At 35.4% G+C, this 114,632-nt stretch overlaps 1 protein-coding gene across 1 annotated transcript; it reads right to left on the bottom strand.

The window, feature by feature from the left end:
• Positions 1–1,853: 1,853 nt before the first annotated feature.
• CFAP54 (cilia and flagella associated protein 54) lies at positions 1,854–105,635 on the bottom strand. The gene is made up of 69 exons (XM_077178734.1): positions 105,422–105,635; positions 100,140–100,245; positions 96,459–96,605; positions 94,237–94,408; positions 92,125–92,183; positions 90,651–90,794; positions 90,122–90,235; positions 89,927–90,025; positions 89,191–89,389; positions 88,426–88,500; positions 87,426–87,538; positions 87,142–87,313; positions 86,413–86,498; positions 84,387–84,521; positions 83,226–83,373; positions 81,429–81,484; positions 80,362–80,490; positions 78,759–78,906; positions 77,886–77,963; positions 77,683–77,804; positions 74,204–74,377; positions 71,798–71,890; positions 69,251–69,436; positions 68,108–68,250; positions 65,953–66,104; positions 64,831–64,982; positions 63,032–63,154; positions 60,874–61,014; positions 60,343–60,439; positions 57,519–57,608; positions 56,749–56,875; positions 55,936–56,029; positions 54,842–54,981; positions 53,065–53,283; positions 52,511–52,647; positions 50,651–50,799; positions 49,746–49,973; positions 49,289–49,512; positions 49,052–49,187; positions 47,353–47,467; positions 46,654–46,812; positions 45,920–46,117; positions 44,965–45,052; positions 44,329–44,535; positions 42,702–42,768; positions 40,698–40,880; positions 38,150–38,236; positions 37,035–37,157; positions 36,083–36,136; positions 34,571–34,787; positions 34,138–34,232; positions 32,433–32,602; positions 27,201–27,303; positions 25,708–25,846; positions 24,633–24,790; positions 24,250–24,435; positions 22,911–23,037; positions 22,456–22,608; positions 21,318–21,423; positions 18,684–18,789; positions 17,848–17,937; positions 17,166–17,307; positions 14,839–15,042; positions 13,405–13,598; positions 10,151–10,333; positions 8,836–8,933; positions 7,855–8,041; positions 6,427–6,504; positions 1,854–3,882 (listed from the first exon to the last, which is right to left on the bottom strand). The coding sequence occupies exons 1-69, from the start codon at positions 105,595–105,597 to the stop codon at positions 3,763–3,765; spliced, it is 9,420 nt and encodes a 3,139-aa protein (XP_077034849.1). The 5' UTR covers positions 105,598–105,635; the 3' UTR covers positions 1,854–3,762.
• Positions 105,636–114,632: the final 8,997 nt, after the last annotated feature.

A 114,632-nucleotide genomic window follows, 5' to 3' on the forward strand; every position in this document is an offset into this window, starting at 1 on the left:
TAATTCTAATTATCTCTGGGGTTTTAGAGTGGAAAATTAAATTGCAGTGGTAAATATTTGACTTCATCACTTGCCTCTGGACCCTTTCACCCACTCTGTTTTAAAGATTAACCTATGCTTCATATTTTCACTTCTCTCATTTAATGATGTTCTCAGTATCTTTATCAAAGAAAACCTTTGGCAAGCATAAATGGATCTCTCTGCTGGCTTAATTAGTTCAGCATATTAGCCAACAATTAATTCTAACTCCATCATTATTATTTTAAAGAATCTTCCTTCTTGTATTCCACTGAAATGGACTGGAAACAAATGACTGTTCCATTACAGCATGTCTCAACTGAATAGTAACATAAATAGCCTTCCTCTTTCACTCAAGGATTTGAAAATATTTTCCAAATGTTGATGCAGAAAACTTAAAATCCCTCACAGATGAGGGGATTACTGTTATCTTCAGATAAAGAAACTGAGGCATAGTGAGGGTAATTACTAGGATTATTCTGTTAGATTCATGTCATCCAGAAAATGGATACATTCTTTGGACAACAAAAAATTATTGTGAATTGTAGCTGTAGTGGAATTTAAAAACCAGTCACATACAATTGGATAAATCTGTGTGAAATTACTGATTTCCACATCATAAAATTAATTTAACCAGAAATAATTTCAAGTTACTATATATTTGTAGGCATGAGAAATCCTGTGAATGCCTTGAATATAGAACATCTTTCAAGGCAGCAATATAATTTAAAACTATATTGAAACAGTATTTGAAAACTGAAATATTCTAAAGTCCATTCAGACCTTTCACTGTTAAGCTCCCTGTTCAAATTCAATTTGAGCTCCAGCATGTTCTTGATAATACAATTTTTAATTACAGAACCAGAAACTGTTTTTTTTACTCAGTATTTTTGCTTCATTCAGTGCACATAACAGAAAATACTCAAATAATTTAAAACCCCAAACACCTCTTTTTACTATTCTTTAGTTTCTCATAGGTCTTTCTAGTCCCTCACCCAAGGGAATGCACTGAAGATAAAATGTCATTCTTTTCAGAATCTTTCAATTTCTCCCCAGAGTGTGCTCTCCCTCTAGCTCTCTCTCTCTCTCTTTCTCCTTGCCCCATCCCATGATTTATCAGATAGGGAAGCACTATCCATTCCTTCCACAGATGTAAAATGGAGAAATATTTCAGTTAAAATTTGAAAAGAATTGGTAAACATGCCAGGGGTTCAAAGCTGTCAATAGCAGCTCTTTGGCATTGTTGTATGGGGCAGATCATAGAGAAGAACTTCCCATAGCAGGAAGGTCTTCCCTTACAAAGTGAAATCGTCCTTCCTCCTCTTCCTTTTTAATTTTGGAGACAGTGACACAGACAAGTATTCTATGCAAATCTAATTCAGCATGGTGCTGACACAAATCTATTCTGGTTTCACATATTGAACTCTCCATTCTGGTTTCACATATTTAGTCTCCATTTACTGGTAAGGACGAAAAACCCCACCCAACTACTGCAATACATAACCAAGAAATAATTTGCTTTGCAATTGCTTTTATACTTTTTTTCTGTGTGATTACTGGAGACCTTCAGATATGAGGTTCCCTCCATACAAGCAGATTTTAACTAAAGAGTTTAATTATATGCTAAAAGAAAAATGTTTTCTCCAATGTTTCCTCTGAAACCTGCATTGAATACTTTATCTTGTATTTATGAGAATAAAATCTGCTGCTATGGATACAGTGAGGTCAATATTTTAATGTTATTATTTCACTGTGCTGTGTTAAAGGATAACATTTTTCTTTAAAACAAAAATCTTAGAAAATATGTATTATAGGAAAGTAAGTATAGTAATGTATTTTAAATGAATAGGTAAAGGCTTTTATTTAATATTTCTCTTTCAAGTACAGGAAATATAACAAGGTCCAGACAGGCAGCACTGAAAAAAACACCTTGTCTGTAATAGAACTTCACTTCCATTTTCACCTGATACCTATAGCATGTTTTAGAAATATTAATTAAGCTGCATAAAAGTCCTATGACAATCCTCAAGGTGACCTCAAACAAAAAAAGATAGGTTTTTAGTTTGTACAAAGCACAACAAAAGACAGAATACCTTTTTGTTTGTTTTTTAAAAGCTGCAATTTCCTACTTGTTCCTTGTAAAAGAAAAACGAGTAATGTCAATTTTTATCTTTCCTGCTTTTTGAACAACTGCATGCAGAATAATAAATTTTTTAATGAAAGAATAATGCTAAGGAGTTTCTCCTCCAAACTGGCTGTTAGGTAGTCAAGTTAAATAATCATACTAACTTAGTTTTAAAATTGTCTTGCAAAAATAACTGCCCTATCAATTACTCACTTTTTCCCTTCTTTTCATCATTGTATCATTATCCTTCTAATTTTCCTACTACCTACAGCATTCCTGAAAAGTGTACACAAAACAAAAAAAAGCACAACTTTTAAACAGCTACACATAACACAAATACATCCAGTCTTCTTTCTTTTATAGGAGCAAAGAGAAATAGGAAAGAACTTTATTCCCTTTCTTCCTGCACTCATCACATTTAGGATACACATTATTCAGAATCTTACCTCTCTCTCCCTCCCTAAAAGAAACTCAACCAGGTAACATTTTTCTGAAAAGCACAAGCCAAGGTAAATCTGCAATTTCCAAATAGCTCAAAAAAGTTTATTGTTTTATCACTGGGCTACAGTACAGGGAAGTGAAGTGAAAGGGACTGCCATTTTTCACAGGAAATGAGCCCAGGAATGGTAACCATTAATGCTGAATTTTCCTGGAAATACAAAACCATAACTACCCATAGGACAAGTCTCATAGGATTCCTGCCCAAATGTCCTGGGGTTTTTTGCTGTTTGTTGCAAACAAATCATTCCAAGTAACAAAGCAATGCCTGGCTTTGGGATGTGAGCAAAACCAAAGGACCATGACCCCTCTCTGCTAATTCACTTGTTCATGTCAAATTCTCCATCTCAATCACTGGGGCATTTCAGATGCTCCACCCATTGAGATGGAGAATATGCTTGAATATGCTTGAGCATATTGCCTCAGGTGGTTGTTGTTAGGACTCATTTGTATTTCTTGAGTACTTTAAAATAATATTTACAGCAACATTCAGAAAGGTTCCCTTAGCTTTTTAGAATTATATTAAAATATTCAATATTGTACCATTTTATTCTTTGTACTGCCTTTTGGGGGAGGGGGTGTTGTTTGTTTTTTTAAAAAAATGTTTTGAAATTATGAAGACATCTGAGTGATCACTTGCACCCTCAACAACCTGAAATGCTAGTTTCCAAACAGATGACTAAGAAACAAACTCATTGATCATTTTAGCCCCCCCCCAAAAATTCTCAACTTCAGAAATAATACCAACTTTTGATAACTGCAAAAAACAATTTAAAAATTGCTGATGAGAATACAACTTCAAGGGAAAAAGGAATATCTATTAGCAGGAACTAGAAGACTACAAACCTATTCAGCTTTTCTAAACAATAAGAAATTATTGAATAGCTAGAGAATCCTCTTATAAAGAAACTACTTTAAAAATATTAAATTCCTAAAAAAATATTTTAATGTTAAAAACTACTAATGTTTAAATAATTGGAAATAACCTAAAAGTGAAAATTATAAAACATAACAGGAGCCAATCCTGGTGTGATTAATGAAGTTGTTATATTAACACTAGAACTAAAGTCTAAGTCTGTAGCATTCAGATAGTAACTGATGAAGTTATTGCAAAACAGCATTTAGTGAAGCAGAGAAATCATCCAATTGAAAAGACTTCCATCACTTATTATACATCCATTGGCAAGATCAAACATATCTTTCAAATTTGTTATTGATTGCAAAGTAACATCAAATGGGATCTGAAAAAAAAATAAATACTAAATTAATAACTTTATTAAGCTTAGAGGTACCAAAAAGTACATATATACCAATATATATATACACACATATGTATATACCAATATACATACACATCTATACCAATAGTTTCATATAAAGTCAGATTTCTGAAATTCAACCAATGAGTAAGTTAGAAATATTTATTGCCTGGGTATAAATTTGTGGTTAATGACATTTCTTGCAGGAAACTAGTAAAACGGGATTCAAGGGAGGAAACTTTTATGAACAGTCTTGCTCACAAACTTTATCATGATCATCTGTAGGTAAAATGAAGAGCAGCAAGTATGGTTAGTAATTTGGAAGGCTTTTCCTAAGATGAGAAAATGAAGGAATTGAGCTAACAGTAAAAGGTGAAATAGAGGGCAATCATAAACTGGTTGGAGTGTCCATTGAACACAGAGAACTATTTAACTGATTTAGGTATCAACAAAAAACAGTTGAAGACAGAGATGACTGGAATAAGTTACATAGGGAGGTTAATTTTTAATGCAATTATTTTATTTATAAATTTACTTCTAATGTTTAAGACTGGAGCTTCCAAACACTATATCTCTCTCAAGGACATAGCTACTCATTAAACAGCATTAAAAACAAGTAGGCTGATAATTTTTTATTCTTAAAACATGAAGACTCAAATCATTTTAAATGAATAATTCAATGAAAACGCACTTGTTCCATTTGTAAATATAATTCAGGGCTGAATCAAAAGCACTGTAAGACACAGAGAGAGAAAAAACAGAATCAAAGAAGAGAAAGTGGCAACACGACAGAAGAGTGACAGCTCAGACAATGAGAAAACAAAGACTACAAATTAGAAGTGACTTTGCCCAATTAATTCACCAGAAGATGAGCAACAGAAAAGTGTTTGGTGGGGGAAAATGGTGAAAAACTACATATAAGAAATGTATCCACTGCTTTCTCCTCCATTCCAAAACAAAGGTAATGTACTATTCTGTGGTGTACATAGTCCCTCCCAGAGCTTTCTGTCTCTGGCTGAGACAGGGTAATGCACACATACAGCTTATATGAAAGTTTGGAAATGCTACTGTGAAATATGCTATACATTAGGAAGTGCTAAGCACCCTAAATGTTCTATGGGCTTCAGAGAAGAACAAAGATACTCAGCATCTCGAAGGATTAGGCTTCAGCTGCTCAACCAAAACTACCATATCTCAAAGCATCTTAGTTTGAAGTTTGTATTTGAAACTTCATGATGAAAAGTTCTGTGATGTTCCACCTGGTTGTGGAATTTAGAGAGAATAAAACCAGTGCAGTAAACATCATATTTTTAATAGAAGAACATCACTAAATCTGCTCCCTCACTTCCATCGTAGATCCACAAATAGAAGCAGGCAAAGTGAAAGGAATTCACAAGAATTTAAACAGTTCCAGAAATTTTTCATGATTCTGTGAAAGTTTGTCTGTATCTTTCCCTAGGAATCTATCAAATATTGCTACCATGGAAGATACTTCAGTGGGACCCTGAAAAGTACAGCTTTGCAGAAGGGATGTGGGTGTAATCTGATGCATTGATTAAGCCAGATTGTGTGATACGAAGGCCTGGGAGTCATTTGAGAGAGAACTTCAGGATGGATAACGAGGGGTGGCAAGAATGGTGCAATGTGTATCAAAGAGCAGTGTGTACTCTCAGGTACTGGGCTGCAGGACGCACAGGACAGATTCTCTCTGCTATAACAGGCACTAGTCCACTGTTCTCAGGTAAAAATCACATTCTGTTCTGGTAGGAAGAGCTCTCTGACTGGAACAGTGCAGTGGATATCTTCCATTATCATTCCATTGTGAACAATTACTGGCAAGATATTTGAGGATCAGTTGAGGGAGTGATAATTTTTTTTTTAAAGTGGATTCCAGAATCTCCTGTGGAGTCCCTTGAGCCCTGAGAGCTGTGGTCCTTCCCTGATGTCCCCAAGGTGGCTGAGAACACTGAACAGCGCTGTTCCCCACCCTGGGCCAGTTCCCACAGTCTTCTCTGGGATACTGACTGCACTGGGTAACAACAGCATGAATAAGATGCTTTGTCCCATCAGTGGGGACAAAAAAATTGCATGCTATCTCTCAAAACATGTCATGGGCAAGACAGAGAAAGCTAAAGAAAATGGACTAATCAAACCTGAATAACTGCAAAAATGCAAGAATGGAAAGAAATTGCATTTGGCAATTCCATCATGGAAATTCACTGGAGTCTGTGTAAACAACGACCAGAGAGTGGTGAATAATCTGTATTAACCATTGTGAGCAAAAATCCCCTTTCAATACATTTTTGCGTGTATGAAAAGTTGATTCTAATGAACAGTGAAGATATTCACAGTTTGTAATCATGCACATTTGGATTTTATTTGTAAAGATGATAAAATAAAACCAAAACAAAATAAGGAAAAAATGGGAAGATGTAAATGCTTAGTGGTATAATCCTTGTTTCAGTTCAATTGAACAATTGTTTTATTTTAGAAAACAGATTTTTACTCTTAATGAGAACAACATACCTCAGTTAATGGAGAGGACAGGGCTGGATCAACAGAAAGCAGTGCTTTGACTTCAGATAAACACCTTTTAGCAATTTCCTAATGGTATAAAACAAGAAGAAATTTGTACTATCTGTGTACTACAAACATATGCTGTACTATCAGTCTCCTCTGATAAGCTAACAGATGGCTCAGCCTTACAAAATTTTTCAGAATATTCAAGTTTTAGGTTATACTAATTGAATTCACAGCAAAGTAAACCTTAGCTGATGAATATAAATTTTCTGCAACACAAAGAGTAGTGTTTCCTGTACAAACACAATGCCCAAATCTTGCAGTTTCTACTGAGGCAAAATTGCTCCTGGTTCAGGTTTTAAATCCAGTGACTGAGCATACTTTTGCTATGTGTTTACTGAAGATATGATAAACAAACACCCTGACAAGATGATATTTATACATGCATAATGCATGGCATGTTAATCTTATTAGTATTCTAAACTTTTTTTACCAATTACTGACATATATTAATGAAATTTTGAGCAAACACCTTCAGATAATCAGAAACACCCACTAAAGGACAGCTCTGTCTACCCTTCTGAACACAGTGATTGGCCAAAATACCATTTTTTCTCCAAGCTGGTCAAAATACTGCCTCGTTATAATGGCACAGTGCACAATTGTCACTGTTTCACAGCATCCATCAGACAAAATGACAGCCTCTACATCATTAATCATTTCACATAATAGATATAAAGAGAATCCTGTCACATGATAAATGTCTCCCACTTTGAAAATAAACGTCTATTTTGCCTTGGCATTTATCAAGCAGCACTTATGCTGTGGCAACATCCTATTCCAATGACATTATCTCAAACAGAGCACATGGAAAATTCTGAAATTACCTTTTGTGTGTGTGTATGTGGGGAGAGTATTTGCTTGTATTCAGCCTTGCTAATAAAAGAGGATGGCATAGAGAAAATGAAAATAAACCCCATGCCAATTTTAGTCATCTCTCAATAACATTATTAGAAGGTTCTTATTTCAGAAACCATCACTGCCCATTTTACATTGAAGATGTGTAACTGATGTTTAAAAAGCACTTTTGGGTTGATCACCATGCTAATTTAGCACATTGCCAAGGATTTTCATATGTAGATTACTATAAATTAGGTATCAGTTTCCAAATCTATGTACCTGAAGAAGTAGCCTTTATTTTCAAGTAAAAGGTTGAAAATACCTGGGTTTTTTTTCTAAAGCGACAAGTAATATATAAGGAAAAGTTAAATATTAAATAAGGAGTGAAAGTATTTCAACTTTTCTTTGAAGAGGTGAGAGAAGCTTAATGCCTGCCTTTATGTCTGCCTTCCAAGTTGCCCATCATTTATTTCCCCAAAACAGGCATCTTAAATCAAGTCAAACATATATAAGAGCCAAGCTGTTCTCACTTACTTCTATTTTACCATCGAGATGCACTTTTGCATCACTTCTCTTGGGTTTAAATGAAGGAATTATTTTCAAAGTTTCATTTTGCTCATGAAAACTTGTACGTCCTGAAGTTGAAAAGATCTTAGAAGCTTGCATCGATAATTCAATTTGCTCCTTCAGATCAGACAATTTCTCCCTTAAAGAAATAATTCTAAAAGAAGGCAAAGTTTTTCATTATTACTGCTATAAAACAACAATATTTGTTGCTTCCAGGTTATAATTAGGCTGACCTAGCTTTTATTACATATTGATTAGGTTCTACATTTTCTTTCATTTTAAGACTGATCTCATAATTTTACATAAATAAGTTTTCCATTTAATAAATGGAGATATAGAATGCATTAGCTTTTTACAGTAAAAACAGGAAGTATTAATTTAGGAATGCCTCTGCAAGAAAGGGCTTTTTCATCTAACCAGGGTGGCAGAGGCTGCCCATTACTTCCTCTCTTCCACCCACTAAGCAGTTCCAGAGATTTTTAGACTAGATGAATGACAAGAAAGAAATAACGAAAAATGCCATAGGATGTAAAATTAAGGGCAGAGTCCAGTGCTACAACTGAGAAAAATTCTTGCTTTCTTAGAGTTGTAATATGGTATGGAGAAAGTAGTTGATTCAATGAGAGAATGGGAATAACTGCTGGGAGTAGTTTTTAGATCTGCTATGTTGCTAAGCCAGTGTAATATAATTAGCATATGTTACTTGGTTCTTTAGGAATCAAAACTAAAATGCTAATGAATGCATTGAAAAAGCAATTGTTTGGATGGGCTTAACACATGTATGACATCTTACGGTTTTTACAGTGAAAAATCTTTGAAAAGCAAAAATGAATGTTTTTAAAGACTTACAGCTCTTTGATATTTTGTACTTTATTTTCTCTCATCCTAAATGGCTGATTGATCTTTAATACAGCATGAAATAACAGGACAGAGTCAGTGATTATTTACCTAGCCAATGGAATCCACAAGTAGCCTGAAAACATGGACGTTGAACTGATGTCACTAATCCTGATAGGATTTGTATTATAAGCATAAAGCAACAAAACCTACAAGAGAGATGGGATGCATAAACTGTAATGCAGTAGACCTGAGTTATTTCAGTGATACAAGAGTACAATAAATATCAAATACAGTGTACTGATGAAGCCTTAGATAATTGACCTTCAAAAAAAGAGAGTAGTGTGACTTCATATGAATTTGTAGTACACTCAGTTTTCATAGGTTTTAGATTAATTTAATTAATTAAATTGGATATTATTACTATGAGTTTGAAAATTAGGTGTACCATATGATATCACTATCAAAATCCCAGCATTGTCCTCATCTTGGTCAATCATATGCATGGCTGTCATCATGCTAGGTTTAAATCCATGAAGTGTGCATAACTCACCAATCTAAAAAAGCCATACCATTACAAGAAAATTAAGCAGAATGTTCTCATCTTTCACTGCAAGTATTTACTAGCGTAATTGAAAATATGCTTCCTAATGGTAGCTGAATATTTTGACTATATAGAAAATGTCAAAAATATGGCATTCATACATTATTTGGTTTTAAGAGTTGTCTCTGGTCTTCTACTGATCTGTATGGTCATGCTAAAGTAACCTGCAAAACCACATTAGAAGGTACATTATTTACATTAACTCCTGGGGTTTCTATCAGTTTCCTAATAAAGATAAATGGGTCTAATAGAAATTTAGAAACATATCTGCTATGCCAGAAAGTTTAAGATCATGGATTTTTATTTCTGTAGCAGAAATTTTACCTACATGTTGTTCCCTTGCGTAAAGATAAAACAAATTCCATGTCATCGTTTCTCACAGTCCCGCAACCCTCTCATCTCTTTCATCTTTCATTTTCAGTCTGATCTTTTAGGAAAATGAGGCTTACAAAAACCCATTTTCCCTGTATATGTGTATCTTTGCTTTTCCAAGAGTCTCCCACCAAACTATTATTTGAATGCTTCAGTCACATCTACTGAAACTTAGAGTGGAGGTCTTAAAGACATCAGGGATTTACAACAGGCATGAATGCAGTATAGCCTGGAAGCTCTATATGGGGGAAAAAAGGTGGTTTTTTGGTCTGCCAACAAAAAACTGTAAGGACATTCTGTTTTTTTAAAGAGGAGGTTTGCAGCAGAGTAAATAAATCTTCCTATCACCATAATTATATTAAAAAGCTGATAACTTGTAACACAAATATTCATTGGAAATGAGACTTAATTTGCTCCACTCCCTAAGGAACTGCTTTGCTCTAGTTATACCTTAGTTTCTCTATCGTTTGATTCCTTTGCCATAGGAGGAATGTACCACTGAATGTTAATTTCCTTATCTGGAGCAACTGTTGCCCTACTCTCTGTCTTCTCATATTCTGCAACGACAGAAACTGGAGAAGCTGCTCTCACATGTGAAACTTCTGATGTAGTTTCAGACATATCAATAGACATCTGAAACACAAAATAAATGTTACATTTTTAGTAAATAATAACATTTAATAATATTTAAATTACATCATTTAAATAAATTAAAGTTTAAACTGTATTTTCTGTATTTTTCTGAAACAGGACAATTCTGTTATAATCTAGTGTCTACTGGAATTGGTATGACTTTCATTCCAGCATAAATATATGTTTATTTTGGTAAATAGGTAGTTTTTAAAGGTGTCCTTTTTACTAAGTTAAGACTTTTCAATGCTTATGTGATGACACATTTCTAAAGCCAATACAAAGGATCTGTGGGCTGATTTAGAGATACCCACAGTCACAATGATTGTTGCCTTTGACTTAAAATCATTATGGCATTATGGGTTTGGTTCAAATCTATTATTTGGCACACTGATAATACAATATTTAGTGATGAAAAAGTAATTTGTCAAGTATACATATTGATAATTAAAATAGGATTCTCAATGTTAGAATAATGCTTTATTTATGTTTACCTATCTGTTTTCTCAGCTTTGCAACTAACAAAGGGTGACACCTGCTGAAAATTCAACCACTTAATTTGTGAGGATTTGTTGTATTTTATAAAATACATATGGAACATTAGCAGGCATTCATCAAATAGCTACTGCTGGCTGTCATTCACCAGGGAATTAATGCAGGAACACTGTCAGCCATCATTCATGTATGAATAAAACCTTTTCTTAAAATTGTGAAATATTTGATTTAAAGGCTGAACACACCATCTCTATTTTTTAAAGTATTACACAGATCTGCAAAGAACACTGGCCAAACAGTTGCTTTTTCAGGGAACATGGAGGCTATTTGAAATAGGCCTAATGTCTCCATCATTGGTTCCTAAATGTGGACACTGAAAACAGCTTCCTGGGAACTTAGTTCTTCTCAAATTTCAAATGTTCATTACTGAAAAAATGGAGAATTTAACCTATTTTCTCTACAAAAAAAGTCAGCGTATGACAACTACAGGGCAGTAAATCCAAGTGAGCAAAAGATGGATTTTTCCATAATAATCTGATCTTATGCCATTAAGCCAGTTACCATCCCACATGAAGCTTTAGTAGAAGTGAAGGTAACAATGAATCCAGGGGTTTGGAAGTCATAAATTCGAGCACATGGATTTGCCTTCAGCAGCCATAACCCATGGTAAGCCGTGAGTTGTGCGTGGAGGACCCACTCACTACAGCCCTCTTCTAATTCAGTAATGAATCACTGTCCTGCTAGCATGGACTGCGAAAAAAATTAGGAGAAAACACATATATGGACATGGGAAGAACTTAATTTATTCTGTGCCCCTGAACTCGAGCTCTTAAAATTCCAGTTTATGCCATATATTTCTTTCTAAAATGTTTGTTATGTTTTGGTTTTTTTTTCACTGAACTGCATCCTTTGGGTTTCTGTTCATATTGAATCTTTTTGAAGAAGAATGTTACAACTACTGTTGTCAAACTGGTAGGTTGCTGAATAACATACGAAAATATTTGGCTATTCAACTTTCTCAAAAGCCTGAAAACAAAATGTCTTAGTCAAGTATTTCCAGACCTACTTACTATCATGGATCAGAACAAAAAAAAAAAAGCATGAAAAATGTAACAGGACCCAGAATTTTAAATATAGACCTAATGTAATTGGGATTCTTTGGTCAGCAGACCAGAAAAAGCCGTCAAGAGCCAAAACAGGTTACAGAGGTAGATATAAGTGAAACAACTTCGTACATAAAACTCATTCTTTCAAAAATTATGTCTATTTCTACTGTTAAAACTCAAAGTAATAAATTACAGTTACATTTTTAAATAACATCTATAACCTTCTGGATAGTTAAAGCTTCTAAAAATGTTGTGGTAAAAATCAATGAATCTTAGAATTAAAAAAAAGTAAGAGCTTTGTGCTTGTTAGCTGTCTACAACAGTGAAGTTAACACATGATTATGCAGCTTGCACCCGTCATGAACATGACAGTGAGCTCTGAAGCTTATTATTCTAGAATACTGTAATACTAATTATGTCAAAAAAAGAGCAGACAGAGTAAAATAATTTTTGATATATGATGGCTGTTATAAATGTCACATACTGTATATTTACAATTTATTCTGTGGCACAGTCAGCTCTTTGTTGGGAAATGAGTAATGATATGCTGTCCAACACTGCAGAAAGTTCACTAACTCTAGACAAGCTACTTTCACAGAAGTATTTTTATTCATTTTTATAACATACCAACTTCTCCCTCCTCAAGGCTCCCCTGTCTCCATTTAATACTGAATATAATAACTAAAAAAAAAGCCACAAAGACCGATCTTTCATTTTAATTTTTAGTATTAGGATAATTATTAATATAAGACATGGGATTGAGAAACTTTGAAGACAATTATTTTTACAGTGGGTCTTAAAAGACAAATTTCATTCAATGTTCAAAACATGTGCCATGGTCAGTGTAAAATCCAGAATTCTAATTCAAGATTTATCTGAGTAATGTATTCTGAGCTGCCTACATTTGAAAGCTCAAATAGGCTGCTCACAAGCCAGAGATCAAAAAAGGTTTATTTTCTAGCCAGCTGATAATCAGTGAAAAAATTGGCATACAAGACCTTAAAAAACTTTTGATAAAATATAATGTACATATTTTTTGAAAGTCATGTTATTATAGACTAAATTAACAATATAGAGACTGGTACATACATATTACAAAATTAACATCAAGACATTTTTGGTATGAAAGATGAAGATCTATAAGATTTAAAATCTCAGCCCTTAGTGAGTAACAGCCAACTTTATTAACCAATAAAAACACCTTTCTAAATATCATTCTGCTTAATCTTCTAGGGTCTAAATACACTGGCTATGGGATGGGGATTATTTTTGCAGGAATGAATAACACAAGGGTATTTGCATTTGTTAACTACATAATTCACTGCTTCCACAGGATTTTGGTTTTGTACTGATCCTCTGCATATAATTTCATTCTTCTATAGCGCTCCCAGAAATATGACCATTGGAATTACCAAGAATCTGAATGAAATACCAGTATAATATTTTTGAAACATTAGAAAAAAATATAAGTACCTCTGAAGAATCAGTTGTATTACTGAGTGGTATGTCTACATCATGTAGTTCTGCTGGAAAATTCTCAGGACAACACAATGAATATTCCAACAAATACTTTTCAAAGAAGGAATGCATTTCTGCTATGCGTAGAACAATTCCTGTGTTAGAAATCAAACCAAGGTGTCCATCTCTTCCAGAAAGTGATCCAGCTCCTGGGTAGGGGCAGTTTTTAAAAGAGATTCTTAAAATTACATCATTATTTGCCATTAAAATGTCACGTTACTACATATACACTGTATTCATAAATTTTGGAAGCATCATAAAATATGTAAATAGATTATCATATAAATGCATTTCCAATAATTATACTGATTGCCCTTAAATATTACTAGCTTATGCTATTGGTAATTTTTCATCAGTGATCAGACAGTGAAACAAACTCTCTCCAGACATTATAAAGTAGCATCAAATGGAAGGTATAATTTTGAGGTGTAGGTACTTAAATTCAAAGTGTAAGCACCAGTATGTTCACTAGATGTCTAAGCACCCACTAGAATAAACACACTCAACACAGTCAAAATCAGCTTGAGGAGCTCTTAAGACCCCAGTTTACACAGCTAGGGGCTGATCAGCTGAGTTTCCCCCTAGGCTCCCCAACAGGTAACTACAGCTGAGATTTACATGCACCTTTTGACACTTAATTGTAGATACCTTCCTTCCAGTTCAGTGCTGAGCCAGAATACTTTCATTTGATGCTGCAGGTAGAAAAACCAGCCCTCTCTGGAATTGTTATTTTCAGAGTTGCTAAGTTTCTCTCTAAATAATACCTATACATACAATATAGTTTTGTTCTCACCTATTGGGTCATCACTTGTATATCCAAAAGCTGGCCATCACTTGTAGGGGCACAGTATTAAGGCCTTGCAGTTAATGGATTCTTACTCTGTTTGAAAGGTCCTATCTATTACCATGTTCTATTTGCAGTGAAATAACTCAAGCTTGCAAATCACATCTGGGGTTTCAGTCAAAACACATTTAATAGTGCATAGCCTTCCCATTTACCCTACACTCAGGTCTCCAACACAGAACCTCAAATTGAACCGATTTATTTATGATGTGACTTTAGATTGATTTTTTTCTAGAACTAAAAATAAATATAGATTATGAATTTTTTAGAAATGCTTCAGATATAGTAATAACGATTAAGTTTTGAGGGAGGCCTTCCTTGTATTGTGGAAGCTTATGAATAACTATGAAGAAAGGTTGTAATATCTTCACTTGCAGCATGTGTAAACTGACAAATCTGGATTTCCATGAAGACTTTTTGCATTTATATAATTTAAAGGAACTAAAAATTAGACTCCTTCAGATTATGGCCTTTAAATCTGACACTGTTTGCCCTCAAGAACAGTATCTCATAGCAGTTTTCTGGAAGGAAATAAAAATGCGTACCAGATAGGTTTGTGCTATAAATTCTTTTCAAATGATTGTGGTAGCGAATCATGAGAACCCATGTTATTGTATCTTTCTTCTGGCTTGCCTTGGTGACAAGACTTTCTGTTTCTTCACTTTCACTCTGAGAGTCTTCTGTGATTTCTTTGTTTTCAGCAGAAGATACTTCGGGAGTTTCAGAGATGATAACATTGTATCCATCTGCTATCCAATAAGAGTTCAAGAACACACATGAAGTGGTTAGAATTCAAAAGCTATTTCTGCATTGTGTTGGAACTGACTAATCTGTTACTAGAAGTATAACTTGTGAAACTGCTTATATTTTTCATACAAGAAAAATTATTTTTACTCTTTTTTAATATGAGTTGAAATAGTAAATAGCCTTAAAATTAGTTGAAAATTGTTTCTCAGATCACAGGCAAGAACCTTACTAATCCTTGCAAGGAATTCAAAAGGAGTAGAGAGCAAGGTGCATTCTCTTTCTGAATTTGAATATGAAACCATTATTCCTGCACATTGTTCAATAGAAGATATTTACTAAATGGAAACAACACAAGGAGTCACTAATCATAACTGCAGCAGCTGAAGTTCCCAGTTTTGTTGACCCTAACTCAGAATAGATAGGCACTGAAGTATTGTTAGTTTTAATCCTTCATCCATTTCAGATATTAAGCACATTTTCACTGAAATATATTCTTAACTGTGAAATAAAACAAAAGATAATATTTTCTTTCGCACTGCCTAAAAGTTGTACTTATGCAGAAAGAGGAACAAATTATCAGTACAGAAATCACTGCATCACTGTTTACATTCAATACTGGTTTTCACTGTATTAGTACATGGCTCTTTCAAAAGCACAATTCTTGAGCTCTGTTTCTCACTCCAGATCAAGCAAACATTGTTATAGTGATTCCTAACAGTAAACTTTCAGACAATAATCACGAGTGCTTCTACAAAATCTGAATGTCTCTTTATTATTCCTAACATTTCACTGTCAATGCCAAAATGGCCATATTGTCCTATAGATGAAAACTTAAATATGTTTTTTACCAAGAGTTTTACAGAAAACATTTAGCGTTCTATGCTGAGAATTTACAATTCAATTTACATGTTTGTATTTTGGCCTACTATTGCTTTTCTACATTTTCTATTCTTCTTTGTATTGGCTAGCAGAACTATCAGGAGAAACACATGTTGCATTTGCTAAAAGAAAAAAAAATTATCTGTAATTATAAGCAAATGGAGCTAGCACAAAACAATCAGATGGAAAGTCTCAGCATACAACATTTGTTTTCATAAACTAATCAAAACACATATGTTTAAACACTGTACAGTATGCCGACATGGCTCAGCTTTCCAGCACCTATCAAACAGAGCAATTCAGTCTTTGATGGTCACTTGGCATAATTGAAATTAAGTCACTGAACCAAAATCACTATCAATGGTTTCCTGTTTAAAAATAAACATGAATATTTTGCCTTAGTGTTTATATAACATCTAGCACTCATTATCTCAGAATTCCTAGTTTCACTGCTGAGGTTTTTTGTAGATCAAAAACTTCCATTTCATCAACTCCTTTAGCTGAAAAATAAAAGCAGAATTTAGAAATAAACCAGACGAAGTTCTACCAAGTTATTGGAAGCATGTGTAAATAATAATCCATTGGATTGGAAAGACAGTGAAAGTTTTCTACTGACTCTGACTTTTAGAAGACAGTACACAGGCAGAAAACTTTGCAAGAGTTTGAGTTTGTCAGTTTTGGTGGGTTTTGTTGTTTGTGGTTTTGTTTTTATTTCGTTGGTTGGGTTGAGGTTTTTGGGGAATGATGCAGGGAGAGAAGCTATTCAACACCAAAATCTCCTTGCAAAATCAAGAATAAAACTGAAACTCTCCAAGGGAATGCTAATATACCTAGGGAGAAACATCAGTTATATGTCAATATTTGGGAAAAAAAAACAAAACCAGTGATGACTGATAAGAAGGCCAATATCTACTTTATATGTTTGGGGAAATCCTGTAACAAAGGACCATCCAAAATTATGGCAGTATGTGCACTCTACTGTGGTTCCTTCTGAACCACAGTATGCAAACAATGAATTTTTCTTAAAATAATGAACACATGCACAGGCTGATATTTAAAGACTTATGAAGTCTCTCTACTTAATATTTTGTATTGCTATGCATGATGAGACTTTTGCTTTTACTTTCCAAAGGTGATATATAATTTTTCATAAATTCAAACAATATTAAATGTATTACTAGATTACATGGCATATATAGCTTATTATTTGTTTAATTTTCTGATATTACTAGGTATAAAGCAATACCAGATATGAAATCTCTGTACGAAGAAAAAAGATCCATAGAAGCAAATTCTGGGATTTTTTGTTGTACTTCATCCTTCATGTTCAGGTCTTTAACACTCTTCATTCCAATTAACAGCTGAGAAGCAATCATAGCTTCACTGACCTAAAAATAAAAATAACATTTATTTTATTCAGGACTCATTCACTACAAAATTTATATAGATTTTAATATCTTAGAGTAGCAAGATGAGGACAAAAAATTAATTATTCAACATACTATATTTTTAAAAGTTAGGAAAATATTCTATTTCTTTCTGACATAAGGTACACATTATATCAAAATTAATCATTTCTGCTGAAAGCTTCATTACTACATACTGATTTCAAACCAGATATCCTCATCTGGATGCCATTGGTATCTATCCACATGTCAAATACATGTGAACACATATCAAGTCATGCGCCATTTCATTTGCACTGAATCAAAGTTAAGGTAAGTAGAGTCATATCTGTCCAAGAGAAATTAAATGCATTATTCAGTGGTCATTTTAATTTTATTAAACAAGACCTATGCCAGAAATTTCAGGAAACCTTAACACTCTTGTTTGCATTGCCTTATTTGCTTGTGTAAGTAGAATAAGATGACATGTAAAAAAAAAAAACCTAAAAAATAAAAATTACCTCTTCAGAATATTGCACCAACCTGTGAAGCTGCTCTTATTGCAATCCAGGCTTGTGCTTTGTACACTTCTGATTTCATAGCCTCCTCAGAAGCCCGATCTTCAGAATAGGTCTAAAAATTATATGCCAGTTCATAATCAGGATTCTAAATATATTACAGTAAAATATATTCTAAACATAGAAGAAAGTCCTCCAACTTATAAAGTAATTGTTTTATTTCTAAGTTGTAAAAATTGGCATTGAATGTAAATCCATGCATTAAATGCTAAAAACAACAACAAAAAAATCTAGAGCATACTAATTGGTTGCTCCTGGAAAAAGTTTTCTCAGAGCAGCTTATACTATGGTCATTACTGTATACAGTGTTGCTATCATATTCCCCTTTTCTGAATCTTAATTACCTCTTTTCTCTAATGCTACACATTTTGCTTTCCATCTATGGCTCGTAGGAACTTTCATGTGATTAAAGACACTTCTATTTCTCATGCCGTCATTCATATTTGTATAGAAAAATTGAAATTTGATATAGTTAACATTTAAAAAAAAACAGGTTTGAATGTTAAGTACATTTTCCAAGGTACAAATTAATTTGTACATAATGGGAAATGAAAACACTGTCGGTTCTGTGTCTTCCTATTTTATATAGAAAACTATTTTAAATATTATTCAACACAATAAACATGAGAGATAACATCAAACAAGATCAAATTCTATTATATGGTTTCTTTGTGTGATTTTTCTAGGAGGACTCTTAGTTTCAGTATGATATATAAGTTGCTGCAAATAATAATATGGCAAGGTGAACAAAACATATTTCCTGTTTTGAAGAGGCCCCTGCCCAAATGATAGAAAACATACACTAAATTTGGAAGGCACTGAATTATCTGTCTCTGATTCATCCTCATTACTTTCAGCAAAACGGAAATAGGATAGTGCTATTTCGAGGTACGACCGTCTTACTAACCTGTAAGAAACAGCATACAGAATAATCAGCTTAACTATCAAAGTAAGCATTACAGTGATAAAATCTGTCTCCTGCATAAGACTAGCTAGATACCTCACCAAATAAAGCATTCATCCAGCCCCCATCATCTACTTTAAGTGCAACTTCTTTCAGAAATTTAGGAATTCACAAGTCCATGGGTTCCTGTTTTAAAGTGAGTCTAAAACATCTCTATGGTGTGCTTAACAAATAACACCTTCATTTAACAGTACATCAAATATAGTTTTCATTATTTGAAACCAATATTCCATAAATAAATTGCAAATGTTTAGTAAGAAAACCCTAATTCTGCAAAGGAAGTGATCTTCCCATACTGTTTGTCTTCCTTGCTCAAGTTAAGGCATTTATCCATTGCCCTGCTTTCCCTGAAACATAGGTAGCTGAATTTGGATATCAATCAAATTGGGTGCTCAGTCAAACTCTCCCAAGGATCAGCAAAAATACCCACAGTGACCAAACCAGACTTTTGTTTCCTAACTGGGCTCAGATACTAACCTTCTTAGTTTTGAGTTCTGTACAGGAATGTTTCACATTTTCAGACAGTCAAGATGTGAAACATTTTCATCATCAACATCTCAGCTATCCCCATTCTCCTCCTATGTCTCCTTATCTTTTCAGTGATTTTTACAGTAGTATTGTAAACTAAGCAAAAATCATAGAATGGTTTGGATTGGAAGGGGCTTTAAAGTTCGTCTAGTCCCACTCCCTGCAAAGAGCAGGGACTCTTCAACCAGATCAGGTTGCTCAGTGCATCCTTCAACCTTATCTTGAATGCTTTGAGGTACAGGGCATTTATCACCTCTCTGGGCAACCTATTCCAGTGAATCACCATTGTAAAAAATTTCTTCCCAATATCTCGTCTGAATCTACCCTCTTTTAGTTTAAAACCATTACCCATTGTCCTATCTCTACAAGCACTATTAGAAACTTTATCTCCATACTATAAGCCCCCTTTAAATACTGAAAGGCTGCCAAAATGTCTCCCTGGAACCCTTTCTTCTCCAGGCTGAAAATTCCAATTCTCTCAGCGTTTTCTCACAGGAGAGGTTTTCCAGCCTCTCATAATTTTTGTGGGACTCCACTGGACCCGCTCCAACAGGTTCATGTCTCTCTTGTGCTGAGAGCTCCAGAACTAGGTGCAGTACGTCAGGAGGGATTTCATCAGAGAAGAGGGGCAGAATTATTCCCTTCAACCTGCTGAAAATCACTATACCTGGAGAATTTCTCCAACATTTCTATTCCCTATAGGTTTATAGTCTTATGCAGATTCCTCCTGGCTCTGCAGATTTCTTCAGATCTCACTTATGAATTAACTTCCCCAAGCATAGCAACAAACTCCTGCTCACATATTTACTATTCTGGACAGACACATATGGCACAGAGTTGGTTGTTTATATAGCACAATAAATTCCAGCTTTAGTACAATTTGTGTAAAGCAAGATACAAAAGTCAGAGTGCTGCACAGTTAAAGACTGAGCAAACTAGCTGAAAAGATGGCAAATTCTACACTTGGTTGGCAACAATTTAGTTAAATTTCTATTCTTGCTAACAAAAAAGGATGTGAGACATAAGAAACAACTTTAATTAAATGATACCAGAGACATCACAGGGCTTGTATAAATGTCAGCAGGATGTTAAGTTCTCTAAAACAAGAAAGCCATGGTCCATTGATGTCGCTGTAGATTCTTTTAGAAAGATGGTAGCAAATTAAATGAGAGTGTAGCAAATTAAACTTGCAAAACTTCACCACAGTCCATTTCTGCACCATCTTCCATCATGCTGGCTGCTTGTTGAGGTTTATTACTATGCTACTATTTCTACATTCAGAGTTCTGGTTCATTAACTTAAGTAACAGAATACCCAAACAAGCAAGGTAAATTGCTGCCTTTACACTGTCTCTAACTAGATGTGGTACATTATTCATTTAGACTGGTCAAGAAACAAAAAAACTAAAGTCCAATGTATCAGAGCTGCTTGACAGAATTTATTGGCTGTCTTGGCTCAGCTCTTCAGGCATCTTCTAGGCTGATAACTAATGCCAAAGTCACTGTCCTGATATCTGTTACAAACACATTTCCTACGCTCCTTCTGCCTCTGCTCTTCTGACTATTTCTGGCTGGTAACCTTTTCAAGCTGGATTTCTGTTATCTGGAAGGGGGCAGACCACAGCTCATCCTCCGAAATATGAATAAACCTCCTGTTTAATTGATAGCTCTGTTCTTAGTGTTGACAGATAGGGCACAAATTTGGAAATAGAACAGAAAGCTGTAACTTTTGTGAAGTGTTTAAAAATGCTTTTAAATGTTCTTATCATTTGTTTTAAATAAGAGAATAAATATCAACTAGCTCTTCTCTATTGAAATAAAACTCTCTAAAACATAAAAGATACTCCATAATAGAAGTCCCAGACCAAATCTCAAAAAAATGTTTTAAAATTATATTCATGTATGATTTAAATTCTTTTCAAAGTTATATAGCTAGATTCTTACTCATATTTTTGATCATGTTGCTGGCTGAGCTTAATAGCTTCAAACAGGGTTTCAACAGCTTGAGATGACTTACTGCCTGTTTCTCTTGTTTGGCGTTTTACCTTACCTTAGAAAGAAAGACAGAAAGTAGATTTTCATGATGTTAATAATTTTTCTTCTGTAAGACCCACCCAATCTGTTTTTCCCTCCAGAAAAGTTAAACAACACAATAAATTATCTATTCTCCTTCTGTTAAGCAAGATCTTTTCCAGTATACTTAAAAGGTAATGCACAATGCTTGTATAACAATTCACAGAGTAGCTGAAATAACCAAACTCGGGAATCATAATGACCCCTAACATTTCCTGATCCCAACTAGCAGAGCATTGTGTATGAGGAGTTAATGAGCAGGCACAGGCCTGTTCTGTGCTGTGCTGCACACACGGTGCCCCTCAGGTCCGTGTTGTGCTGGGCACATCCCACAGGATAAACGCAGCCAGCTTGCTGTAACAGAAGAGTCTGTTGGCAACATCTTCTCAGTACCTCTCTGTGAAAGTGAAGCAAGAGGTTCTTATGCGAACATGCTTTTTGTTTGACAGTAGAAATAATGAATAGCATTGTTTTCTCCCAAGAACAGCTAAGAGACGAAAATGAGTCAACTTTTTCACAGACACGTTGTGCTACACCCTGATTGGAAGCACGTTCAACACTGCACAACTTGGAATTCTCGGCCTCTGCAGTAATAGGAGATTATTTACACTGTCACATTTTTCTTTTGTTAACTCCCGAAAATGGCATTTTAAGAGATACATTACAAAGTCTTCAATGTTTTTCTGGCTGGGATTCTCACAAACCAACACATAATGCAAAATAGATGGTGCAAAATATAATGTTCTTAATCTTGTTGGCCACACCCTTGGATGCCTGCTAACATACAGATGAAAGTAGCTCTAATCTAGTTTTGAAATTAATTGTCGAATAATGCATCCTGAACTCCTGTGGTGTGGTACTAAACACAGGAGAGAGATCTGCATCTGGAGACATTAAGAAATGTCCAAATTTATTCTAGTTTTACTGTAAAATGTCTCCATTTTAAGAGACATCATGCATAACATTTCCTAGGATGGCACTTGGGATATACAAACAGGGGTTTATTTACCCATCTGAAAAAGAAGTTCAACTTCCAACTCTATTTTTTTTGCTGCAGCTGCTCTGCAAAGATTCAATGCTGATTCTAAATGCCTGAGAGCATGTAGCCATTGCAAGGGATGTCTTGCAGCTGTGGAAGCTACTTTTTCAGCTAATGTGCATCCTAAAAAAAAAGGAAACAGCTCTTTGTAAATTATTTAGTAGACAACCAATTAATGCAAAATTAAGCTAATTCCTGAGAAGAAATGCTGCTACATATTTGCTGTTACAATCCAATTCTCAAAAATTCAAGTGATTGATGGATATAAATACAAAGCTATAATAGTGTTTCAGTATTGTATGATGCCATGGAGGTTTACCTAGGCCACTCAAAAGAAGCCCAAGCTACACCAACCAACCCATTCATAAAATATGAGTGAAAATTTACCAAAATTTAAAAATAATAATGAGTTGTGTCTTGCTTACCAATTTTCATTTTGACTAGAGCTAGCAAGTTAATATGTGGCAGGTAGATATTCTTCGAGGGTAGGACCAGGCAAGTCAATGTACTGTCTTCTCCTTGCCATTCAATGAGTTCACCACAATCAAAAATCTACAGAAAGAGCATGCTCAGTAAAATCAAGTTGCAGATAGCAAATTAAATAGCAGTTTAAGTAAGTCAGGTATTGCAAAACTGAAATGTCTTGAAAAGAGCACTAGAAAAGGATTCAATAATCCTGAATTCCTGTACTTTAGTGTATACTTGTCTTGCAGAAGAGTCTTGTGATGCAAAAAAACAATTTTAATGAACTCTTGATTGAATTTAGTAATTCTAGGCTTTGGTTTTTAAAAGAGAACTCCCTAAAATCAGTCTTTTAGAAATAGATCTCACAAGTAACCAAAGCCCTGGAAAGAAACTGTCATTTCTACACAGAAATCTGACATCCAGCAAAGGCCGGAAAAGAAAGAGAAATTAGCATGTAGGGGGCCAGTCAAACCTTTCATTCATGGAGATAAGACAATGGGGAGACATTGTAAAGTGTCAAGTCACTTGAAGGTTAGCAAGTCTCACAGTGGGAAGTTTGAGTCTGAAGTGATTCATAAGATTCTTTATTACTTGGTGAAATAAATATTTCGGTGGATTAAACTTGCGTTTTAGAAAATATGAGGAAAAAGAGTTTGATCTAAAAACTTTCCTCTATAACCTCTACCAAGTTCAGATAAAAATGTCTATTTTTGTATCCCAAATAGGTAAATGGTCTAGTGCTCTCACAAAGTTCATGTCTTTAAATTTATTTTTTAATTACGTATTTAAATTTTTACATGGAAATTATTTCTTCATACCAGTTGTAACAATCCATCAGCCTAAAATATCTTGCTATTTCAAATAGATTGTCCTGATTCAAATTATTCTAAGACACAAAGCTAAGTTCTTGGATGCTTAAGACTTAGGAATTTAATGAGATCTACATTCTCCCTGAGGTGTTGAGTAAGAACATGTTTTTCATTGCAAATGGGAAAAGTGAGTGTTCTGCATCTCTTTAGAAGTCAAACTACCTATTTCTTTTTTCACATTTGGATGTGTATTTTGCAACTATTCGATATTTTTAAATTCTGTGAAAACACCAGACTTCACATGTGAACATGCTTGATGAGTGTGGATAAAGAAGATTTGGTAAGATGAACGACTTCTTTACACTATTCTAATGTATTTAAAACTGATCAGTTACTAGGAGCAGCCCTTCTTAATAACTGATAAAATAACTTCCAGGATAAATAATTAGGGCTGTTGGAAGGATTTGGAAATGCACCGACATGTACTCACTGCTTTAATGGTAAGCTTATGTGCCAAAACAAGCAAGTTAAATGGTTCCACTGCAGAAGAGAAATGTTCTGAGTCCTCTACTACTTGCAGTGGCAGTATGTCTGCCAGCAGAAGCAGGCTTTTCACAAAAGTCAAAGAAGCTGGCAGGGAAATAAATGTATCCTCTTGGAGTAAACCGATGATATTCTGTTTGGACACAGACAACATAAATCAGAGCAGTTACTATATTCCTGTCTATTTATGAGGACAAAGCACACAAAGAGGAAAAAAAAAATCTATTTTAGAGGCGCTATTTCAAACTTATTTAATGCTGCCATCAGCTGTTCTGACTACACAAAAAATTCATCAGAGAAAAGCAAACAGTTTTTCTTTTGTGTTCAAACCTGCAAAAGAAGTTTAATGTCTGCCACCGGACGTTTTTCTTGCAGGTCAAGAATAGCAGCTTGCACCATCATTTCAGCCTGAGTCTCAATATCACCAAAGGCTTCTGCCTCTAATATTACTTCTTTTATCACACTTCTGCGCTCAGCCACATCATTTCCTAAAAGAAGAGAACATATGAATAGTAAAAATACAATAGAAAAGGTTTTATTGTGTGTTCTACCATTCTTAAGTATTTCTACACTAAAAAGTTACAGAAAATATGACATTATGAATTCCACATTGCACGTGTACCATTTCATCAATTTTTTGTCAAATTTACTTTAAAAAAAAAAAAATCACTTAGTTTCTAAACAGCACGAGATGTAAGTTCATCCAAATGCATGCTTTTTATGCAAGCCACCAACATAAATATTAAGGTATTTGAGATTTGTTCTACTTATCCAAAAATCTGATTTTAGTTAAAATTGCAAAATAGTAACAGCGTGCAGAGAAATTATCCAGAACTGATTAAGTAAGAATTTGGCAAGAGACTTAGACTGATTTTGAAACTTAAGTGAGCATCAGAGTTGTTCATAGAACCAAGGAATGAAAAACATTTTATTCATAACCAAACTTCAAAAAATGTATTTTGCAATATCTCTCTTAAAGCCTTAAAAAATTAACCTGGAACATTTTTAGCAGCTTTGTAGGGATATTTCATTTATTTGAGATATAGAAAGCAAAAAATATTTTGAGACTTTTGAAAGCAGAAGTACTCAGCAACAGCAATTTTTGAAACAACCACACTTTCTTAATTACACTAGAACATTTGAAACTTTCAGGTACAGTTATGAAAAGATAGTGACTATTAAATGAAAATTAATATAATACTTTCTGTTTTCATGTTTTAGGAGAGAATGTGCTCATAAATATATTTTACTTTTTGGATTGGATGAATTTAACACAAATAATTGTTCAGTGACAATACAGCCCCAGATTTAATATTAGTATTTTTTAATTATGAATAAGAATTGTGACTGTATAGGTTCATTTGCCCATTATAATCCCAAAATCTAAAGTAAGAAAGTGGAGTACCTTTCTTTTCACCAATACCATGTATCTGTGCCATGAGTGCAGTCACTAACATTGCTCGGCACCTCAGCCACAAATGTACATTCACGTGTCCTTGTGCTGTTACACGGGGAGGGAGTGAAACACCTTCTGTGGCGGAGTCCTATTAAGTCCCAAAAGCAAGAAAAATGTTACTTTCTGAGTAACATATTTTACTACAAACAAGGCAACAGGCCTTGTTAAATTATTACAAATATCTTACAAATAATAGCAACATTCTAAACAGAAATTTATTTGAAGGCTAGATACATATTTTTGATAACAGGAGGCCATTTATTATTTAAATTTTAATATATATAAAATAATTTTTAGCACTGAATAGTAAAATACTTTTTATGTGAGACTCCATAAATATATCTATATACTATATTTTTTATGAAGAATAATTCTAAGAGTTTGGATATTTTCCACTCAAATGGGAACATTACACAAATTTCTGAGGCACATAAAAGTCTAATTTTAGAGGAGGATCAGTATCAGTTTCTGGTATCACAATAATGACTAGAAAGAAATTTTTGGTTTTTGATTTCTAGTTTTTTGTGTTTCTAGTGTTTAGAAACATTAGCGTAATGTACAAAAATATTAGTGTAATGTAGTACTGCAAGTGTTTGTGAGAATGCTCAGCTCAACTCCTTGTTCTATCTTCATATATCCTAAAAACTCTTGCCCTTGCTAAAATTCTACACTCCATGTTCTACTATTGTTTTCAGCAAGCAATCACTGGACAATGCATCACCTGCATTTTACTTATACAAAAAATCATCGTGACTGATTTGCATTGATGCAAATGAGGAAAAAAAATATAGCTCAGATACTGACTACAGGACCATCCCAAGAAAAGAGGTGCAAGTGCAGGGAGACAGAAGCCCCTGATATGCAACACAAACAGTGTTGCTTGTCCATGTGAGTCAATTTGACTCACTGTGCACTCAAGAGTGACTGTGTGGTGTGAGACCAACAGGCTTTCCAAAGCAGAGGTCAGAATCCCTGTGTTGGACAACAGAAGTCAGCTGAAATCTTGCTCCATGTGCAAGATTTCTCCACAGCAAATCTTGCTCCACAGCAATGATGTGAAATGGTCCATCTGGCTCTTAGAAAGAGAATTCAGTTTTCAATCACAAAATCTAAAGTACCTATACTGAATAATACAAGATTTTCGACTGATAGCTATTTTTTTCACTTCCTTTTTGGTTGAGGGGTTTTAAACAAAAGATTTTCAGTGCTGCCATTTGAGAGTAACAGAAATAAAAACTGTATTCCTAACCTCATATAAATTATAATGATGATCACAGACACATTAAGCACACCTTCAGCGAGCAGGTATCCAAAGCATGTCAAAGATCATTTTTTCTCCAGGTGACTGCTATGTTCTAATACTTTGAAAATCGCTCAACACTTAATACAAAAAAGATTAATATACAAAGAAAGATAAGTTTAAAACAAATATCCACACATACCAAATGCTCCCTTTCATCCTTTTCCTCTTGAAAATGTGCCACATCCACGCAAAAAACTCTGGCATCTTGGAGAAGTCGAATGGCAGAAAAAGCCAAAGCAGCACTGTGGTATAGAGCAATATTATTTAAAAATACTAATTATATTTGCCATTTTATGATTTTATTAAAATAGATACTTCATTTTTTACTATGCCAGAGCTGTAAATGACCAGCTACCAACTTTTGCTTCAGTAAAACATGATTACACTCAGACTATTTTCTGAATTTGGAGGCACTGCATTATGAAAGTGACAAAAGAGCAGTAAGAGAATAAGTCTTGCCAATAGTAGACATAACCTGAAAATATTTCACTGTTAGGGTGGTCAGCATTGGAATAGGTTGCCCAGGTACATGGTGGAGTCACCATGCCTAGAGGAGTTTAAGAGACTTCTGGATCTGAGTGATACACAATTTAGTGTTTTAGGGGTCACAGTGGTGATGCTGGGTTGATGGTTGGACTTGATGAGCTCAATGATTCCACTATTTTATCAATAGCATATAAGCTCAAATATATCATATTCTGTTGGAGTAATCAAAACAGAACTCCATTATAATTTCCAGTTACACACAGAATCATAAAATCATTTTGGCTGGCAAAGACCTCTAAGATTGTCGAGTCCAACTTTTAGAACCAGTCAAATCAGTAGATCAAGACCAACCATGGCATATCTATCTTCAGGAATAAGTTCTTAGAAATTAGAAGATGTAGAAATACTGAAAATTACAAGATATATTAGGAGAGTTCTATATCATCCACAACTAAGCCTAATACCTTTCTCCTTAAAACTTTTCCTGGCTATACATTAATCCTCCTGTTAAATCCACATGGTCAAATACTCACAGGATCTTAGTAAACACCACCAAGGTGATGAGGCAAAACCTCATCAGTAAGAAATCACATGACATTGCATCTACTGTACTCCCTGCCCCATATCTTAAATTTTTTTCTGGAGTTCACTCTGAACAGCACCTTTGAAAGATAAAGACACCATTAGGACTGGTGCAGCATTAACCCTATGTGTCAAAAAATGATGGGATTAGATCACAAAATATTGTCAGGTTTCTTAAAATATGAGCTACTGGGGTTTTCTTTTTTTGCTGTCTTTATAAGCACTCAGATACCCTCAGATAATGTTCCACTTTCATTACATGTACAAAAATGTATATCTACAGCAGCAGACTTTGTGAATACAATTATTTCATGATATGAAGACATCTGCAAAGCCATCATAGACAGAAGACCTTTTCCATACTAGAAATTGTTGTCCAGAGAACACACTACTAAAAATATTCTGAGAATTGCCAAAATCAACGTCTCTTTGTATTGGTTTCTCCCAATTGCACATTTTCCTCTATGTCTGTAAATCTTTACTTTCCTACATCTACTCTAAAACATTTTGGAGTTTGGTTTTGGGGGTTATTTGTTTGGAATCTTTTTATAAATCTCCACGTGCTCTGCCCACAGAAACATTTTTCTAATAATTCTATGCTACCAGAGAGTATGCCTAGCTCACTACTTAAAAGATTTTTTCAGCGGGTTAATTGTTAAAAATGTATAACCAAAGTTCCTATCTATGATGCCTTTTTTTACATAGACTCTCTTTACATAAAGACTGGCTGTTATGAAGCATATAAAAAATAGAAAAGAATTATTAACACCTTTTTATACTGCCAGAACAATGCAAAGATCTTTTAATGCAAGAGAGATTCAAGGTCTGTGTGAATTTACGGCTTTTGAGATGTTCTAGACTAATGGTTGCAAAGGCAAAGATCATGCACCAAGAATTCTGAACAAGAGCTGTACTTCTAAATTACATACATTAATCTGTCAACATATGTATAACCACAGGATGGATAACCTCCTGTTAAGATAAGAGAGCAGCTAAAGTCTTCCTGTCATTTCTGATTCTATCCTCCTTGCTGTTTTTGTGATGCAGACCTGGATGGATTACACCAATTCAGCACAAATAGACCTCAAAGTAGCAAAGAGAACCAAAGCCATTAATATCTTGGTTTTTACATTTCAGAATTCAATCCTCATGAATCTTCTTCATCATCCCTTTACCTCAGTTTTATTCCACAAAATGAAAACAGAATAAATCAATGTTGAATTTGATGATGAGTTACTCTCTAACAACAGAAAAGGTGAAACAGAATTTGCTTATAAAAATTAACAGAAAAATGGATAACACAATGATGTACCCCAGTTGCTTTTTTAAGAGTTCTCCCCTGAAACCAAGGGATCAAAGTTAAAATTACAGTGAAATCTGACTTTTCTTAAAACACTGCTTGAGATGCTATGGTTCACATCTTAAATACCTTGGAGAAGGTACAGCACCTAGGAGTAAATAGGCTATTAACAAATACTAACCTAAATTCCTCAGCACCACTGCCTTGAGTTAACTCCTGTTGTCAACATTTAGCAATATTGAAAATGAGGCTAGTTTTAACTACATGTTTACACATAAATTTTCTTAGTAAAATATAGACCACAAGCCCAAAGATTGATATATCCCTTAAGTCACAATTAATTCACTTTAGCAGAGAATTACACATTTGGTTAATTAAAAAGTTCACATTTATAGGACAGATACCACGTAAGTAGTCTCCTTGAGATCAATGGGATTAGTCCTATACATAAAGTTATTCTGAAGCATACATTTTTTTGCAAGACATAAGCCTGTAATGCAGAAGCTTCCCTTGATGAAATTTTTGTGACCCTCTTCCGCTGTCAACAAGAGTGATGTATCTATATATTTCCCTTGACAAAATACACATCCTTTTATCAGCTGAATCAGAAAGTGACAAGATGATCAAAATAGAAAAGTACAGCTGACTATAACAATTTCACCACTAGGTCATTTTGCCAAAGGAGAAAAAAAAGATGAATTTCTGTAATATCATGCAAAGTTTGATTTCTAGGCTGGCAGGCAGGAAACATTCAGCTGTCTGAGGAAATGTTTCATTTGTATCTGAGGCAGACATATCACAGCTTCCATTGCAGTGCAATAAAAGTGCAAAATAGGTTAAAAAACAACAAACTCTAACTTTATTTTTTCATGTTTTTTTTTCCCTAATACTGACCACCATCAATATATAAGACCCACTAAACAAAAACCCATCAAAAATTTGAGAGTCACAAAAAGTGATCTATACAATGTTTGACATCCATTGAAATCCTTGATATTCTAAGAAAGTTTCTTCAATCTGAGATGTGTTATAAACTAACACAGAAATGAGTCTATAGGATATAAACTGCATGCCAAAAGGAAGGGTCCTGCATTGAAATGTCTTGCATATACTGGAACCAGTTCAGCTGGGTGAGAATGTCTGAGAGAGGACTCTACCCATGCAGGTTTTGCCAAACCTGGTATCAAGCTAAGATTACACACATGATATTTCAGATGTTCCTTGATTACCAGTATACTTTATAAAATTCAGGACACTCAAAAGTATGATGAGGTGACTGTCAGCGACTGATGGATTTCTCCTTGACAATGTATAGTAAATTAATCTAATTCAAAAACCACTGAAATGGATTATTATTTCATGTTGAGAAATGTCCACAAATAACCTACAAGTTCTTCCTTTGCATCTTCCCTAATGACATTATTGCTAAATTATTATAGTCCTAATATCTGAATTTTTGGAAACTGCTTTCTTTTACAATAACATACACAAAAACTGGGGGAAAGGCCACACTGCAGACTGTTACTGTTTTCAGTGCAGTAGGCTATACAGCACTGTGAAGCTCCTGTCCTTGTTAATTATTTTTACTGCTGTACCATAACAATGCAAAAGCAATTGTGCTATTTAAAAGGCACTGATTTTGAGAGTGTTCAGCTGAGAGAAGGAAGGTGGCTTGTTTTGTCACAGAATAAACAATTTTTTTAATTGGGTAAAAAATCCCATTGAGACTGATTTATCAATTGGCCTGATGAGCCACCTACCACTTCAATCTTCACCACTATTTCAACAGTAAAGAAAGGGTTATGTTTTGTTTTTTGTTTTGGTTTTTTTTTTTTTTATGCTTACTGTGCTATAAGATTTATTGTAGCAATTCTGCTGTTTACTTAGATTAGACCTAACAAATCTTACAAATACTGTACAAATACTGATTACATTGTACCAAATCTCAATCTAGTCTGGCACGTGCTATACCTGAGTATGCTCCACCTGCAGTTAGCAATTTGTGAAAAAAAGATTTTTTCCCTCTAATAAAATATTAGATAAAAAGAACTTCACATTGATAACATTATCATGCATTGTTAAACTGACATCCTTCTTACACAAATTAATGTAAAATTACAGGTATGCTAAACAGACGAATCCTCCTAGGTAAAAGGCCAAAACAATGTTTGGAATTTAACATCTACAAAGAGTTAATGTATTTCATACTGTATGTCAAAGAGTTAATATATTTCATACTGTACGTCCAGTATATTCCAAGAACATTAAAGTTGTAACTTCATTAAATTCTCCAAAAGAAATCAGAATCTCAAAAAAAATATCACAGAATTTGTGAATTTTAATTTGGAGAAAATATCAGGCAGTCAGGTAGATATATACAGATACATAGAGATAATTCAGCCATAGAGATAATACAACAGTAATTTAGACTCTATGACTCACAACATAATGCTGCTTAAATCTACTCTTTTGATGTTTACTTCAATGCTTTTTAATCACTGTAATTTAAAAAATAAAATGTTGATGTTTTAATTTGAAACCAATAAGTACATTAAGAAGAAATTTTCCTTTAGGACAGAAACACGGGGCATTCTAGAACAAAGTAGAATTCAGTACTTCAATTAGTGCTCTGCTGTACAATTTAAAATCATAAGAATTCACATGATCTAACATATCCAGACTTTAACCAAAACCATGAAGATTACAACTTTTTCTTTGTTTTTATACACCATTTTATCACAAAAGCATCTCACAGAGAAATTTTAACTGAGTCTCTGGGCCAAGTGAATCTCTGGCCTCATAACTGATCATCTTTTTAAAAAGAAAACAAAGCAGTAATAAAAAAACCAAATTCCAGTGTATCTTACATTTGTAAATATACTAATGGAGTTGTTACAGATGACTACTAAAATTTACGATATTGATGTAGTAATAAAGAAATTATTTTTTTAATCACTGGTGGTGAAGGCTGTGCAAGATAAGGTTGTTCATAGTATTAGTTACCTGAGAGGTGCTTGATGCCTTTGATAAGAAATAGAAGCAAGCTCAAGTTTGGCCTCAATAAGAGCCTCTAAATCTTCCACAGAATACCGAGATATATCTCCATCATATTTTTCCTGTATGTCCTGTACAAGACAGCTAAGAGTTTCTTCAGCTTCTGTCAATAAAATCCCCTAGAGAAGAACACAGCATTTTATGATTTCAAAAATTAAAGAAACTAAAATTTTCTTTAGAAATATTTTTTTCTGTGTACCCTGCTATCCCTGCATCCTAAAATAAATCAACTTAAGTGCAATATGCCTTTTCTATAAATGGGGGTGGGGTGGGTAATTCTGCTTTTGTCAGGTTTTCAGAATCACTGTGTTTAAATCAGCAACATCTTAACTGTGCCTGTACTATTGCCATGCATGCTTAACTCCATATTTTAAGGCTTAGCAATGCTATTCACTAATTTCCCATTCTTTATCTAATAGTTATACTTGATTATTTTATACTATACTTCTCACTATGCTTAGTAATTTAAATAATAAATACAATATTAAAAACAACATTAAAGATGTCAAAAGAAGGATTACATTCTTTATTAGCTATATTTTGACATTTCTGTGTGCAGTATTTATCCTGAAAGTTCAACTATAATTAACAGTCTTTCTGATCAAAAAATCTGTAGGAAGCTGTGAAAAACACATCTAAAAAGAAGTTAATTTTAAATTAAGTCTCAATTGTGGAGCTTTCAGCAGAATTAAAAACTAATTTAAAGGTTTGTATCATCCAATACATTATTTTGATCAAAATTCAGAGCTCGACTTAAAAAAAAAATCACAAAAAAAGCAAACCATAAAAACTCCTCCAAAAGAATAGAATAGTTAAAGAAAAAATAAGAGTAAGAAATATATTATGCCTCTTAATTGAGCATTATTCAATTCAAATGAACATTTCTATTCTAGTTATTTTCGAGTTGCTATTTTCAAGTTATAATAAAACTTTCAAGTTTCTAGCGTTTGACCTATACCAACTGCCATACAAAATCATCCTCCCTTCTCCAGACATACTTTTGGTTTTTGTTTGTTTGTAAAAATGGCCAAAAGGAGACACTTCCAAAGGGAAAGGCCCCTCTGAATGAAGAATATGTCAGCCCTTTATTTTGGTCTCTTTGTGATGTGAAACTGGCAAGCATAAAGTTTACAATGAAACAAAACAAAATCCAACTTAAAAAAAACCCCTTCAAACAAAAAAGCTGATAAGCTGCATGTTTTCTTCAAAATAAAGTACCAGAAGGAGCTACATGAAAAATTTGAAATATTTCACACATGAGAACGGTAGAGAATGCTTTTTTATTTGTATAGCATATTGGCCCATCAAAGAGTCTCTGATGTTCTACAGATGGAACTCTCTGAAAGGAGATTATTTTTTCTTGAAATCCCATTGTCTTTACCCTTTATGCTGAAATAGTCATACTGAGATCTGATTGTGGAAATATTTCCCATCATTTGAAAAATGATGCACCAAAAATGAAAAATGATTACACCAAATTGTCAACACTTCATGCACAGCTAGTAAGGCTACAGTCAAATTAGAAACAGAAATTTACAGTCTCCTTTTTCATACCATCCTCTCATCATAAATTCTTTTACAGTGAAGGCATTAACGAGGTTTTTTGGATCAATCTGCATTTTCTTAATCCTTTTCTCCTAAAAATCAAAATTACCTTCAGCATGGCCATATTTAATTCATCTTTACAGTCAACAAGATGCACCATTCTGTCTCTTTGTTCCTGTTGTCTTGAATCTTGATCAGCATCAACTGCCAAATACATTGCAGATAAAATTTCAGATTACAGATGCAGAACCAAAGCATTCTCAGTAATTTGAAGAACATAGTCCTTTTCTCTCTACTTACAACTGGGACTTTCAACATCAAAATAAGTAATAATGAAACAAATTAATAATAATAGTGGTAGAAGAATAATAAAAGAACCTTAACAAGTCTTACTGCTTATTTCAACAATTACTGAATTTTTTCAGCAACATTTAAAATTAATATTGTTCATAGTATGACATATTAACTCATATGCAGTTAAAAGTGAAAAAAAAAAAGCTTGAAAGAATATAAATAAACTTTTCCACCATCCTTATAATTACCTTTTACATTTGATGCTGTAGTTTTGCTTGGCTCTGGCAAGTTGTTGTTGTCAACAAAATACAAATTTTTTTCAACTTTTTCAGGTATCTTATTTATTGTGGCAGAAAGACAAATGATGAGATGCATTTTGGCTAAGGTTAATTTATTCATCATTTGTGGGTTGCACAGTGGCGCCACTGTTAAAGACAGACTCCAATTAAATGTATCTTCCAGTACCTACAAGAAGGTTAACAACTGGGATTATTTGAAATGACACATTTTACATTTTTCTTGTTTAAGACATATTCTGTTTCTATTAATAATGACACAAATCAACAATTAACATGAATAATATTAGTAATATTCTCATTTATTATGAATAAGTTGGGTTTTTTCCAAACTTCACCCCTCAGTAGCACTTGCTACAGCCTCAGAGATTGGTTTTACAGCACAAGGTGCATCTATGAAGTTATAGCTATTATCACTGCAAGTTCTAGTTTTCTGCATTGTAGGTGAATCTGTAGTGCAAAAATCTCAACTCAATGTCTGCTGTTAAAAAAGGAAAAAAATTATTGTATCACATCATTCTAGCATATTTCATAGACTCTTTTTGTTATTCATTTTAGCATTCTTGTTTTATCATGAGTTTAATAGTCTCACTTTAGATTAATAAATTTAGAAGTTGAAAGTCTACACAGATTTGCAAGATCGTGAGTCCAGTAACAGCACCACATATACTGTGAAGTGTTCAAATCAAAAGATAATGCACAACTTCAAAATAAATCAGAAACTAGTGAGATCAAAAGCTGTCAAGATACACTTCTCATTTCCATTCTGTAATAGCAACTGTTGTAGGAGACACACAAGCATACTGTAAACAAGAGAGAAAAGTGGAGGGGACAAGATAGGGATTGTAATTTACCAATTTGCTTTAATGGTACAACTTTTTCACATTCTGCTAACATTTACCCCTACCAGCTCAATGGATCCATAAGAAGGTTAATAAAAGGAAATTATAAAACTGAAAAACACAAAAGAAGTTAGGGATAAGTCGGTGATTTTAAATAAAATCAGAAAATGACTGTTTAGACACTGGTTTATAGAGTGACCATTTTAATTTTTTTTTTCCCCTAGAAATGGACTTCAACCCGCATCTGAGTTAAGTCTATCAAGACAACTCTGATTGAGAGAAATTATAACATTAAAAGCCTGACACTCTCAATGTTTAGCAGGATAAGCACCTGACCATACCGCACCAAAGCCTGAATACTTCCATTACTGTGTTTTGCACAGAAAAGCCACAGATTTGTACACACTAGATCTCCCATGTGAAAAATGGTGAAAATGGTAGCTGCCCTTCCCTTGAGAGGTCAGTCATAAAATTGAAAATTTAGGAAATAGTAATCTATTGAGAAGAGTATGTCTTCTATTTACAGGATTTTTTAATAATAACAAGGATATTTTCTCTTAAGACAGAGAAGTAAATATTTTTGTATAGCATAAAACATTTACCTCTTTCAGGTTTTTTTTACCTGCAAATTTGTATCAGTCATGAGAGGTTTTGAGGTATCAAATTTCTGTGAGGCCTGCAAGATGGAAAAAGCAAAAGTAATGTGTTACAATATGAGTATAAAACCAATGAGTTAATAAAGGTGGGAAGAGGGAAATTTCCCTTCAAATCAGCTAATTTAACTCAATTTGCTCGGCTTCACTGTCTGTAACTCAGGGTAAAGGAAATAAACATGAAGTTTGTCCAATGCTTGACAACCTTTTTGGTGAAAAAAAATTTCCTACTGTTCATGCTGAATTTCACCTGGTGCTCTGTCCAGAAGTCTTTTGTCACATCACCTACCCAAAAGCACCACTCAGATAAGGAAGACCTTGATTACATTCATCCAGGATTAAATCATTATCTTATTTTGGCAAGAAAGACTGGTTATGGAGGAGGCTTACCCAACAACCTGATCTGCCTGCACAGGTATGCTTACAGCAAGACAAGAGTCCAGGTCAACTGTTAACAGCTTCCAACCCTTGGAGCACATTAGTGACCAGATAAAGGGAAAATCAAATTGACCTACCTGGGGGGATGTGAGTTCAAGGCTCTGTGGGCAGCAATAGCCATTACGGCCCAGCATCTCCTGAGGCTGCCCTCACCCTCCCCAGGGCACAAGAGCCCATGTCAGCTTTATCCATACTTTCCATGCCTGCATATGAAACCACACACTGTTTTTTCGACAGTAATATCTGCAGTACTCAGTAATATCTCAGTACTCAGTGTATAAAACACGTTTCAAAATTGATTTTTGTTCCTGCTGTTTAGTGAGAGAATTTAATGTCATTCAAAGCCTACTATTTGATTCATCTATTCAAAGAAAATTAGGATTTCCTTAGGAACATGTAACAACTTGCAGATATGGAGTATGTGCAGTTTCATGAAGAAAAATGGATTGTTACAGCTCAATGTCATACTTTTCTGGTGTTTACCTGCACTTGTTCAGTACATCTGTATCCTGCTGGTATTTTCCATGGAATTCTCTCTCCCGAAATAAGCAAAGACAGCTCATGAAAGGCCTCCGTAAAAAATCCTATATCTGTAAGTACTTTAATCTATGAAAAAATGACAAAGCCTCTGATTTGAATGTTATTCATTATTCTTTTTTCTCAAAATAAAATGTGTTTAAAGGTAATTTTCAAATAGATTTGGCAACCAGAATAGTACATTGATGGAGAATGATCTTCAATGGAAAGAAATCTTTTACATATTATAGTGAATAATTTCAAAGATGTGTCTTTCACCTTTAAAAGCAAATTCTTTAAAAACTTCGTCCTGAATAAGGGAAAGAACTTGCTTCATCTGGTAAGAGTTTTGACTGCCTGTCCAAGCTCAGCCCCTTAAAAAATCTGTTTCACAGTTTTTACACATCTTAGTCTTGTAGTACTCAGCTACTCTACCTAGCCCATATCAACATTTCCTGAAAATATCTAAAAACAATGTCACTTTGACTCTTAATACTCTTAAAAACTCTTGATAATCAGATGTTTAAAAAAAAAAAACAACAGAACTCCCAAATTATTTAAACAACAACAACAACAAAAGGTAAACATTAGTGGAAAGACAAAAATCTGTTCCTAGATTTCATGGAACCTTGTTCTACCATGATAGTAAGAACACATCCAGAAGTAAACATTTGGGGAAAAAAACAGTCATTCATGTTTTGCACTTAAAAAAACATTTCAAAGAAAAGTGGAACAAGATAAAAAATAACAAGTGAGAAGTCTGGATCAAAGAAAGAAAAGCTCCTCTTCATTAAAAAGAGAGTAGAAAGAATTTATGGAAGCACTCAACAGCCTACTTAGGAAATTAACAGTAAAACTTTTTAAATAGCTCTACATGCTACTAAAATTGAGAATATAAATAATAATTGCATTTAGACAGTACCCATACCATCTGCTGTGCTAAGAAACACTAAGCAACAGCTGAACTTTAAAGCATTACTTTTCATAGTAGAAATATATGAATATTAAATTGACTACATTAAACAAAGAATCGAAAAGTTTACTTGAAATACAATAGGTTTTGAGAAACTTTATTTGATTACCTTGAGGATTCTTCCTTCAATACATTTAGCTGGGTCCTTACAAATCTCAGATACAATATATTGGTATAATGTGAACAGAGGTAAAATCTGGAGCAAAATAGTAGGTCATGCAGCCATAAACATCATATAGGGTACAACCATGGAAATACACATTGCAATTACATATCAAAAGTATATAGATAATATAAGATTACTGCTTTGACCATCACACTCCACCAACACTTCTCTTATGCTTTCTGAAAGATTAATGTGTTAAAAAGTTCTTCAGGTCACTAAAGCTAACCCCTTGTATGTGATTCACAAATGTACAAAGTGAAGTTTGTCCAAATTATTCTCTCTGTTCAAGGTGGGGTATTTCACCACATCATTACTGAGTAAACCTACCAGAAATAGGTTGATACGAGAGATTTCCAAAACTGTCTGCATTTTGATGCCATATTTTTTTCAACACAACTAACAGAAGAATAGAATTCTGCAGGCTTTTTTAAAATAAAAACAATTAAGTCCTGCAACTAAGTGAAATTATACCAGCTGTAAAATAAAGTGGATGGTGATGAGACTTATTGACAAATTTATTTACATTCATTTTAATTTTTTTTTTGTAGAGACAACTAACAAAAAACATTTTAAAACTGAGCTCTATTAAAGTATAGAGACACTGTATATCCTTCCAGTATCTGAAGGGGGCCTACAGGGAAGCTGGAGAGGGACTCTTCATCAGGAACTATAGTAATATGACAAAGAGTAATGGGTACAAAGTGAAAGAAGGGAAATTTAGGTTAGATATTAGGAGGAAGTTCTTTACTGTGAGGGTGGTGAGACACTGGAGCAGGTTGCCTGTGAACTTGTGGATGCCCCAGCCATGCAAGTGTTCAAGGCCAGGCTGGATGAGGTGTTGAGCAACCTGGTCCAGTGGGAGGCATCCCTGCCCTCAGCATGGGAGGTTGAAACTATAAGATCTTTAAATGTCCCTTCCAAACCTAAACATTCTATGGTTCTATGATCTATTGGTATACAATATTTCACAAAAAGCAGATTCTTTCCTAACAGATTTATGTGTTTATTGAAAATGAAAGAACTTCCAAAATTTAATTACTGTTCAGCTTTTACATTTTTCTTCACTTTAAAATGTCCCCAAGCTTAGAAAATGCTAACATTGTTAGATTTTTGTCAAATTCACTTAAAGTTTTCATAATGTAGCTTAATACTTCTGAATTTGGATTACAAACGCTTGAGGCAAATGTTTTAATTGTACCCATACAGTTTCCTATTGATATTTGAAGTAGTTCAACAAAATTAGTCTTTGAAGTTTTATTTTTAATAAAACTTGAATCTTGATGTATTTTGATTTAAGTGACAAATCAACTTAGCACCCACCATCCAAAACATTCCCACACAATAAGCATTCAGGGGAAATGAAGCTCTCATTCAGCTAAAACTGCAATTGCTTTGAGCATGATCCATGAACTGGATCTATATTCTGCTGGCAAAAGTGCAGAAAGAATCAAAGATGTGCATAGCCATGTGAAGCAAGCAGTCAAGTTAAGAGCCTCTGTCTCCAGGTAATTGTCTGCTCCCAGATTTTACTGGATCTCCCACAGCCAGGACAGTTACACAAAGCTAAATAACAAAGTCAACTCCAGTAATGCAGAATGGGAAAAAGCAACAATGGCAGTTAGCCTGAAGTTCCAAAAGAAATCAATCCAAAAAATGACTTGCTGACAAAAAGAAGTGTAATATCTTTCTGCCTCCTCTTAACTCCTCTTCCATCCCTACCTCCTAACCTTTGTTCCTCCTTGCTGCCAGCCCTGCAATCTTTTCCCTTCCTGGCACTGGCTCTGCCACTTGCAGGACCTTGTCATAAGTGGATTCAACTCATCAAAGCAGGAAAAATCTATCTACTTTTTCAGATGGAGAGTTTTCTGTCATGTTTCATTTACAGAGGCATAAAACAATCACCTGACAGGAAATTCTGTTGGTGCATACAGGACCAAATTAGAAAAGAGAGAGTTTTGCACCTTTTTCAGTAGTAGTAATCAATTCAATCTATTTATCCTAATGTACAGCACTGCATCTTTGAAGGAAGCTGGATTAAAGTGGAAATGGTCAGACATTAAATGGAGGAAATAGGAATATGACCAGCATAGGAGGGAAGTTATGAAAAGAATAAAAATACAGAGGAATAAGAGAACATGGAAAGGAGAAAGGCAAAAGGGACTTTCATCTATTGGAAGTTGAAGTACTGAAAGCATTCTGGACATACTGCATTTAAAGTATTTTTCTGTAGAGTGTATTTTAAGTGGCATATAATAGAAAATTTCCTCTAAAATGACTAAGCTAAACAAACCATGTGTTGTCATCTTCCAGAATAAAAAATTTTCCTGTGTTTTCTAAAACCTGTATGCAGCAAGCTATACCTTGTTTAAGTGCCACAGAAACTAGCCATAGGGGTATTTTGCTAATGAGGTTGTCTCATAAATACACCCACACAAGAAAGTAAGACTAGGTGTCTTAAAAATCATTTCCAGATCATAAAAACAATACTTACTATTAAATTTTGTTTCACAGAATGTAGTTCAAATATAATGAAATTCAGACTTGCAACTACAGTAGAGATATCGGCTCTGTAGCGATCAGAGAAAAGGTCAATACCAGGAATAAGAATATTTGTTTCATATTGTGCAAAGTCACAGTCAGATGTTGGATGGGGAAGAGAAGCTCTAAACAGGGTCTGAAAGTAATAACAATGAATTATTTGTGAAAAGGTGTACAGGTATTAGTGAGACACCATAAACTTCAACTCATAAATGACTTCATAAACACAACTCCATCAATGCCTTAATTATTCAGCTGTTTCCAGCCACAATATTGAATACATTCCTAGAGAAAATGTTTTATGTGTGAAGTTGATGGAGAAATAAACTATCTGTAAAGAGTCTAAGGACAGTGTGCCTGCCATTGTTTATGGGAGAGCTGCTGACTTTAGGGCCAGTTTAAAGCTAGTTCTACCTTTAACTAGGTCAGACAGTGCAGCTTATCACCTAGTGCAGCTTAAATCATTTAACTTAAAGCTAATATGAAATTTAATAATTTCTGGGAGAGTTGCTGACTATAAAGCCAGTTCAATGTTTGTTTCACTCTAGCTCCACCTTTAACTAGGTCAGCTAGAACAGCTTAAATCATATAACCAAAAACTAATATGAAATTCAAGGAAATAATTTAAATGTTCTCTCTTAAAAAGGGAAGAATGCTAACATTGTATCTGATGTTGGATATTCCTTCCCAATTGTGTTTATCTTGGCATAATTAACAATTATATCCTAGAGAAATTTGCATTTACACTCAGATTGGAGATATTAACAAGCCTAAAGCCTACACCAGAGGTGAAATTTAAACAAGGTTATAAAAGCTTTCCAATTCAAGGAAAAAATTACAGCTTGAACTTCTTGCAGTGCCGTGACAGAAATTGATTATATTTTTCAAGACAATCACCCTGCAAGCTGCTTCTATCCCAATTAATATCAGACCCACTTCAGTCAAGTCACAATTATTTCTACTGTTATACAACTGGAACAAATGCTTGCTACCATTTCTGTTGAAAGGAGGAACCACCATTGTTCTGCTTTGTAATTGTTCAGCAATTACAGAGCTAGAAGCAAGTAAAAATTCTCCTTTACCTTTGTTTCTTCAACTTGTTCTCCCTTTGGTGAACTTAATAAGTTTTCCAATGTGGCCTAGGACAGGTCTCACAGTCACAATCATGACACAAGATATCAGACAGTGACATTGCTTGGTTTTGGAAGAAACCAGATAAGCTCCTGAAGCTGCACTGGGATGAGTAATCATCAATCCCAGTAGAGTATAACTGGCAGAATACCTGCAGTTCTTTTTCCTGTGCTACTTTTGAAACTGACATCTTAACTTCCATTTAAAAGCAAACTGAAACATTGTTTTTTTCTCTATGGGTCCTTTTTCTGAAAGTCTGCAAACTTAATTTTAATGATCTTATATTCTTTGTGAGTGAAACAGGATCATTTTTAATATCCTCTGGTTTTACAGCAAAGTTATTATAGAGTTCAGATTTTAGTATTACAAACTAATATTTTTCAGTGCTAAAAAATATTCAAAAATTGCTTTTTTCTAAAGAGTCTGTGCTCTTGGTTGAAAATTTAAGACAATCTGTGAAGACTCTACAGATATAAAAGACAGCACTCTGCTGTTGTTGATGCCATCCAGCTCTTCCTGAGCAGAATACTTCAAGAGAAGAAAAATATATTTGACTATCAAATGTTTTAGTCATCTTCCCTTTTCAGTATTTTTTCTCTGAGACACTCTAGCCTCCTATTGAAGTGATAATTTTTAGGCTATAATATAGAAATAATGTTAAAAATCAAAGAATAAAAACACTGTATCTAATATGCATAAATTGTCAACTACCTGTGATCTCCATTTTTCCTTTACAACCAAAACAAGAAGAGAATTATTTTAACACAGGGTCATTTTAGAAGCAATTTGTTAACTTCATGAATATGAACTGAAATTGCATTCTTACCTTAAAAAGTATTGCAGAAAAATAGCAGTATTTTGTTCTTAATCTTATCTTTGATGTTGTTATATACCTAAACCACAACAAATAATAAGAAATATTAATGTACCCATCAATATAAATTATTAAAATCCTTGGGTTTTTAGTCTAATGTGATAATAATACTAACACAATTTAGATGTTTTTCTACTGAAAACAACTGCCTGTTTTTAAATAGGTGCTCAGCCACACCATGCAAAGAAGCTTTTGACCAAAGATGATCTAGACAACTCCCTTTGTCTAGACTATCTTCAAACTTACAGGAGAAACACAGGCAATCTAAGTGCAAACTCCATCTCATACAAAACTAAAAACATAAAGCAGATTAGGCAACTCACACTTTAAAGTGTATTTCTTTCCAAAAAGGAAGCCTAAGATAACTAACACATGGAGTTTAACATGGCAGGTGTCTAGCTAAATGTAATGATTCCCACACAGTACCTCACCAGAGCCTTAAACCATCCTGGTAGCAATCCTAGAAATCTTTACTTAACAATCCTAGAAATCTTTACTTCAACATTAGAATCCTTTCATCTGCATTTTACAGCCTATGACTAAGTTGTTGTAGAAAGAACAACTCAAGAGAGAGATGTTTAACAGCCCAAGTCAGTTCTAAACACAAAAGAAACACCTGAGGGAGAAGCCAGGAGGACAGCTCCCTCCAAATCCTGCCAGGATTTGGAATGGACATATTAGCAGCACAGGGATAGCATCCAGTGCAGCAGACAGGTGCCACAAACACCTGTAAAGGCAGCTGGGCACTTGGTCTCACCTAACTGGACCCGAGACTGAGCCACAGCTCTGAATTAAAAGAGATGTCCTTTGTAATCAAGTTAAATTCACTCCTTTGCCTTTTGGGTGCTAATTCTAAGTGTGGCAATGCCACTTCATTCTGAAATACCCATGCTACTACTTGCAAAGCTACCTTGGCTTATATTTTACAGTGCTATTAATACAACCTGCTTCACAGGTAAGGCAATTTACTCAAAGATGAAACTCTGCCCTTTCATGGTTTATAGCATTTCTAAGGTCATTTAATGCTGCCTTGGGTACTTCTAGATTTATATTTTGTATAATACATTGAGGAACAGCTCAGAATTACATACACAGTGTTTTACCAGCAGTGAAGGAGTACTGGATGGAAATATTTATTGATAGTAGATTTTTATACAGTAAATAAAATTTCATTTAGTTCTAATTCACCAGAAAGCTAGTACTTTAGGCAGTAAATCTGACCTCAAGATACATTAATATTTAAGACGTGCAGTAACTTGGAAAATATTGATTTTCAATCAAAATATCATATGACTGTAAAATCCTTGCACTTATGACTTTTTATCATTTTGTTTTCTTTTAATGATCTCTCCATATACAGCTGCATTTATGATCAAAGATGAGCACTCTAGAAAAGGGAAAAACCAATATTCTTCAAAGAAGCAAATTTCTCCCTAAAAGGAAGAACTACTCTGCTTTTGATGAGTCCTTTTTATATCAACTCATTATTGGTTTTTAATTAATTTGAAGTTGCCTCATATCTTGGATGAGCCATTTGTTTAAAATAGGATAGAAATACATATATGTGTATGATACTTACTGAGCTATCTTAGCCACTAGGACTGCTGCATGTAAACATCCCCAAGCTCCAGCCTGAGAAAGAAATTTCTCACTCGTATCAGTTGATCTTCCAACTGCAAAGCAGTCTGTAGCATCTTTCAGAAAACTTAACTCTTGCCAGGTGTTAAGAGCATCAGCAATGTTGAGTGTTTCATCAAGGGATTGACACCAGTATTTAAAAGCAGCTCTGTAACATCAAAAATACCATCATATTGCTGACATTTTCCCAAGTGGAAGATAAGATCTGCTTCGTTTTTTCTTTATTGCCTGAGATTTAACTAATTCTGATTGGGTCAAAAATTGAAGTACATTTTCTATAACAAAAAAAAGAGATACCATTCCTGGTCAAGGGACTTATTTGGACTCAAATTAAATTATCAAGCCATAGACATTACTTCTTTAAAATAAAAATGTATCATTAATTTGCTCAACGGCAATTAGGTAGCTAAGAAAAATAAACAATGTATAGGAAAAAGCCCTCTCAAAATACAGCTAATAGTAAGTTAGATGAAAGAACTAATGGACAGCACAAGAACTTACGAGACAGTTAAGAGATATAGGACTGACAATTAAAAAAAATGAAACTGTGCTCTTTTATAATCCAGTAACTATGTACCTTTTATTTCCAGCATAAAAGTGAAGATTTCCAAGTTCATGTAGAGCCTGTACCTTGAGGTCTCTCTGGCTACTCATTTCAAGGATCCCTGTAATTTATTTTTCATCAATTAAAAAAAAAATTATCATATCATTAAAAAGGTTACTGAACCTTGCACAAATTTGGCATGAGTAGACATGAATTCACATGTAATTCAATGCATGAATTTTTTTTTTTTTAATTTATTGGTCTTGTACATTTTACCTTCAAATGTACCATTTCTTATTACAACTAACTTTGAAAGCAAAAATAAGATATATGGACCTGTTTACTTAATCTTTTGTATTTTTGTTTTGTCAGGCCTCTCAAATTTCTTCCTGTTCACAAGATAAACTGGAAAGAAGGTCATTGGCCCTGCTAAACAACTCTGCCTGCATACAGCACAGAAACACTCTCACAGACACATTTTTGGAACCTATGCTGCAAATAAAACCACTTAGAGCTACTGCACTTGACCTGTTTAGCCATACAGCAAAATCAGGAGCTGTGACTGTATGAGTAAAGCCATGCCAGAATGTAAGATGGAAACCAAGTAACTAAGTCACATATCCAAATACACAGAATCGAAAGTCTGTTTGCTAGGAAAAAAAAAAACTGTCATGGAATTAAAATGAATCTGCTAAACATTATATCAAATTCTGAACTGGGGATTAATCAGCACAACACCACTGAAGTAATGCTTTTTCATAAAATGAGATAACCATAACAATTATGAACCAACTAGCGGCTTGTTTAGGATCTAAAGCAGATTTCCTCAATTGAGAGGAAGAAGGTTGTACTTTCCTAGAAACCAGCCTTCGGACAGTTACAGCTGTCTGACAGAGGAAAAATACCAATGGAATAAACATACATAAACATAGATAGGCAGAATGTTGTTACTTTTGATCTGCAAGCAGAAATTTATGAAAAAAATTACCTATTGTTTGTTCATAGGAAGATATAATTACTGAAAGGTGCGACTTTGGTATCGGTCTGCCCTCAACCATACTGGAGAAATTATATTTTTCTTGAGAAAGGTCACACGGTGTCGGTAGAAATATCACTTCATCTACCATGCTAAATTTCAGCTTCCTGCTTGAAGAGATAGGACTGCTGATTGCTCTTCCAGCATTTTCTAGATAGGAAAAGTGATTTATATGATCAATTTGTTTATATGATAAAATCAGTTGTTTATATGATCAGTTTGCTATATTTCTAGCACCCCAAACATTTCCAAAACATGTTAATCAAACTAATATAAAATTCCTGTGTACCCTATTTCCATTTAGTTTCCTATGCTCTAATTCTGTGTGTCTCCTAATTAAACTCATTGGACATAATTCATTGGTCAGTGTAACCAAAGGGTATGTCCTCTGTTAATGAAAATAAACCTGGGAAGATCTACCAGTCCTCTGACAGAAATATGGCTGCAGACAGACAGGTGAAACAGCTGCATGGAAAAAAAAAGTATCATCCAACTATTAGACAAATCATAGGAAATAAGGGTTGTAGCTTGTGCTTATAGAACTTCAAATTTAACTTCATATTCTATTTTTTTTCTAATTGTCAGTAACTAAACTTGAATTTAGAAAAATTTGTTCCTTTCACTCTTTGCTATTTTAACTGCATATACACTTTATTAAGGGCAAAACACTTCAATGAAGTACTCACCTTGTGTGTGTGCAAGAAATAATGAAAGTAGTTTCCTGCTGTGTCTCAGTGCTCTGCTTTGATATTTAGATTTTTCTAGAGTTTCTTTAAAACATTTCAGTGTATCATTCACATCAAGAGGCACACAAACTAGGGCTTTTGCTTGATTGTGATCTAAAGCTAATTAATAATTATGGAGAAAAAAATCGTAATATGTAAATAAATAATCAGCCTCTAAAACATATTTGAACATTTTCATAACATCAAAACTAAAGCATATTAAAATATTCCCCTTTTCTTCCTGTTGCTTTATGAATTAAAGCAAATTATTAACCACCAGGAACAAATTTATCTGTCAATAACAGTGCTATTCACAGTAACTTAGGGGTACATTGCTGGATATCCAAAAATAACAAAACAAAGCTGGACCAAGACCCCCATGCTGCCTCACAGGCTGTAGGTTATCTGGCACCTGCTTTTCTCTGCTTTCAGACAGAGTCTGAATATATTCTGAAAGATCTTGACAACATTACAATACATCCAAAATATCAAGAACACTCATTTGAAGACAAAGCTCAGTTTATAATAAAAGACAAATTGTAGGAGAAGTGGAAGAGTATGATAAGGAACAGAAACAGAATTTATAAAAACAATTCAGTATGAAACAAAGACAAAACTCTGGGAGAAAAGAGAACACACAATACTGAATTGTACTCTGACCTGTAGAATCATTATTCGTTGGAGGTTTGAAAAAGCATCCAGGAAAAACCCCTTCACTGGCAGAACGAGCAACAGGCAGCTGTAATTTGTACCCTATGTAGTTTCTGCATCTCATCTAAAAAGCAGGATTTGTTTCATAAGAACTGAATAATATTAAGAAAAATTGACATTTAGTTCTTACAGTTAAATATCTATATACTCAGTCACATGACAAAATAAAAGAGGACTAATTATGAAAGACACCAGTGGCCCATAACTAGTACTTTTGTCAGTAAGAGGTGAAACATTCACACCTAAATATTGCATATAAGTGTTTCAAAGTTACTGCACTAAACTTGTCTCTTACTTGGTATTTGCCATAATCATTAGCAACTCCTTGATGTTCTGCAAATATTCCACCTTTTTTTTTTCCAGATGAATGCATGCTTGCACAGAACCTGTCACTAAGCATGCCTAAAGGACATGTTGCCTGGGAAACACAATGGAATGCTAAATACAGAGGTACAAAATAGCTCTAAGCAAGTAACCACAGCAGCCTAACTGGCAGAGAAGCAAACTTCCAGACTTCTATAAAGGACTAATCCACAAAAGACTTTTTACCTTGCTAATGTAGTTACACCACTTTAGAAGCAGAAGGACCAACAGAAATAGTTCTACAATTCTCTGAATGGCATTTATTTATGAAATGTAACCATAAACTCCAAATTTCTTACCTGAAATCCTTACTACTATTACCTAACACTAGTCTTTAATCTGTAAGCTGTCTTTCTAAACTATGATTACTTTTCCACAGCTCAGTTACCAGCACTATGAGGGTACCACTATGCTGTGGTGCCCTTCTACAGACAAAGAACCATGTTTGAATGGCTGGGCCAGAGAGAGCCAGCAGGAAACAGAGAACACAGAGCTCCTGAGCTGCCCTTGTGAGCCACAGGCGACTTCAGAGTCCCTGCACACCCTGGGCACCGCTGCGCTGTGGTAAGGCCATGGCTCCTGAACCCCATGTCCATGTTCAGAACAAACCTCTTTGGTACTCCAAATCCCACTTCCCCCTCCTCTCCTTCAAGTCCTCTCTTTACTTTAGTGATAGAAATATCCTAAAAATATCCACAGTGAAACTGACTTCAGCAAAACTTCTTAGGAATAAACCTTACATTTTAAAAAAATGTGAGAAACTAATTTCTAATAGCTAATTCAATGAAAAATTTCCTACTGGCACTGTTAAGCAAATAGATAGAGCCACAGCTTTTAATGAGAGGAACTTGCTGAGCTGCTTAGGGGTTTTTTTTTGGTGGCAATCAAGTTTTTTAAAGTTTTTTAATCGGCATTGTCTGTGTTTGGTTTAACTCAATTTTATTAACTTTTGGAGCAGTGTTCCAAAGCAGAAGCAAAGCAATATCCAAATAAATATTTTAAGGTTAAAAGAGTGGCATCAAGAAATAACACGAAATTAGATTTAGGCTTATAATATGGAATGGGTATGGTGTGCATGGAAAAAATGTCCTCTGGGTCACCTGCTGCTCTTGGAATCATGTCATACAAGCCTTTTCATGCACTTCAATCAATTATGTTCACTAATTTGTTATAATTGACTATTTGGGAACATATCAGAGAGCATATTAAGCTAATCAGTGAAAGTGCTTCTCCACATTTAGCTCACATTGAGAGTCAGTGCCCCAAAAAGAAATCCGTGTTTCACCTTTTGTGCATCATCAGACAGATATTTTGTGAAATGAGATTCATGGCTGTCTGAGCCACTGAACTGCTGTATTCTCTCCAGCAGCTGCCTCTGAGCATACACCAGGAGTGGACTCACTTGTTCTGTGAACCTCTCACTGGAAAAAAAAAACAAAGTGCAGTAATTAGGCAATATAATGGTATAATAAACTATATAATATTAACTTTTTTGGGGTTTTTTAGAGCTGGTATAACTTACTGTGTAAATATGTTAAATTGTACAGCTATGTGCACCAGTGCTTCCCACTTCTTCATATGATATAACAATTCTATTGTTTTAAGAACCAGATTGCATATCCATCTCAGGTCTACCACATTCACATCATCTATGGGAGGCTGGGGGTGAAGATTAGAACCACCATTCTCATCCGCAATACCTCCTAAACAACTGGGAATGCAAAACTCTCCTTCGGGATCCACAATCTACAGTCAAGAAACATTGTTATACCTGTTATTTTCAAATGTGCTTTTAGGACAAATCAATGACAGAGATCAGAAACTACTGTAATCGTCTAAAAAACTTGTTACAGAGAATAACTTGAAGATACCAGAATATAATGCAAGAAAGAGAAAACTCTCTCCAGTGAAAATGTGATAATCAAGAGTTGTCTTGATTATCAAGAGTTGTCTTGATTATTGTCAAGAATAATTTTTACCTTAAGAGAACTGCTTGCTTGTAGGTCAATTATCATATCAATGATCATGTCTGATGCAAAATAAAATGGCAACCAGATGGTGTTGCAAAGAAGATCCCAGGTGATGGGAAATGCACCCATATGGGAATGTGACTGGTTAGCAATCACTTGAAATTCTTGAGTATAGCTCCAAAGATCTCGACAAGCATTTTGAAGCAATGTCCAGTGGCCACCACGGTGAGCAAGAACCTGTGTACACCATTCAAAATATAACTATAGCTTGGAAAGGAAGAAATTAAAAGCTTCATTCTTTTATTTCAAAACTTAGGCATAAATAATCTTTCAGAATTACAGTCTAGGCATTGCAAAACCTTAATTTTTACCTTTTCATAGAAGGACTATAAGTGAATTTAATTGTAGGTTTTGGTGTAAGTATAAGAAATAAAAATTAATTCACACCACCTATAGGTGTGCTTTTATTTGGGTTTAGAAGGTTTTATGGGAAGAGTAGTTAGTCTGCATTTCCCTTCAACCACTGGTTCTCCTGTTTCTAGTGTGAGATTCACTAAGACCTGTAAAGAGAAAGTTAAATCTGCAAGTATTTTCAGAAAAATTTAACAAACATGAGAAGGAAAGTTACAAAGGTGGAATGAAAAAGAGAGCAATTACATAAATTACTGAATGTCTGATACAATATATATTATGATAGGTGATATGGCTGACATTTCATATATTGTACTTGGACATTTTTCAGAAGATGAGAAAACATTACTTTTAAACAGTGAATTTACTTTTAATTTCCTGCAGTCATTTCATGCAAAAAGCAGTAAGTATTGCAAGACATGCTTAATGCATTAATTACTAATACTTAGTAATTAATACTACTTAGTAATATATAGTTTAATAAGAAACCAACCACATCTTACCACTGCTCTTTTCAAATGCAAGAAGATGCTTGTAAAATGCTTCAGTAAAAGGGCAGTTGATGGAACCTGATCCTGTTTGTCGGTCTTTGCTGTTCGACTTCGAGGAGTTCGACTCTGTTTATTTCTGGTTTTAGGAGATTTACCTGTGGCTGAAAACAAAAAGCTCCCTTGTTAAAATTGAGTTGAAGTTCTCAAAAAAAAAAAGAAAAAAACAATCAGCTAGGATTTTCCTGTGGCAGATAAATACTTAAATGTTGGGAAATGCCAATGTTAAGGTTATCATGTCTGTAAGGTTATGATATTTAAAATACATGATGCTTTTTCTTAGGAATTGGGATGAAAACGAGTTTGAGCAAAATACTAATGGGTACCAAATAGCTTTCATCCTCAAAGTCAAAACACAATCCTCATTTAAGTTCTAGGAAGAAATCACCATGACAAGAAATCTCTTGGCAAGCTTGCAAGAATCTTTCTTAAACAGAACCTCTTAAAGTAGATGCTAGGAAGAAAGGAGGATTTCTAATAAATTCTGTGGTATGTGTAGAATTCCTTCATTATTTAATTCACTATCAAATATCCCCCAAGGGAAAAGGTAAAGGTTCATGGTAATGGAATATGGTAATATCTGAACTATAGGGTTCAGGCAGAAGCTAATTCCTATATAATACTTGAACTCTATGGCAAACTACACATTTCACATAATTCTTTTAAGCATAACTGCTGCAAATGCTCAGAGATAGTAAAGAGGACTTATATCAGGTTTCAGCCAATTTCAGTGTGTCTCAGTGATTGGTAAGCATCAAGGCAAAGGTGTTTCTGTAAAAGTAGTCTGCTGCAGAGAGAACCAGTGAGACAGAGAAATGCAAGTGCTAGTTCTTGTCACACCTCCTTGGAGAAGGCAAAGAGGACAGCTGATTTTCCCTAAGGAAGTCCTACATGGAAATACAGGAGAAATTTGATCTTTACTGCCATGGCAAGAATGTGTCCCTGAAGAGATATTGAAAAGACCAGGCCTGTGATTACTTGTTGAACTTCTGAAGCCTATGCAGACTTTGTGCTGACTTGTACACTACCACTGACATCTGAGGAAATCAAAGTCCTGCATTTACAATTACCCACAGATAGGAGCCCTTTGGCTCCTGTTGGAACCTCATAGATTAAAAATAGCTAGAATAATAATAAATGTTAAATGTGAAACACAGAGAAATTAAATAAAAGTGGTAGAAAATAAATTGTTCCTGAGGTAGCTTCTGACAGAGGAAACACTGGGGAGAAAGCAGTAGAGAAGGAAAATTAAATTCTACTTATAATTTGAAAGATAATAATAAACTTCAGTCTGTAACTTTAAAAACTACTTACAGAATGACCCAGGGAAATTTTGACCTGCTAGGAAATGTAAAGGAAACTACCAATCAGTTACAAGCCTCAGAAACTTAAAGAAATTATCAATGCATTCAGAATCATTCCAAATATTATCAATTTAAGATGTGTAGGTAGTCTGGTATCTGCAAACCTAAAGCTAGTATCATTATTCTTTTTTCAACTTACAAACTTACTAATAAATTATAGGATAAAGAATAACTAAGTGATAAAATGTAACATATTTATTAATACATAAAACAATGCTCAGAATTATTAGATATGCCACATCACTTACTATGACTTCTGTTATACTAGGTATGCCAAAACAAATGGATGACAATAGGAGGAAACCTAGAAATGTCTTCTATGTCTTGGCGTGACTGTTTTTCCAAAGGTGACGTGGACAACTAACGATGGAGGTCAAGAGAGCCAGAAATCAAGACAAACAAAGAGTTAAGTTGAAACTGATTTCAGTCGTGCACCAATAAAAATTCTTACAGGTTTGGGTTTCAGTCTCTTCTGACTTTTCAGGGAGAGAAGGAGTTGGTTTTCCTGTGTTATCATCTGCAGCTTCCCTTGCCAATACAGTGCCAGAATTGTTTAACGAGAATATCTCAGGATCCAAAATATTGTAACTGCAAAATGGGAGAAAGAAGAAAACACAAAAAAACCCTCCACATATGATATCAAAAAGAATTTTTATGTACATACACAAAATTCAGAAGTGTCTCAGAAGTGATTACTTTCCAGTAGCTTCAGAAATAAGAAATAATGAATGATAGCCAAATGTTATAAGGAACCAAAAAATAACTTAGTATTTGTTAGATTTCAAAGCTTTCATCTCACCAATGAAGTTAGCAACCAAAACTGTGCCTGATGTCCACAGGATGGAAAGCAAAGCTTTTTACATAGTAACAAGTAATTTGTATTTGAAAGCTGAACTGTTCATATGAATATGAATATATATATTGTAATTCAGATCTGTCTGCAGTAACAGCAATAACACAATAATCTCTATTAATAGCAATCACTGATAGTGCAGTAAGATGTACCTGTCCAGATGCTGTGAACCACTAATTCCAATGTTATATTGCCCTTCCAGGTTCTTTTTAAATAGATGGTAGTGTGCAAGGGCCAGATAGATATTCATCTGAGACTTCCAGGGCATCTCTTCAAGACACATTTGACAAAAGTGACTTCGGATTACATACTTAGTCAGCAGCATCACTAAGGTTTCATGAGCCAATTTCTTCAACTTATCCTTGGCTTTGCTAAATCAAAACATATGAAGTAGCAAGAAATGAAACTCTTTTCTTGAAGCTCTAGAAAAAAATTCCTGGTAAAGATACACGGATATTCTGTTGCCTCTCTCCAGATTAATATGCATAAGCATATGACATATTTCTAAATAAAGGACTTTTGCTTTATCAAGAAAAGCAACTGTGCTTTCCCTCTTTACGTGCACTTAACACTCAATAAATCCCATTTTATATTTTACCAGCTTCTATAAGATAATTGTCTCAGTACTTTAAAGAGTTTAGATCATTTTGAAGTTATTTGTCCCTGAATTGTACAGATTATTATAGCAAATATAACGTGCTTCAAAGTCAATTCAGGAGGATCTTCTATTATACTATAAATCTGGATTTTAGTTTTTTTTATTGCTTTGCTTTGGTAGTGAAGCACATTCAGTATGAAAAGAACATAGTATTTCAAATCTGGATGCCTGCCTTTAATTTCCAGCCAAAGTTTTTTAAGGTTTCCCTGAGAGATGAAAAAATTCTGCATTACTTGACAAACATACAATGCTATATACAAACCAAATCTCATTTTTTAAAAATTAACTGTAAACTGATTCCTTTATTAATCTAAATTATTTTTCTGCCTATTTTTCACCTTTAAAATGTGGGCTGAATATTATACCACATACAATTTTGATTATATTATACAGCATTACTGTTATGTAAGACACAAAAGAGTAGCTGACAAAAACCCAAGATAGGTTAAACATCCTCTCTTCTGCTGAAAGCCATGAAAATCATTTTGAGTACAGTAGGGTTTCTTCTGTCAAGAAGGAATAATAACATTTTTGGATGGTTTAAATGAATATTTAGAAGATTATATGGAAACTTTTTTTAGGTTATTTAAGACAGTTCCAGAATCAGTTACATGATTGCTTATGGGCAAATATTTATAGTTTCCTATTTGCTAATTACCGTAAGTGACCAAAGGACCAAGTTATGAGTACTACACATTCTTTTAGGTCAGAAGGTAATGTTATTGGCAAGTTAAACAAATATAAACAAATACCTGCCAAAAAAAGAGGTGAATTACTTTTTTTTTTTTTCAAAAAACAGTTCTGGGGAAGATACAAGACAGATAGTCCAAAAAGACTAGCACAAGGTCCACAAAAATCATTCTGAAACTACTACTACTATTAAGTTATTTATTTAATAATAAATATTTTTATTAGCTTTGTAACAGATAAACTCCCCAACACAGTTTGAAATGCCTTAAAATACTCAGATTATCAGAGCTTTTCCACCTTGATGAATCAACATGCTCAAGCTAACACAACTGAAATACAATCTTTGATTATTAATACAAAAACTTGAAATCATTAACAGCTATTAAACCAAAATGCAACAGATTTTGTTTCATTGAGTGGAAACCAATTTTATACTAAAGTACATCAGGAAAATGAGAGGACTGTGCAGAAACTAGTCTCTTTGTTATAATATAAAAAGTAAAATACACACTTAATTGTAATCTAAATTTCAGTCAAAATATTTTTTTCTCTATATAAGCCTGAAAACTGTGTTCATTTACTTTTGTGCTTCTGAAGATTTCATTGTATCTGGATTTTTCATTAAATATTCTCTGAGAGGTCCTTTCTTAGGCACAGCTTGTTTTGTTGGTTTCTTTGAAGGTGATGCCTTTGGTTTCCCTGAAGGTGAGGTATTCTTTCCCTTTAAAAAAAAAGTCTTGCGTCAAAATCTTAAATATACTTCACATAATTATTTATACCTACATTATCAATCACCTGAGGTATAGAGCAGTTTGGCTTACGTAGGAACAGAATATTTTAAAAAATTCTGGAAATGGTTGTCAAAATAAGACTGCAAAAGAAGTACTTAAAAATTCCAGAAACCATCACCATTTTTCTGGAAAGCACATGTCAAAGGCCTGACACAAAGAAGCCAGCCAGGTCCCTAAAGATTTTCTTTCATATACCAGTGTTTTCATCACAGAAATAATGATAGTTCTTTTCCTAATATTATAAACAGTAAAACTTTGCAATGCAAAAATGAAGACAGAAAAACCCTTTTCCTAATCTATCTCAGATGCTAGCAATATTTCAACATTACTAGAGGATTATGAGGGAGAAAACTCTTCCTGCAAAATAATACAAATCCATTAAGATTATTAGTATCTTCCAGTAAAAGTAAAAAATTATTTTAAAATAATTCTGAACAAAAAGCCTTTACTGTGCAATTAGAACATCTGCACAAGGAGTTAACCATGAACAATTACTCACAAAAAAAATCTAAGTACATATTGTACAAAAAGGCCTGAGCTGATCTCCTTTTCTGAATGTGATGGTACCCAAGACACTTCCTATTACCACCATGTTGTTTTAAAGGGAGTTGGGTAAGGCAAGTTTCTTCTGATTTCAGAATTCCTTATTTTGACTTATCTGAAATTCTCACAATTGTTGGTCTTTCAGATGAATCCCATGTCATCATTTCTTCCTGGTTTTAGAAGTGCAGAGGTCAGCTGAGGACTAGAGTTTGTATCCCAAATTTTAGGAACTGTGAATATCTCGAGATGAGATTTTTATGAGACAATTTTTGAAAATTTATTTTGTTCTTATGGTATTGCTACCCAGTAAAAACACATAACTCCTTAAAAATAAAACTCACTTTCTGAACTTCTGCAGCACTTGTGCTTTCTCCCAGAGTGAGAGATCTTGCTTGTGCTGAAATTCCATCAGTACCGAGGAAGCTCTCATTCCTCCTGATGAAAAATATTTTTAAAATCGTCATCATGTTAAACTCCTTTCATAGTATAAGATTATCTTTGGGAACATATAGAGCACATCATGCAATTCCTATTTCATTTGCAGTTTTAAATTCAAAAGACTTTCTTTCCTTCATCCTCTTAAGAAAATAGGAAGTGTTAATTTTCAAGGTTTATTACAGAAATCTGAATTTGTGAATAACAACTACATTTCCTTCCTAATGCCTAGTAAAGTCAAAAATTTTCTTCATTACCCAAATTATACTACAGAATTTTGCAAATAATTTCTTCACATCCTACTGTTTTGGTCTCTTGTAACCACAATTCCTGTTCCCTAAATATATATTTCTCATTTTCACTGATTATTTGCCTTTCATATTTTAGAAATACTGATGTGTTTTTTAAAAAATGGGATCTTCTCAGGCAAGTGTCTACAATTTGGCTCCATTTATCTTTTCCCCACAGATTTTTTTTGACACTATAGTAGGCCCTGATCAGTTTGCTTTTGATTTAACCCATCATAGCTTCCCAAGCTATGCCACCACCCCATAATAACAGCTGTGTAATCCATGTTCATGGAACTTCTGCAGCCTAGGAGTCATGGAAATTACTCCCAATGAGTCTTCTAATGGGTACAACTTAAGAGTTTCTTTTGTAAATGTGACTCTCATGAGCCTAAGCAGTAGTTTTTCACTACTACTGTAACAGAGATCTACCTTTTCAAGTTATTTTCCACACTCTCTGCCCACTCCAGAACATTCTGAAACTTCTCTTCATTCATGACTTTGTGCAAAAGTTGAACGAAGAACTCAAGGAAACGCGTGTGGCCTTTGAATTTAAGCACTGCAATAAAGTAACAAATAACACAGGTGTTTATGCTGTAACAGAATTCTGAAGTCAGCTAGGATTCCAGCTACGTATGCCTCAAAGCACTTATTTATGTCATGTTGTGTACTACTCACAGTGACACTAAAATCAGGGATACACAACGGCAGTTGCTAAATGCTTCTTGTGATTGTGTATCCAGAATCATAAACTCATTCTATTTAATACACTCCTAGAATTACAAACATTATAGAGACAGTGATTTCTGTGAATTCCTCTTCCAGTGAAATAATTTAATGTGGAAATGGGGTACCTCAATTTTGAAAGAACATTCCATACAAAGAGAATCTTTGAAAAATTTGGCACATTTTTAAAATTTACTTGTTTCTAAGGTTATTAGAAAACATACATTATTCAATTTAAAATATTAATATTTTATATACTTAGCATGAATACCCCAAATAATTGGTTGCATTCAATTCTCTATGTGTTTATAGTGAGAACTTTTTATAAGCTATGTTTCACTTGATTCTCTATATTTGAGAACTAAATGAAGTTATCATTCCCAAGAGCTTATTCCAAGCAAGAATGAGATTGCTAAACTGGCAACTTTCTGAAGTAAAAGAGCCCTTACAATTAATATAAACAGCAACTACCCTACCTTCTCGATAAGCACGGTCTGATGGCCAACATGAAATTACAGGGTAGAGTAACAAAGGAGATTCCTTTCCTGTAAGCTGTGTTCCAGGACCTGCATCAATAATCAAATTAAATCCATTATGAAAAGCAGGAAGAACATACAATAAAAACTCCACTTATAACTGACAAAAAAAATCCTTCTCTAGCACAGAGTTTGCTTTTAAATCTCTCACTGTCATGAGAGAGGATGTCTGGAGTTCATCAGAGGTCTAATAAAGAGCCATGAAAATCATATGTGGAGAAGAATGTGCAGAAAGGACATGACAAAAATGTATTTAAGGCTATACAGCAAGAACTGTTCCCGTGATACTGCTATTGACTAATGCTTACATTCATGCTCTGCATATGGATAATGTAAGTAGGTAGAGGATTCTTTTTTCTTAAGCTAAATATTTACAAAAATAGATGAATAGAAATTCAGTTATATTCTATAAATAATATACTTTATATAGAATACACAGATATGGACAGTATACAGAATATATAGGACAATAACTTGGATTCAAGTTTCTGGCAGTTAAACACAACAGCTGATTAAACATTACCAGCTAACAAGCACCAAAACAATGTTACACATACTGCTTGTTATTTTTCCTTCATAAAGAAAAATAATCTACAAATTTTGTGCTTAGACAAGTCCTGTGGTTGAAAAACATCAATGCAGCAAATCCCTGAAAAAAGCAAGATTAAAAATGCACTCTGCAACCAGTTGTAATTGTGGATCAATAGCTACAACCTCCAGTGAGAGCAGTCAGTTTAGAACTGTTGATTGTAAATAATGTCCAACTAAGTAGGACAGCCAGCAGGAAAAGCAGACTTTTAAAAATTTTCTTTTTAGGACACCCTTTCTTAATACTCTCTCCCATTTGACAAGTTAAAAAATATGTTGCTCCAAATAGGCATTTTCACAAAGAAAAATATGTCCCAAATTTTTTTTTATGGGAAATTTCAGAATTGAAATTGTACTGCATGTGAAATATTTTGGTTTTCTCTTCTTTTGAAAGAAGCAGATTCAGCTCTTTTCCATTTTTCTTGTAGACTATCATTAATGGAATGCTAAGTGTTGATCCAATTATAAGGATTTCCTATGACAAACGCTTTTAACAGCATGCCCGACAGGCGAGCACATTGTCCTAAACCATTAATACATATTTGTAAGGACAGCTGTAAGCTTTGCATGGCCACACCAAAAGGCTTCTTCTCAGTTTGTATCCTGAAACGATTGACAAATAGGCTATTTCAACAACACAGCAGACAACACAGTGATCAATTATTTGCCAGCTACTGAAAATGTGAGTTTTTTCTAACTGATCAATCTATTAATTGAACTTTCTATTAATTAATCAATATGATTGTCAATTAACTTACAGAATTCTTTCCTTATGTGACTAGTTCTGCAGGAATGCAGGCATCAATGTGAGCAAAAATGAAGGATTATTGCACAGATTAATGGAATTTTTCCATCACTCCTTATCCTATTTTTCACAAGAATACTTCCTCTTCTGAAGAAATGCATGTACAGAGGTGATGGATGATAACTAGAACATGAGGAGTGTGGTCTTGCAGTAAAGGCCAGCTGCATACTGGGCTATACTAGAAACAGCATGGCCAGCAGGTCAGGGGACATGACTAGTCCCCTCTATTCAGCACTAGAATAGATGTGAGACCACATCTAGGTTACTGTGCCTGGGTTTGGGCACTGTAGTACAAGATACCAACATAGCAAAGTTGAGAGAAGGACAGACAAGATGACAATGAGCTATAGTGCATGAAGAGGCTGAGGGAACTGGGTTTCTTCAGTCTTAGGAAGAGAAGGCTAAGAGGAATCTATACTTACCTAACAGGAGAAATACAGAATGTGGAGACAGACTCTCCTCACTGACAGCACAACAGGTAATTGAAACAAGCCAGAAATCAGAAAATTCCAAAGACAACTAAAGAAAACCTCTCTAACCATAAGAGTGGTTAACTATCAGAACAGGTTGCCCATAAAGGTTATGAAATCTCTTTCTTCAGAAAGATTCAAAACTTGACTGGACAAGCCTCAGAGCAAGCTGATGTAATTGTACCTGTTTTGAGAAGGGGGATAGAATAAATACCTTCCAATCTATACTACTCTACCATTCTATCCAGGTACCAATCAGAGGTGTCTCTGAGATTAAGTTCTAACCAAATTTTCTTTATAATTCTTACTTGTTAATTCATCTAACTTTGGCAGGATTATTAGCCAGAAAACTATTGTGCTTGATCCAGAATCCAAGATACTTCAAAATATGTTTATTCATTCCCGAGTTAAAAGGTAGTTAAATACTAGCATGCATGCAATTCCCTCACAAAAAAAACAATTTCTGTTAACTTTCTTCAGGGAGAGTTTTCTCCACTAAAATTTCCAGCAGTGGTCATTACTACTAGCATTGGTGGGGTATTAAGACAAGCTATAAATGGACAGTGGTCTTTGCCACTGCATTTTCTGAATTAAAAAGATAAAGCAAGCCTAAATAACATGGAATCCAATTTAAACAGATTGGAAGAACATAAAGATTTGCAGAATTGTTCACAAAGGAATATTCCTTTTAAAGAAGAAATGAGTATTCCAGTGGAAATTACAAAAATATGAACGCACACATCATCACCAGGTGATCATTACCAAGATCATTATTGCTTTGGTTGAGTCATCATGGAAGATATAAGAAATAAAAGTACTTCTTCAGTAAATGTAGTTTTTTCAAACAAGCAATAGAAAACTCCACAGACAAAGGTAAGACGTGTTTCAACAGTACACCCACCTGGTTCTGTCAGTTTGAGTAGACTTGATTCAAGAGAATTTAGATTTTCTGCTGCTTTTGCCATTGCAGCTAAATGGGATGCCCTTGAGGAACGTCTCTGAAATATTGAATACTTTGTTATGAAAGCTTAGCTTTAACTTAACTAAAACCAGCTTGTCAATAGTGGAATCTAGCTTAGATCACAAGTCTTCTAAATCTATATCTTATAATTTCATCAATATTGTATTATTTTTCTTTTCTGATGAAATAAAAATTAGGTTCATGACTTTTTTGGCACAGCATATTTTGTCAAGCATGGGGACTCCCAATCTCTGGAGGTGTTCAAGACTGGGCTGGATGGGGCACTGAGCAAACCGGTCTAGTAGAATGTGTCCCTGCCCAAGGCTGGGGGTTGGAGCTGGATGATCTTTGAGGTCCCTTCCAATATAAACCATTCTATGATTCTAGAACAAAAAAATTAATAAATCTAGTCTTCAAAATAATAGAATACAGAATTTAGAAAAAAGAAAAATTAAAAACCAGAGCAACTACTTTTACTGCTTTGCCAGTGCGTGTTTCTTCAGTTTTCACATCTCCTGACTGGCCAGGTGAAACTCCTGGTGAGATCAACAACTTTTTCCCATAGTTAATGATAATTGCTGAAAGTTCGTACTCTTTCCATGAATGTAGTACCTATAAAAGAATAATCTGTTATACAAGTTTTTGTTTACATGATATGTAATATTTCATTACTGTCTACTTATAATTGTCAAAATGCATGAATATTATAAATATAAATTAATTACTCAATATGCAAGTTTCTTTTAATAAAAAAACCCAGGACTGTAGACATGTAAAATAATTGGAATTGCAGATGTTATCTACGTGTTCTATTCTGCTTAGCCTATCCCTCAGAGAATAGAAAGATTTACCCAGAAATATCTATTGCTGTGATTGACACCCTCCCTGTTCTCAGGCAGTACTGCTATCAAAGAACATAAAGGATAACTAAATGATCCTTATTTGCCTCTCTGGTATCAAGCACACATTTTAAAATCCCAATTGTATTGAAAGAACTGGTGAAATTTATTTTTAAATTGCAAAATTTATAAATTAACAGTGTAGCAAATGTTTTTCAATGGCTTTATCTTCTTTAGATAGAGCTCAAAAGGCCCAAGTGCTTCTACTATGTGCAAGCTAACTTCACATTAGGATCTTTGCCTTTGTGATCCTAAGTGTACAGATTACCTTAGGATAAACACAGTACATGACCTGACTGTAAGTCAAAAGAAAAAATATATACCCTGCTTTAATGAGAAGCATTTTCAATTCACTCATTCTCTTTGCTATTCTGTATGCTATCCTGTTAAAATGCTATCTCTAAGGGAAAAAAAATCACCAATATAAGTGGTAGTCAATTAGCTGAGGAATCCAACAAACAAACACCTAATCAAGGTTTCAAGGCTTCTAATAGGCTTTATTGGCTCTAATAGCATTCACCTGGGGCCTATGCCTGTGGGGCCAGGAGCTCCCTCTCAGCTCAAGTCTAAGCCTACAGTCCCTGCTGGCTCCTATATGGCAGTAATGCTGGTCTCCAGCCTGGTGCAAGTTGTGCCTGGGTGTGACAATAGATCCACCAGACTGGGCACGTGGCTCATGGACCAACTTCTGAGCTTGACCTCAGACTGTTCCATCATGATGGACCAGCCTGCTGGGCGCGATCAGACCCCATCCACCTCACCAGGCCTTATCCTCACCTGTGGACTGACTTCCCAGCTTCAAATCTGACCTGCCTCATCACCACAAATTTGCCTGATAATCTGGATGCCTGGCTGAACCTCAATACCAGGTGCTGCTCTGCCAGCCATGGCACTGCCCTTGGCTCCTGGCCTCACAGCCCTGCTGGCCTTGCAGAGCATTTTTTGGGTTATTTGGTACAGATCTGGTCTTGTGAGGTTAGCATGGAGATTCAGCTCCTACAAAGACCAAGCTGAGGAATCACCAGCATGGGGCAATCTCTCAAATCCTTAGCCACAGCTCAGCTTCAGTATGGGCTCTTAGTTGATTCCTCAAAGCTAGAGGAAACCTGACTTTTTCAGTATTACACATTTATAATAGTGAGTAATTAACTGCAGCATCTCCCTATACATGAGGGAAAAACATCCAGTACCATGTTTCTCCTTATCTCACTAAACAGATTGAGTATCTGAATCATAAATGTCATCTACAGATTTATATTACGGTTGAAAGTTAAGGTGTTTTTACTTTTGCCAGCATGCATGACTAAACAGTATAAAGTCTCTTGTATCTAATTAGCAACTAAAACAGATATATTAATCTGATTAAAACTACAAATATGGCTTTTGCAATAAATAAACTTTTAAACATATATTACATGTATGTCTTACTGAAAATAGTACTAGCTTAAATATAAAATTACACATAATTATATAAAATGTAGATCTAATGACATGGACTAATAGTTTTAGACTATTTTCTGAATAAATACTAAAAAGGCAAAATGTCATCGTAAGAAAAATGCACTGATTCAAAAGATACTAATAAATGTTTGTATGCCTTTACTATTTAAGATTGTTGGTTCTGTAAGATATCATTCTGAAGGCCAGCTTACTAAATCTCTTTTTTTTTCCCCTAAATGACAAGAGCTGTATCTCAAATTAAGATGTAAGCACAAAAATTCACACCATACCTTTGCTGTATGATATGAAGCACAAGCTATCATATGCTGAATACTGTCATAACATCCTTCCTGTCTCCTTTGCAAAGTAGAACTTGGAATTTCTTGGAGGACAGCCAAGCATTTAATGAGGATCTGTAAATACAAGGGTTAAAACAAAAATTGGAGTCTAGAGCATACTTTCAAGCTTGTACCTCTGTACAGCCCACTGTATTTCATGACGAACTTTAAAAATACTTTGAAATCTAATGCATAGGATAAAACATTAGTTGTACAAATGCCAATTATTAAATTTCTATTTAATTCAACAGTGTCAAGATTTCAACCACAGTCTTTTGGAATAAATTACATGTTCACATAAAATCCCAGATATTAATATACAGATACATGATGGATATTTTTACTGATTTAACTAACATGGAATCCAAGAATGTTTAATTCAGTGAGATAACATAATCCTACTGGAGGACTGTTTGAAAATATATTGAGATGGCAAAGATTTCAAATGAAAAAAAAATATTTCCAGTATGTTGTAAAAATAAAATACTTCTTTCCCCAATTTTGTCCATCAGAAATGATAAGAACTTGTGGCTATTTTTGGTGGAAATTATTTTTGTGGCTATAATTTGTGGAAATTATTTTTTACTTTACTTAAGAAATCTGAAAGAGGAGCCATTTCCAGTGGCTAGCTGTACCTTTAGCAGGACACCACAGCCAACAGCATCTTAAGCAAGAAGCTATCCCTGTATTCAAATAGATTTTTTTTTTCCCTAATCACTCCTGAAAACTTAACAGGGCCCTAAGTGTCCCAGCAGTCCTTCCCTGAGCATCCTCATTTGAGACCTCCCCTCATACCCTCTGTCAAGCTCAGGCACAAGCCTACAGTCCCTGCTTGAGCTGTGATATTGCTCCATTGGTCTTCAGTTCTTTCTCCTGGATGGACCTTGGGCCTCTGCCCTAGCCTTGTCTCCAGCCTCTGGCTTCAATTCCTGCACCTCCTGACTTTTTCTCCTGGATGGACGCTGGGCCAGCCCAATAACCTCACATTCCCCAGACTGCCTTGGATCCTCTTACCAGCAGCCTTCTCTGTCTGCCAAATTCAGATGCTGCTGGTCTGTGCTTCACCTGCAGTGCGGTCACCTCATCCTTTCTCACAGAGCCAACATACCTTTTGCTGCTACCTAAAAAGGCTACCTAATTACAGGAAAAAGATTTGCATCTTTCTACTGTATGCTTGCTGAATCTAAAAACCACATCTGCTGCTTCATAAAATGTATTCTGTTTTTGAAGAGAAGGTGCTTGCTTCTGGAAAGGAACTCATGCCTGAAAACTAAAGACTGCATTGTCAAAACACTGAATAGCTTTCTTTTCTTTAAGAAGAAAACAAAACTGTATATGAAGCAAACATTCTGAATTTAAAAAAAAAAGCACAACAAACCAACCAACAACCAAACAAAAGAAACTACAGGCAAATGCTGCTTTTCTTTCCTCAAAATTGCTGCCTGCAAATAACTTTCAAGTAGAAATTACATTGTAATTTCTGCTACAGTTTAAAATACCAACAATCACCCTAAAGAAACAATTGATACTCTGCAGTTACTTCACCATATCTGAGAGCAGAATGTGTGCAGCTTACATGGAACTTAGATGCATTGGGGACGAATAAAATTCTAAAAGGCTTTTCTTTCATCAGCTATAAGCAAGTCACAGCCTAGATATTTAGCTCTCCAACTGTACTGCCTACTATAAGTTTAATTTGAATCACTATAACTGCAGGACCTGACAGCTGCTTTGTCTTAAAATGCTCTCACCTGAACTACTGGCACTGAAAAAATCTTGTGATAAATAAGTGGGGCGAGGAGACCATAACATTGTACAACAGACTGCAGTGCATAACTTGGATCATTCAACCAGTTGCTAAGTTCAATTGCCACAGTCATTCTTTCACATTCTGCTAATCTAGCTACCTGTAAAAGAAAAACACATTTTGATTTAAATATTCATTCTGTTGTTAAACCATTTGAGAGTGGAAGAAGACAGATGTTACTGCAGTTTAAAAAGCAGGATAAGCAGCAAGTAAGATGAAAGTTTAAGAAGGAATTTAAATTCACACCTGTTAGAAGTACATTAAAAAACACATTATTCCTGATACTAAAGGAAATGATTGCTCTTGATCTAATTGTGCCCTCTGAGTTTGCCCATATAATTTACAAATTGAGGCTGATTAATAACCTCAAACTATGTGCAGTGGAAATTTCACATGCTAGCCTCTCAGAATCGGTAAGGGAAGGATAAATCCTTCCCTTCCCTTCAAGTTATCTGTTGCAGTCCTTGCAAGTGAAAGTTTATCTTGTAAAGTCACAGAGTAATCAACTGCTCACATTTTTTACAAGTACTTCAGCAAAGAAATAAATAAAATAGGAATGCAATAAAACAGGAGGCAAATTTGACTATCCAAGTAAAAAAGAAAGGGTGTTTTTTGTCATTAACATGCCATTATACTATAAAAAACACTGAAATAAAATATTACTATATTAAAACCATTAAACCCTGTGAGAAGTCACATCTTAATTAAAAAACATGTATTACATAGCACAAATGTTGAAAATTTAAAAGATTCAAGGGGGAAAAAATAACATTTATTATACTTCTTTCTTATATTATAGTCTACCACCACTGAAGTCAAGAAAGATCCTTCCTCAGTAGCAATCTGTGTGCTTTGGTTAGGCAATAACTGATTCAAAAACCATCATTCCAGCAGGATGTAAATAACCAACAGCTTCTGAAATACTTCAGAAAAAAAGGCCATGTAACCTACAGAAAATGGAGTATTCTGTAAATAGGATTAGTTGATTTCCACATCTATCTTACAATGATTAAATAAATCTGATGAAAAAGTAAAATCAAATCCAGTATATTATTTTAAACCACACCTACTTGCTCCTTATAAAATATCTCATTGGAACAGATGGAATCACAGAAGAGTGCTCCTTCCATGACATTAATGTCAGAAACAGCAAATATATTCCTCAAAAAGAGGTGCAAGGTAATAGGAGAAGTCTGAGATACAGCTTCAAAATGTAACCTACCAAACACAAAAGCAAAAGAAGAGTAAAAGCACATTAATTATCATTCAGATCTTGCATGCCTGACACTGCATTATAATAAAATGAAGTCTTTAGTTTTAAAATCATGGACAAAATAGATTACTATAACTTCTTCTAGAAATAAGACCTACATATAAAGCTGAAAAATTTGCTTAAAACTTCTAAATTAAAACCTAAATAAATAAAAATATTACTTCTTTTGAAATTACTATCCACTTTCTACTAATCTAAGACAACTTTTCCTTATTTGCATCATCTAATCCAGTGAAACTAATTTTGAACTGTCTGAAAGCTTCAGATGCTACAGCTTATTTGTCTTCACTGTCTCCTTTTATACATTGTTCTTCTGTATTCTGACAATGACACAAACACAGTTGTGAAGTCCATTGCTAAGTATTACTAACAGACTCCTTTTCAACACTTATGTCTTGTATTACAAGTCTCAAAAGAATCTCTTCTCTTTTGCCTGCTTTTCTGTCAAAATATTTTTGGTTTTTTTTTTTTTCCCCTTCCCTGGGGACAGAGGAGCATTTACACTTGCTGTATTTTTTAATATTTTTGCTACAGGAAAAATCCTATGATTTTGAAGTAAAATAAATAAATTCCTTCTTCTCCTCGATTGTATTTCCTGAAAGAGACTGAAACTGGAGAAGTAAGATCAAATAGACACATTCACTCACTTGACATTACCAAGATACCATCACCGGGGCTTCTAGCTGGAAAAACAGGTTTCCTTTCCTTCAGGCTCCCTCTGCTGTCCCTTTAGCGAGTCCAATTTTTACCTACTGCTCAGTAAACCTGAAACTGCCTGATACCGCAGCAGTGAGAATCTTCCGTGTTAATTAGAAAAAAAAAAAAAGGGGAGTGGGGGGCTTGGCCAGAAAATAAAAATTCCCAGAACTGCTTTGCACAGCTGCTTAAAATGTTCTGTCTTCATCTGATTTATCTGAAAATAGACTTATTACAATGTTATCTCTAGAGCTGGACGTGTTAAAAAATTACTTAAGAAAAAATGGTAATGACAAAAAAAATGCAGACAACAGCACAATGACTATTCCTGCTCTGTTTCCTGGCCAGGGATAGATTAAAAAAAACCACACAGTCATGAAATAGAATATATACTGATTTTCTGGCAGCATCAATGCAGCCCATAGACATGTAACATCAAGACCCTTGGTGCATTTGTATGCCTGGTATCAGACATGTGGTGGCACTTGAAGGGCAGACACTGAAGCTGATTATTTGTATTCAGCTATATTGGATGTTAATTCATTATCAAATCATAAATAGCTGACTTGCATATAAAACTATTTTTCTTATAATTTTTCACATCTATTACTGCAGAAAAATATCTTTTATCTGGGAATAAATTCAGTTTTGATGTATTTCTGAACCCGGATCTATTGAACTTCAGTAAATTCAGTAAATGTAACCACAAAATTTCTAGCTGGGTGATGAAAAACTTCTATAATTATGGTTGATCATTTGAAATTTTTTCATAAAATAATTCATTTTAAATATCTCTAAAGATCTTTAGCATATGCAAAGATTATTGACACATTATATAGCTATCCCAAAACAAAATTAGCAACAATTTACCTCTTTTGGTTGGGGTTCTTGACATATTGTTCACAATTTGTGAGATCTATTGCTCTCTTAATTGGAAAGTCAAGCACCCAGCGCATATGATACATTTTGCATGTGAAAATGCATCACACAAAACTAGTACCCACTTTGGAAATGTTTCACAATTATCTTAAGAAAACAGCCATTACAAAGAATTAGGTGTGTAAATGTTAGCAGTGCCATAAATAACCAAAATCCTCTGCTAATTATAAACCTTTTTTCCAGAACATTTTTCACATCACAAGCCTGAACAAAATTCCACAACTTGAAACTCTTCTAAATAAAATGTGCACATCTATAATTTTAAAAAAAGATAAATAATTAATTACTATTTTAATTTTGTTTTACCAATTACCTTTTTTCAGATATAGTGAAATGACTACTTGCAGAAATTACAGCTGCATTGGGAGGCTGTGGAAAAGACTCTGAAACAAAGTAATCCCACATTGGTGAAAATACTGCTCTGGCTAATCTGAAGTTGCCCATCTGATAGGCTACCTACAAAAAAAAAAACCAAACAGTGAGTTGACATGCTCATGGAATAACCAAGCCAGACAAAATTACAGGATCAATAAGATTTCAAAACCCCATAACATTGTAAATTGTAAATTTACAATTTCTCTAAGAATATCCCAACATAGTTGAATAAAATACATGCAGCAATAATTGGATTTGACTATTATTAGTGTGGTTCAGATTCAGCATCAGAGAAAGCAGAGGGGTTCTTTGACTGCTGACAAATGCTCTAACAGCCCTGTGTGGAAAACGTTACAGGTATTGTGCTGCAGTTCTTGAAGGCATATAAATTCATCTAGGTTCACTTTTCTTTTGCTAACACTGCAGAATGCCCTTCTGCTCTGAATAACAGGATGTAAACTAAGTCAAATAAATAGGCATAAATTCACATGGATACATCTTACACTGGAATATTTTGGGAAAGCTTTTAACTGTTCCCCATGATCTATCTATAGGGCTAAACAATTTCACTTTTCTCTGTGTCACAATCTGTTTTAAATATCCTTTTGTAAGAACACAAAATTATAATTATCTGCCAACCTTTGTGGTCTTTCACAAGATACTACAAAACTAATTTCAATATGAAAATGGTTGGCTTTGATATCTGCTAAGTTCAATAACATTTTTATTCCATAATGTCTAACAAGCTGATTTCTAGTACTTAGTCTCAACCACAAAAACAAAAAAAAATTATTAAAAAAAAAAAAAAAAAAAAAAAAAGAAAAAAGTTAAATGCAGACTGTAAAACAGATGGGTAAGAAAACTGAGTCCTTTCCACTTAACCTGACATTTTTAATAATTTTGAATTAAGAATGAACTTACTTAGCTATACTATTTTTATGTTAAAATTGTGATTTGTGCTTATCAAGCTTTCGTCAAGAAGGTCTCAAGCTGTTACCAGATGCAGTTTTAGAACAACCACTGAAAACAAATAATTACAACAAAATGAAAGTAGGTGTTCATTACCATATTCTAACCCTACCTGAGTTAGATATGCTCGAACAGTAGTAGCAGAAAGCGGTGGATAGGCAAGGATTGGCTTAGTCATTTGCCCAATGGCATCCCCAATAAGTTTTCCATCTGAAGAATATGCTGCCACAGCAAATATGTATTTCTCATTGGCATCTAACCCTTGGACTTCTAAGAGAATTTTCCCATCTGCCAGTATCTACCAATAAAAATATTTTTCTAGTTAGACTCATTGTACATACCAAAAACAAATCTCAAATTCTAAACTTTAATTATTAAATAAACTATTTAATGGTCCTGGATACAACCGAAGTACAATCCAGATTAATAGCAGGTAATGTACTAGATTCTTGTATTAAATTCTTGAAAACGATGAGAAAACAATAAAATGATAGGTGAAAAAAAGGATCAGTTTTTTCTGGAATGCTGATGTGTACACAGAGCACATAACTTAAGACAACAGTTAAGTACCAGGAACTGATGTTTTTCTAAGATACTTGTGTCCATTTGAACATTCACTCAGTGATTGTCCATGCTTGCAGTCACTGAGCTGAAACACTCTGTCCCTGAGCTGTGATGAAGACCACACTATTCTCCTTCATACATGCCACCTTCTTGTATCAGATAGAGGCAGAGATATCTCTGGCTCTTTTCAGCACCACTAACAGCACTTTGGAGACTGTGAAGCAAACAACATACTTTCAAGATCGTCATTTTTCCTTCAAGTAATTATATACCTGCACTTTAACATCATGGCTCACTCCAAAGAGGATTTTCCACCTTCCTCTCTGTGACCAAGGTGACTTACACAAGGAAGATTTAAAGACTTCAAGTGTCTTGAAACAAGTGCCAGCGATGGAATGATAATAGGAGAATAGAGATCATCATAACACAGCAACAACACAACGCTCTTATTCAAACAGTCTGTCCTTCATAAGGACACCTCTGAACAACAGAAATCCCTTCAGGATGCTGGGGCTGAATCCTGAACCAGCAAACCAGAAATAAGTGTATAGCAGTCTGCAACATCCCTTTATGATAAGTTGATAGATCATTCTACCCTCAGGAACTTTCAACTTTTTTATTGAAGTCAGCAGACAGAGGCTTTGTCTGCAGATCAGCATCTTGCAAAAGCATCTCCTAAAGCAAACAGAAGTTCCACTGCAGAGGTGTATGGTTAACCTCAGGTCTGTGTGTCTCCAGTGCCTGTCAGAGCTAACATGGTCAGTGGCTTGGATGGACTGCAGAAAATTCACAGAAAAAACAGCTGGCAGTGGGGTGAAAGCCACCTGTCAAACACCTGATAGGGGATGGAATATTGAAACTAACTTGCTAAACATCACAGGAAGCTTGGTTTTGTGGATTTTATGACAGAGTAGCAGGAATAACATCAAAGCCTCTACTGCCAGCACCTACACACACCTTCTCTTCTCATACACTTTCCTTTAAGGAGAGGAGCCAGGGGAACTAAGGGCACATATTCCCTCTCCATCACCAAACACAAGTCTATCAGTGTTACTATAGAGCTTGCTTACAAAGCCAGGAAAGCCTGAAACATCAGGCACAAGATGTTGATATCATTCTTCTGTCACAAATCACAGGGCAATTCTTTTGCCCTGCAAAGAACAGAACACTTAATAAAGATTTCCAGATACAAAAATGATCACTGAGGTGATCAATGAGGTGTTAGACTACAGAAGTTGAAATGTTGAAGCTTTCTTGCTCCTTTCTTAAATTACAAAATGCACAGTATTTGGAAGGTTCATTGCTGTCATAAATGAGGACAATGCAATAGCAGGCATGAGTGAATGAAAACCAGAACTTTCTCAGTCTGTGCAGAATGTGAAACAATGGAAAAAACACCAGAATGTGATACAATGGAAAAAAACCCTACCTGAAAACGCAAAACCAAACCAACCAAAAAACAAAGAAAAAAAATCCAAAAAAGTAAAGGTCAAATTGTAATGAACAAATAATGTAGAAGTACCAAGACAGTCAACATGATCAGTCATAAGTAGTTAAAGATGTGTGGGATGATTCACCACACCACATGTTCGCAGAATGAAAGGGAAAGAGCATGAACCTAGAAATAAACTGTGTCTGAATGTGAAGGTTATTGAAAAAGTTATATTACTATGCTGCCAGCATTAAGTAAGGCAATGTCTTGTTTAGAAGAAATAGCTGATAGAAGTTACACAATTAAGAAGAAGAATGAATTTTTATCTGTTTAGAATTTCTTTTTCTGAGTTCCTGGAAAGAGTAGTGTCTGGAGCACACTCTAAAAATACTTCATATACTTCCTTTTACATTTCTTAGATATCACCCAAATAAACAGTTAAAACAAGGTACAGATTTGCTTAAATCTTGAAGCTTTTTTGAGTAATTTATTTTCTTATTCAAAAAAGATTCCTGGAAGTTTTTTGGTGTAAAGATAGAAGAGTTTGTCAAAGGCTTAGCCAGTTACATGATTTTTAAAAATACGTCAGATAGAAAGATTTAGACAGTTGGATTTTTTAACAGGAAGAGAGAATTAACTAAACAAGTTTTACCTCTGTCTTACCTGTTCTCCTGAATTTTGAAGTTTATTACTATTTAACCTTACTTTCGTATTACTTCCTCCTGCTACACAGCCCAAAATACAGTACCATGAAACCTTTGAAGAAAATGAGAACAAAATTAATTGATGCACAGTTATTTCCAAATTTTGCCTAATGTAGAATGTACAAATTTTGTGAAAACAGTCTCTGCAAAAAAACTCTGCTTAGTTATAAAAAAGTATAGTCTAACTGCACTAAAAATATCAATTAATTTATTTAGCTGGAAAACTAGATATACTACTAGTGGCAATAAAAACAGATGATTCTCCATTGTCCTAACCCTACCTTGAGTTACCCTCTTCCTCAAAGCTATCCCAAAGCAAAGACTCTACAGGTCACAGATTTAAAGTCACCTAGATCCATTATTCATCCTTGATCCATTATTATCCCTGCAATGGTATTCTTCTAAAGTTGGCATTGGGCTCCTATTCTAGCAAACTACTTGAGGACAGATCCTTAAAATAAGGCAAAAGTGATGCAGGTATGACATCCCTTCCTTCTGTAGTGTCAGTTGCAGAGCTCAGCTTCCTGTCAGCAACCCTGCTGAGGCTGCACTTGACCTCACTGCCAGTCATCAATGAAGGTACTGAAGAGCATCGGTCCCAAGAGTGAGCTCTGAGGGACCCCACTCAGCACCATCCTCTGCCTGGACATTGAGCCATGGACTACAACTCTGGCTGTGTCCATCCAGCCAATTCCTTATGTGTCCATCCAGCCAATTCCTTATCCACTGAATGATGATTCACCCATCAAATCCATGTCCCTTCAATCTGGAGATCAGCCATGTCATGTGGGACTGTACCAAAGGCCTCACAGAAGTCTAAATGATGACATTTGTTGGTGTTTCCCTATTGACTGTTTTTCACAAGGTGTTATTGACATGGAAGAGACTATTTTCAGCAAATGAGCCTTATGATCTGAAAATCTCACAGGTATTTTGACTCCTAGTACAGGAACTATGTATGTCGAATTAAATCTGAGGCACACATTTATCCTAAGAAACTAAATATTAAGCATTCAGTTAATAATTTCTACATTAAAAAATACCTTTCCTGTCTGGTCAACAACTCTGTGTTAACTTTAGAAAAAAAATGTCTTCTAGACTACCAGGGCTCAAATTATAAGAATAATAATCACACTTCGCCATCTAGTGGCCCAAGATGCTGCATTCACCCTCCTGTATCAAAAAACATTACGTTGGAACACATACTAAAACAAATGAACTACCAAACTTTTAAGTTTGGGTTTTTTAAATTTTATTTTAGATTCAGTAAGGACAGGAATTATAAACTTTTCCCGATTTAAACTGTTTGAAATTTACTGATAAAACTGCAATAAAACTGCAGGTTATGAAAAAACTGTTCACAGAAATATTCTTACCACTATTAAGATTTGAGCTTCTACTGGGTATATACACATCATTATTTTTAAGAAGCTTGCAAAATCACTATGAAAATTTCTCTCTCAAGAAAACTGCAGCTAGTAAATTTTTCATACTTCAGCCTGTTTGAATCCCTTCTGGACAAGGGAAGGAGAGAGAATAAGGTGATTTAGAATAGTCAGAAGGGATTTACTAAGGGCAAATCAGGGCTGACCACCATTACTGGCCTCTGTGATAAAACTACTTGATTAGCAAAGGAAGGGAGAGAAGCAGATGCCATTTGCTTTTCACAGTAGTGCATGGTAGGAGAAGGAAAAACAAAAGATCTAAATTGAAGCAAGGGAGACTCCAACTATACATAAGAAAAAAGTTTTCTATGAACATGTTGCCCTTTTGGAACACACTTTCCAGAGAAGCTGTCTCCATTCTTGGAAGTTTTGAGAACTGACGGCACAAAGCTCGGAGCAAAGTGTTTTAGTTTCACAGTCAACCCTTCTTTGTGCAGAAGGTTGAACAAGAGACCTCTCCTAATATCCCCTATGATCCACATAGTCCTGTGACAGCACATGTTCAACAGAAAGTGGATTATTTCCAGCTGAACTGAGTCACTTCAACACTTCATTAACAGAGATTTTTGCATCACATGATGCAACAGTCTTGTCTCTCTTCAGAGGGTAACTAGGAGTATGTCAACCCCTAAGCAAGAAAATTTGCTTTTGATAAGTGGAATAAGTAAGTATTACATAACAGAAGCACCAAGGGACATAATGCACGAGATTAAGAAAGTGTCATGCAAATGTGAAGATAAAAACAGTGAGTCACAGAGGAAAACTGACTCACAGAGGAAAAAAAAAAGGGATACTTAAGTCAGAATAACATAATCCTCTCAGGAACAAAGAAAAATGTGTTGGTATAGCACTGTTGAAACAACTTTTTCTCTTGTGTATGATTTAGCTATTTCTTATGCAGTCATCATGAAAAACATTACCTGAATATCTGAATCAAATGGGGCTGGTTTAAATGTCATGGAGCAATGTGATCTAGAAAGTAACAGAGGAGGAGGAGGAGTCCTGCTTTTTTTCTTGCTGCTCATAGATTCTTTGAGACTGCGATACAATGCATTTTGTTCAGCTTCAACTTGCTCAATTAAAGTTAGTGCTTCCTATGATTGAAATGAAAACAAAAGAGGAAACAATTAAAATATAACAATCAGACAGATTTAAATTTTATATATTGTTTCCAAATGGTCATAGAAAATTTCACTCTTATGTAGAAAACTTGCAGTAGCTTTTCATATTATCCTACACCCTAAATGAGGATGAATGGTACTTTGTGTATGCTTATATATGCAGATTAATTTCATAATTAGAGAATTCTATGAAAAAAGCATATCCAATTTTGGAAGAACCGATAGGAAAAAAGTTAGTGATCACATATAATGTTGATAAGCAATTAGTACCAGCCAGTGGTTAACTCCAACAAGAAACAAAAAAGATATCAACTCCTATTTAGGAGAGAGCTGGAAACCTAATCTGTGGAATTTCTAGAGGAGCTATAGAAGCAGTTGGACTGAATTTTTTGTACTTCAGAAACAGAGGGAAAAAATAAAGTCTACAAATAAAGAAAAAGGAATGTGGGTCCAGAAAAGGTAGGGCTAAGCCATTTTTCCCTTGGTTAACTGTAGACTGCTGAAAGCTGACTGACAGTCAGGTGTCAAAGATGTGGGGACATCCTGAATACAGTGATTATGTGGCCATTTTGTTGGAGATCAAGGCTACACTTATTTCTTACTTGACTGAATAGCAAATTGTTAGGTTTCTTCACCTTGATGTCACTGCCAGTTCAAGAGAAACTTAACTTGGCAATCTAATATTAAGAACTTAGTACTTCTGTATCTTTACTTGTGGCAGCTGTTCAGTGCATATCAAAGCCAAAAAGGCCAAGTCACAAAGATGAACAACGATTACATTTTGTGTAGAGACAAGAAAGGACATTATTTCTACAACTAGAATTTTTTTTTACACCTTTTAGTGCCCTGCACTGGACCAAGGACTTACGCTGAGCTGAGTCTGAAAGATAAAATGAAAAAAAATTCCAAGTTACTGGTAATTCAATGACAATCCTATAATCTTGCAGCTTAACAGTTCCTTGTTTCTGTCCTAACACATGTAGAAGTCTATACCATAGTGGGTCAGATCACAGACTGAGTAAGCCTGAAATCTCACGTCCAAAAATTCTGAAAAGATTTCAGGTTTATGGTGAAATGAGTGAAACAGGGAGCTCAGATTTCATAGAGCCTTTTGCACAGCTAATAATTTTCACAGTCCTACCACTCCACCTCATTCTCTCACCCTTTAGATTAGAGTTGCATCCACCCTAGTGAGACACTACAGGAAGGATCTAAGATAAAGAACAAGATACAGAGTGACTCTTCCCATCACACAGGATTCACACAACCATTCAACTTTTGCAATCAGCAGTTTGAAGCTTCATTGCGTCCTTAAAAACTATACTTCTCCATGGTAAGCAGTCCTATGACACATTTTTTAATTGAAAGTATCATGGACTCATTCTAGTCTGAGGATATATTTCTGATTAGTGCAAGGGTGAAAATGCTCCCAGCTTGAATAAAGATGGTGTTGTGACTGAGAGTGGTGCTGCATGACCTGTACTTCAGTAATTGTAGAACTTGGAAGATAATAAATGTGGCAGTGTTGCAAGATGAGCAAGAATAATCTTGCAGTTGAGGAAGCCAAATGTCACCATAAAAACCCCAAATGCTTGACCTGTGATCAAATACATTTTATCCCTGACTTTGTCACAGACTTGCACCATGATACTAACTTCACCACATAAATTCAATATTCCAACTGGCCAATGAGAACTACCAGTGTATCCAATTCTGTAAAAAACTGGATGTCCAACTAGACATATAGGACAGGAAAAAAGAATTAAACAGCTGTGAAAGAAATAATAAAAATGCCAAGCAGCTCATTAAGCGGTTTGATGCAATTGAGTAAACACATATGACTCAGAAGCTTCCATATCTACTCAGTTGTTTACTGCATGAGAAATGGTTATTTGTATGCTTCTCAAAATAAAATAAACTGCTTCCTATTTTGCTACATAACAAAAACAGATTTGTAGCATATTGTGCTGATTACAGGAGAAAAGACCAGAAGATGCAATTCTATATAAAACTCTACAATACAAAAAAGCAAAAGCATGAAAATTAAAGTATGGATTTGCTGCTTATTATGTGTTCACCATCCACCTCAAGCAGGAAAATTAATTGAGCATATAATTAAATATTTCATCATAAAACAAATATCAGAAGAGATCATGCTAAGTTTGTACAGACAAAATGAATTCTGATATTTTCTTCCAACTGTATGCAGATATATTTTTTTATCTACATCTTTCTTGGTGAAATATAATTTATATTATATTATATTTTTTTACCTACATCTTTCTGTGCACTACCTTGCACAGAAGCAAAAGGTAGTGAAGGTCAGTGTAAGAGCTCAGTAAATTTTTGTTTGGGATAACCAGATACTTCTTGGGAAATGCTTGTAAGTCTTCACTGGTGGCTACAGTTACAATTTGCATACCATATCACTACATCTGATATTATTTTCATAAATAACACATATTTTACAAATATATGAGAGATATTTTTAATGTATGCATTTTCTGATCCAGTTTTTGCATTCTTCTGATGTAATAAATATATGTATTACTTATCATGCTTCCAAATTTGTGGCACTTAAAAGAAAAACAACTTCTAGTAACCTTGTTTAAAATACTCTTTTATATTTTATATAGTGAAACTTGCAGGTTCTGTTATCTGTTGAACAGGCTATAAAGAAATTTAAAGCCTTGTTGATGAGCAGGTAATTTTTCATGGACAGATGCTGGCACAAATGTCAATGGAAAAACTCTCATCGATTTCAAGAGAGTGAAATGAACCCAGGAAGACACTGCTTTTAGCTCAAATAGATTCCAAAATCCCAATATCTAAACTGTTTTTTCAGAAAGAATAAAATAAAGTCCATGTCATCATCACCAGCTAAAGTATTCCAAGACTTGGAGATCTGGGAAAAAGAACAATATCAAAGGTTACAGTAAGGAAACCTGAATGACATTTTGGCAACGTCTAGGTTTGTAACTGCAAGGTCCAGGAGATACAGTACAGAAGAAAAGATCTTATCTACTCTCAGGTTTCCTGGAATTTGTATGTATGCACAAAATTTGGGGATGTGCTCTTTTCTTGTTTTAAGGTCACTTTATTCTTTGAAACTCCTCAGGAAAAAGACTGACAATAGAAGTTAAAAAAACACAATGACTCTCAAGTTCTGTCCATTTTTCTTGTTTTTATAAGCAGTGGTATTATGTGTCTTACTTACACAGAACATTAAAAACTATGCTAACGGTAAAGAAGTTCTATCATAACCTTTCTCTTATTACCTCCAGTAGCTGCCTTTGGGAAGCAGTAGTTAAGTCTTCAGGAAACTTCTGTGCAGCCTTTTGCATCAAAAAGATTGCTCTGGATAGCTTATTCCTTTTAATTTTTTTCATTATAAGTTCCTCTAGAAAACAGATATTTTAAGACATTTATAAAACCGTGGCAGTAATTTATTATACTTCTAAAATCTTAAGTAATGTCTTACCTGATAAATATTGGAAATCTTCAATATTCTTCTCTTGAGATTTACTAGACTTAGGACTTCTGTGAACAACTTGAGCACCTGTGTGGGAAGGAAATACTGAGTTATTTTGATAGTGCTATTGCAAAAAATTGAGTGAGATGTTAATATGGAGTCTTACAGCAACGCTCTGCTCCATCTCACATTCTTTTTTGGTTCAAGTAGAATTTCTTGCACAGATCATGCCACTAAAAATATTCCACCCTCCTGCCTAACATCTTTAGTAGTTATATTAACACCACAGAAAAATAGAGATTTGTTTGATCACAGGGAGCAGGGCACAGTGTAGCTCTGCAGTTTCAAACTAATACTAGGTTTTAATTTAAAAAAAACCAAAACAACACTAAGAATGAAAGAACAAACCGAGTTTTTTTCAGAAGCCATTTAGCAAGAGTGGAGTATCTGCTGACGTACAGAGACAACTTCACAGGAGTAGAAGTTCAAATTACAAATAGAACTTAACAAAATATTCAAGTCATTCTCTAGAGAGAAAATTAGCATGACAGAAAAAATACCTGCAGAACATTTTTCTTTATGGGCACTGTAAAATTTAATATTATGACTAAAATACAACAACCTACTGCCTAGGAATGAAATCTATTAGTTGCAGCAAAGTTTAACTCCCATTGGTTGAGTAGAAGTTGTAGACTAGTAGATTGTAAATCTAAATTCTGCAAATTTAATATATTATTTCTGTCTATATGTGGCATACAAACTACCCAACATCAGCTCCTCTCCAGAAAGCAGATACTCCTTTATTTCTTAGTACTACAGAATATATTAGCAAAAAATATTCTAATCAAGTTATGAAGATTATTTAACTTTACTGAAGCCTACCTTGTGTAATTTTAAGAAGTTTCACAGCTACTCGATGTTGGGCCTGAATGAGCTCCAAGTGTAAATCTGTCACAAAACCATTATCTGTTCCTGTTTTATCATCACCACATCCCAAAACAGAAGTCAAATTCTGATCATTTAAGCTCACCTAATAAATAGGAAGTAGCAATTAAGCAAATACAAACTTTCACTACTTAGCTTACTACATTTTTCTTCATACTGATATTATTTCAATAAACTGACAAACACTGAAATTTGTCATATTTGTATAATATGCAGTCAATCAAGAAAGCATGGAAAGGAGAGTAACTAGCGAGAGAGAGAGCACAGAAAATAGACAAAGAGAACTAGACAAAATCTGAGAATCAGTAATAAACTAGATCAATAATAAAGACAAAAGCGTAAAAACTTGTGGAGGGATAGAATTTAAGCGAATAGTGCAGAAGGCAATCTCACCCCTGAGGAGTTGCAGCTGTACTAATCACCAGAGATAAGGAACAGGCCCGCCTTTAATAGGCCATAGCTGTGTCCGGTAATGATCGTGCTATAAAAGAGTGGGTTAGCTAAGTGAGGAGAGGGTTGGAGTTTGTTGTCTGAGAAGGAGTCAGTACTGCAAGGAGCTGCCCATGAGAACTCACTGGGAAGGTATGGGACTTTTGCAATAAGACGACAACAAAAACTATCTTTTACTGTGTTACTAATCCATAGAACAAATATCATCTTGAATGAAAATATTTAGAAAATCTGAATTCACATCAAGAACAAAAATTTATTTTAATTATAAACAGTTGCAAGCAATAAATATGAAAAGGATTTCTGGTCTTATTAAGAAATCAATTTATTATCATTATTTCAAAAGAAAATTATGAAGAAAGCCTAAAGGAGTTCATAGTTTATTATTGAAAGAGAAAAGTGCCCTTTGAACTTGTCCTGGCTTTGGCTTAGGCAGAGTTAAGTTTTCTTTATAGTAGTTGGTATGGAGCAGTGGTTTGGAAATAGCACTGGAAATAGTGTTGATAGCATCAGGGATGTCTTCATTACCGATGAGCAGTGCTTACACAGCACCAAGGCTGTGACAGCACTGCTTCTCACACCACCCCACCAGAGAGGAGGCACAACCAGGGCAGTGATCCCACTGATCAAAGGGATGTTCTAGCCCCTACAACAGCACAGGCAGCGCATGAACCTTAGGGAAGGAGGATGGGGTGGAAGTTCGAGTGATAGCATTTGTCTTCCCAGGCACCCAAGCTACAGGTGATGGGGACTCCTGGAGCTGGCTCAGTTCCTGCCTGCCTGTGGGAAGTGGTGAATTAATTCCTTGTTTTGCTTTCTCTGTTAAACTGGTCTTATCTCAACCCATGAGTTTTCTGGCTTTTACTTTTTCCCCAGGACACTGTGAGGGGCTCAGTTGCCAGCTGGGGTTAAACCACAACAATAATACACAGATATATTTTTTCTATTCTCTTCTTACATGTGCCAGGAAGATGAGGTACATTTGATAGTGCTAAGATTTCTAAGTATGAAGAAAATATGAGGTTTTTGCCATCAAAATACAATATATTACTGATAGATTTTGTGCAGTGTAGCTTTCTGTAAACTTTACCTTTGTACAGCAGCTGTCAAATATTGACTTTCCATCTGGTAAAATGGTCATTAACCGAGATGTGTTCATGTCATTCACTGCTTTTTCAAGAACTTCATAAGCAATTTGTAATTGTTCTGTAGGTGTTTTCTGAAATGAAAACCCATATAAACACACTTCCTTAGATAACATTAAAAACTATAATATAGATTACAAAAGTAATGTGTTTTTCTTTTTAGCTGTTGAAGTTTAAAACTGTCAGACAATCTTTACATGGGTACTCTCTCCCCATACCTTCATGTACTAATATTACTATTTTAAATTTCAAGTGGGACTGATTTCCCTTCAGCTCAAATAAAAAAAATTATGCTGAATTACCTTATAGCAGAGTGAAGCTGAACTTAACAAATTAATTTGAAATAATAGCATTTGCAGTTTTTCAGTAGTCCATTCAACACTACTAAGAAAACAGTCTTTTCAAGAAACACCACCTTTAAGTAGACTGTCACTGTCCATGTGTGTAAGTATTAAGACATATGACTGACAACACTCCTGAATCCTCAGGCAAACACATATCATTTGTCCTTAATATGCTTTAGTGAGTCATTTGATTGGAAAATTCTGCAAAGTGCTGAACAAAGCAAGGACACTCAGGATGCTTCATCTATTCTACGTGATACTTATAAAAAGAGGGAAGCAAAAACACAACCCAAAATATTTTCCTAAATTAAGCAATGATTAAAATTTCTACTATCTTAATAAAATCTGTCATTAAACCATTTAAGGCTGGTACTACAGACTGGCATAAAAAAAGGTATGCAGTGGAAATCACTGTGCTTGTGCTGTAAAAAAAACTTTCAAATACAATCCCTTCCAAAAAAAGGATTGATAAAAAAGACTCAGGGAAAATTTTCTGATTTCATTTAATTTGAAAAAATATCTTTGCTTTTTTTCCTCTGCACTAGTAGGATTGCATGAAATATTTCATCTTTGTAAAACTAAATACAAAATCATATGAGAAGCTTCAAGCAGAAGTATTCTTATTCTATTCAAAATCAATCTATCAATGAAGATAATTTCAACATTACCATCAGTATTTCAGGCATGTCACAGGTCTCATCTTGTGAAAGAGAAGTACTTCCTCCTTTTTTATAGGAAGAAAAGCAGAAGTGAAAATCAAATAAATCCAGAAAACTTTAGTACCATTTGATCAGCTCTACTTCTAATTTCAGAGTCTGGCAATAATTCTGTTCTTCAGTGCTTGAATGTGAGAGGTAATAATATTGTTTCTCGAGGAGCTTTCCAGGACTTAGGCATACAGCAATGTATATACAGTTACACTAATACAGGATATTATTAGCTAATAATGTTGCCTTTTAAAGGCACCATATAGTTCATAGCCACATCCAAGCTAATGAAACTAGAATTCATTCTGTAATTCCTCCTATTTTTGTAGCATTCATATCAATTCTCAATTTTGAAACCAATTCAAACCTAGTGTTATCTAATTCACAGTTAATTTCACTTATAGAATGATTTTTAAGAATACTAGGTCATATTATTATGATAAATGCTATTTCATTTTAATATTTCTTGAAGCAGTATTATCAGCTGTTAAAAGTTTGCTTTGATTGTTTAAATTACTTTCACTTATGAAGAATGCATCCAAACCTATGTTTCCCTCTTCAAAATAAGAGAAAACAATTTTTTGGTTCTTGATTAAACCCTCTAATTTAATTTCTTTGCTAAAATAATTTTTGTGTGTTTTCAGAGAAACAACCTTCTAGTCACTCCTTGTGCCACTTTTGTGCTTGTTTTTGCTTGTTCACTGTCTCTTCCTCATAAAAAAAGAAAATTTGTATTTGCTCAGTATTCATTCAGTGAATAGGTTCTTTTCCACACAAGCATGTGCTTGACTGTCAGCCTGTTTTGACCAATGGCTGCTACCTATTCAGCTTTTTTTTCCTCCAAAAAGACATATTTAAACTGAATGAAAAAGAAGGGATGCTACAATGAGGTTCTCATATAGTCTTCATGAGAACCTTATAATTTTCATAACACCAGTAAACCAATACTTACTCTATCTTAGTAACAAATAGTAGTTTCCCAAGATTTTTTTTCTGAAAGTGCAAAGCTAATATAATTTCTTTCTGTTTCTAGATATGGTCTAATAAGATCCTTAACATTTACTCTCTAGTTACTGTAAGACATTTATGAGAGTTATGATTCATATTCCAAAATAGACAACAGAGAGCTTTTAAAGTATGTCTAAACATTCATATTTTACGGCATTAGTCAGGTTTTGGAAGGAAATTTGTTTAATGTGATTGTGATAGCATATCCCAATAATGTCAGCCAAATCCAACTTCAAAAACAATTAATTTACTATACAAAAATCAAGAATATGTAGAGAAGAAAACCCAACTGATGATCCAATAAATGCAAAAGCTTCAGTATGACCTCAATATCATCCTCATTTGTTTGGCCTGCAACTAATCAACCAGCATTTGAAGGCTCCAACTGAGCCCCAGCACATACTGCCTTTTGCCTTGCCCATATTCAGAGAAAACAGCAGCTACTCTGAAGGGGCAAAGAGACATGTAGAAGACCTGTGAGGAGAGTGAGTTATAAGAGATGTAATTCAAAACAGGGTTACTTCAGTAGAACTGGAAATGTAGGGAAAGAAATCCTACATCCTTGGAAAAACAGGTTTCATTAGCTCCAATAATGGGTGAAATTATATGCTAAAAATGCTGTTGTTCTACTCTCAACAATCTCTTTACAATATTTTTTGAATGTATATGTTAGTCAGTTTTCAGCTCAGAAAAGTTTCAATCTTCAAAGTCATTCTTGAAAGAAAACTTATTTTTTCTTGAAAGCTTTACCTTCTTTGTCCTTAGATTCACTTGTAGAATCAGCTACATTTTCCAGTATTGCAGCTAGACATAAAGTTATCTCTGCAAACATTACATTAGTGTCCGCTATGTTGCTCTTCTCAATTATTTTATTCATTATCCAGAGTATATGAACCCACTAAAAATAAGGAAATGGGGCAAAAAAAAATCAATACAGAGAAAAATCAAATTTTTGGAAGACCTTTATGTATTACAGAGGTAGACAGGGTTTTGCACTCAAAATTGTCTAAAAATATTACAAGCATGCAGACAACTCCTTTCCTGGATCTGGCTACTTTTTTTTAAATGTCACCAGACTAAGATGCTGAATTTATACTGCTCCATAGCCCCTGTTCCTTCAGACACCAGACTTTTTTATTTTAGAACATTATTATTCCTGCCATTCCTTTTGGAATGTTTGATGAATGTTCTACAGCCATAACTTTTATACCTCGCTGTAAGTAAGCCTTCCAGAAGATTTGACTGCATGCCTCTCATTTATCTCCATACCTTCCCACTTAATCTCAGAATAAAAGAGACCCAAACACTACTGTTTGTACATACAGAGGAAAATAACCTTCTGGAGAGCCTCCAAACAATTTCACTATATAGGGTCACAAAATTATCTCCTCCAGAAACTGCTTGGTTAGCACCAACTGGCAGCCCAGAGAGCCCATTTCAACCAAGAGCCTCTCACCCACAGGACAAATTCAAGGTAAGGCTGTGACTCTATCCCATGGGCTGAATACTATTCTACTATTGACTCCCATCTCCCTTGTCTTAAGTTGTAAGGTTTTTGCCACTTTGTTTAACTGATCTAGGCAACTTTCTTGAAATACATTGATATTTTCTGCCACAACATCTCAAATTCTTCTTCTTACATCCTGCCCAAATGTTTTTACAAATTTAGCTTCTTACCACTGTGGCCCACTGGCAGACAGCAGGTTACTGCAAGAAGACTAAGAGAGTATTTTGGTACTGGCATATGTGAGCACAGTGTGTTCAAAGTGTATACGTAATTCATATTTTTAAGAAGATTTATCTGCACTTTACCATAAGAAAAGGTACTTAGACTGGATGCCAGTATTTCACTGCCTTGACTATAACAGACTGCATTCACATTAAGAGAAATACATTACAATGAAGGAGTACTTGGTGAGCTTGGTGTTTGTGGATATATTCTAAGCAGTGACTTCCACTCTTTTGGATTTGCTGAAGTTCTGTTTTACACTTCTGCCACAAACACATTACTACATCAACAAGTATTTCTTTGCCAGGATGGACATTCTGGAAAGAAAAAGCAAAATAATTGTGGCAATGGGTAGGCATATAAATACACAAATAACCCAGTACACAAACAGTCTCAACATTTTTCAACATAGTAAATAAAATATGTCATTTTCTTATAAGAGATGACAACATTTTGAAAGCTTTAAAAATAATTTCTGGTAGATCACCCAAGCTTTTTTTCTCACAACAATACAAACTGGGCTTAGAGGTTTGGGGAGGTTTTTTTGTTGTTTTTTTTTATTGACAAGTTTCTTAAAAGTAACACAGACAAGAAAATCAGTGAGATGAAAATTACATGAGAGAGCAAATTAACTATAATGCTGAAATCAATAGATTCTGGAGGAACTTCATTTTTATTAAATATTTAAATATTTGTGGAAGAAAATCTAAATTAATAGTTTCATTTTGCTTGACAGAGTACTTCCATGGGCTCTTGGTGCATTTGAGATGATAAAGCAGTGAAAAACAAACAACTAGAAAACAATTTGGACTGAAATACCTAACAAGTGAGAGAAATGTTAAACCCTATCTTCATCTTACAAAGAGAATAACTAACAAATTCAAAACTCTAGTTAACCTCCTAATTAACACATTTTAAAAGACAATAGAGCCATCTATATGTTAAACACATTCTGAACAGTAAGGATCAGTACACATCTTTATCACCAGTTACAGCAGAGTTGAACTAGTATTTCAGGTGCAGTAAAACCTGATATATCCACACTACTTATATTCCCATATATGTTTGAGCATTAGATTTATGGGATATTGATAATGAAACTGGGAGGAGAAAAAAATGGAAAAAATATAAAACAAAATTATTTTTGCTACTGGTTGTGTGGCAGCAAGCTGCTAGATTGCCTCAGCTATATATCATGTAACTTCACCACCAGTGAATGCTCTGTTAATCAGGGGTGAATTTGTTTTTCTTCTCTGGACAGATCAAGAAGATTTGCAGGAAAGGGCAGAAGAACCAGGAGAATTTAAACCCAGGTGACTACCTCCATACAGAGGTCACATTAAAAACTGACAAATCATGCTATCTAAAGGTATCTGTGGGGTACCTCACAGGCAAGATACTTTAAATATACTACACCAAAGCTAAAAATGTGTGTGCTCCAGTTACGTTCAAATTGTGGCAATATTCAAATTATATCTAAAATAAATTTTGCAGTTAAGATATATGCAATGTTATCAGAGCAGGCTTTTTCTAAGGAAAAATTGTAATTAGCCTTTTGGATCACAAACTATTTTAATGTGCTAGTAGTGGTGACATTGCACTATAATTTCTTCCCTTCTCAGTAGAAGATTAAGGGGAAATCTCAGTTTGAGCAAGTAAAAGTGGTTACTCAGGGAATAAATAATCAGATACATAATGGGATTATTTCTACAGTGGAGACTTCAGCACAGAGTCCCACTCTCATTGGTTTTGTTGTTGCTGCTGCTTGTTTCAGTTTTTTGCAGTGAGAATTTACCTTAAATTGAAGACAGCGCTGTTAAAAAGGCATTATCATTCCTTAGGGTAGCTGCCCCTGTTTCTATAAATATTGCAGAAGTTTTTCCACAGCTGAGCATATTTGCCCACCTAAATCTAACATACATAAATTTGATCTCTGTTTGATCAGCTGAAACATGGAATGCCCTATGGTCTTCCAAATAGATTTAATATCTAATAAGCTATTTTAAAGTAACCGATTACAAAGGATTTTTAAAAAATGAAACCTGTTTTTAAAATCACAAACTGATAACATTCATAAGTACATTTTTTTTACTTTTTATATTCATGAATTTTGTTAGTCATGCAACTGATTCCTTTGATCTTAATTATAGGCATTCATCACAGATTAAGTGATACACTGAGAAGAAATGTCACAAATCCTGTTATTACCTGCTCAAATGTGGAGACATAGGAAAACGTTGTTGTTGCCAAAATCATAAGATCACGGAAAGGATCTCCAGGCTTTAAGGATTCCTCTACATTCATTTATTAAAAAAAGGGCGGGAAAAGGAAAGGCAAGACATTACATCTAATTTAAAACCTAAGTTTGAAAGTATTTCAGTCGATTGATTTCCTAATATAAGCTAGCAGATAACATGGTCTAAGAAACAGTAAATTCAGAGGGGGGACAGATAATTCCAAGTTTATTCACTTCTGTGAAAAATGAGCATTTCCATTTCTAGGAAACAGAAAGTTTTCAAGACATATTCAGGTTTTTGATTTTCATAGAATTAAACTGCAATTGCTCTAACAAGTTTTTCTTGCTTCTATGTAAAGAAATTTTGCATAAATTGCAAAATTTTGCATAAAAAAATGCTCAAAGACCTGTTTCACTTTTCCCCTGAAAACTTGTCTGAAAACATTCAATCATTTTGCATCTTTGCTTATAACTTGGCACATGTTTAACATACATCATGCATTTCCCACTAAAGGGAAATAGTATAAAGTCATATTTTGACAAATGGGAACTGGAAAAAATATGAGGCATTTTCTCAATTATTACTTTTTGTCATAGACTACTGCATGAACTATATTACATAGCTTTATAAATAATTTACAAAACCTCTTGCTGCAAAAATATTTGAAATTCAAACACAACTATAACTGAACAACACTCACTTCTAATTGTCTGTGTCTTTTCAGAACCCCGACGTGTGCTGCCTTCTTTGCTCTTACCACCATCAGTAATAGAAAAACTACGTTCAAATCTTCCTGGGAGTACTATAGGTTGCATGAGTGTAAGAAGTTTGAGTTCTAGTTCAGCTTTCTTCCATGTTGGGTCATCTTGAGCCTAATTGAGATAAAAAAACATAGAAATTGGTCTTTAAAATATGTATTTTGAATATTCCTTACCCTCATAGGAAAAGACTAAATAAATAACATCGCAATCCCATTCAGATTACCTGAAGAAAATTATCAACAAATTCAAACGCAGAATAAAACACATTCCACTCTTCATAGCTGAAAGCTAATTTTACAAATTTCACAGCAGCATCTCCAGACACCCCTTCTTCTCCTGCAGTGATGACAAAAATATTTTCTCTATTTTATGTATATGTATTCAGAAGTTTATTAAAAGTTTAATTTCAATTATTTTCATTATTTGGGTATTGATAAATATAAAGATAAAGCTTCACACATTTTTGAATAGTCGGCATAGTCTTGAAGGATGTTTTAATAACTTTACAAGAATCAATAGCTTTATCTTTTCACAGTAATGTCTATGCTTACAGGCTGCTTTAATGATGGATGTGCAACCACAGAATCATAAAGGTTTGAAAAAACTTCCAAGATCATCAAATCCAAACTTGTAACAAATATCACCATTGCCACTTAAACATATCACAGTGTCCTGTTACATTCAAAAGAGGCTCTACAATTATTGATATTAACATACCTGTGTAGAGAACACCAAGGCTCTAACCCTTGCTGTTGCAGGAAGAGCTTATCACCCTGTAAAGACTCTTATTATCCAAAACTTGGTTTAAAATTTGCATAGAAACACATACAGTTTCTTTCAAGACAGTTTCTCATTACTGCATCAGAAAATGTTCATATACACACAGGGAGCCTATTTTCTCACTTTTCAAGTTTATTCAGACCACAGTAAGGCAGAAACTAGACCTCCTGGTCCTTGGAACTCTCAGCAAGTGTTTTAGCTAATATATTCAGCAGTGTTCTGTAGTCATAACAATATACCACAGTCACTGTCATGAGTTGGAAGGGAACTACAAGCTTTATCACCAAAATCCAGCTCCTGGCCCTGCACAGAACCACTCCAAGAGGACACCATTTTGCAGACTCTTTATGTATAGAAATGTTACTAACATGAAAATTAATTCTGCCCACTGAGTATTTATATCACTGGGTTAAAAATTCCTTTGAAATTCCAATCTAGCTTACCTGCTAGCATCAACTGCAGAAGACTAGATGATGGATTAATTATACCAAAGTGATTGGTACCACTCCTCTCTCCACCTTCAACAGAGACAATTTATTAAGTCAATTTATAATCTATTAGACTTGTTATGTTCTAATTAGCCAGTAATCATACCAAGAAAAATATCATTCTGAAGTGTACTTAGTGTCTATATTTCCTTTTACTGACAAAATACCTCTATACCCAGGACTATATGCAGCTCAGAGCCCAGCAAACAAAAGTGTGGAAGGAACCATCAAGTCCAGTGTTTTTCTCAAGTTTTTACACCTAACTTTGAATGGAACTTTTTAAATTAATAGACTACATCAAACACCTTGGTATTTTGACCCTGCCTGGCTGCCTGACCCCCATCCAGCTGCTCTCAGGCTGTGCAGGAAGCGCTCAGCAGTAGTGAAAGCACTGTTGTGTTAACAACGCTGTTTTAGCCATAAATATATGACACAGTAAAGCCTGTAAAGGCTGCTATAAAGTGAACTCCAGTTTACTTAGAAAATCAATGCATAAACTGCTGCAGATTTTTACTAGTTATAATAGACCATGGAGATCAACCCAGATATTTATTTTCAATTACGTGAAGATAAGAAAGACTACCTACTCTTACAGGTGCTATTGCTATAAATCAAATATATACTTTCAGGCACATTCTTTTTTTTTCAAAATAGAAAAATACAAAATAAAATGGAGGTCCAGGCTCCTCAACAACTGTTTTTGCTTCTTTAAGTTGTTACCTGAGAGGATTTCTAGGCCTGCAGAAAAAAGCTCAGAAGTGACCTCAGGAATTTGCACTTCATCAGGAACAGGAGGATGAGGGGGCAATAGATTCCTGTTAGGATCAGACAGTGCTTCCAGGATGGCAAGGAACTGAGCTGCAGCACCATCAAACATTGCCACCAGCAGCCGCTCGGTAGTGGTGCGAGGCCATGACACCTAAGTAAGAAAAGGTAATTTAAACCTTACGGTATCTAAACCTACTTGCAATAAAGCAAGATTTTTTTGAAAACATTTCTCCATCAGAAAGTAAGTGCATGTTCAAAATAGAAAATTACATACTGTAAAATATATTGCTGTTATTAATGTCATGCTTCAAAGGCATAGCAAAGCCTCATGCTAAGCAGGTACAGCACTTAGGTAGACTAATCATTTCACAGCAACCAAACACACTGCTGCATGGTATTTTACTTCAAAAATAGTACAATAGAAATTATGAGGGAGCGTATTAAGGCTATGTAGTTTAGATCCATGCAGATCTCTCCTGATAATTTTCTAAAGTAATAATTAGTACATCTTCCCTACTTCCAAGCTTGTTCTGAGTTTTATTAATAAATTCTGTTACTCATGAAATGCAAAAAATATAAAACTTTCTGCTTGTGTATAGCACTATGTGTATTTAGAAGAATTATATCATGGTTTCATCACATGACAAGAGTAAAGGAAGAGAAGGATTATATGAAATGTCAGACTTACGTTTACTGCTTTTCTCGGGTTAACTCTTGACTCCCGTCGAAAGCCGTTCGACTTTTTTCTGGATTCATATACTGCTCTCTTGAAAATCATTACTGACATCTGACACAAAGAAAAAGTAAGTCATCATCTGTTACATGTTCTGTTCATAGAGATCACAACTACTCTACCTTTTCATAATGACTTGCAGGACGGTACCTTTAGAGTGGCCTCTCTAAAAATCTTTTCTGTCTCTGTATGTTCCAGAGAAGAACTGATATCTTCTAATTGCTTCAGTTCATCAATCTTAATCAAACCACGGCGAGCAAATATCTGTCCAAAGAATTTAAATATATATATACACTCTGTGTTCATATCCTGTATGTTGATATCTAATTTTAGAATAATATCATTTCTGAATTTATGCAACTGCAAAGAGCTGCAATGAAAGTCAGGTCCTGAACAACTGAAAAGGAAAACAAAACCTTTGCAAAATACCTTTTGTACATATACATGGGACCTGGCTAGTGTTTAATGCTAGAAGTTTGTAACTGTGAATATACAGAAAGTGCTATTGCATTTGAGTTGATTATGCATTTACATGGGGAAACTCATCTCCAATTTGCAGTAAAATTTTGGAATATGGACAGAACTCTAAATACATATGATCTGATAATAAGTAGAAATATTTAAATAAATATTTCCCATTTGATTGCATCTGAAATGCTCATAAGGTAAATCAGGATACCTCTCCGTGAATGCCGGCTTGACAATCAAAATAACACTGAGAAACTGCCGTATATAGGGTGGCTCTCCACGTCAAATAATGCACAGATAAGAGTGGAATGGATGATTCCATACATATACTGGCCCACAGTAAGTATTCCAGGACCTGTATTGAAAAGATCTAATTTCAAAATGAATGCATTTTAACCCACATAAATATACTTTCTATTACTAAAGGACAGATACAAAGACTTATCCTCACCTGGTAGGACAAACTGAAAGAGGGGGGGGGAAATCACTAGAAATTGTATTAATTTTTAACATATTTTATTGACTAAAAAACATTCCCCTGCAATTTATTGGATCTTTTCATCTTAAACTGTCGTAAAGCACTGTTTTAGCTTCCAAACTACCTTACCCACTCCAGTTCACTATAGTCTTGCCACCAGACAAGGATCCCCCCCTTGTCTCTCATCTGCTCTTATCTTGAGAGTTAGCCCTCCCTTTTCTGGCAGTTCTAGTGACTATTTTTCAACAGGATCAGCAAGCTTCTCTGGGATGCAACAGAGTCTGTCTTTTGCAGTGAAAAAACTGTGATTAGATTAATTTATACCCATAGAACTCTTGGTTCCTAACTTGCAGGGCAACATAGTCATTGCAATAGTCTAATTTTAATCGTTAGTCCTTCTCGATTGAATGAAGAGTATCTGTATCTTCCTCTTACCATCTTACCTCTTACCATTGGGTCAGCTTTTCCCTGAAGTACATAAAATGTGCACAACCTTTGTCTTAAATTAAGCCAATATACAAATTTTCTTTCAGTCTGAATTTTAAAAATCAGAAACACCCACAATCAATTCCTCTGTTTTCTGTAGCGGAAACCTGAGTATGCTAAAGGAGGTGCTAAATCACTTCTGTTTTCAATAGATGCTCAAAGACAAAACGTCTTTCTTGCTCATTGAAAGATTAATAAAACAACACATAAGAAAATCTAGTGTATTAAGGCTGATTCAAATTCTGCTCAAGTTTTAGGAGAAAAGAGTAAAGCTAAGACAAACAAAAACTACATTGAGGAAAAAAAAAGATGTGGGGGAAAGGCCAGGTTATTTTTATCAAGTATTCACAACTAAAAGCCACCAGGTGTCAGCACATTTCCACATTTTAAGAAGCAAAAGACCAATTCTTGAACATATATAGATGTCCAAAACAAAGCACTTGGAATCCTCTGAAACAAGCTAACAAATGGCATCTCAATGTCCAGCAGGACATTACGCTGGGCCCCACTGCACAGCTGAGGAAGGAGCAGACTCAAGAAGGGATGAGAGTTTAGAAATCAACCACTTTGAAACACAGACATCTTATTTCCTTGCAACAAAAGTACTGCTATTGGCAATGCTAGTGAAATTAAAAAGTCAAGGTACATTGTTATGCAAAACACAGGTGCGTTTTCTAAACTTCTGCAAACTTTAAAACGCTTTCTATTTATTTTGCTGTACCTTAGCAGAATGACCCATCACCATCAAATGTCTGCATATGGTGTAAATATGGATAGTACCTGCAAAAATAAATTCAAATAAACAAACAGGTAAGTTCTATAATTCCACATGAAATTTGTTATGCTAAGCAACTCAATCTTTTTCTTATTATCTGGGTCGTTACTTCCAGAGAAGAACAATTTAATGATTTTTCTTTAAATGAATGAAAAACTAATGATTTTTCTGTACTTCTAATTTAGAGAAGATGAAACCATTCAATTCTTCTGCAACATTAGTTTCAAAAATACCTACACAGTGAAGCAGTGTGATCATGAGAGTTCATGAGAATGAAATCTTAAAAATTTACCTAATCCATTTTTTACTCAGTAACTGCTAGAGAGACAAATCTTACTTTCATCTCCAAATGCCAAGCTCTTTAAAACAGAATACTACCTCTCCTCACAGACCTCACCTTCCATGACTCTTTTAGTCCATCTGTCCTGGCAGACACCACCAATATTTCATTAAGTATGACAAGTGACATGAAGACAATTGAAAGCAAGTAGAGTTTCCAAGAGCATCAAAATGACTTAGAAATAAAAACCTGTCAAAAATGTACTTGACTCAAGCAACATCATAAAATTTTCAAAAATCAGTCTTAGAAGTATAAAAGACACTGCAATTCTGGGAGACAAAAAAAAGCCTATTCTTCTGTTTGTATGAATGTTCAGAAAGGGACACCTGTGGCAGCAGGAGGCATCACAATGTCAACTGTCATAGCTAGAAGGGTGTTATTATCTCCATAAGCTCAAATGGAGCAAGTATTAGGAAGATTTCTTTTATCAGTCAAATGTATAATGAGGCACAAAATCTATTATCTGAAATTGCAGAAAAATGCTCAGGAACTAGGGAAAATCTGAGTTAGTGCCTCCTTCTAATTAAAGCAGGATATTGGCTAGGATTGGTACAGAGACCTGTACCACACATAGGCACTGGGATGTAAGAACGGTAGGGGAGTATATTTTAATATCAGTTCTTCTCCCATAGAAACATGCAATCAAAACACACACCTCAAAAGTAGGGACTGAGGGCAACAGCAGTCCCAGTAAAACAAAAGGATAAGAATTTTGACCAATCACAGCTCAGAGAAAGTGCATTTTTCAAAATGAAATTAAGAACATATTATCTGCACAATTTATATTGCAACAATTGACCATAGCAGGTCAGTTGGTTAGAGCACAGTGCCAAGGTTGTGAGTTCAGTGCCTGTATAGGCCATTCACCCAAGAGCTGGACTTGATGATCCTCATATAGCCCTTCTGATTCAGAATATGCTGTGATTCTGTGAAATTCATACTAGTCTGTTTATTTTTGATTAAATAACATTGCCTTTCAAAGCAAAAATAGACTGTTGTTGTTCCTGAAAGTAAAATCTTGATAAATCATTCTCTGTGTATCTAGTTTGCAAAGTTCCATTATTTTCGCAATTTTTCCCTAATACAAGCATTTACAAGCAGCACCCTGAAATCTTATACATACATCAAAATCCTTAAGTGCCATATGGTATTTTAGAATGGTTTTATTATCAACTCTTCCTTTCAAAGTACTTTCAGAAATACAAAGATGTAATGGCAGACAATAATTTTCTACTTAGATCTGCAATCCCCTTCTCGAAAAAAAAAAAAACCAACAAAACCCAATAACAAACAAGCAGAACAACCTCCAAACAAAAACCAACAAAAAACCAACCAGAAACCAAAAGAAACAAGACAAAATGAACCCATCAAAACAGACATTTTATTGATAGAGAAATCTTGAGCATTTTTTGCTAATCAGGATGGACTCCAAAAATGTCCTTACTTTTGATTTTATTTGTACTCTTAAGCACAGTTCTGACGAAAAAGTTGATGCTTTTACAGCAGTCCAGCTGAACATGTACACTGTGGAAATCTTAATTTTAAAATCCCTTATATTAGAAAAACAAAAAATTACCCAAAAAAACCCTACTGTGATTGAAGACTAACTAGAGATTTATTCATGACCCTTCAGTTGACCTTAAAGAGTATAAAGAGTATAAAATTTTCCCTTCACAGCTTTGCTTAGCAAAGAAATGTAAATGGAAAGCCTGAGGTACCATTGTAGATAAGCCAACACAAATCCTCCTGAGGCAGAGCCACTTGCATAGTGAGTCGTAATGAGGTCAAGGCATTGAGACAAGTCTGCAGGGACTCTCCATTCTGAAGATTTCTGTCTCTGCTGCAAACCATCTGATAAATGCAAACATTTCTTGCTTGCAAAACATGGAACTAAAACACATAGAAATATATATAAAGTTAATTAATATAAGCATATGTCGGTTCACATCAGCAAAGTACAACAAAATGATGAGTAAGAAAAGACTACGCATAACAGCAAAAAAAAAAAATCAGCATGACCTTGAACTGAGCATTAGAATATGGAGAAAGTGCTAAACCTTCAGAGTTGCTGTACCATGAATCTGAGTCAGTTTCCACGGTGTCACAGGATGAAAATGCACCTAGTGCACTAGGAGTGCTGGAAGGGGTGTAGGGAGAATAAGGGGAGAATAGGGAGGCATTAAACTGCTACTCAAAGAATCTGGCTTTGACTCTTGGCTTCTCTGTAGAAGTCTTCCATAAACTAAGGCAAGTTTTACCTTTTCTACACCTCTCTATCTATATCACCACTATCTTATTTCTCAGTCTCATCTGTTACTTTTCTCTTTCACAGATGGATTTTTCCTTCTCTTCCTTGTATTACCTAAAATAATGTGACCTCACTGGTGCCTGGACTCCAGCACCGGCTGAACAAACAACATGAAAAAATGGGCTAAGTGAGACATGACCAGTCAGTACCTATTATTCTCTCAAAAGCCTCCTAACCTGGTAACATTTGAAATTATATTATTTTGTTGCAGTTGATTCACTGAAGCTGGAAGTTTCTAGCCCTGAAATGCCGTTTCTTAGTGTTATATTAAAAAAAAAAAAAAGCTAGCTGCAAGAACATGGCAAAAAAATTACATTTAAAGCCTTAGGATGCAATAATTTGACACATTATCATTTTCCACTTCCAATTGTAGGGATAACTGCCAAACGAAATTTCATATCTGAAAATTTAAGGATATCTCAGTCTGCAAAGGCTAAGTTACAGAACAGGCATTTTAGTATAGAGTTGCCATAACATTTACCAGTAGGACTGGTTCAAAGTCTAGGCAGGCATACAGAAAACAGAGGAGAGCATCTCTGGAACTTCAAATTTATTTACAAAACATTTTTAAAAATGTATTAACATAGTCTTTGATCATATTCTTTCTAGGAAGCTGAACCACATTTTAAAAAGAAAAATAATAATACAAAAGGATCTCTTCTATCATGATATCTGCTTCTAGCTTTTAAGCAAACTGTCTGCTTTCTTCTCATCACTAAACACCTATTTACACTCTGACTCAAGGATATGAATTTGATTAGCTCAATACACTGGAGCTGCCAACCATTTCTGTTCATTGTTCTTGATCACAGAGTAACTTGCATTAGTTAATTCAAAATACCCACCATGTACAAAAGTAGAGCTTCTCAGCAAAGAACTGCTTAAAGTAAAATAAACATGTTTTTAGCATTCCCCCTATATCCACTGAAACACTTTCTCCCCTAAATTACAAAAGGTGTACCACAAGTCCCTACCCTGATAAACAATTAACACAAAAGGATTCCAACACATTCTTAAGGTCACTCAGCTTCCTAGAGCTTAAAGCACTTGGAAATTATTCAGCATTCTGCCCTTTTTGTTCACAGTGAGCAAATAAGCTATAAAAACATAACACTGCTGTTCTAACTGTCATGACCTTTTACTACAAGTAGTATTTTTCACACTCATGGTACAAAATACAGGAGAATGTTTTAATTGTCTTGCATCCTGCCTGGTTCTTAGATCATACAATACAGAAATTTCCAAAATTGCAGGACATTTTTCAAATTTTGCCCACATCCTGATTCTGGCAGTGGGTAACAGCAACTACTTCAGAGCAAAAACTGCTGTAAGCAGGTACAGAACAACACCTTCAGAGAAAACTTCTGTTTTAACACTAAGTTGATGATGGTTGGCTTCTGCCACAAAAGCATTAAGCACTTATATCCTCCTAAAAATCTACACCAACTCCAGATGTTTATAGCATACATATAATCATTAAATCTCAATGCAATTCATATCAACAAACTATTAAAGATTAGTTAATGTTTATATATAATTAATATGAAGTACATTTGTGGAACATAAAATGGGCTCCTTACTTTGAATCTGTGAATGTCTTTGACCAGAAAAATTTTAAAAGCCACAACCTACCATAAGTGCTGCATTTTTGTCTCTGACGCCATTTGGAAAAAAGGCAGATTTAAAGCGCTGCACATCATCCATGACATCGTCAAGGTTTACAGAAACAAACTGCTGAAGGTATCTTTCATAACACTGATGAAGTGCCAGCTTATATTCCTGAAAAGAATAATATATTTTTTATAGTTTGTGTATTGCATTTCTATTTCTATAAAACATGCGGGGTTTTTATTATCCTTATGAAAAAAGTATCAATGTGAAAGAGCAACAGGAAGTAAAGCACTACAGTTTCATACAAATATCCAGCATGTAGCGTGAACACTCAACATATGAAAGGTTGAAATACTTAAAAGAATGGCTTGTGCTTCACAAGTTTTGGTGAGTTTTGTTTACTCTAATCATAAATATGACATATCAGAGAACAATTATAAAGCAGGGTCCTGGGCTAATGTAATAAACTTCAAGAGTTGCTGGAATACTCTACAGTTTTACAACAGTAATGACAATGATACCACACTTCAGGGAAAAAGCATTTCATAATGTAGAACTTTATAAGCAATATATAGATATAATCACTTTTCTCTTTCTTGTTTCCATGTTGTCTAAGCCTTTTTTTTTTTCTTTAAATAAAACAAATAGAAAGAGTAAGATGAATTTTAAAAGATTGAAACAAGTGAAAACTGGAATTCACATATGGCCAAGAAATCAGCATAATTAGACCAGAAATTGGCACTGGGTCTTTAAGAACTGTTAGCAAAGAGGATGTTGAGCTTTATGTCTCATTCCAAACAGAGCTCCTCAGCAGCACATCGAACCACTCTAAAATCATGCTGACTCTATGGTTCAGCACTGACTCAGATCTGGAAGTGACACTCACTGAATCATCACCACCACTTCCTTCAGCAAGATTACATTCAGGTTTCTCTACCAATTTCACTAAGTCCAGTGTTCACACTAAATAAATTATTGAGGAAAAAATAACTAACTGCTGGTAAAAATGATCCTTTAATATTTAATCACACAAAATTCTTATTTCCTTGCATACCCTTCCTTTTTCAATATAAATTCCTTCCACCACAGTAACACCTTAAATTTTTAATCATCTGAGGAGTCTAACTCACATGGCCATATTGTCCTGTTTGCTGTGTGAAAGCAGCAGCCATTCATAGAAAATTTGACTTTCCGGGGACTGCTACGGGCAGTCAGTCACTTGTGTAATCTAATACGTGCATTCAGGCTGTGATAATAACACTTAGAATCCAAAGCCATGGAGCAGAATACCATTAAGATAGTTATTGACACACAACAAAAAAGTAAATTCTCCCATAACCAGTTTAAAATATGTGTGTATGACCAAAGACAGCAGGTAGATACAGGCAGAATGGGAGGCAGGGAAAAAATGAGTCAGTACTGATCACATGATGACTACTAGACTAAATAATTTCCAGATCTATGACTTAATGAATTTAGGTGTGTCCTAAAAAACACATAGCAGATGTATTATAGGAAGGAATCTAAAGGCATTAGAAAAATACAGCAGGAGGACAGAAAGCTAAGTGGGTGCCTACCCACTGACTATTCATATGCAATAATTATTTTCTAAGGACTACACATCATTAAGGATTATATCATGTGCAGGTTAAAATTTAAAATATTCAACACCAGCTTTCAACTAGGAGTCAAGAGGGGTGCTTATGAAATAGGCTTTACCCCACCTACCAAAGACCTTGGTTTTACACCACATTCATCCTTCCTGTAATGCATTTGAAATTTGCAACATCCATCCCCTGTTGTTTCTATTTACTTCTTTTCAGGGAAAAAATAAAATGAAAACTACGTTTTCATTCTAAAATTACATTAAAGAAATGCACTTAAAAGTGTGAGTTCCAAAAATAGTTGGAAGTATTAACTGGCCAGCAAAACAACTTCAACAACATCAGTAACTTCACTCTAGAAAATTTCACATTACACTAGAAGATTGAAGTTGCAAGCAGAAGTCTTTACACAGAAACATGGATTATTTTCAGGCAATCTATGGTCAGGTCATTAAGCACCTTGAATATAAGGACCAAACTATATTGGAGTGCTGCTTTGGGAAGGCAATGCAGAGTACAGAGAGCAGCATCTGATACTTTTGAAATAACCTTACTGAGTACTATGTGAGAGCAACAGTTCCCAAGCACTAAAAGCTTCATGTAATATTTCAAGCAATTCCTAGGGCCCAAAACCTATGAGAACCTCAGGAATATACAAACATGAAGAAAACATTAACAGGATTGTCCAGGCAATGCTATTAACAATGGCTGCTGTTCAAGCTTCCTTAAGAATTTCTTTATGTCTAAACCTACACCATGACCCTGCACCTTCAATTGTAATGGCTTTGCAGTTACGAACTCTTCTATACTCCTTCTTCTGCCTCCCAGTGAGTGCTGCTGAAACTCAGCTTCAGCTGGCTGTTTCTTACTCAGGAGCAGGCCACTTTTGTGGAAATCTTCAAAGCACATGCAATGAAGAATATAGAAGACTTCATAACATCTGCATGATACTCCTGCCTTTGCCGTGGCCTGTGGAAAAGCTCACCAGGGAGCCTCAACTAAACACTCTCCACTAACAGCACAAAGAGCATCTCTCCTTGCTGCATTCCATAAGCAAAGGACAGAAGAGTGAAAGAACAGTTTCACTGGATATGTGCCTCAAAAAGATGGCCCCTCAAACAACCTTGATACATTTCCAGTTATGCCCTCTTCTTTTTTTTTGTTTTTTTTTTTGTTGTTGTTGTTGTTGTTGTTTTTGGTTTTTTTGGGTTTTTTTGTTCCCATTATGTTAGAAAATTAAGTAGAAGGTACAGAACTGGCTTTTTAACCATACATCTCTGAGCTGCTTCTGAGTGTTGTTTAGTAACTACCCTTGAAAGCCCCAGATTTTATGGCATGACCTTCTGACACAAATACCACTGAGCTTGTAAATGGCTCACCCTTGGACTTTTTCCACAGGAAACACAAAGGACAAATAGTATATAAAAATATCCTGTATTGAGTCATATCAACACTTACTAGCCTGGCATCCTATCTCCAACAGTAGTCAGTAACATATGACTCAGTAAAAGCATAAATAGAGGTATCATATAGTGAAACCTCTCAAATACTCTGTCTCAAACAATCTAGCTCCTGAATCCCTTTTAGTTGTGATCTACCCTTTTTGAGGAGACAGAAATACACACGTAATTCAAGATGCAACATCACTGATACATACAGTTGTACCATGTGTAATTGCACTCTGGTTCTTGTTCTCTGTTCCTCTCCTGACAATTCTTTTTATTCACGTTTAGTTAACTGAACATTGAGCTGAGTTAGTGGAACTGCTCTGTCACTGTCAATTTGTACTTTAACAGCATCAAAGGTACAGTCAGATATTGTACGCTACCATGCTGAAACATCAAACAAAAAAAGAAAGATTTTGGGGCATTTGAAAAGGCATAGAAAATACAGATATAGAAAATATATAAAAAATCAGGGCAGTTTTACAATAAAAAGCAAGAAATACAAACAACCAACTATCACTGTAATTATTTCGTAAAAGTTTTTGCTACTTTCTAAATAGCTTTCAGTAAAATATGATTAAAAATTCAAGTAGCATAGAAAGATAATGAAACAAAGGCTATGACTGAACCTTTTCTGATTTCAAATTACTTACTTTGATCTGAGCAAGGGTATCACCAACTTTCACAAGTCTTTCATTGTAATACCACTCTGGTAGCCGTGGCTTATACTTGATCCAAATGTTAAACAAAGTATTTGCTCTAAAAAAAAGAAAAAAGATATAGGAGAAAAGGTCTCAGATTAAACTGGCAAGAAACCTGTCATAACAAGTAAACAAATCCAGAAAGCTTCAAAATTTGAAAACTCCTTTCTTCCAAATCTATTTGAACTTCTACATATTTCAAAACAAGTGATCATTAAAACCAAATTTAACAGGCAGACAAGGACATTTCTGGGTTTCATTTCTGTCACCAGTTTTTATCATGCATTTTAAATAGGATGAATTTTCTCCCATGTAAATTCTTACTAAAATGTCCTAGTAATAATCCCGTTGTGTTGTTCAAGCACAGTCGCAAGCAGAAAATCTGTCCCACCTTTCAGCTTGTATTTGAGAAGTTCTCTTGGAAGAAATAATTTGATATCTTAGACTCAATGAATTACAGTTTGCAGTAATTATTGGACTGGAAACTACAAATGTTATGAGCAGGAAAAAAATTCCAAAATAACAATGTATGCTCAGGTAGCTGCAACCTTGCGAACTGGTAGCCATGGAATAAACCATAAAGCTATAGAATATATAGACCTATGGTATATAGAACTCATGCTACGCAGAGCTACACCATGAGTTATGAAAGAAGAAATGTTCAGGAATTTTCAATTGTAAGGAGTAGGTTTCAAAGAGAACCAAATGACACACTTTCTAAAACAGAGAGGATTTTATGGCAATAATTGTGATGCTCTTCTGTTGCCTCCATCTATTATTCTAGCCACAGTTGTCATCAAGGATGTCTTTGTGTAACAAATTGCCTATTTTGCTGAACCAGCAAGCCTCTCACAAATGGTGATTTTAAGTAGTTTCCCTCTGCTACAGAGACACTGACTACATCGTGCCAGTACTTCAGTCCCTACCAGCCATGGTCTGATGGCCTCGTGCCCTCATGTGTACAACCTCCCCACACTATGCTGCTTTAAGAAAGCTACATTCTAGCTGGAAAACGGTAACTGATCAAAAAGACTGCCAAGAAGCACTGGGACTTTTTCATAAAAGTATCCCCTTAGCAAATTACCACCAGTATTGATGGTTATCACAGTGTCAGGCATCTCTTACATTTATTCTCTTTACAAATTACTTGTATAGAAATGTCAGCAGAGTGCCTTGTGATACTACTACAGCCAAATTATGTATAGGTAGCAATTTATGAGGAAAGAAAACACCTGAAGAAATATAAATGAACATATAAAGAAATCAACATCTGAAAAATATCATTCTAGCTGAATTGTCATGCATAAACCATATGCTTACTGGTGTGAGGTGGTTGGAACTTTTCAACTTCTCTTAAGACTGGGACGGTAGACTAGAACACAAGACACTTTCTTAAACTGTTCTCTGATGTTCAAGCACTTGGAAGGCATTCTCACAGTCCCTTATATAACTCTTCATTTAAGCTTATAAGAACACTCCCAATTAAAAAAAAAAAAGCATAATAAATAATATTTTTTCCACGCAGAAAGCTGTGAGCCACCTTCACATTTCAAGGTGAAACAGATGGCTTTATGAGAAATCTGCCAAAATTATCTTTACAATTAAGAAATGCAACAATCATAATCCTTTTATTTTTTTCTAAAAGTATCATCTCAGCACAATTCTCAGTTCTTGAAAGGAAGCAGCAAGGAAATAAGTAGGGCATCCTAGAGTTGTACCTAAAGGAAAAATGCAGTAACAGCACAAACTAGGCCAAAAGCAACAATCAGAATAAAATGTTCTAAGGCATTTTTAAGGAGAAATTTTTTAAGGAAACCATAGCCCAGTGAAATGAAGGGTACTTTCCAAATGGATGGGAATGAGTCCCTCCTGGTCCATCTGTAACAATTAACAGCCTGGGTGGGTACTGAATTCTTATACTGAGAAAAATATTCCACACCAGTTAGTATCTGCAAAGAGGCTCCAAAATAAAGGAATCTTTCAGGCAGCTGAGCAAAGTTCCCTTGGACTATGTAAGGAAGAATTTAGGAAAATTTCAGAGACTGGGATTTGATGGATATTAGGGGGAAAAGGGAAAAAAGGGGAAAAGAGGGAAAAGAGGTATCAAGAATGACCCTGGATGAAGCTCTTGAAAGCTAAGACTAGTACATTTCTTTCAGACTGATCAGCTCAAAGTCCCCAGCAATGGTCATCTTCATTAACATGAATGTTCATGTTAACACATGAGATTCTCAGATATAATAAACAAGTAATAAATCTGTAAAAAACTAGTTTAGCAAACTACTGACAAACCTTACCAGACTTTCAACTTCAGTGGGAAGGTTAAGGTAAATTGATTCTGCTACAATGCCATGACTAACTACAAGTGAGTTCATGACACAGGAATGTTTCTTTGACACAGACAAAGGAAGAGAGTGAGACACTTCCCAAACAGCTCCTCAGCCTTTCCTTTAAACAGCCTGTAGGACACCAGAGTAACAAGTCAAGTAAGTGAATTCTTAAAAAAACCTAGTGGACTGTTGAAGCTCAGAGATGAAATTTCTTTATTTCCATCCATAGTAGAAAAAATTCCCTAAGGTCAACCCATAATAGTGTGCACAGGATAAGGCCCATGTGACTAAAATCTTTACTAAAAGTATAAAGAATTATCTGATACTGATCAAAAGCCATCTTATTTAATAAGGGTGGCTAAGCCACACATGAGATAAAATCAATCAATAGTTCAAGGTAAAGCTTTGATGGACCTGCTGCCAAGGGAAATGGAGCAAAACAACTTCTTGTTTAGCTCAGGAAAAATTACTTTTGATTGCTATTTCTGACTGAAAATATTTTTGATAGCAGGGAGGTCCTCAGTAATTTTTTTCCTACATTAGAACATTTAAGTGCCTAAATTATGGCCTTTTTGTTGACTTATAAACACCAAAGTTTGAAAGACTTGGAGGAATGAAGCAGATAATTTTATTTTTCTAAATTGAACATACTTGCCACATGGTAACTGTTTTCTTATTGCTCGAAGAACAAGAACACTTTGATCTCAATCCATGCCACAAGACAGTCTGAAAAATGGCATAGCAAGAAGTCTTTAGAGCATTTAGGAAAGCATCTGTAATAGTCATTACCTTCAGAAATTCTTAGGACCAGCCAGACTACAGCTGGTTCTGCAAGCAGCACATGCTCCAATTTTGCACTATCAAACAATGAAGCAGTAGGGAGAAAAAATCCTGAAATTTCACCATCACAAATAAATAAAGTCTTGACTTTGCTGACTGCCTGAACATATGCTAATAATCAGAATTCCAGTCTTCTACCTCTGTACTGTCCCTCTACAAATGAAGAACGCCTGAGGATGCACAGCTAACTGGGAGCTTCATGTTACTCAATATTGCCCTGGAATTTTGGTAGGCCTAATTACCACCAGAGACTTCTGAGATCAAGGCCTTGATACAGTCAGTTCTCATCTCCATGATGAACACTGCAGATTTCTTCAGATGTGAAAATGCTCTCATGCCAACCAAGGTATGCACGGTCATGGGTCACATCCACAAAATACCAGTTTGAATAAGACAAAACTTACTTAGGTTTGAGAGGTAAAGCAAAAAAAGGCTTGGAGACACTGTTAACAAAAACTGGCACTATATTACAAACAGCTGCATGGTCACCTTCCGACCAGAAAATACGAAGAACACATAGAAGAACCACTGTTGGCAATTTTGGTAGTGTCTGAAGCAGCCAAGTAGTGTTACTTCTTCTTAGTGGACCTGGAGAGAATAGCTTTCACTATAATAATACCTATTAGCTAAAGCTGAAATAAAAAGGTCTGAAACTACAAAAAGGCTTCAAAATAGCAAGCCATTGAAATCAGCTGCTGAAACAATATAAAAAGCCAACATACTGAGATTCAAAACACTAGAGGCAAAATTTTGGAGACTAATACCTGCATGATCCACCTAAACCTGGACCCGATGATGAACATGCCCATAAACAAATTAGGAAGCCAGATAGCTTAGAATAGGAAAGATCTCCAGCTCAGACAAAGGCCAGGCTGCAGAATCTGAGTACCTTCTGAAAATGTATACACCTACTTCAGAATAGGGTAATTTCTGGGGATTTCAAGGAAACTACAGAGTGAAATATGCAAGGGTAGAAGCTGCACATAAGTGATAAGGTAACCACCCTGTAACCTAACTCCTATGCTGTTTTTGAAGGAACTTTTGATTCCCTGGGAAACTTGTGGGGTTTATGTTAAAGACTTGTAAACTTAGAACAGAGTAGGATTCAGATAACAACAACAGAAAATCAACTATTTACCTTAAAATAAGTAGTTGAGCTCTTGTATCACAATGTGCCTAAATGTAGCAGGAAGAGCTACATGAGAAATGCACAGTCTGTAAAAGACATATGCATGCACTATGAATCATACACTGATTCCAGTTGCTCTATCTTAACTGCATTACAAAATCTCAACTTATGCATACCCACAGATATGCATGTATGCGAGCAAACAAATATGCACTATTATACTTGCCATATGCTCTGCCTGCATCAATGTGTATAAAAATATACCAACGTCGACAGAGACATATGCACAAAAAGAGCTGTGTGCTGTTATCCTCGCGTAGCCCTACTTTTGAAGGCATGTACGTGCCCACAAGAGTTCACCCTCGCAAGCAGCCGCACACGCTGGTGGGCTGCCAGTCCCTGCAGCACTGTCAAGGGATTTTCCCACCAGGAAGCTCAGGCAGCTCTGACAGAACCAACAGTGGTGCTGCCAACTTCCACAGCCCCTTGCGCTTCTTCCCTAAAGCACTGACTTGTAGGAAGCACTGAAAACAAAAAACGGTGCTCAGATTTCTAAGGGGTTTTCATTACAATGAAAAAAAAAAAAAGGAAACGGATTGCTTTGGCACACTGCTGGGGAAGTTTGTTTGGAGAGCAAACTCCTGGCTATCCCCCAGTGCAGCGGGCGCGGGATGCCCAGCGCAGCCCGTGGCGTGAGGGGGGAGCCGGGCAGGGCCGGGCGTGGCGCTCCGGTGCTGCCCGGCGGGCCGGGAAGGGCGGCCCGGGAGCGGCGGGGCGGCGGCGCGGAGAGCCCTCGGGGCGGCTGGAGGAACTGAACGAAGGAGGAGGGGTGCGGCCGAGAAAGGGAGCTGAGGCAGGGCCAGAGGGAAGGCAAGAGCTCCCGGGGAGCGGGCGGGGACGCGGGGATCGGGGTGGGGGCGGCGGCGCAGCCCTACCCGTGGCGGTGCAGGTCGTGCTGCGGCGGCTTGGCCTCCCCCGCGCCTCGCAGCCGCCGCAGGGAGCTCAGGACGCGCCGCAGCTCGGCCTCGAAGCTGTCCACCACCGGGTTGCCCCGCGCCACGGGCCCGAAGAAAGCGGCGTGCGGGGCCTGCGGCCCGGCGGGCTGCGCCATGCTCGGCACGGCACGGCCCGGCCCGGCCCGGGCGCGTCGCTGTCTCCGGGCAACGGCCGCGGGCAGCGGGCCCGAGGGGCCGCCGTGGGCAAGGCGGGAGGTACTGCAGAGGGCGGCTTTTCCACAGCCTCTTTCAATAGGCATGGCACTTAGCATGTTGTGTCGCTGTGCTTGCTGCACGGCTACGCATAAATGTGTGCTTATCTTTTAAATGGTTACGTCTATTCAAATAAACAAACAAACAAAAAAGGTGGCAAACTAGGAAACTACCAGCCCTTATTTATGTTATAGGATGTGCTTATAGCAACCTATGTGTTTTGAAGTTCTTTACAGACGCTGTGGTAAAGAGGTTTGGGAGGGATGTGAAGGAAACTGATTTTGTTGCCATGTTCGTCATCACTATGAGCGTAAGGGACAGCTGAAGTGAAAACATGAAAGTGAGAGAAATATGGTAGGTGAGCAGAGTGTCCTGGCAACCAGGGCCTTTGGAGGCATTTTCTCAACAGTGAATCAAGGAAAAGGATCAATAGAGATGGGTAAAGCGAAGAAACACTTGAAAAGTGCATTCATAGATGACAGCAAAATAACTATCCTTCCAGCAGCTGGAGACACACAGCATCAGCACACTGAATTACTGGAATCAGAAAATACTGCATTAGCAAGGTCAAAGAAATGACATGGGAATCATCTAAATACTATTCATCCTTGGAAAATTGCGAAGATGCAAAAATATGATTAATTTATGACTAAAGTGTCTGACTCATTTTACACATTGATTTAGTATTGTTACCTGCTGGGAGTTGTGTGGATCCATTATCCAACAGGTATTGTGAGATTATGGGATCTAGTGACAATGGCTATGCATTTAGGTGGGAGCAAATTTAAACAAAGTACAAGAGGCAGTGGGTTCCCCAGGTATCCGTGAAGGAGGTAGAAAATGAAGTCTGCAATGATAAAACATGGCAAAAAGATTTTGATGCAGAGATTTAGAAATCACTGTGTTCAGAGACAAATTTTACAAAACAAATTAAATATGAGAACTTGGCTTGGAGAGCAGCAACCGCCACATTTAAAGATTTTGCCTGTGCTTTGCCATGCTAACCCAAGAACTCCCTGTAATAGATACCAGATGACTAATAAAACACTGGCCTCTTGGGAAAAGCAGCCTGTGCCACTGTAAGTATTGCTGGTGGCATCCGTTTCAAGTCCCTATGAAGTTCTGAGCTAGTTCACTAGATGGTGCTGCATCCCAAAGGGCTGATATTCATATTCATGGAATGTAGAGAGAGCTGGTCTCAAACAAGCAGTGCCTAGAAGCTTCAAGGGGAACTTGAGAGACTGGAAGCAGGACTGCTGAGTAAAACTTTACATAGCTCTAATATTTGGGTAGCAGATGGTGGAGTGAATATAATATTTGCAATCTGGATTAGTTTTTCAGCCACAGAGACAAACTGAGTCACAGAAAACAATAAGGGAAAGGGAGGATAGCCATTCCCCAGAGGGCAAGATTGCAGAGCTATGTAAAGGTAAAGCTGTAACCACTGGAAGGTTAACCAGGGCGTAGTTGGTCAGCCAGCTCATGAAGATTGTTTAGTCTAAAATTCCTGGGTCAGAGTTCAACAGGATCAAAGTATGCATTCCCTGCTAGGTGGAGGTTTAATGTATGGAGGGCAGTTCTGACCCTCTCAGCACCCAGGGTGGACCATAGCAAGGAACCACACTACCACAAACACTATAGTGTCTATGTTATTTCAGTTTTGGATGCTTACAATATTGATTCCTATTATGCTGTTCTGGGGCAGACTGGAGTTTAAACTTCAGATAGTCTTCATGTAACATTTAGTGTGTTGGACCCTTAATTGGGTCCAAAAGTCAAAAAGGCTTATAGATAAATGATTAGAACTTTTTAACTCCAGAAGGAGTGTAGATTCTTCAGAAGCATTCAGCTCATACAACCTGATCTTTACAGAGAAATTTTGGTGTATACAAAACAGTAAGAGGAATGGCTACTGAAGGATGATAGGATAATTTCCTCAAAGGTAGAGCATACCTGTATGACTTGGAAAGTTTATAGCAATTTTTTGAATTCCATTACATTGGGGCCCCTACAACCTAAAAATATGTAATCTGTTGATTGGAAAGCTAATGATTTATTCATCATTGGTCAGTGAACATTTAGATAGTAATTTGAACTATAGTAACATTAGGGAGGATAGATTATGGAGCCTTGGCATGGACAGGATCCCAAGAAATGGAACTTAGGTAAATCCCCTGACCCAAATAGAGAGGGTATAGCAACCTGTCCTTTAATACTACCAGGTCAGATAGAAGGAAGCTGCCTCAGAAATAGAAGCACCCACAAAGAGTTAACTTAGTAAAAACCCATTTAGGAAGTGTCTGCTCTCATAGCTATGGGGCCAAGAGTATGCTTGAGCTGTAAAGAAGGAAAACCTTGCTGTTAACTCATCAAGCTGCCTGCTTACTTCTCGTGTGTCAGTTCCACTTGTGTGAACAGCAGTGGTTACTAAGAGCAAACAAAGGGGGGAAACACTGCATGATCACAGCAGAGCTGGGCAGGAAGAGTGTTCAGTGATATCTGGGTACAGGGGCTGAGGTAACGTCTGCTGAGCCCTATCTAGTACACCAATCAAAGCTTGTTTCCTATGGATAATTCTGAGATGCATGTTCAGATCCCTTTCTAGGATGCTTGTAGCAAATACACACCTGAATTATGGTGCCTATAGACTTTGCTCTTTGGTATTCATAGAAAAGAGGCAGTCATGGATGCTGTATTACCAGACTTTTGCAGGGTAACTTGACAGTCCCCAGAGGTTTGAAAGAGCAACATTTATGTCATCTCTTCCTTGATGCTTTCAGGAAAAATAGTCTGAGCTGAAATGGTTCTGTGCCATCACTTAGTATCTCAGGCTGATAGGCTAATGAAGACATGAGAATTTTAAATAATGCTTAACACACTTATGTACTACATATTCAGAACTGGCATCTGCATTTACTGTACTTGCAATATGCCTACCTAGTCCTAAGAGCCAGTGGGAATCTGCTTGGGGTAGGGTATTCCCCTTTGAGTAGGAGTGAATTGTTGGATTCAAATAATAGAAGAAAATCTAGAGAAAGAAGCAATAGCAGGTACATAGTGATTCTTACGGAGAAATTCCCTTTGTAAGTTAGTCAAGCAAAACAAGGTCAAGGAAACACAACGTCTTATATGGCAGTACAGCATTTGTTATTCACATGCTATAGGGGAATCAAAGTAATGGCTCTAGGTTACCTGATAAAGCTCCATAAAAAGCCATCATACAGCTGGAAGAAGTGAACTAAGCTGCTGAATGCCAGGAACACAGGCACTTTATAGATATGAGGAAGTTGTCCGATGGCAGGGGGAAAAATAAGAACTTGTGCTGAGCTTACAGAGGCAAAACACATGCTGGAATTAATGTACCTTCCAAATAACTAACTGTACAGGAAGCAGAGTGGTGCAGCAGACCTGCAAGCTTCTTGCTATCACCTCCTGTGGCACTTGTCTATACCTATAGCTAATGAGACACACGAGGATCCTGGACCTTTATGGGCAGCTATGAGAGATTATAGTCAGCATTTCCTTCCCACCTCCTTGCTTCTGGGCTGTTTTTGGTAAAGCTCCTTGTGGCTTACTGAAAGTGTCTTTAGACTCAGATGCCTTACTTAATCTGTGTTTCCATTCAATCAAAATTTGTGGATTCTTACCCTTATCTAAGGGCTAATTACTGCCTTCCCATAGGAAAGTTATCAAGGAGCTGAGAGGTACACTGTCCTGTTTTGACAGCATTTGTATTTTTTTGCTATACCATCAAGAAATATGTCCTGAACTAGGAAGCTACATGCCTGATTGCAAAGGTAGGGAAATGTGAAAAGATGGTGGGAATGGCTTACTTAGGACATCATACAGCTTTTAAAATAAAGCAGCAGTTCAAATCCTTTACTGAGACAGTGACACATATTTTTAAAATATTTCAGTGCTCTTCCTGTCAGTGAGCAGTATACAGAATTTGTCAGACAATGGCAAGGTCTCTGAACTCTGGGACATAGATTAACAATAGCTGAGGCATGTGTGTCTTTTGACAAGCAATTGATGATATTTTAATATATAATGAAAGCAGATCTGGGACAGTTCTGATGCAAGTGAATGCTAAGAGAAGGAAAATGCTACGCTTTTTACTTGAAAACGGTTCTTGGCTTCCTTTCTGATCTAGTTCGTCAGTGTTGTACCAGGAAGAGAGAAGAGTGATCAACACAAGAAAGAACTGCAGTGACTGAGAACTATGCCAGTGCCAGGTTCTTACAGAGCTGCGTTCAAGCTTGGGGTGACAGTTGTCTCTGTGTTTTCATTGTATTGTATGAAAGGCTTCAGTGCCAAACTCTAAAGATGATGTGAGATCATTTCAAGATTACAGTACATTAAAGTGGGTTTTTTCTTTTAAAATCTGAGTGTGAATGCTGACAAAAAGTTTTTCCAAGTTGCCTTTTATCATTAGGAAAATTTTCTTAGGCATATAAATTAATCTCAGTTGACTTGCAGAAAATGGGAGAAATCTGGGAGAAGGGATCGTGTTCAGCTGATTTTTCTCCCCACTGCAAAGAAAGTGTAGGAGTGTGTAATATTTGTGTGAACAATCTGCGAGATTTGACTCACCCACTCAAGTTGTATCGTTATGCATTGAGTGGGTTAAGCAGTCTTTGGGGAGGGAGATACAGTACAGGTTTTATATAGCTGCTTGAGTTTGTAAGAGGACTGAGATCGTCATTATGGACTTAAGTGCTAAAGGTAGCAGTTGGAAATATGAAAGTTCGTGAGTGACTTTTCAAAAATGGAAATATTGCTTCAAGGAGAGAGCTTGCCTACAGTTCATGTTATTCTCTTAATTTTTATAAAATATACTTCATTCTAGCTTAGAAGTAAATTATACTCAAGTAGACGTCAACTGATGATGAGATTATTTTGCAAAGGTTTCTAGGAACCTGCAAATATTTCATCTGAGAATGTACTATTTTCAGTTCAGTAGACAAACTATGGAGGAAAGTTCCTGTCTCACTTAAAGATCTTGTCTCAAATCTCAGGAAGCCATAGGGATTCTTCTGAAGAAGAAGCTACACCTAAGGCTAGGTTGCTTAGAGCAACTGTAAAGATATCTTGCAAAAAAAGCCTTGTAAATCCTTTCCAATCATGAAAAAGTGAACGTATGCACAAGATTTTTAGTGATGTGCATGGAAGCTGCATCTTAGAAACACTCTAAAAATGTGGAACACTTACATGTATGTATAAAAAAGCTAGAGAGAGTCTTTAGCTAAAGACAACATCCAATTTATTGAGCAGAGATGGCCGAGGTAGTTTTTTGCCATGAAACCTGAAGTAGCAGAGATGGCGTGCTTAAATTATTTCTATTTTAGCTACATTCAGCTTAAGCTGATTGCTAGGTAGGCATCTAGTAGTTAGATTTGATTTTGGAATAAAAGTGGTGGCATGTTTTGTTTAAAATATATTTTCTTCATTTCATAAATATCCTGAGCCAAACATTAAATGAGAGAAAGTATAGCCTATTCCAAGAAATAAATTAGTTCTGAAGATCTTCCCAAATTCTCCTGAAGCCAAGTATGACAATGCATTTTTATTCCTATTCTCCTGATGCACATTTGCTGTTTGTAATTCTGAGCTGCTGCAAATGCTGTAGATAGAAATGATCCTGGGGAAATTACACTATTGTTTGTATATATAACTCCTAAATAGCCAAATGCATACTTATCACGACACTTTCTCTGTTGTGCATTTGGTCTGGGAGTACTCACAGGATCAAAATAGCCTCTTCTAGGAATAAACTATTGGCAACAAAAGGACACCTAAAATAAGCTGGTGATGCCCTCCAGTATTTTTAGATAAATGCATTTCTGTTCAGGCCTTTTCTTTCTGCATTACAGTATGAATTTTGAAACTTTTTGACACCATTGCTTCCATTTTCTATTCTTACTAGTTTCGCACTTGCTTGCAAGAATATTTCACTCCAAGGTCAAAGTATCTGCTGATTGAGGTTTTTTCAAGCAGCTGACAGAAATTGTTTTGGACAATAGCCTGACCTTGGACTAGGAGATTTAGCAGACTGGAGGTCAGAAGTAGAAAATGACACAATGTGGAAGAGTAGTTATTTTTTTATTAAGCATTGCTTATTCAAGGAAGTACAAAAAAAAATCTGTTTTCACACAGTTATTTGGATTTTTCATATTTTTCAATACTTTAAAAAATATTCTATGTGATTATATTTTCTAGTTAATTTTTTAATTATATAAACCATTCTGACCTTTTAAATGTATTATTTCTAATAATGATATATGTAATTATGTAATTGCAAACTTTTATCTCAATACTTTAGAATTTTAGAAAATTAGGAACAAGTCATTGTTTTGCATATTACATACATGTCAAAAGAAAAATAAAACTGTAATCTTTACCCTTTTCTCCCTCAGAATTTCAAATTAATAAAAGTGAACAATTGTCTTTTCTCTACATGATGACACCTTAAGAAAATCAGAAATTGCTATTAGCAGTTTACCATGTTTAATTGATGCAATAACAAAATGTGGTTAGATCTTGGCCTCACAAATGTAGACGAAACCTTGGTAGCAAGTTTTGAAAATTTTACTAAAATGCTTTCAGGTGGACATATGGCTCTTCATCTGTTAGATATGGATACATTAAAATAGTTGATTTTTTACTCAGTGGATCTACTTCATATACTCTGGCATATTTATTAAATTCAGAGACAAAACCATGGTATTCACCTTTGTAGAATCAAAGTAAGTGGGTAGATTGTATTCTTCTGTATTGTTAGCAGTAGACTTACTTCATAAATTATCCTTAAAGAAGAAAATTTTGTTATGCTGTACCTATATAATTCCATTATAAGGCTGACTGAATGGTTCCTTGAAGAAGGCAGACAGAACTTCTCTGAAGTAAAGCATTTTACATCCATCTGGGTTAGCACAAAAAATAACATAGATTTTTAATTTTGACATCAAAAACATAATCACTAGGTTTAAAACATGAACAGAAATATTCCTTGATAATTTGGAGGTGCATCTACATCAGTAGTTTGGTTGTGATCAAGAGCAGACTTTTGTAGTATCCCCAGTTCTGCACTTGCTGTATGTTACAGAATGATCTTGAGCGCATGGGCTGGGCTCGCTCTGAATGAATCTAAGCTGAAGTGTGCACTCTGCGAGCACATCTGACATCCTCCATCTGATACCAGACATTCAGTCTCCAAGAACAGACTAGTAAAACCCCCAAAATGTGCATTATGTGAATATCTGGTCCCTGTGACTAGTTGTTCCACAGCACAGATCTGCTCTGATTACAATGTTTTTCTTTTAGCCATAGAACACTTTGCTAATTGGGAAAAAAATTTCTTTTGAAGCAGGATGAAAACCAATTATGCCATTTCTGGAGAGTTGTTTTTTAAAATATCTATACTTGAAGACAGCCTAAGACACCACTGCTATCTCCATTTTGCAAACAGAGGAGAGGGAAATGCTTACAAACTTTAAGCCACAAGTTAAACATTTTTTACTTGTTGCAGAACTACATCTTCTGTTTGTCTTAAAGAAGTGAAGATTTTTAGTGTCTCCTCAGTACCATTAACATAGAGGACAAAACTGCAGTGATACAAATACCTAACAAAACATGCCAGTGCATTGTGTATGGTATCATATCAGTTTCCAGGTTAAAGTTTACAAATAGGGCCTATACCCTATTTTGTTCATCTCATGATTTTAGTTAAGAAAAAAGGATGACTTCATTAAGTTCTGTTACAAAAAGTGTTCTCCAGCTCTAGAATAACAACATCCTTTTCTTTATATCTTTGGTTTATTTCCTTAAAATGATGAAGTTAATGGATCATGTACTTTCCTAGGAGCCTCCATGTTTTCTAGGCTACCCTTCATAGGCCATCTACATGGAAATGCTGTGTCTGTGCAGCTCGGCTGGTAGGCAGCAGATCAGTCACTGACTGTAGGACTCAGTGTGATGGCTTTGCTCACACTGTTTCATTACAATCATTTTCAGAGGCTGAGAGAATAGAGAGCCTGCCCTTAGCATGCAGCAGATATGCATGGTCCCTCCAGAAAACCCATAATAATTTCCTTAAAATGCATATTAAGATGCATGTCTGAGAGTAATGTTTATCCTACTGTAATAGTGTTCCTCCTGTTTGTTCAGCTGTCCCAGCAATACTCACCTAGCCCTTTTCAGCATTTATATGATCTGTAGTTTGTAGGAGTCTGATCATTCGGGGACAGTGAAAATTGGTGTGTTTTCAGAAAGCATAAAAAGAAAAGGAAATTAGTTGATCAGAGCCATAATGCCAAATTCCCATTTCAGTGAGAGGTCAGATGACTCTGTTGCCTGTTCTGACCTGACACCAGATGCAGCATCTGAGCCAGCTCTAATCAGGCTTAGCCACTTGGCACAGCACTGATCAGTGTGGAAATACCAAAACAATGTAACTACAGCAGAAGGATATACCAGAACAGTCTGTCTCCAGACTCTGTATCTGGGACCACGCTGTGCATTTCTGATCAGGTGCTACTTTGCATAGTGTGGGTGCACATTTAATGGCCAGTATTCACAGTACCACAGGTGCACAGAGTGAAGGATCTGGGAATGTGCAGGCATGGAGATGACAGGAGAGGAGAGACTCTTGTTAATGGGATGCAGAAACTGTGATTTGCCTTGGAAAATTCAAGGGCTGTAAGATGTGGTATTTGGCATACAGGGAGAAGGAAGCATAGCAGATGATTGTACAACTTCTGTTTTAGTTGTACAGGATGGAAAAGAGCATGTGGCTGGTATTGTCTTTTCAAGGCAGAGGAGGAGGGAGCCCATACAGAATACAGATATTCACAGAAAGCACTGGACAAGAAGGCAAAGACAGAACAAAGGAGTGAAGGGACATGAGAGGAAAGGGAAATGGTGTGCAGCATTGTAAGTG

This window comes from Agelaius phoeniceus, chromosome 5 (assembly GCF_051311805.1).
Source record: "Agelaius phoeniceus isolate bAgePho1 chromosome 5, bAgePho1.hap1, whole genome shotgun sequence".
Taxonomy (NCBI): domain Eukaryota; kingdom Metazoa; phylum Chordata; class Aves; order Passeriformes; family Icteridae; genus Agelaius; species Agelaius phoeniceus.

Coding starts and splice junctions, on each gene's coding strand:
- CFAP54 (XM_077178734.1), bottom strand. CDS start 105,597: ATGGCGCAGCCCGCCGGGCCGCAGGCCCCGCACGCCGCTTTCTTCGGG. Junction 90,795..92,124: donor TGATGGGTCATTCTGCTAAG/GTACAGCAAAAT, acceptor TTTTCAATACAG/GTCCTGGAATACTTACTGTG. Junction 63,155..64,830: donor TTTCAGTGCCAGTAGTTCAG/GTGAGAGCATTT, acceptor TTGTATTTACAG/ATCCTCATTAAATGCTTGGC.